Source organism: Saccostrea cucullata, unplaced genomic scaffold, assembly GCF_032062105.1.
Source record: "Saccostrea cucullata isolate Sc308-1 unplaced genomic scaffold, CSIRO_AGI_Scuc_v1 ctg1255, whole genome shotgun sequence".
Taxonomy (NCBI): Eukaryota; Metazoa; Mollusca; class Bivalvia; order Ostreida; family Ostreidae; genus Saccostrea; species Saccostrea cuccullata.
In genome coordinates this window covers 546-112,414 of record NW_026922781.1, presented here as the reverse complement: position 1 = coordinate 112,414, position 111,869 = coordinate 546, and the positions used below count along the sequence as shown (strand labels likewise).

At 31.4% G+C, this 111,869-nt stretch overlaps 6 protein-coding genes and 2 long non-coding RNA genes across 9 annotated transcripts; 6 read left to right on the top strand and 2 right to left on the bottom strand.

Moving 5' to 3' along the window:
- Window positions 1-10,846: 10,846 nt before the first annotated feature.
- On the top strand, window positions 10,847-13,908 carry LOC134262447 (uncharacterized). Its single transcript, XR_009991013.1, has 4 exons — window positions 10,847-10,906; window positions 11,698-11,748; window positions 13,494-13,585; window positions 13,849-13,908. It is a non-coding gene; the product is annotated as an uncharacterized LOC134262447 (long non-coding RNA).
- A 2,030-nt stretch (window positions 13,909-15,938) lies between these two features.
- Window positions 15,939-20,564, top strand: LOC134262446 (uncharacterized). The gene is made up of 4 exons (XM_062744839.1): window positions 15,939-16,048; window positions 18,129-18,363; window positions 18,748-18,875; window positions 20,378-20,564. Exons 2-4 carry the CDS (start codon window positions 18,174-18,176, stop codon window positions 20,537-20,539), a joined length of 480 nt encoding a protein of 159 aa, XP_062600823.1. The 5' UTR covers window positions 15,939-16,048; window positions 18,129-18,173; the 3' UTR covers window positions 20,540-20,564.
- A 3,979-nt stretch (window positions 20,565-24,543) lies between these two features.
- LOC134262453 (uncharacterized) lies at window positions 24,544-33,171 on the bottom strand. Its single transcript, XM_062744844.1, has 10 exons — window positions 33,120-33,171; window positions 32,400-32,482; window positions 31,052-31,120; window positions 30,619-30,808; window positions 30,114-30,208; window positions 28,756-28,833; window positions 27,738-27,826; window positions 25,876-25,883; window positions 25,136-25,263; window positions 24,544-24,781 (listed from the first exon to the last, which is right to left on the bottom strand). Exons 1-10 carry the CDS (start codon window positions 33,157-33,159, stop codon window positions 24,614-24,616), a joined length of 948 nt encoding a protein of 315 aa, XP_062600828.1. The 5' UTR covers window positions 33,160-33,171; the 3' UTR covers window positions 24,544-24,613.
- A 4,118-nt stretch (window positions 33,172-37,289) lies between these two features.
- On the top strand, window positions 37,290-43,133 carry LOC134262452 (multiple epidermal growth factor-like domains protein 10). Its single transcript, XM_062744843.1, has 4 exons — window positions 37,290-37,370; window positions 40,274-40,411; window positions 40,715-40,824; window positions 43,002-43,133. Exons 1-4 carry the CDS (start codon window positions 37,295-37,297, stop codon window positions 43,131-43,133), a joined length of 456 nt encoding a protein of 151 aa, XP_062600827.1. The 5' UTR covers window positions 37,290-37,294.
- Window positions 43,134-46,791: 3,658 nt separating this feature from the next.
- LOC134262458 (SAC3 domain-containing protein 1-like) lies at window positions 46,792-57,740 on the top strand. The gene is made up of 8 exons (XM_062744849.1): window positions 46,792-46,867; window positions 47,786-47,839; window positions 49,559-49,687; window positions 51,176-51,337; window positions 53,373-53,576; window positions 54,075-54,227; window positions 56,534-56,723; window positions 57,042-57,740. The coding sequence occupies exons 1-8, from the start codon at window positions 46,794-46,796 to the stop codon at window positions 57,588-57,590; spliced, it is 1,515 nt and encodes a 504-aa protein (XP_062600833.1). The 5' UTR covers window positions 46,792-46,793; the 3' UTR covers window positions 57,591-57,740.
- A 17,075-nt stretch (window positions 57,741-74,815) lies between these two features.
- LOC134262443 (perlucin-like protein) lies at window positions 74,816-89,339 on the bottom strand. Its single transcript, XM_062744837.1, has 4 exons — window positions 88,997-89,339; window positions 78,694-78,782; window positions 76,476-76,560; window positions 74,816-75,048 (listed from the first exon to the last, which is right to left on the bottom strand). Exons 2-4 carry the CDS (start codon window positions 78,778-78,780, stop codon window positions 74,816-74,818), a joined length of 405 nt encoding a protein of 134 aa, XP_062600821.1. The 5' UTR covers window positions 78,781-78,782; window positions 88,997-89,339.
- Window positions 79,774-84,610, top strand: LOC134262445 (uncharacterized). 2 transcript variants are annotated; one of them, XR_009991012.1, is made up of 7 exons: window positions 79,774-80,230; window positions 80,586-80,652; window positions 80,945-80,997; window positions 81,201-81,308; window positions 81,750-81,833; window positions 82,291-82,385; window positions 82,740-84,610. It is a non-coding gene; the product is annotated as an uncharacterized LOC134262445 (long non-coding RNA). The 2 variants fall into 2 exon arrangements; XR_009991011.1 differs by having other exon boundaries at window positions 79,774-80,374.
- Window positions 89,340-97,678: 8,339 nt separating the features above from the next.
- Window positions 97,679-106,151, top strand: LOC134262444 (neurocan core protein-like). The gene is made up of 6 exons (XM_062744838.1): window positions 97,679-97,821; window positions 102,004-102,094; window positions 102,848-103,024; window positions 103,716-103,795; window positions 104,476-104,572; window positions 105,601-106,151. Exons 1-6 carry the CDS (start codon window positions 97,768-97,770, stop codon window positions 105,837-105,839), a joined length of 738 nt encoding a protein of 245 aa, XP_062600822.1. The 5' UTR covers window positions 97,679-97,767; the 3' UTR covers window positions 105,840-106,151.
- Window positions 106,152-111,869: the final 5,718 nt, after the last annotated feature.

Below are 111,869 nucleotides of genomic sequence, written 5' to 3'. Positions count from 1 at the left end.
GGATTCCTCATGACCTTGTTTCACATGTTTTGCCATGCTCCGTACCTCTCCATCAGCGATATCAACATACCAATAATTTTAGAAGAATATTTTTAAAATACAAAAATTTTGCCAAAAATTTATTGGAATCTTTACAATACATATTTCTGTGAAATTTCATAACTATATGACATCTGTAAGAGTAATTAATAGCAGAGTCCGCGTAATTTTTGAACGGCCTTTGTATGAATAAAAGATGGTTTTTATGTGTTCTTCAACTTCAACTTGTATGCTGTTTGGTATTAAATGGAAATGTCATGTAAAGTCACACATTATTTAGAAAATTTCTTCCAATGTGTCGAATTTTAGAGATTTTCATCTTTGGAAATTCAGGAAAGGTTTAGGGTTTCATAGCAAATTAAAGTATTTCCAATTATAGGTACACGTAACAGCATTTTATATAGCTCTATGGAAATTTATGTTAGGGTTATTTTTCTCAAATAGCTGTTTCAGCTCCCTGATAAAGGAATAACGTGAACTTAACCACATGTCTCTCCTAAACAAAGATTATTTCAAAACGTAATGAAAGATATTATTGGACAGAATTAGGATATCTAAAATTCGATTAATTATTAGCAACTTTACTGCATTAAAAGTCCGTAAATCAGTACGAATAACTTTTCATAAAATAATCATGATAACGGCAAAACATCCCAATGATTTGGTTTCATTCATCTTATTTAATTTTTTTTTCTTGTTTTAACACTGAAAAGTTTTCAAAGTTCATGTTGAAAGGGTTTACTTTTTTTAATATAAAAATATTTTAAGTGCATCATGCTATGAAAAGAAGATAAATTCAAGCTACATGTAATATTTAGTATCATAGCTGCAAAGTTGACTCCAATATCAAAATTCCACCAAAGAATCAAAGATTTTAGTTTCTGTATAATCCAAAGTAGAGCGTTTGCTCCGTGATTGAAAGGTCGTGGTTGGAATCTCGGCAACTACTGACATGTGTCGAGAAAAAGTAGCAACTGTTCCTTTTCCAAATGGTCGGAAAGTTGTTGGTTTTTCAGATAATATTTTAAAATTCAAGGAGCATGCAGTAACACGATACTTATAGAATAATCCTGAGTAACAAGTAAATAGCCTTTCACACAACGTCAGGTATATGGTGACGTCCCTATATAAGTGAAAAAAATGTCAAATATGACGTTAAACAGCATACAATCAATTCTGGCATACGTTAGGAACTCATTTTCCAGAGAAAAGAAATACACACACATAAATTAACGTCTTTTAAAGCTCCAATAGCAGCGAAATACATACATGTTAAATCAGTAGAGCGATATAGCTTGTCTGTTAGAAGATGAAATCTTAACTACTAAAGCAGCCGTAGGCTTTGCAATGAAAACATGAATATTCTCTTTAAGATCATAGATTTTTAATTTTTATTTACAAAATCAGTTTGATCTTTTGATTATTGTTGTTTCTTTTAAAGCACTGAATTATATTTATGATTTCAAATATATATTGAATTTAAACATGTTTCATTTATATTTAACATTTATTTTATACGACATATTTTCCCTTCACTAATTCGCACAGATTTAATTCATTTATGACTGTTTTAAAAACTTTTCTTTATATTTATGCAGCTTCAACACCACATATACTCTCCGTTGAAATAAGACCCAGTCATTATCAATATGGCGATAACGTGCAGCTAATTTGTACGGTAGCCAACACTTCCAGAGATGTTCTAGGATGGAATATGTTGGTAATTAAGGCTTATGCTTTATAATTTGACGACCATATGTCTTTTAAGGCCGACTTAAAAAAATGGCATTTAAAAAAAGAATGCAGATTTAAAACTCCTTTTATAGGGTACCCATATTTGCAAATGAATTATTTAAATCAAATGGTCTAAACCTTTTTTCCATTTGTATTTATGTTAACACTCTTTATTTCCATTAATGACCAAGTTCTTTCCAAAATTTCATTTACCTCTTCCCAAAAGATGCTGAAATCAATTCCAAAATTGAAAATTTTTGGCAACATTATCTCTGGCCTCTGGTCATTCACATGTGTACAGACGATTTTAAACTGCAGCGTACAACTACACACTAATAATACATGAACATGTACTTTGATAGTAATAATTCCTCTTGCATATGGATAGAAGAAATTGACTGCATTACCAGCTGCAAAACCATTATGATTTGAAATGTTTAAAAGTTAGCAGAAAGGAAATTTTCTCGGAATACATTAATTACCATAAGCTTTGATTTTGTGAGTTAAACCACTAAAATGTTGTTTGTAACCTAACGAAAAGTTTTGTTCAAGTCAGATAAACATTTAAAAAGTGAGTGCGTCAAGGCAAATATTCAGTGAGAACAAATTCCGGGAAAAATTCGTCCCATCGTTCCCATTTTACAAGTAGTGTTAATATTTAGCAGGGAAAAATTCAATTCTGGAATTTATTTCAGCATACTTTGAGTAGAACGCAGAAATCCGGAATGAATTTGTCTATAACGAACTGATTTATTGGTTAAATAAAGTATTCTATGAAATGGTTATTACACTCCTTTTATCCAATATTTTAAAGTCGGTTTAAAGCGATCAAAACACAAACACTTGTTTCGTAAACGGGGCACGCACAACTTACTGTTAGTAACCACAAGATACTCACCCAATTTCAGGAACCCCACTTCAATGTCGCATTTTGATATATTGATTATTAACCTACTTTAAAATGGAATCGTTCGCTTCAAGATAGCTTTTTTATCATTGAAATCGTTTTAGATGTCTCTGGTCGACAGTCTTTATTGTGAACCACTCAATTTGTATCTCGATTATACATTTTAAGACAATTTCCGATTTAGGGTAGGGTAAAACCAGAAACATCCCAGTATTCAATTCCGATGTCTCTGATTTTATCATACATCTACAACACCAACCGGAAATGGATGCACCTTATAAAAAGTCTTTCTTTGTATGGACGGAGGTAATTTTTGAGGAATAAATCAGTAGTTTACAATAAATAGGCTCAACCGAGACTTCTGAAACGATTTAATTAACGACACAGAAGAATCTCAAAGCGAACGGTGTCCTTTGAAAGTAGGTTACTGATTCATATACAATGTATTATCAAAATGCAAGCTTGAAGCGGGTCTGCCTGGAACTGAGATACATACTGTACATGCACGTACCTTGTGGTCAAAAAAAAAAATGGTAGAGGTCCCCCGTATACTAAACAAGTGCCTGTGGATCCAAAATCCTGTGATAAAGTTGGCATTGCTAAAGTTTAAAATTAAAAAAAAATGTTAAAAAGATTAAAATACATGTATCTTGGTTATATTTTCTAGTGTATACATGTTGTTTTGTATGTGAAAAGCGAGCAAAGAAGGGGAGGGTTGGAAAAGTATTTAACCAAACATTCAGCTAGAGAAATACATTTGTTATATAATCTTTACGAGTGAGAATGAAAGCTGTTAGGATTTAATGCAATGACCTCAACTATAATGTTAAAGTCAATCCAAAATTTCTCTTAAACAATAACTATATATACAAACAATGAACCGACATAAACTATATTCGTAGATTTTAAATCCTTTTTCCCTTTTCAGACGGACCCTTCACAGATTCCATCAAACATTCATCTGAAATACGGCACAAATTATGCAATTGTTGAAATCCAGAATTTCCAAAGTCAGAATGTAGCGAGATATCAGTGTTTTGTTCATAATGCTTTGGGAAGTGACGCTCGTGTTGTTACTCTTCATTCACCACACATTCACCACAAATAAAGAAAACCGTGTTGTGTGTTTTTCTTAACAATTAAAACCTTCACTTATAGCAAAGTCAAAGTTGAGTACCGTATATATTTCAAATGAGGTTGATTTTCATATATATTGTGTAAAGAACAATTATCGATGAAATTAAATTCTAAAAGAAAATTTTTATACTGATTTTTTTTTCTCAAAAACTACTTCGTTACTTTTGGAACAAAAATAATAAATCCCACCGAAACCTTTAAAGATCAAAATTTAATGAAATTTTATTCTAAAGAAAATTTGTGCTATAGAAAAAAAAATCCCTTACTAAGTTATTCTCCCCATTTTGATTAAATTCAAACAATAAGAATTTGAGTTCAATTTCATGAAAGAAAGAAATATGTTTGATAATGTAAAAAAAGAGAAATTTGTTTCTTTTACATTTAAGATCTGCTGAGTTGAAAGCTTACATCTTAATTCTAAGATTTCAGTGATCTTTCCATTCTAAAAAAATAAATATCCATCCCCTGTGGTGTATAGACATTAATTAGAACAAATATTACACGTTGATAGATTTTAATACTGGTTGTGGTAGTCCTTGTCAATTTTTGCCCATCATATAAAGTTGTAATGTCCCTCTTATAAGAGAGATAACTTTCTGAAGATAATTTTCCATGAAATTCAAGGAATTGACATGTCCGATTTCATAGATTTACTTGATAAGGACCATTTTGTAGTCAATTCACTCGAATCTGTTCTATCGTTCAGCTGTTGGTTTATATTTTCTATTGCCAATACTTTTATTAATTATTTATAAAAGTTTACCTAAAACATTTATACTCAGTTCAAGTAAACGGTGTAAATTGAGATACTTATATCTCTTAAAAATTAAGTCATTTAATTGTTACAGAAAATTTAGTTGCAGAATTGCTTATAAATATTTAATAAATGTTTTGTTTCACAAAAAAAAAAAAAAAAAAAAAAAAAAAAAAAAAAATAATGGAAAGATAACTCTTGTTGATGCATGTGTGTAATTTGAAAAATGCAGAAAACAATTTGATATTCTAATTTAAAAAAGCAACTTTTCAGTATGTTTCTAATGGGAATAAATTTTTATATATACCTCATATTTCTAATTTTAATGTGAGATAAAAAATGCAAGATCTTTCTATTCACCATGAATATCATATTTTCTTCACATCATGATTTGACATTTTCAGTTCTGAAAAATTAATTCACACTTGAAATTATTTTCCATTTGAATTTAATGCTATAATTGGATATCAGTATTTGGAATAAAAAAATGGTGAAATTTGGAGCAGAAGGATATGAATCAAATTAGTCTTAACAGCTTAATCTATATACCAAACTTAATCTATATACAAAATATTTTGAAAATAAAAGGCCGAACCTTAAATGACAAATTCGAACAATCTATTGGAAGTCCCATGGATACCAATTGCGCTCCGTTATTAGCAGACCTATTTTTGTATTCATTTGAAGCGGAATATGTGCAAAATCTTCAGCTCGACATTTAGATATCTCGGACGTATTTTCAATTAGCAATGGTAATTTCGATTCCTATACGTCGATGCGATGTATCCTCGTGAGCTTGAGATAAAAGATGCGACAGAGTCTGACACATCTGTTTCATTCTTGGATTTTTTACTTGAAATGGATGTAACTGGTTATCTAACAACCAAGCTATGTGATAAACGTGATGACTTTAACTTTCTATCGTCAACTTCCCTTACTTATGCAGCAATATACCTTAATCACCAGCATGCAGAGTGTATATATCTCAGTTGATTCGATAGGCAAGAGCATGCTCTACGTATGAACAATTTCTAAAACGAAATCAATTACTGTAAAACGAGAATATTTGGCGCACTACTAATTTTAGCGCCTTTGGCGCAAGAGCCCCTGAGCGCTAAAATTTATTGTGCGCTAAAGGATTTCTAAATAATGTGTGTGTTCAAAGCTTTTACATAAGTACATGTAAACCGGAACGCGCGATTACGTAATGTCGAAGGTCATTGGATTTTATATACACACTAGCACTGCACATGTTCGGAAGACAGAAAGTTCTGCCAAATTGTAATTTAATTAAACTATTGTTACCCCAGTATTATCATTAACACCTTCAAAGTTTGGCTTCTCGGCGTGTCAATCATCTATCGCCTCGAGGTAAACAATTCAACCAAGCATGGTGATTGAGCTTGCAGACAATATTACCTGATTAGGATTACCGCTTTATCTATGTAATTTTCTGTCGATGCATGCATTGTTTTAATATGATTTAAATGAGTAAATACTCCATTTCTTTTAATTGAAAATAAAAATAAAATAGATTTAACATTGCGCCATGTCCCTGTGATAGCAACACGTACCGCGGTAAAGTTAACGAATGTTTACTGATATACAGGAGTACTAATGTGTTTCCGTGCTTGATTAACCAAAAAGTCAAATACGGATGTGGATAAACAAAACACAAATTTTACTGACAGGTGCAAGCGCTAAAATTTGTTTGCGCCAATGCATTCCCACTTGCGTTTGGGCTAAAATATGTATGCGCCAAATTTTCTCGTTTTACAGCATTGGCAAGCAAGTTGCTGAAACAAGAATATCAACAGTGTCGTTTAAAGCCATCATTTCGTAAGTTCTATGGTCGATACAGTAACCTTGTCAGCAAATACAATTTATCATTGAGTCAAATGCTGACTTACGTTTTTCATACTAAATATTAGTCCATTATTTATACAATGAATTGACGAAGAATTTTCCATTAATTCCTAATCATGACAAGGAGTACAGGTCGGGTGTTGACAGGTCAGCAGGAAATGCTCACTCCTCCATGTCACCAGATCCCATCTGATGTTTTGGAGGTCCATGTTTGCTCTGCTCCTATTTTTTATTGTTTATGGACTTTGATATTGAATACTGTTCATTATTTCCATATCCTTGCCATGCTATAAATCGACGAGCAGTTGTTCTGTCTAAGTCGTAAGGAGAGAGATAAGACTGCAGCTGCTTGATCAAAGATGCTCTACAGAAGTGATTGATACAGTTAACCTTCCTTCATTAAACGCATTAGTAATCTTTAACTGGATGCTTGTCCACTCATTACTGATCCCACGGAATGAATGGATCTGCACTATCTACCATAAAACGCTTTTAAACATCAAACGAAATTGATGATTTTTATTAGATTTCGTGTCTGACATGTTTTATTCTGCAATTCGTATGGACAAATTGACATGCTGATTCCAATCCCAATCTCATAAAATTAGGTTTGATAATATTATATAATATCGGATTTGTCTTAATTACTATTTATGGAATTCATTTTAAGACTTAGGCTAGAATTATTTTTATTACAACAGACACCTGACCTCTTTGTCCATTTCCCAGGAATATAGATAACACCTGCTTGTTAAGAGATGCCCTACAAGTTAGCTCCTTACAATAAAATCATTTCTCTCTAATTTGACATACATTTTTCTGTTATCAAATTTCGTAAAATTCTTGACCAGTGCTTGATAATTACACCCATGGGAGAGTTTGAATTTCTCTACCATACCTGATATAAAATTTTGTTATGGATTGCTGTCAAGTTTTTGCTGCAAAATATAAGTATTTTCTTGATTTAACATTTTTAATAATGATAGTGCATTACTGATACATTCTTTGGGGTTTGTAAATGAACAGTAAAAAGACACATTTAAAAAAAAAAAAAAAATTCAATTTAAGGTCACAGTGACCTTGAAATAAGTCGCAACACACCGTCTACCTAAGATGCATAAACTGGCCAAATTTGATGATTTTAAGTTAATAAGTTTTCTAGATATGGACCTGACAGGATTTCTCCATATTTGGCTATAACATCTTAATCATAGGTCAGAAGGACCTACTTTTTTTGCGCGACACACCTTCTACCCAGGATGTAGTAACTGAAAGAGTTTGCTTACACGTACTCTAGGCCTAAAAGTAGTAATTAAAAGTTATGAGCCAGACACGAAAAAGCTAACAGACGAACGGACGGATAGACAGACGGACACGAACGTTATAACAAAATACGTCCTGTCATTAGCCGGGCGTATGAAAAGTAGAAAGATGTTCAGTATTTAAAAGTTTAAATCCATAAGTGGTATCCCCCGTTCATAACAGAGTGGGTGCCCCATGAAATGAGTTCCTTACCTCTTTTTAACCCCACATTTGACCCATCGAACATCCGTCTAATCTTTGGTTCAGATCCTGCTACATTTCACTCCATAACTTCCAAAGCCAGAATATAGGTCAGTACCAATACTTTGTTCAAAATGCTATGGGACATGACACTCTAATTGTTACACTTCATCAACAGAACCGAGAAGTGCCAAATGAAATTAAAATGAAATGTCTTTTTACTTTTTGAAACAAATAAATAAAAAGCAACACTTACAGTTATGTCACAACAGAAAACAGCGTGTTTCAGTTTAGATTAAACTTTCTTTTTATTTTAGATATTCCAATTAAATTCTTCATGAAAATGTTTAAATGCTAATGCAGCAAATATTGCTTCGTTTCTTCTGAAATACAAAAGCGTATCCAAACGAACCCTGTCTAGATCCCAATTGAAGGGTACTTTTCTTAAAGAAAGCCTCTGCTTAACGATATATTTTTCTTGCTTGATTGAGTTATGCTTGCTATTTTAGCCGAATCAAGGATATCGTACAGCGTAGCAACAACTCGCCACGAGCATATCTATTAATCAAAGCAGCTTTCCTATCCCGATGCCAGTACTTCACTTCCGCTTCGTTCAACGATCAATCACTCACAAACGGGTACACTAATGCATTACTATATCCCTTCAAACTCTGGAGCAAGGGCATAATAAAATAAATAATAAGTATAAGATAATTTTACTGCAAAACAAAATATTTGAAAGAGGGATTCAATGACGTATTTTTGGAAGCATTTGCTAATGGAAAAGTGTCTTTGTCTGATTTATTCTTATATTTCCATCTGATTTTACACATCCCATTTAACTTAAATGCTTTTAAAAAGTTCCTGCATACACCAAATCATTTATATCTCAGTTGTTTATATTTGAAAAAAGTATTACCCTAAACCATAATTTAATTATGAACAGTTCGTGAAAAAAAACTTTATGTTTCATATTTGTGTTTCCGTGACGAGACCTTTCATTAGGTCCATGTACTTTGGAGTCTGGATATTTTAACCCTGTCAAGATCTGATGCAGAGGAACAACAGCATTCCAAAAACACATCTTTGAATTCTTGGAAAAAAAAACTCAAGATATTTTTTAAGAGAACCTTCCACGTATTAATCAATAACTCTATCTCCTATAGACTCAATATTTCTGCTATAAGAAATATTGCCAGTTCAACACTGCAATTACGCCACGAACAGCTGACAAACACTTCGGCATTGTCGTAACAATGTAAGCTGTCGCCAGTGTCTCTGTTTCTACATCATAAATATGCCTACTAAAATCATAGATTTTATGTTTCTGATCAAATTTAATTTAATTTTGAGTGCAAATTAGCCTAACTGGCTCGAACAAGTGTCTCCAACCATCGCATGCTTCGGATCCATGACTCTCCGGACGAGCGAAATTTTTATCATCCATCTCCAAACGTTTTTCTTTAGCTTTGCAGCTTTGATTATCACTTTTAACAAATACAAATACGCCAAGACAACAATCGATCACAAGTATGTTGAAGTTACCTTTCAAAAAAACTTCCCTTCGAAATATAGTCCTTTGCCTGATGAATTCCATGTGGAGAATTAGCTTTCAGTTTATTCATGAGATTGCTCTCACGTTATTTTCAACTCATAAATATTCATAAGATCTTGCAAAAACTCAAAATATACCATTTCTTTATTTTTTTAACATTTAAACGCTCAAATCTGGTTTGTTTTTATTTTTGTATGGCCTTTCATAGTTATAATTTGTACACTTTTGCGTGATTGACTGTTTACAATTCGTGATACCGTTCTTTTGAATAATAAGTAGGTCATGCCGGTGCAAGAAATTGCCGTTTTTAAATCTAAAAGGCGGTCGTAACTCTTCATGAAATGTTAAATCATCTGTATTTTGTAAAAATAAGCATTCATAATGGGCGGAAGAACTCTGTCATCTTACAATAAACACTTACATTTTATCATCAAAAATGATAAAAACACTAATCCTGTGCTCTTTCCTTCAATAAAACAATGTACTCTCTCTTCGAATTTCAAATCAAAAAGGCGGTCGCAACTTTCACTTTAGCATCAACATCATCGTGATTTCCGGTAGATGATATAGAGAAAAATCAAAACATCGGCGGAAGAACTTTATCCGAAATAGTTAGTATAAAAGATTTTGCAATTTTTGTATGTTCTCTATATAAAGGCTTCGGGAATCTGTCGCCATTATACTGTAGCTCCAATATGGCCCTTATCTAAATGAGCAGAATGAACACCATTTCTCCTTAATTATGCAAAGCGTTTTCAAGCCAGTTTACACCTTGCGTGTTTTTTTTCAAAATCTACGACGAACGGTTATTGCAATGATATATATTTGAAAATTATTTAACTGTCTGTCTCAAATGTATATATAAGTGATAATTCACAAGTTTTAAAATTCAAATGGAAATTGAAGAGGATCGGTACTTGACCAAATCTCCTGAAAATTTGATAACTTAGCTGACCGACCCACTTCAATTTCCAATGAAGTTTATTAATTTTTTATTTACCGGTAACTTATTTATTTCTTGATTATATTGCTCATAATATTTAAAGAGAAAAAGATATTTACATTGAAAAAAAACTTACAGAGTTTTGAAATTTTAATCTAAGTTATAAGATTTTTGTGAAAAGGAAAACTGTACTTTACTCTTCAAAATTTTGATCATGAGAGAGAGAGAGAGAGAGAGAGAGAGAGAGAAAGAGAGAGAGAGAGAGAGATAGAGAGAGAGAGTAAAAAAAGGGGACTTTCGTTTTACTTTAAAAGTCAGAAGCGCAATAATTATCTATAACATGTAACATTCCGACCTTCTCCTTTATTTCTTTAGAAGTACAACGTGTTATCTGTGCAAGGTCTCATCTAGATTTTGTTATTCTATAGACTTATACAACTAGCAAAGTTGACGAAATGTCACAAAATGGTAAGTACATCATATAATTCAATGTTACTCAAACTTTCAGCTCACAAATTAAATCAAACGTCACCATTTTTCGTACATTATGTTTACCACTTTCCCATTTCGGATGCTCGGGATTAAATTGCCAAAAATTAAGCAAATGCCCTGAGGTTTTCCAAATGACGACACACTACATGGTGAACTAAAATGAGATTCGTTTTACCTTACATTAATCTATTTTCAATACATTTATTTTCAAAATACACGTGTAATTGTTTATCGTAATATGTATTCTCTAATACAACCTTGTTTTTTTTTAATCGTGCACCGTATAACCGTACGTTGGGCACACCCAGCATAATAAAATCATTATGTTTGTCTATATTGATCAACAAACTAAGATACACTTCAATATGATATATTTACATAAGCTGAAAATTTCAGCTCAGTGCGACTATTATATTTTTAGAAAAACGCGTTGTCCACAATTTTTCCGGACAACTCTCGTTCAAAGAGTTTTAGAAATTAATTTACACAATATCTTGAATAATGAAATGGAATACGGCTATGAACGATGTTTGCTTATGGAAAACAACCTCTAAAACAAGATTTTTATTGTCAAATGACGCCATGATTTCAAAATGATCCTCCTTGCCATATTCTTTGAATTCATGCTTTATCATTTTTATATATTCAAATCATATTCAATTGAGCCAATTTCATAACTTTTTGAAAACATTAAATTTTAAGGTCTCAATTATGCCTATACTGTACCTTTACTTTGACTAATTTATAGAAATTACTTGTTCTTACAGAACAAATGCGTTCATTTACCTTTGTCAGCATATTACTAGTTTCAATACAAGGTAAGATAAAGAAAATTTATTGTTTGTATTACTGGAAGCTTACCATTCACTTTGCTTAAATTTTGATCACAGATCTTATATTTCTTGCCCACATATAGAAAATATATCAATGCTGGTAACGTTAAATTGTAGTTTTAGGTTACTGGAGCAACAGAATATTACATGTATTACATGTACAGATAAAAGGCTGATCAAAAGTGTTTTTTTTTTAAAGAAACATGTATAATTGTACACTGAGAATGTTTTTCAATGTAGTTAAAAGCTAAATAATAATCAAGAAACTGAGTGAAAATCATGGCAGCATTAAAAAAAACCATATTTTTAAAAGTGTTCGCTAGTCAAGGGTTTCTGATACGCTTTTCTCCTTATTATTCCTTTCCATAGGTTTTTTTTCTCAACGAAGTTGTGATTGGAATGATCGACATTGATCGACCAATCAGCATTTTTTTTCTTTTTTGTTAATGACGATATCTGCACTCGGGGACATATTTTGACTCTTTATTCTCGGGAATGAAATCCCCAATTGCAAGTAAACGATCACATGAATAGGTAATGTGTCATTCAAAATCTTAAGATATGTACAAAACATGAATTAGAATCTATATTGAAGGTATAGATTTGCACATAAAATAACAAATGAAAAATCAATACCTTCTTTTTAATTATTCTTTAAAAACTTTCATGATTAAAGTACGATATACGATATGAAAATTCGAAATCACGTGACAATAACAATCACGTCTTTTTCACAGCATCGTATGCCAAGGGATAATGAGATCGTATAAAGGAATTTCTGTGCAGTAGAGTATGCTGGCATAGCAAAATCAAAGTATTGAAAGAACTGAAACCCGGGCTTTAATTGCTAAAGTATATTTCCTGATCCGAAATAAGTGCATTTTTTTTTTCATTTTGGCCATTGACTTTTAACGGGTAGAGTTTGCATGATTATGATTTAAAACAAAATCCCATATACCAGTAATTAAAATTGACAGTCCAGACCCCAAGGTATGTTATGTTAAAATTTTATGAATATTTCCAAGAAATTCTTGCATATTTTCTATTAAATAAACATATTTTCGTTTTTCATAAAAAAAAATCCGTCTTGGAAAAGTCAAAATAATGCACATGTGTATTTTACAGACATTCTTTTAGTTTCAATTAATTCTTCAAATTCAAATTCATTATACTATTGGTTTGCTAAAAATCAAAACAGAATATAACCACTAACATATAACATCGACGAAAACGATATGAAAGATGATACTCTTCAACAATTTCAACATTTCGAAAAGCCCGCGCTATTGAAAGTAGTTCGCTTACAATATCATTTCAGCAGCGTATGTGCAAAAATTGTTATATCACGATCATCCCAATAAAGCAAATATATAATTCATCTTTCAGTTTAATTCTCAAGCAAAAATATTGACCACTAACTTATCAAACGATTGCGATGTGCTAAAAGTATTTTTAAGAGTATCGTCAGGCAATGGAACAATTTTGCTTATTGCAAGCGTCTGCTTTGACGCTGTTTGGTTTTTTGTTTACTGTGCTATTTATAGTAAGACAGTCGATCATGATGCCTATAGCCAGGACTTTGTTTTCAGCAAAGCCCGGCTAAAAACTCCCTTACTGAGTGCCAGATTTGCAACCCTGAAATAAGTGATGGCATCTTATTATTATTGAAAACATTCTTGAAAGTGGAGTCAAGCAAATAAAGGAACATATCGTTTTCTTAAATCTCACAGGATATGACGCAACGGAAACTTGTTTTTCTTGTGATGACGTAACTGATGCTTCAGTTTGCTTCACGAACACAAAGGTTTGCCAGCCAGAGGAGGTAGGGGTTTACAATCAATACATAATTTATTATTCGTAATGAAATCCTTTAATTTACTTCAAATATTAACATATTAAACATTTTATTTTTGTTTTATTCACAAACAGTATTTATTTGTAATTTATTTCAAATATACATGTATTCATTGTATTAATATATATTTGAAACATATATACACATATTTAAGTATGCAAGAAGAATGTAACAACTACTCCTAGCCGATTTTTTTTTGAAAAGCTATGTTTTTCTCCCTTCTTTTTGAGATTTGTTACACTTCAACAACCCTCGACGAATTAGGAGTATTACATCACAGCTCTGGGTGTTTTAGCCATCTTAATTTACCAAAAGAGCTAATGCACTCGCATGATAAAAAAAGATAGGACATATTTTAGACAACATAGACAAACATTTTGACAAAATTCATCATCATTTTCTCTTCTAATTTATTGGTCCCTGACCGTTGAAACAGGGGGGGGGGGGGGTGTATATGTTTCTTTCGCGTTCGTCTGTCACGTTGAAAATCAATTCTACATTTCCTTCTTCCTACATTATTCTTTTAAAAATTCTTGTTCAATGGTTATGGCAATATAAACAAAGGCGTTAGCCTTGAACATCTTTATACTACCAGAATTATGTCTGCAACAGATTTGTCATGTTTCGAACCACATCACAACGACTGATTCACCAGTTATAGTTGGAAATATTATTGGACGCCGATCACCATCTTCTTGTTTCAAGTGCTGCTCGAATAATAACAAATTAAATTTACCTTGTGAAAATCATTCTTGTCTTCTTAAGACAGGTAAGAATTCTATGGTCATTATTTACACACTGATTTGTCCACAGGTTGTTTTTTTTTCCCAGTTATGACATTTAGGGTACATGTGATCGGTCTGCAAGGGATGCTCACTGCTATATGGCACGTGATTCAACTTGAAATTTTAGACGTCCGCATTTACTATGCTCCAGACTTGTTGAAGGAACTTCTCATCTTGGATTCTGTTTGTTTTATCTATATATTTTATGGTAGCATTTTTAATGTGTTACATATACATGTAAATGGTAAAATTGCAAACAAGGGTATCGAAAAGTGGAGCAGACCCTCATATGTTTTTTTCTTTATAATGCTATCAAGGCAGCTTTGCACATCGATCCCGAACTAAATTAAACCACTTCCGTATCTCACACAAAACAAACACCCCATCCTCCGAAAAACACATAAACACGCATGCGCTTTACCATACCGCAACCTTATCTCTGCTGTGAGAGTATAATAATTACATTAGCTTTTACTCAAAGTTCAGTTTCCTTCTGTTTAGTCATCTAAGTTTTGCTTTAATCACAGGATGAATACTTGTCATTTATTTCATTGAACAGTGGCTGAAAGGTTCTAGTTCTGCCATTCAGACACCTTTCAGTGTCCATTCGTGATAAGTGTAGGTTTGTGAAATGAAAGATATAAACCCCTTATACAGGTGTTGAAGATACATAATTGCATATATGTAAGGGAAGAATCAATTGATAAGTTAAAGTCACGACGTTTATCATAAAGCTTAATTGTTAGATTACCATTAGCGTCTTTTTCAAGTAAAATATCCAAATACGAAACAAAAATGTTCAACTCTTTCATTTCAAGCTCACCCGGATATTTAATTTCGTATCATTAAGCATTATTGACTGATAAAACGTCATCAATATATCTATTTGTCAAGTTCTGGGCCACAGGTAGTGATTTCTTCTTGTAACTGACATATTTTTGACAATTTCATTCTACATGTGCATCATATGAATACAAAAATAGGTAAGCTTATAACGGGACACTATTGACACCCATAAGAATTACAATAGATTGTTGGGAGATCGTGTCTCTAAACCCATTATTGATATTGTAAATCAGAAGCCCCGACTTCTTCTTTTTATGTTCATGTGCGAGAACGATTTTAACAAAATTATTTTGCAAATGACCGCTGAAAACGTACGCAAATTAACGAGTTCCTGTTTATTAAAAAAACTCTTGTCAATGATATCATGCAGGAAGAATGGTTGTATATGAAGTTGAAAAGTCGCAAATTTTTATGTTGTTGATTTTGGTACAATTTTGGTATTTCAAATTCATCTGACCCTTTGTTCTCAGAAAAGTTAGATTACTTTTTATGAACCAACGTCATAAAATATAAAGGACATTTTTTTTTATTTATAAAGCTTTTTAGTAAGTACAAGAGAAGAACTTCAGTACTGTAATAAAATGTAATGAAATCTCATCCCAGTCGTTTTAAAAAAACTACATCTGTTTAATACTAGACATAAACAGGACAAAAGTCAAAGCGCAAATATATTTTTTATTCTACAGAGAAGTTGAAAATCCTTTACATTGATCAACCCAGTTACGTTACTAAGGGATCAGAAGTTCATCTGACATGCGTACTGAGTGGCGGAAACCATCCTCATATAACCTGGATCAGAGTGAGGCTTAAAATTTCTTTTCCGCTATAATCAATTTGAATTGAAAAAAATAGCTTACTTTACAAATAGCGCTTATACATCAGGTAAAATCCCATTTTATCTACAGCTGTACATCTGGGCCGCGTTTCACAAAACTATCGTAAGATTTGTCCTAAGATAGATCTTACGATCATCTTAAGATCTGACTTATGACAATCATAAGATTTGTCACTGCTGTTTCACAAAACTACATGTATCTTAAGTATAAGAAATCTTAAGACAAGTCTTAAGACATGCATATTCCATTCTTCAATATCTCAGGGATTTAAAAAAAGTTTTCACGAGGTCTTTCTTAAATTTTCTTTGAAATAATGAAATAATGTGTGTCTCATATAGTTTCTTTTGCAGATAAATCTCGAAAAAAAAAATTATTGCATCAATTAAAGTTAATGTACTTTGTGTGTGTGTGTTGGGGAGGGGAGGGGGTCATTAAAATTAAATTTGAGTTAATTTCATCACAAAAAATTAATAAAATTTGCTGAAATGTCTTTTTGCTCGTGAAATGGAAGTTTTTGACAAAATGCCTGTGATCACTTTTAATTAAAACTACTACTGTATCTGAAGCTTTGCAAATAATGAAAGATTTTTTTCAGTTAATCCATTTGAAACACCAAATTGTGTTCAAAGTTCCTTCATAAAATTTATTTGATGCAGTAGCCCTTTTCACAAAAGATCTTACAACTAAGAGCAAAACTTCTCCCCCATTCTACAACATTATTTACATGTAAGCTGCGAAAATCTTATTTTTCTATTACATTACAAAAATATTTTATGAATAAGTTTGATTCAATTATTTAGAAAAATATTTTTATCAAATTAAAAAAAGAAAGTGTGATAAAATTTAAGTCTTAGTCGTAAAAATTTTTTGTGTCTTTGAAACGCTTCAACTACTGCAACAAAATAACAATGCTAACAAATGAAGAAGAGAAACAAAAGAAAAAATTCCATTCAAAATTTTAGGGTTTCACTATTATTAAGAAAAAGCATAAAGAAAGCAAGTACATACAGCATCAAATATTACAGCATATTAAATTGTCATACACATTCCTGTGGATTAATAAGGATACCTCATCTAATTTTGTACGACTGAATAAAATGTTTAATTTGAAATTAAATCATCACAGTTAGAAACATATAAAAACCATTTATATATTGTCTGCCACAATGTAACAAAACAAATTAAAGTAAAATTCATGGACTTATCAAATCCATAAAAATACACATGGTCCAAAGAAGCACTTGGGGTTTTTGAGGGTGCAAATCAGTTGGGAGGAGGCACAGCCAAAGAAAATGTCTTGAAATGAATAAAGTGGGAATACATAAAGTAGGTACATTTTAGTTTTTCAATCGTATATTTTTGGCATTTTTTTTTTCGGGGAGTGGGGGGTGTCATTGTTCTGACTGGCCGGATATAGTCCAAAGGATTGTTCTATCTCTAAAAACCGTTTTCTTTAAATATCCTTCGGTTTTTAGCCAAAATACATACTGTCGCAAATTTCACTTTAGACTTAAGACATGTATCTAGTTGTCTTAAGATTATGATAGATCTTACGATTATCATAAGATATGACAGTTTTGTGAAACGGCTATGGTGCAATCTTACGATAATTTTCGGTCTTAAGACAGATCTTAGTCATAAGATAGTTTTGTGAAACGGGCCCCTGAATTCAACGATAAGGCCATATGTATGCATTTTTATGTACCTTCAGCAATGAATATCACGATGTATCAAAGAATATATCGTGATATATAATAACTTTGTTACATAAAAAAAAATCAAAAGTTTAGATATCGGCAATTCTGATATAGAACATTCATTTGGTAAATTATGTCATTTATTATTACAGTTGATACATCTTCAGAAATTACCACCCCACTTCACCCGTATACTAACGCATTAAAGAATTCATAAATACAGAAACCGATAATTTGAATTTTAAATGTGTTTGTAAAGGAAAACTATGACTGCTTTAAATTAAATATCTGCTATGGAAGTTACTTAAAATAATAACACGAATACAACATCTACTTTAAATTTTAGCCACGAAATTCTCTACCATTACATGCTTACACAATAAATGACGATATGACTCTAGTTATTCCAAACTTCACCAATTCTGAGTCTGGTGAGTATCTATGCGTGGCATCCGATGGTCAACAATTTGTGAATCATGCTTTCAACTTGACAATTACTGCTGGCCATTCATCCCAAATTCCAACAACAAAGTTACCTATAACAACTACTATTTCAAAGACAACACCAGCAACCGCATTAGGTATGTTTTCTTGTGTTTTGCATTTGATCCCGTTAAAAACAATACGCGTGTTTTCATCTTTCGCAAGACTTTATATCAGGATTAAAAAATAGAGATTTTTGCTTTTTTTCATGTGTACTTGTTCTCAAGACCTAAGTGGCTCTTAAACTGATAATTTTAGTTTAAACACAGAAAGGAATTCTGCCAATTGTTAATGGATATCTTTTTATGATATTGACTCACTGGTGCAGATTTTTATTAATTAATTATTAATTGATTAGTAGTAAAAAGATTAATTAATGTATAAGTATATGTATTGATATAGTTAATTAGTTATTCAATATACATATTTATTTATATATTTGATATGTTTTCTTTTATTTAAAATTTTATTTATTTATTTAGCGGGAGGACCGCCCCATGTCATTTTAATTGATATTAAGCCAAAAATTATTCATTTTGGTGACAACGTCACAGCCACCTGTCATGTTAAAAGTTACCCAAAGTACGACATCATCAATTGGGATGTTAAGGTATGACCAATCAATTTTCTGAAATATCGTGTACTATTATTTTTTTTTTCATTTTTTATCTGTGGTGGACTATCTGCTCGTATTTAGATCGAAAATTACCTTATATTTATGGGATCTTTTTTTTAAAGAAAGAGGGTGATGGTACACACCATCTGTGATAAAAGAATAAATGATAAATTTTACAAAAAAAGAGAGATCTTAAAAGGGTCGACTGGGGTGTCCATTGCGCAATGTTTCGCGCATCATAGTAAAATGAACAGTATTTACTGTTTTAAAGGATTCAAGAATCTTTCAATCATTTTTGTTATTTTTATGTATAAATCCTTTGTATATGTCATATTTTGTAGTACTCTATAAAGCAGGAAAATTCGTTAATTCGTTGGCATTTTGATATGCTCCTCTGGAAACAAGACTATAAAATTTTGTGTCTTTGAACAATATAGTTTTACTCATCATATATTATAGTTTGAGCAAAAAGTCTATTGTAGTATTTGTATAATTTGCTTTATATAGCGAAAATTTGTGCTTTCCTAAAGATGTACTCTTATATCAAATGTACATGTATTCTGAGACGGGCCCCCAACAATACCTTGACAGTAGATTTTCACCAAACTTGGCATATATACTGAAGTCAATGTAAGTTATGCATGATATGAAAATAAAGAGTTTCTCTGGTTTAGTTTTCTCACAATAGACCACTAGTCGGCTGCCTTACATGTACAGTAAAATATCTTTATGAAATAATTGTTTGTTTTGTTCTCTCTCGATCGACTGGCAATAGTGACCCGTGTAAAACTCTTTTAACATTCCAGGCCATCATATCTTTCTCTCTTTCTCCCTGATTTGTTTCTATACCATGAACAAAATGTTTAAAGATTTTCTGGGGAAAATTCTCACCTACCTACCGACCAATTTATTTTTATCATAATTAAGTCGGATGAGGGCAAGCAAAGATTCATTTCAAGATGGCCTAAGGAATGCCATTTTTATTAGACGACAATCCCATATTTTCATGTGCTTGCTTTCAAAAGATTAGAAAACCTCATGTTGGCAATTATATTATAATCCTTTTTATTCTGTAGTTTAAATATCAGTCCCTAAAAATTATTTTGTAGGTAAAAATATTTCCCAAACATTTTTCAAAATCATTCCATAATCCTTTTTCCAGGTGACAAATTTCAAAATACTGTTATAATTTGTATATGTCGACAATTTCTTTTAATACGATATAACACGTATAGGAAAGAAAACTCTTTACTAGGTACTTGGCCATATTTTGGACAGTGAAATCCTCGAACCAAGATTCTTTCTTTTTCCTTACTGCATCATTCTCCTTTTGCTATTCTTCCTCAATCAAACAGATTGGTTTTCAGCCCCAAAGAGGCTTATGTTGATATCGAACCAAGTCAAGAAATGAATTTATCGATATAATTTCGATACAATATAATTTTAGCACATAGTATTTTGTCCTCAATTCAATGAGGGTTTTCTTTTTTTACCAGACAAGCGAGATACCAACAAACATCGAAGCCATTTCTGGGAATTATTCTGCACTGCTTCGCATCAATAACTTTCAGAGGATTAATGAAGTTCCTTATAGATGTAGTGTAAAGAATTCTTTCGGGGAAGACTCTAGAATTGTGAATATTCTTTCTTCACATTGATTTCGAGGAAAGGAACTTTAATGAAAGCCATTGAAAAGTTGTTGACAGATTGATTGTTTATGTTTGCATATCAATGAAAATTATATATTAAGCTGAAGAATTCTTGTTAATAAAGATTATGCACATAACAAAACTTCTACGTGTTCGCTTTAATAAATGTATTTATTTAAAAACTACTTTATAGAATAGTATGCTATTTTCAAATTATAACAACAAATGAGTCTTCTCAACAATTGTTGAAAGAAAATCAAATATCACCGATAAAAACCAATGTTCCGTGATAAAGCTTAAAAACATCTGTACGTTGCGGCAAGTGTTTTGTGTAATTACATGTAGCATCTTTTTGTGATCATTATCTAATTTTAAAAACTGGTTTCACTAGAAAACACAAAACATTTGCAAAATGACCATTGAGAAAGAAAGGAGAGCTGTTGGAATGTTGATATCTGGACCATACTTGCACCACGTTCTACTCACTTCTATTATAGATTTCAAGTATCCTTGATATCATTTTTGAAAATTAACAACCAGTATCAAAACCCACTTAAACGTTTTTAAATTTCTATAAGCTGTGTTTAATTTTCATTGCCACAGATATCACAATTTGAAAGCTTTGGACAAAATTTAACCAAACCGGGTCTTCGTCCGAGGCCAAAATTTCTCGTCACACCAGGTTTCAGGGGTGTTTTAAAAAATGTCCAAAAACAATCTTAATTAGAAACATGAAATTAACAATTTCAATCGTATGAAAATGATAAGAAATCGGATCTCTTGGCAGTCTATTATCAGCTCAAGCAGTCTGAACCATCCTTAAAGTGGTACACTTACGTGCCAAACGTCCGAGGATATTGACCAAAAGGCCTCTGTGTGATGATGCTCTGTCAAATCCCCGGATCTGAATCCCGTTGAATACATTCTGGATTTTTATAAGGAATGTCAAAGAATCCCCCCTCCACACAATTTCAACGGTTTGAAAAGATCTATACAGGAGGTGTGGCGGCAGATTGGTCAATCTCCTATTCAGGTGTACATGGTATCCAACAAAAAAGGATGTCTTGCAGTAATTAGGGCGACTGGTGGTCTTACTCCATAGAGATTGTTTTGTATGAATTTTCATTTTGAGGGTACATCAATTCCTTGACACTTTGTTTTAAAATTCTGACGAGATACATACATGAAATAAATGCAACTTCGAACTGAAATATGCATCATTAACCATGAATTCAATAAATAATTTATTGTATGCATTTATTCTTTAAAACTAATAAGGCACCTCGGTAAAAAATGTTATTTAAATACATTCTTTCGATAGTTAGTGAACAATCGCAGACACTTAGAAGTTTGGTTCATTGTATATCAAATGTGAAGTTACTTTCAAATTTGTTTATAACCAGAAACTCGTAAAAAATTTATTGTTGTTTATAATGCTAATCAATACATTTTCACAATCTAAGATTTGAAAATAGACACTATCAATTTTTAATATGCACAAGAGATAAACTAGTTCGCGTCGATTAATTTTCGCGATCAAGTCTTTTTGGATCTGTTGTTGATAGACACATATACTTTAAGAACCGGTTTGCGGCGAGAAATGTTCGCAATGACGAGGCTCTCGCGAACTTCGCCAAAAAATTCTCGCACGCGAATAAAAGTTGGTTTACAATAAAAAAATTATTGTATGCATTTATTTTTTAAAACAACCGGTAAAAAAATGTTAGGTGGACACTTAGTTTGATTCAAAAACACTTAATCAAGTTTCCAACACAGACTTGAATCCAGATGAAATAGAACAAGATGCTTATTTTCTCTTCAATGTATCCTAATTTTAAGATAAGGATTAACTCTTGAATTTCACTGATTACATTCTATATTTGTGAATATATTTTTATCATATACGAATTTATCATCACATTATTGACAGCAAATTAAGATATGTAGATAATGTACAGTATAATAGCTCAAAAGTCTATTCAAACAATACAAATCAAGAGCAGAGACAAAACACCAAAGGTGGGATAAGGTGCTATAAAGAAATGAGTTTTCCAGTAGAACGAATGTAATACCATCAATGTAAATAGAGTTCGTATCTTCCTGTCAAAAAAGATAATACAATAGCTTTCTTTGGGTTTTGTAAGTTATTTGAAAGTTTAAATGCCATTTGATTAACTAGATGTAGGAATTTATTCCTAAACTGTAATTGGGAAGTGTCTGTGATATTGAACTTTTTTTTCTTTTTTTTAAACTATTGAAAATCCTGTTTATTCACAGATTTATTTATTTGGTGCAAGTATGCACTCTTGAAGAACATATCATTTAAATAAATAAGTCTTACATCAAATGAAAATATTTTGTTTCACATGTATTTTGAAATCATTAATTTAAACTGATCATACCTATGATGTTTTAGAAATTCGTGTTTGCTCTGCTCAAAAATTTGTATTGTTTAATAGAATATTCGTTATCTCTATATATTTAAATTGAAGAAAAAAAAGAACTAGACTACACGATCAGTACAGAGTGTTCCACTGACAAAGCAGGAAACCACATTTCTGTACAACAAAATTACAGAAATAATGTAATTCAAATGAGGAATCTTAAAAACTTGAGAACTCCGGATCCAAAGAGTTCAAAGAACTTTTAGAAAATAGTAACAAATAAGACACAAAACATCCAAACGTACAACTTTTCAACACTATTCAAACATCTCTCGCATTATATTCAGGTTTAGGCTGTTTGACAGTATGCATATGGTTGTAGTATGCATATGTATGCAAATTGAATTGTTTTTCTTGTTTTCTTTTAGATAAATTTTGATTTTTATAAACTTACAAACCTTGTAATTAAATATTTTTACTCATGTGAAAATTTATTTTGTTAAAAATCATTCTGTTTGCACACTTAATACTATGAAATTGATATTGAAATTTTGCTGGAGTTTCTAATTGACACTTTTTGCATGAGAAAGTGTTTTGCAACAATCTTTCAGAATTTCTATGGATACATGTACCAATTGCACCCTGTTATGAGCAGATCCACTTTTTTGACTGCTATGGCTCTAAATCGCCATGCAACATTATTACATGTAAGTACATATTAGATTCTTCACAGGATGAGCTCACATTATTCAGTAAACTGTAAAATCATAAATCTCGTTAATTCAAGTATGTGATGGGACACTATTGTTATTGAAATATGCAATTTTTCCTCATTCTGTAAACCCTATAAAAATGTTATCGTAAATTTTGTATGAAGTGTCCAAACAAGTAAAGGATTGTTAATGATGTCATGAAGGAGAATACTTTGTAGACCCAAGAAGCGTTTCACTGACTACAGAGAAGTAAACTATATCCAGGGTACTTTTTTTAAATGCCAAAATAGATTCAGAGAAAAAAAAAGGATGATCAGGTGATTTGTAATCAAGGTGTGAAAATTCAAACACGTCAAAAAATAACGTTGATCATGTGTGCAAAGTTTATATACATGTATTGAACTCTAAATTGCAAAATAAGTTGACATAATCAAGCGAGGATCTATCCCAGTGTATAGATCCATTTACAGTATTATATGTATTGAAAACACTGTTCATGACATTGTAATGTCAAAAAAAGAAGACAGATTTAAGTCTTTCTTCTTCAGTGAATTCAGAGTTCAGTGAATCTCATCGAGATAAGTGTATGAAGTACAAGAATCGGACACTGAAAAACAATGACGTTGTCAGACGTAATGATACTTAACGGCGACGGTGCTGTTGATCTGATTATGTAATTTTTATTTTAAATTAATTTGACGAATAATGAAGGTGTCCAGCCAAAGTTATCAACATTCTTTAAATGTACAGACAACATAGCATTTTTTAATCGCCTTTGTATACGAACTTTTTGATACCCTCCGTACATTGTTCAAAAGTAAACAGTGCCACGGCAATCATGAATTATATTTAAATTTCTGACAAAATAGCGGGGAAAAACAATAAAACATTTTAAATAATTAAAAATAAAAAAGTATTTCCCTTAATATATTTCTTTATTCCGAACAGAGAAGATTTACAACATCTTTTATCCCGTTAATCTCTATTTAGTGGGGTGCATTAAGTGTGACGTTGCGGGTATCTTGTCCTAAAGCATTGTGTACAAAGCATTGGTATCCAGCTACATTTTGACTTTGGAAATTGTTTATATCAACAATCACATAATTTGTACCATAACTAAGTTGAATGTTTGTGGGAATTTGTGAAGGGTCAGTCTGCAATAAAAAAAGATAATAAATACATGTATTAAAAATGAATAAATAAACGAAATAAGTTATTAAAAACATTGCTTATAACATATATACGGGTGTTATAGATTTTGATCACGTGACCGACTTCTCGTCATATCCCAATGCAACTATAAAAAAAATGATATTTAATATCTTTGATTAACAAACTAATAAAAAAATAAACAACATTGCATATCAATTGTGTACAGATGTTGACGAACAGCCTAACGGATAGTATGTTTCTATAGTTTCTGAAAGACAGGACTCGGCAATCACGTGATACTGTGCATTCTTCTGAAGGTCTTACTAAAACATGTATGAAACAAGAAAGAATTATACCATCATATTCCATCCAAGAGCGTCTTGTTTTGGATTGCTCTCTATCGTACAAATCAATTGCACGTTGTCTCCATACTTATAATGTCGTGGCCTTGTTACTGTGGAGATTATTTTGGGTGGCTGTGCAGCTATTTTAAAATATAATGAAATAAATAAGTGTTGTATATTAAATTATACAAAAAGAAGTCGTGATAAATCATGAATTGAATGAAGGAGTGTTGGTGTTGAATCTGTAGCTATTGAGAAAATGGTGGTGTTAAATGATCTTGAATTGACAGGATATTTAAAGAGTGTTTTATGATGTTATGCAGATGGTTGTAATGATGGAATGTGAAGCATTAGTTGTTTTGGGTCCCATTGATGACAGGGTCATCAGGGGGCTTTGAAAGTTGTGTTATTAACTCCCAACTGACCAATGAAAAAAAAAATAAAATAGAAACTATCCTTCGGATGAGATATACGGGTCCTTTGGATGAGACCTTAAAAACCGAGGCCCCGTGTCAGCGGTACATTTTATCTAGGCGTTGGCACGATAAAGATCCCTCACTGCTCAATGGCCCTGAGTGCGGAGTAAAGGTCAAAATTTGAAGCCCTTCACCGGCATACGGTGACATCTCTATATGAGTGAAAAATTCTCGAGAGTGACGTTAAACAATATACAATCAATCAATCGGATGAGATATATAAACTGAGGCTCTATGACGAAGAATGTTTTAGCACGATAAAGACTCCCAACTGACCAACGGCCCTAAGTGCCAAGCATAAGTATAAATTCGCAAACCTCTAAATGAAAAGAGCTGACGTTTTCATATGGGTAATATTTTTTTTTCAAAAGTTCATTAAAGAATTTTGTAGTTTCTTCCAATATTCTTTGAGCATCAATTTTTAAGGATTTTTTTGTTGTTGTTGAGCATATCCATGAAATTTAATGTTCAATGTTCATTAATATATAAAATATGTAATTCATTTGAAAAAGCATTGCTTTTGTCCACATATTAACGTTTCCTTGAAAAAACCTTTTTATTTTTACAAAATACTTAAAAATTTATTACAATGAAAATTAATAAAACCACAGTAAACAAAGAAAGATTGATTTACTGTGACTTATTCAACGTCCCTTTGAAGAATTTCTCACTCATATTGAGACACCAACTCTTGTCGGTGGTGAACTACAAATTTTGTCCAATGTTCAACACTCAGGGCCACTGAGCAGTGAGGGATCTTTTTCGTACGTACCAGTACATACTGCGACACAGGACCTCGAATTATACCGTCTCCGCGTCTCACGGTGGGATTCGAACACGCGACGTAAGGATCAAATCTTTACTTAAGGTATGATTCATTTCATATTTCTTGGATATAAGAAATAATGAAATTTTCACAGAATCAAGAAGACAATATCATTAAGTGAAGGCATCACTGAAATTAAATTTGACCTTTTTATATCAGAGACAAGGTCAGGTCAAGGTTATTACCTTTTTCCTGGATATTAAGGAAAAAAAATTACCATTGCCATTTTGAAAAGGTTGAATGTTTCTTGGTTTTTTTTTTTACATAAAAAGATACTACCATAAAGGGCCTAAAAGATAATATTACCAAATTGACATAAATAATTTAACTAAAGTTGATCTTGGCTTTTCCGATTTTTTCTTCTTTTCTTAATTTTTTTTTAGGATAATTTAGTTATTTTTATATGCTTCTTATATATTTTCACATATGGTAAAGCTGTCACACAAAAACAAAAAGTTTACTATGAGAGAAAAATTCTTCTTTTGGATTTTTGGCTCAAATCTGTACTCAGATTGGAAGATTATAAAAGGACAAAGTTCTAGTTTGTTTGAAAAAAATCATATCTATTTAATATATTTAGTAAGTGTAGCCCTTATTATTAATTAAACTTACATTTGAAAAGTTCTTGAAATCTTCGATATATAAATTCATTGTTCTATAATAATTTTGAGAGGCAGCAAAGGAGATATTTTAATACAGTACCATTACGCCAAAAATATAGTCCATGCTAGTTTTCAAACGTGGTTTACCATTTTTATTTAAAGTTGTACAATTGTGATGAAGAAAGAAAAATGTCGTCTTTGAAATCTCTTACACCTAAATATATAAGACATACATGTATAAGCAAATGTACTTTGAATCTTTCGCCTAGTCAGAAACCAGAGAGGAATCCTACCTTAAACACAGAAAAAAATTCCTGTAAATTTTCGTTAATATTTAGTACATGACTATATCTACTGCATGTATGCACATTTTAAACAAAATTTGGAGTGGTTTTTGGCGTTCGTCGTTGTTTACAAGGAGAGAAAATTTTTAATCAATGTACTTAAACCTTGATTTTCAAAAATGCCACGTGGTGTAAATGTTTTGTTGGTTATTCCTGTGGTTTAACACAAAAACATAGTCATCTTTTTGATATACATATCATCAAAATAATTTTTAAAGACTCGTTGGAAAAAATCGAATTGTTAAAAATTGTATTTTTCAAATTAAATTTTTTTTGTTGTTGTTTTTTTGTTTCTTTAGGTAGGTAGGAACTTCATGATTTTTTATATAATTTTTGGACAGTTTTGATTTAATAGCGGAAAATTACAAAAAATAGGTTTGTAACGTACACTCCTTGTTACACAAATTGCCGGAACAGCAATTGCTGCATATTGTTCCATATGCTGGCGTGCAATTCTAGAGTCAAGATATTATTGAAATTAGTTGTTGATCGAGGTTGTATTGCTTTTCGAAATAATGTAAACCAGGAATTTTGCCTGCATAGGATTAATGTGAAAAACCCTTCTGTTGGAAAATATTTTCTGTTCCTCAATAGTTAGTTTCAAAACCTTTCTCAAAAATGTACTCTTTATTACTGGCAACAATTCTGCTCACAAAAAAGTATCATTTAGAATTTAAACAGGAATCTTTTAAATTGTTTCAATGTCACAATAAATAGACATTCCTTTAAACCACCTTATCATTAATGATACATATATTAACAAATTATGTTAAAAATTATATTGTTAGCAAGATCCTTATATTAAAATTCATCCTTATTAAAAAAATGTGATACATCCTTAGGTAGCTTAAATGGGTACATTCTTTTTATTTTTTCAGTAGAATGAGAAGATGATCAATTTATTAAAAAAAAAATACAAATACTACTAATCTATGATAAGAGAGGGAAATTAAACTCCGGAAAAAATTCAGAGGTGGAATCAGATGCATTGTTCGAATTTACCGGTCACACCCACCGTATGTCTTGGTCAAGTATAAACTTAAGATTTCATGTACTTTTTGTGAACATTTGGAAAGGTATGTGATCATATGGAAAGGTATGTGAAAATTAACATTTTTGAGGTATTTGGTCGGTTTTTATGCGGTTAAATACACTCCGAATTGTTGACGGATTTTTTCCGTTACTGAGTATTTCCCAGTCCTGACTAGGAGCACACGGTGGGTGAGACCGGTCGGCAGGGGGTGCTCACTTCTCAATGGCACCTGATCACACCTCTGATTTTTTAGAGGTATATGTTTCCTCTGCTCCAATTTTTAGTGTTTAATGCGTTTGTTTACTCCTTAAAGTTCATTATAAAGATATTGTAATTTGCATGAATATTTACCTGCGCTGTCTGGGCACAACCAGTTTCCCAGACATATGTAAAACCGACGGCTGGCTTCGTCTTGTGTATGTAACAATACTAAAGTTATGGATAAATAAAACAGATTAGATATTTTTACATTGTAGTTAACATCATACAAAATATTACAGGCCTCATATATAGTCAATGTGAGAGTATATTTTACCATTCTTGAGTTGCAGATCTATTCGTTTCATTTAAAAAAATAATCTCCGTTTCTTATTCTTCGTATTTGAGATTTTTAACCAAATTTGATGATTTGTATCATAAATAGACGTAGAATCAGGTCGTAGCACTTGTGGAATTATTATTCATAATAATTTGTTATAGCAGTGAATTTAAGCATATATTAGATTCTAAATACATATATAAACATAGTTGACAAAACGCATGTATTTTTATATACAGTTGAACATTTTCTATGACATTAAGTGCACAATGTCATGAAGTTCCTGAGAAAGACAAAAATTAAAAAAAATATATCGATTTAAAAAAAAAAACTGACGCGTGAAGATTAAAACATCGGATAATATTTTCCAATCAGTCCACTGAAATGCGGCTAAATGATTACTGAAAAGTGACTTAAAGTGGCACTGCTTTTTCTGTTCAGACAATTTTCCTATAACCTTCAGGTGACCATACACTTGAACGAATTGTACGGTTTCATCTTATGGTAGCGACAGATATTCATTTGTTAAATTTTCCTAGTAAGCTAGGGAGGATTATAAAGGAATTCTAACTGTTAATGAAAATAAGTTCTGCAGGATAACATAATGTTGAATTAAGGCATATTGTGCTAATTGCATATAGTTGATTTTAGTCAAATTGTGGTTATTGCATCTAATTAATTTTAGGCATTTCCAAGTGATTACGCCTAGTGTACTTTAGGCACATTGTAGTGATGACATATAGTTGATTTGCTTTACATATTGTTGTGTTACACAGTTTTGATTTTCGGCATATTTGTGGTTTTTACATTATCTATGGTTGGTTTTAAGCATATTGTAGTATTAATACATAATTGATTTTAGGCATATTGTGCATAGCGTTAATGCGTAGTTGATTTTAGGCATATTGTAGTGTTTGAACATACTTAGTAGCTAAATAAAGGCATATTATTGTGATTACCAAAGTTGGTATTAGGCACATTGTGGTGACTACACAATGCATATCTTGTGATAGAACGATGCTGATTTTAAGCATACAGTGAAACCAGTCGAAACCGACATACACAGGGAGAGTAAACTTACTTTAAAAAATTTAATGTCGGAATTCACAGTATGACGGATTAAACAGGTGTTGGATTAGACAGTTTTCACTGTATTTTGATAATAACTCACCCTGTCCTGGTAACACAGAGTGACCCGGTCACAGCTGTCAGGGGTCAACTGCTGACTACACTTAAAACAGAGACGTCCATTGTAATAGTTAAAATCTGTGAAGCGATAGAAAGGTATTGTGAACAATTTGTACTATCATAAGCTGAGAATATTGACACGAAAAAAGCAAGTATAATAGAAACATTAAAAAAGAAAACTAATAAATTCTTTAAAAATCATTTTCAATACAAGCAGGACAAATGTGGTTAAGATAAACATGATTGTTCATTCGCCACTTCTTTATGTTAATTCCTTTTCCCTGAAATTTTAAATGTATCTTTTGTAAACTAAACTTTGAAGTGTATAATGACATTTTTATTAACCTGGTTGAATCTAAGTTGAGAGAACGAAAAACGAGTGTTAATATTGCCTGTTTTCAATTAAGCAACTTTTTTAGCATTGCTTTGTATTATCAGGGTGAAAAACTTTCAATACTTATGATTTTACAAGAAGATTAAAGTCATACCAGCCACTCCGCATGCGCCACCGTTATTGCATACATCAGTGTTACAACAAGATTCACAAAGAGTTATTCGACCATCGTCATCCTCTCCGTCAAGGTCAAATGTAAGGGTCTCAGGGTCAAGGTCTTGACCTCTTACGTTCCTTTTTCCTATTATAGGGACTGGTGGTCCATTTGCATTGGCTTGGCAAACCTAGTGTTAAATTTATTCATAAGTTTGGATAATCATCGTGAAGAATATTTTTGTTAGAATTACTTTCATACGTATCATAAACAATGTTGCTTTAACATTTAGATTTAGATATAAGAATAAATTAAAATATCGTCATGTATAAGGCTTGCATGAAACTCTTCCTTTGTATCATATTGCACCAGCAAATCGAATATGTATCAATGGATATATATTTCTTCTTTAAGAGAGTTATGCTGTACTTACAATGTTGCTTTGGCAGCCTAAATCATACCATATTGTATTATGTCTCAAGTATTGTTGCATGTAGCATTGCTATATTAAAGAAGAAAAATAGAAGAAAAACACTAATAAAATATTTTATTTAACGCTAATTGAAAAAAAAATTATCCAATTTTTACTATGATTTTTTAATTAAGTATCATAGGTTGCAACTTTATATCAATAGTGGATGATCTTGCTATCCATAAATATTGAAACGATTTCGTAGTAAAAATGAAATGTATGCTTTATAAGACAATATTTGCATATCCATTGCTCTCTCTCACTATGAATATGTAGTCATCAAATGCGTTCATAAGACTATAGACGCAATTCTTTCTACTATAAATGCAATTGCTCTATTTCACTCGTGTAGAACAATCTCTACTACATTTTCCAGAGTGTTGAGAAGTATATATATGAAATGTTTCATAAGAGGAATAAAAATAAGTTTTTAATAATATTCTTTGAAAAAAAGGAAATTCAGAATATTTAAAATTGCTGATTTATATCTTTAAAAATTTGATTTTGGTCAATGTATTTAATTGTATAATAAAACTCTTTAAAAATTGCAGAGAACTGCCATATTTTTATTTTTAGTATCATGCATATTTGATCAAAGAACGATAACTCTTCACACTTGGGTAATGAAAGAGAAAATTTCTTTAACTAGTATATCTATTTCAAGAATGATTTCAGCTATTAAAAGTAAATAGAAAAACTATAAAAAAAAAAAATATGGAAAAGCATTCTGGAGTAATAATTATTATAAAAGCATTCTCATTTTTAATCATAGTGTTAAATTATTGATTTTTGTCAGAGTGTTTTACTAACGTCGATCGATGACGTCACAACTGCATCAACGGCGCTGCTTTTCCAATAACTGTGTTTGAGAAAAATACTTTATAAATATGTTTGTGATTTATTATGGAAAAGGAGTATTAATCTTTACAAAGCCGTATGTTTTTCTTTAATTATATAAGTCAATTTCCTCTGATATTCTTGAAAAAAATCAAAGAATGCAAATATAAGTAATAAACAACGATTATTCAGTAACATTTTATGATGCGCTAGCGCATCATGGAATATGCCACATTGGTGACCTGATCACTTAATTAAACATTTGTAGCATTGCATACAAGACACTTTTTTAAAAGGTTATTTATGTCTTTTCAACAAAGATTTCAAAATTTTAAGCTTCTTGACAATATCAATTTTGTATGATTTTTTTTTTCATTTTACCATATGTAATAACAAAGTCGATTCAAATTTGAAAAAAAAATGTCTTTTAACACAATGAATTAGTGTAATTTTTCTTTCTTTAAGGTTTTACCTCGTGGTCTCCACATTTGGTGACCTGATCACATTCGTGAGGATTCACCACATTCTTACAATTCATACATAATTGTCCTGCAGCTGAAAATAAAGTCGTATAAAAAATAAATATTAAATAAGAAATAACTATTTTAATAACTTTTAAAAACTCTTTTAACATAAAACTTTTATTTAACTCTACAGCATATAATTATGTATATGTAACACTTTTAATTAAGTTTTGTAAATAACTCTTTTACATGAATCTTAAAATACACGTAACTCTTGAAATTAACTCTCGTAAATACCCGGTACCTCTAATGAATAATGTGTCATAAAATTTAATAACTCTTACAAATTCATGAAACTACTTAATATCTCTTACAAATACATGAAACTCTTTTAATATACCTTTGCAATGAACATTTGTAAATAAGTGCTTTAGATACGTATAAGTAACACCAATGAGTAATCCTTGTAAGTAAATCTTATGAATAACTGCTTCTTATGATAAGTATGAGTAATAATTTTCATTAAAAACTCTTATTTAATAACTATAAGAGTAATTTTTTTATATATCGATCTGTCTGATTTAAGACAAAATAAATACAACGCATAAAACAAATATACATGTACTATCATTCGGAAAAAAATAAACAAGTCGAGGAGATCTTAATGTGTGACTTAATTATTCTGATTAAGATTTGTCTTAATTATAAAAGAAAAATTAGTACTTTACCTACTATCTCTGCAAGCCCAAATAAAAACAGAAAACGCATTGCACAAGCTGTAGTAGAAAAAAATAAAGGAAGTAAAAAGTGTAAAGAGAACGGCCGGTGATTGATCTAAAAATCCATTTAAAAATACAAAATTGTGAAAAGGGCATATACACAGAACCCTGCAATTTTCAGATTTGGGATCAGATGCTTAGAAGGGGTGAGCATCCCCTATGTTTTCCCGCGGAAATTCTAAAATCTGGTCAAATAAGGAAGTCGCTAGGAAACCAATTTCTACCTTAAGGACAGATGATACAAACAATTGTTTTCTTTGAAATAGACTTAATATCATGTCACAAGTTACGAAGGTGGATAATTCTTAGCATTTTTTCTCATAAGAACTGGAAAATAAAAAGAAAAATTGGAAAACATCAGTAATATGTTCATAAAAAACAAATATAGACAAATAACACACAGTAAAGGTTTACAGGTGAAAACAAATTTCAGAATATGTTACCTTGGTGCTAAAAGTGTAATATAAACTTTAGAAAAATATACCAAGCCAGGTGAATTTTATGAAGAAATACAAAATGACAAAAAATCAGCAAAAACACACTGATTTTTACCATTTTGATTTTCTTAAAGAAATTCACCTGGCTTTGTTTATTTTTTCTAAAGTTTAAATAACTTTTTTAGCACCAAGGTAACATATTCTGAAATTTGTTTTCATCTGTAAACTTGTACTGAGTGTGTTTCGTCCATATTTGTAATTATATTGGAATGTTATTAATATTTTCCTAGTTTATTTCATTTTCCAGTTCTTAGGTGAAAAAATTCTAAGAATTATCCACTTTTCTAAACTTGTGACATGCTATTAAGTCTCCTCAAAAGAAAAAAAATTGTTTGTATCATCTGTCCTTAATATGATAATTTTTTTTCGATAATTTTCTTCTAACGGAGAATGCGAAAACCGTGTCAAGGTACTTGTATACTTTGAATAATAGTATTGAAATTCTACATACACTCTGTATAATCCATTGGTGTTATTTCTACTAGTGATTGGAAGTATAGATAAATTCTGTCATTGAGAGATAATAAATAGTACGGAAGAACTTAGAAAATCTCTTCACAACTGATACAGTGTATATACACTAGAAAACATAAAAATACACAATGATTTCATAAACCAAAAAGAAATGAAATTATTTCAATCCATATACATCTTGCTTAGAAGTGATTCAATACTAGCTTGATTTTACGAGCAATGAACAGATTTTTAGGAATTTATTTTCATTGCAAAAATCATGAAAAATGTACAATTAATTAAAAGAAAACTTGTTTAATTTGTGAATTTACGATTTACCTAGCAGGATAAATAAACGTTTTTGTTAGATACTACGTATATACTTACAAATATTATTATATAAAAGTTTTATTCCGTTTATTTGGCACAACCACAGCCGGCAATTCCTTAAGATAAGAGAGCCCTATATGGAATATAAACCCCAGGCAGTAAATATAAATGTACCTGAATGAACTTACAATCGATGCAGTTTAAAAAGGTTAGAAGTAGTGAACTTGATTGAACTTTCATGAAAATAGTACAGTTCTAAAAATAATTTTTCAGGTAATATTGAGTACGCTGCCGAAGTGATTTTGCATTTTTCCTAAAAAATCACTTAGAATATTATGGTGCATTACATGTTATGTGTTCATTTTTGAGTATACTGTACCATTTTTCTACCTACATTTACCTTTATTCGTGGGACTAATTACACACGTAAACATGCCCAGCAAAATAAATTTAATTAATTGCATTTCCTAGAATTAAATTCTTTTGCGAAAACGTTTGCCCTTGAGTCGCACATGTACATGTAACAAGAAGTTGACCTTGCCCTTCAGGTTTGAATCTAACTATAAGACCGGTGCTTTTAATGGGACCACACTTATCGTAGCCCCTTGTTGCAGTGCTCATAGTGAAGATAAAATGCAAAGCTCTCTTGAATTATCCGCCCGCCGATGGTTGATAGTGGCGTCTGAATATGAGGAACATACACATGCCTAGAAAATGTAAATTGTATACACTACACTAGACAAAATTTCTAACGCAGCACCTGTTAGTTCTTAATTGTAAATTGATAATTTGCCGAGTCGGTACTAGTGTATATAATATGCCATTATTTCTAAAACAGTCGGATTGACAAATGTCTTGGTATCATGAAAAGACCCTTGAATGACCTCCTTGTCCAAAAACCAATTTCCAGATGTGCACTGCGCACCATTTTTGCCAAGATATGAAATTCTTGAACACTAACGGTGGTTTGTGAAGATGCTACAGGAGTAGTTCCCCAGCTAAAACTCAAATTACAAACAATTATTGACTCTCACATCGTCTAGTAATCATCCGGTGCCTTAATATCCATACCAAATCCACTCAACTTCCGGTTGACCTAGTTTTGTGGAACATATTTCTACTTATTGCATGCTGCTTACTTAAAGTCGTGGCTACCTATACATGCTATAGTAAACATTTTTATGGTTGTTAATCTATCTGTAACAATTTATCATAAGTGGAATTCATTGCTTTAGCACTCTCTTCAAGCGTCAATTACCGCATACGCCGTAACTTTTTTCCTGAGTTTTTAATTAGTACAAAGAGAGAAACACAAATACAAAGAAAAATTGGATTTTTTTTAGGAAAATGGAATAGACACAATTTTATTTTTTTCTATGAATTGGTCACACTTCAGTAAACATTGTACTTATTTATAAGGTTTGACATTTACTAGTATATGGCTTACCTTTTGTTTTAAGTAATATATCTATAATTCAAATACATCATAAACAGGTTTTTAAAAGTAAAATATTAATTTTCTTAGGTGGTACGTTAGCAATTTTGTCTAGTGTATATATATATATATATGTAAAAAAAAATGACATATATAATGAAACTCTGTTTTTTTTATTTTTTTTATTTTAGTACGATACCAACATAGAAATCGGAATACATTTTTGTTTAACCTGATGCATTAAGGCCACTAATAGCCATTTGACATCCCTAAATGGCTTATAATGTATCATAATAGGAATTTTAATTATATGGTTGATTAACAGATACCATGTTTCAATCTTTATGGCGTGTTTTAATTCAGTAAAGAGTTTAGTATATGATGTAGTAATTAAATATCAAAACATCCAGACTCAGAACATCGATAGTTTACGGACAGATGATACAAACAAAAAATGGATGGCTGGATTATATATTTTTTCATATATGAAAATATTCAGTGTTTTGAAGTCTGCAGATATCCTTCCTGTTTTAAAACATAGTTATATATTTCTCCGTCAAAGCTTTATTTTTGGGGCAAATATTAGTCATTATGGCATATAAAGTCCTTTTGAATTTGCTATGGGTAGGTAACTAATGCAAAATTTATGCATGATCATAAAAATGATCTGTTAATCAACTTATGAATTAAGCTTTATTTTTAATATGTTTGATTTAAAAATTCAAGGTTGGAACAATTTTTTTTTAAAGTGAACTTTTGGTGAGACTGCAGCTTTATGGTTATGCATTGTTTCGGGTCCAATGTATCCAAGATAGTGGAGTATTTGATGTTACATAATTATGTATTTGCTCTTTATATTCAGTGGGTAGATACTTGACCTATATTCGGGACACATTCATCTGAACCCCTTGTAAGATCTGAAACCGTTTTGACGAGATAATATTTCAAAATAAAGGTTTAAAGAAACAGGTATTATAAACAGGCAGTTTTTACACAGCAGGCAGTGATAAATGAATAGTGCACCTGTCCTTATTCTCCCATTTAAAGAGAGTGTCAAATCACATTGGTCCTTTAAACATAAATATTGTTGTAATGCAAAATATGATATGCATTGTTGGAAGTTACAGGTATATGTACGGTGTGTCTCCATCTGATTATTTCAATATTAAGTCCTCTTTTGAACATACAAAGGATTTTATTTCATTTTTATTTCATTTTTATTATCTGTATACATACATCCAATAACTACAATAATCAATAAATTATGAGCTTGCAGTAAATATGAATGCCATTTGACAAAATTTACCCCCCTCCCCCTAACCTAGTAGGAATAGACTCGCCTGTGTCTCTTTTTTAAAATGCAGAATCTTTATTGTCACTTCCTTGTTGTAGAGAGTGTTTATTTGAACATGCCTTCGGTTAATTTTGATGCATGTATATTTTTGTTGGTTTTTTGTTTAGTTTGTACATGTATATATGGATATGGTAAGTTTCTTTTTGGTTTTAATATTGTATTTTTTCCTAATTCAAATGAATATCTCGAGCTATATCTGATATTTCTTTTCCTCATAACAGATTGCTCGAAGATATGATCTCCAAAAACAATATTGATTATAACTGTCAATTAGTTCAAAATGGCTAATATTTAAGAGTCGTTTATTTTACAAGTTTAATATTGATTCGATTCTGCGATGTAAGGATCAATTCCTTACTTCGCGACTCTACAGCAGACGTTCTAACCACTGCGACATACGGGAAAATTTTAGCAAAATAATTTTGCAAATGTCACTGACAAAAAAATAAATAAATTTTTGCATTAAATTATAATTAAAAAAACATCTGCCAATGATACTAAAAATCTTTACCCTAACATAATAATACTATCGTTAACAAAAGTTTACAATAGTGAAATAAAGTTAACTATAGTGATAACTTTGACCATATGAAAACTGATTTACTTAATGGATAATTTTGACCCTTTGATTAATTATAGTGATGCACTGAAAACATAAGTTTGTCACGTTGACCAGATTTGAAGTCATTTTCTTCCGTTCAGTTAGTCAATACATAAGTTATATATTACCAGTCTTTGGTAAACTTTGACTTGTATCCTGGTCATTTTGTTTATATTGTTTGGCGGGAAGAAACAATAGCGTCGGTTTTTTCCTCCCAGGAAAACACGAAGTGATGGTATGTCATATTTTGTTGTTTTCTTGTTTTAGACAAATAATTCTATAATAAACTTATTCAAAAAATGTTCTACCGAGAAATAATACTATAATTAACAAAGTACTCGATATTTTTCTTCAATAATTATTGTATTTTACACTATTATCATAATGATACATGTAGGCTAGGATGTGGTTTGATTGTGTTCAAGTGGATTTTTTCATATTCAATTTATGCAAACGTTCAAATTGGACTTGGTCTAAAATTCAACGATTATTAAATAGCTATTATTCTTTTACAACTCACAGGTATGGCATGGACTCTCAACTACCACTGAATGGACAAATAAATCAAAATACAATACCTTGCTACGAATATAGACAAGATGTAAACCACATTAGGTACAAGAAGATGTTACCATGAATAGAAGAAATAAGGTAGGATTACACGTACTGATAGCTTATATTTTAAGTATAATGGTGATTTACATAGAACTTGTTATTTTTCAACATTCTATTTTTAAAAAGAAAATACAAATAGACGAGTCCCTGATGTTTATGTACTAACTCTCCACTGACTATACTGGCCTGCTTCACTAAATATTGTTCGTATTATTCCATGTTTTTTGTTTATAACACATGTATATGATATTAAAGGCATTTTAAATGAAATCGCAATGGTTTGTAGTTGACCAATTTCTGACGAAAACAGCCAAACAAGAAGAAAACAAAACTGATGATGATTTCATTCTTATGTGCCATGTTTGCAAAGGTAAATATAATTTTTTATTCATTTTAATTGTATGTATTAAACGACTAATATTATGGTACCCGTTATTTTCTTCTTAATACTGCATATATATCTATTTACTATATTTATATCTTGATTTCCTTTTAATATAAATAAATTTGTTTTCATTTAGGCCTACTTTACTTTTGCTATCAAGCTGTATAAATTAAGAAGACTATTCTCCATTGCAGGAGCTGTGAAAAAGAATCTGTAATGATCAAAGAATAAAACAACCTGTAAATATATTTCTCTGAGGTAGGAAAACAAAGCGACAACTGAAAGGGTGCAACAAGAGACTGTTACCTGAAGCTATTTCTTTGATTGATTAGAAATCATTTACAAACAGTAAAATTAATTTGCTTGAAAATACTAGTATATAAATATCTATGTATGCTATATATGTAGGTGTATATGATTTCTTTTAACTTTTTACAATGTTTATATGCAAATCTTTTGTTTTTTATTATAAGATGATCGGTTTATACGTTTGTGTATATTTGGTGCTTGAAATAACCATATTTATAAAACAGAAATTTTATAATAAAAAGTTCAAATATTAGTTGTATAATTGTTATATTTTGTATCAGAAGGGATTGATGCGTGATAATCAAAATGATTTAACGCGCATCGTCATCATGATTTCCAATATCGTCAAAATGCCTAGAAATATAACTAATTGAAAGTCATTTTGATATGAAATGATAATCATTTTGAATATCGGAATCTATCATTATGACAAGAATACAGTCAAATGAAATCCTTATAGTGTACTCATGGTGACTTTCAATTAGTCAAGGTAGACTATCGAGTTAGTCAGTTTGATTTTTCTCGAGTCGTCAAAATGAGCTTAACATATTGTCTAATTGACTAACTGCACCCTCATCTGGAGGACAATCAATTTGATTACATTTTTAGGTCATGGTGACTAACTTAAATTTTCAGTGTGACTTTGACAATTTGATTTACTAAAGTGAGTGATAACTATGAAAACTTTGATTAACAAGTGATCACTATGAAAGATTTGATTTACTATATAGTAAAATCTAAATGATTTACTCTAGTGACTACTTTGAAAACGTTGAATGACTATAGTAAAAACTAAGACACTATAGATATCACTTTGAAAACTTTGATTCACTAGTTAGTGATCACTTTGAAACTACAGTGAACACTTTGATTTACTATAGTGATAATTTAATTTGATACTTTGATTTACTTTGGCTAAATAGTAAACTATAGTATTTTTGTAAGGGTTGGGTTTTCATATATCGTGGAAAAAATTGTTGTTTAAAGTGTTTCCTTATCAAATATCCCATTAGTTTTTTTTTTTTTAATTGATATTCACATCCGATTTACACTACTTCTATTATAATATTGTTTTCAGTACTCAATAAAAAGTTTAACCCTCTCTTTAAAATCTTTTTTAATAGAATGTAATGACGGCAGATATGGACAGGATTGTGAATTAAGATGTGGAGCCTGTCTGGGTAACAAAACATGTCACCACATCAACGGCTCATGTCCTGAGGGATGTGACGCTGGGTATAGGGGGGACCTCTGTAAAACAGGTACACATATAAATATGGTGGTGGGCGGTATTGTTTCATACAATTTATTTCTGCACTGCCGGTAAAAATTAATAATACATATTTACCGATATTTAAAAGCTTAAATAAAAGAACTTCTTCTTTTCAAACTTAAAAATCAAATTGTGATTTCTTGATCAATTTAAAGACTTTGAAAGGTATCAAATTAGTTAAAATATTATTCAGGATGGAGATAAATAAATTTTGTGGAATGTATGAACAAACTCCCTTTGATTGTCATCTTCAGTTATTATATTATTTGTATTTATTCATACACTGTTTTAGAATGTAGCCCATCAACCTATGGATTCAGTTGCTTAAACAATTGCAGTTTGTCCTGTATTAATTTTACCTGTCATCACATTACTGGAGCTTGTACGATTATCGGGACTTCGGTGAGTCTGTGAACATTATACATTATTGACTGAGTTCGAGTGCAACATGCTTTTTTTTCGGACCCAAGAACCAATTTGAAAGTGACGTAAAACTTGCCTGAGGCCGTTAGGCCGAAGGGAGACAGCTTGGATCTTGGGTCGACGAAACACATTTTTCCCGAGAACACAGTCAATACATGTTTTGTTATACCTTTTATTTTAATTTTTTTACATACATGCATCTCGTACTGTCTTCCATGATGTAAACACCAGATCCGTGTTAAACATCAACGAATGCAAATAAGTTACGCTCCGCCCATTGTGTGACGTAAACTTTCCAACATTTCATCGGCAGGTCCAACATCTCACGCAGCCGCGACACATCGATTTTTTTAATGCCCGCTCAGTAAAACATGAGGAATTTAAGAATTTTTTCTTAAAGATTTGTGTAGGAATATTTTTTTTTTTATTTATAAAAACAAGTTGCTGTCCTTTAAAAAAGGACTGCAATACGTGGACCATATGCATGTGTTTCTAACAGAAATTAAGTTTAAGAAAATTTCTAGGTGTAGTGAATATTCATGTAGGTTTGTTCACATTTTACAATGATTCGCTTACTTATGACTGATTGTAGTCTCTAAGCAAAGTTGTTTAATTTTATCTCCGATCAGCCTTTAGTTTTGTCAGTCTAAAAAATCGGGTTATTTCTATACATGTAACCCATAACGGCCAGGACTTGACAACTGTTATGGATTTATACGGAAGAAATCTATCATGGGAAAAATAGATCTGATGGTACACGTGTAGCACAGCTCTGTAGTACGCAGATTTTTTGTGTGTGGGAGCCCCCCCCCCACCAATTAAAAACCTTTGCTACAAACCTCTGTCAAACGGTATTTGGATTGCTGAAATATCAAATTATTTTGCGAGCCTATAGTTATGCTTAAAACTAATGCCGGTGAAAATTTGTTTTATCTTTTAAAAGCTAGAACTAGTCGTTGAATGACGTTTTTTAATCAAGTTGTTAAGTTACATGCATCTACATGTATATACTGCAAGTTCTTCCTACTTTTTAAAATGCTTGTGCCATAGAATCAATGTTTAGTTTGTATATAAAAGTATATTTTTTGTATAAGAGAGAAATTCGGATCCGTCAATGAATATGCGGATTTAAAAGCGCGATTTGCCGATGAATGGCATATTCGAATAGAGCGAATTATTCTACGGGCAAGTTGCCTAAGGGACGAACTCTGTAGCATTCTCGCGCATGCGTAGCCTGTCGTTTGCCCATGGCATCCGGTTTAACCTCGCTTATATATTTACTGCGTGGACCTCAGGGTCCACGCAATTACCTGTATTTGATTTTTAAACACGCCAAAAAAAAAAAAAAAAAAAAAAAAAAAAAATTGACCCCCTCTTTGAAATCGTTGTTTTATTGGTCGGGTTCATTTAATCATGGCTTATTAAAGCAGTCTTACAATTTTTTCCCTTTCTATGTATTTAAACTAAGTAAGAATGATAAAAAAAAAATCAAAATAAAGTTAACCTCAATGTCATGAAGAATGGGTCAAAAATGGATTTCACGTTTTGAAGTCTAGATCTTATCAAATGCACTTGTCAAATATGAATGCCCTTTTTCTCGTTCAAAAGTATTCTGTATGAATAGTTTTATGAAAAAAATTAAACTTCAACTTCGTTTTTCAAATGCTGAAAAATCCTAGGAAATTCAGAAACGCTTATTATTCTTATCCAAAATTTATGACAAAAGTTAAACCAACTGACAGATGATCAGACTAATAGGCAAATGAGAGGTAATGTTCCTTTATTTTCCTCCGGAAACAGAAAAAAAATATATGATGACTTATTCTAATGATAACTTTTCTTTCCTGATTCATTTAATGTCAGACACACAAATGTCAATCTAATTAAAATTAGATGTTAGATCCGCTCTCACAGATGTTAGGTCCGCTCTCATATTAGTGTAGGAAGTGTGCGAGCGGATCTAACATCTAATTTTAAATAAATTACACAAATGTTAGCTTAAAATTCAATTCTTCCTTTCAATCTTAGATCGTATAGGCCTGTCTTTTTTTTAAAGTATCAATTAAGTGAAAAGCCAATTTCATGCATTGTATACATGTACCTTGGACTGTTTGTTTCAGAGCATAGTAAAAATCCATATATATTCATATTTGTAGCAGCGTTTCAGTGACCCTCCTCCTGACAGCACCCTGCCTTTCATCATTGGAGGATTGGGAGCGGGTTACCTATTGATTGTGTTGGTTGTGATTGGATTTTTACTAAGGATATGGCATGTGTTATATAAATGATTTTATAAGTATACAATATTTTTTTTCACCTCAGTAAAAAAAGGTCCAACCTAGAAATTTTTGACAAGCGTTTTCTAGGGGGTTCCAAGGTCAATTCTAGTTGGGCTATTATAATTATACATTCAATAATTCTCCAAATTCCAGAAGGGGCCACCCCATCCCGACACCCTAGCTCTAGATCCGCGCATTTAGACATATTAGACAAATGGTGTTCAAATACACCTGTACCTTGTGATGCAAATATATTTCAGCGAGGTAAATGTTCATTCTTACACAAAAATATATTCAACGACCAAAAAACAACAAGAATCATGGGGTTTTGAAAATATGTATATACTTTTTAAAATGAATTTCAAAGTTGAACTTTTTCCACATGTTCATACATGTCATCGTCGGAAACCCACGAGTGATCTCGTATACCCGTGGGTTTACGACGATGATGTATGTTTGAATGTTAATTATTTTCTTTTTTGTAGGAATGAGGAAAAAGCTGCGAAAAGGAAGCGGAAAGAAAGAAATGAAATAAATCATTTTTCTGTAGAAAAGGAAAATTATTTAAGCGTCATCCATATAACAAGTGCCGAAAGTGGTTCCAGTGAATACGAAGAGCTCGGCGATCGTAGTCTGTCGTCAAACTACCAATCACTCAAATAAATCATCTGCGCATGTATAACCGTCTAAGTTGTGCATTCACTACACTAATGTATAATACGGAACTCCAATGTGCAGCTTTAACAGATTTATTAACAAAAGGGACAGGCTCCGCCATATAGCGGACGAGAGCGCTGCCCAGCGTGGCTGTCTTGGCGAAAGCCAACCGATAACTGAATAAAATGTACAAAACAGCAAATTACATACAATTACATAATATTTACAATAGAGTTATTTATCAATCAATTAAGCAATTATTTGTATCGTCCAGAGATAAATGTTTACTCAAGTGTTTAACTCTGAAGTCCTTGACACCTGTTCAATTTATAATTAATCTGTCCGGAGGCGCTTTGATCATTGTCCCGGATTAATACCCATTTCCTTTGTCAGGCATCTGTTTGCTCCTTCTCCAGCCCATAACGCGTATCTTTCAAGTCTAGCTAGATACGATGATACGGACTCACTCTGCTTCTGTTTTGCGTGGAAATAATTTTGTATAGCATCACTTTTGTCAAAATAAGTTGGTCCGTAACGATCTAAGAAGGCACTGAATAGATGTTCACAATTACTCTTAACCTCCGCTATGGCACGCCAAATTCACAAAAATGAGATAAACCTAGTTTCACAATTGATAAATTAGGTTTATCGACTGTAAACTATAGTTTACAAACCGTAAACTATAGTTAACGATTCGTTAAGTATAGTTTTCATCTGTAAAACTATATTTAACGGTTGTTAACTATAGTTTACGAATGCTAATCTAAGTTTATCTGTCTGTAATAAGCGTTAACAATAGATTTTGTTGATAAACATAGATTCACGTTTGTAAACTATAGTTTACAATCCTAAACTATAGTTAAGAGTTGTTAATCATAGTTTCACAAATCGTGAAACTATATTTATCAGATCGTTAACTATAGTTAACGGTTTGTAAACTATAGTTTACAAATCGTGAATCTGTATTTATCAGATAATCTATGTTCTGCAATCGCAAATGATTGTTTTCGGTGTTAAGTATAGTTTACGGTTGTGAAACATAGATTATCGCGTTAACTATGGTTTACAGATGTAAAATATAGATTAACGTTGTTAACTATAGTTTACAGTCCGTAAACTATAGTTAATAACCCATAAACCTAGTTTATCGACTGTAAAACTATGTTTAGCTCATTTTTGTGAATTTGGCGTGCCATACTCCGCGTTAAGTCCCATATACCACACAATGGCCGAGTGTTCTAAAAACAATGGGAAAGCTCTTAAGATTTCTACATCTGTCCATTGCCGAAATGATCCATACAGCTTGAACATTTGGAGCCAAAGATCCGCATCTGCGATGGTGTGCGCACAAAATTTATCCGGTCGGGGAACCTCCATTACGCTTATTTTGGGGAATTAACGTCACTGGGTAGGCACTCGCTGGCAATGAAAGGGCGGAAAAGACCGGATTCTCCCCAAATATAACCGTCTAAGTTGTGCATTCACTACACTAATGTATAATACGGAACTCCAATGTGCAGCTTTAACAGATTTATTAACAAAAGGGACAGGCTCCGCCATATAGCGGACGAGAGCGCTGCCCAGCGTGGCTGTCTTGGCGAAAGCCAACCGATAACTGAATAAAATGTACAAAACAGCAAATTACATACAATTACATAATATTTACAATAGAGTTATTTATCAATCAATTAAGCAATTATTTGTATCGTCCAGAGATAAATGTTTACTCAAGTGTTTAACTCTGAAGTCCTTGACACCTGTTCAATTTATAATTAATCTGTCCGGAGGCGCTTTGATCATTGTCCCGGATTAATACCCATTTCCTTTGTCACACATGTGTCGTTCTTAAGTGTGCAATGACTCTTACATTTACATGGAATTATTTTTCCTGAAAATATATTTTCGTTTTTATTAAACATTGCTTCTCTATATTGATGAAGATGCATATAAAAAGCAGAAAGAGATACTAATGCACAGCTGCAGTGTAGTGTAATATATACGATTCCATTTAAGTGGAAACCGGTTATAATCATTCATAAACTCTAAAGAATTTAATAGAAAATTGAGTTTTTTTAAATGCAAATGTACAGTTGTACATATGGACGATGCTGAGTTTTAGAAAATATATGCATATATATTGAATAAGGACTGGCAGACAATTAAAAACTTTTTATGTTCTTTTTTATGTATTTGCTTCTACGTATACTAAATCTATACATGTATTTAGAACATCTTAGAAATGGTCAAAGTTATTTCATTTCAAATGTTTTGAATGTATATTCTATAATCTAATTCTATAAATCAAAATACATGTACATATATACGTTATACAAAATAAATAAATCAATAAATAGATATTGATTAAGATACTTAAAAATAAATAAACTAAAAAGAATTCGTATTTGATTTTTTTTTTTTTTAGTTTCTTATTCATTTTGTACTTTTAATTCACATGTATTTTTCTCAAATGTATATATTATTCAGAATTTCTTATATATAATATTTATTTATTGCATGTTTTTTCCCAGTTTTGTTTGCATGATTTTATGACCGTTCAGTAACAGAGACAGAAGAGGAAAGCCTAGATAATGACAGGTCATTTTATTTGGGTTGGGATAATGACAGTCATTTTCCAGGCACTTAGGAAGCGATTTCAGTTGGGGGGGGGGGGGGGCACAGCCAAACATTTTCATACGTGGGGGGCACTATCATCTAGCAATCTTCCTTCAAAAGCTTAAAAAATATTAAGTAGTATTCTATATATCGGTAAAATTATTAGGTTCCTACGGCCGTGTATTTTTTTTAATAAACATAGCTGATATGAACATAGACTTAAATCGCTTTAGGTCTATGATATGAAATACAAATTACATGTTTGATACATTTCCGGAAATATATAAATATTGGTTTGTATTATATAAACTTTAGTCTGAATCATTTATACGTTTGTTTCGGAGTTTACATAACGGCTTTGATAGAAGAAGGTAATTGACAGTGAACAAGTTTTATGTTATGATGGAAAAATCATCATTGACATCATTTATCGGAGAATGCAATCGAATGTGTCCTGTCGACGAGATTAAAATGTAAGAACACGTAGAAGAGGGGTGCAACCTGTCTGCTTTGATTTCCTTGGATTGATTTCCTCACAGGAGTATACATTGACAATTTGATCAGTACAGTGAAAATGAATTAGAAACAGGCTGAAATCTTTGAGTTTGGCATTAGTTTTTAACAAACAAAAACTTCTTATCACAGACTTTTTTCTTAAACGGTGTTATATTCAGTAAACTAGTTTATAAAAAGAACACAGGCGCATCATTGTTTCTACAATATTCGTAAGGTGGGCATACTTCATTTCTTCTGAAAAAAAGGAATTGTTCCTTTTTTCAGTAAAAACAGGGAAAATTAACAGTAATCAGAATTTTAGTTGCATATGTCACTTATGTTGTATTAATATATGTAATTATTTCTCCAACAACATCAACAATAAATAACATTTTCTGTACTTTATTCAGGTCCAGCACAATATTCCGATAAAGGTATATAGCTTGATAAAGCTATATAGCTTTATTAAGGTATTTAAAATACCTTGATCAAGGTATTTTATGTAATGAAAATTCAAAAAAATTCTTTAAAAATTAATTACTGAAAGTCGAGTTCTGAGTTGTTGTCAGTAAGTTCACCCATGCATATGAAGTACTCAAACACAAACAAATCAGTATAAAAACGTGTCGTGTGAGGAGACGTTATTTTATGCTTTCTTTTCAATACCACTCACCAGAGTGTTTTTCATGCACGAGTAGACACAGTGACAAAAACTCAGAACTCAACTTTCAGTATTTAATTTTTAAAGAATTTTTTTGAATTTTCATTACATAAAATACCTTGATCAAGGAATTTGAAATACCTTGATAAAGCAATATAGCTTTATCAAGCTATATACCTTTATCGGGGTATTATGCTGGACCTGTTAATTGACTTGAAAAGTTTAATTTTTTAAGGAGGATTAAAGAAGAACTTGTTCATCCACTGGAAAAGGTCTTCAAGGCTGGAAAGTAAGTATATTTTACTCATTCAGGATATTGGTTATGTTCTGGGTGGATGGACATTTTATATCTAAATTACTTGTGTTTTCCACTTCATAAGAATTTATTTTCTTATCTTTCCAAGTTAAGAATAAGAGCACATAAGTTGTATGTAGAAACAGGTAGATATTGTAATCCTGTCATTCCTAGAGAAAATAGATTTTGTTTCCAATGTAAAACTATTGTTGAAGATGAAAAACACTTTTTACTTGATTGACCTGTGTATAAAAATGTCAGAAATAAGTATTCAAGGTTACTAGATGTTAATACCTTATCTTGTTTGCTTAATCCACATAACTTGTATCTACAAAACAAATCTGTCTATATATCAGAGACTGTTTTGATATTAGAAACAAGCTTACAATAGTTTAATATTTTACAATATTTGGCCAACAACACTTTCCTGTATATAAATATGTGCTTTAGTGCAAATAAAGAATTGAATTGAATTGAATTGAAATTAAAACTAATACATTTACTTTAAAGTGATAAAAAAAACTGTAGTAAACTTTTGCTATCCTTTTGTATTTTAAATTAATTGTTGTCTTGTGTGTCATAAGATAATTCTCATGAATGTAAACAAGCTTGAGATATTAATATGTTGAAGGAGCGACCGTTAGGGAGAGCACAGCTATTCAGTTTTAATTTAGGTTGGGTTCGTCAAACCACACATGGCATTTGATTCATCTAGACTCTGACGTCACATGATGTTGTATTTATGTTGCATTACCAAATCAAAGCATGAAAATTGCTGATATTAATGATTGATTGTATATTGTTTAACGTCCCTCTCAAGAATTTTTCACTCAATACATATGGAGATATCATCGTATGCCGGTGAAGGGCTTCAAATTTTGACCTTTATGGCATGTTGAGCAGTGATTTATGTTGCATTACCATCTGAAGGACCCACAGCTTTCAAAAGTGCTGAGCTGGCGAAAATTGCTTTTTTTTATCGACTAATGCGGCCGAAGAACCATTTTATTGTCTGATATTGTTTTATTGTCTATTTGTTTGCAATATATTCATTAGAAATCAATTGTATTATTTGTTTAACTTTTGAGTAACTGCGGAAAAAAAAATCTATAGAATGAATGTGTAGTAGTCCAAATTTTCTCAACGCCTAAGTGTTGTCGATAGAGCAATAGCAGTTACAAGCATTGCTTCAAGACTCTCGCTGCACTTGCTATTAACTGTACATACAATGTAAATAATTGATTAGAAGTAACGAGGTTAATTAGAACTTGAGATGCAGGATGCACTTTTGTTGTTGTCAAACCAAATGAACTTCATAATGATTACATAGTTTTGTTTTTATCCTGAAAGAAAGGCATTGAGGCTCACATGGTCAGCCATTGACTTAAAACTGATTTTTGTTTCTATTGTAAAATTGGGTTAAATAACTGTAAGTTAACATGGTTAAAAGAAGAAATAAAGCTGTAAAATTGTCTCAAAATAAAATGTTCCTTCACCTATTCTACTAGTCATGCACATCACTGGCAGATTAAGTGTCCAAAATATACATAACATTTAATAAATAATTGTTTTAGTGTTGCTGTGGGCCCCTACCCCGACCCATAACTGCCCCTGACCTCCCCCCCCATCCCCGGGCCCCCTCCTAAAACTAAACATATATATATTTGCATACATGCTTTATATAAACAAAATGTCATTTTTTCCCCCTCAAAGGCTGATCAATGACCCAGATTTGATGGTCAAGGAATACAGTAGATCAGCAGCAGGCAGACATGAGATTCCAACCCAGGACCTTAGACCCAGCCCAGTGTTACTCTCAACTGTTGAATACTTATTAGGCAGGTAATGTTGTTACTCACTAATTAATTTTAAGAATACTTTTAAGGCAGGTAAAGTGAACCAATTCTTGTATTAAACTTCGTCAAATAGGCACAATTTCTGTTTCTCACAAGACAGTGCAGAATACTAATTAGGCAGGTACATGTAAGATGAAATCATTTTAGGATACTTCCTTATCAAAGTCCATTTTTCTACTATTTTTTACCCATGTAAATAAAGATCATTTTTGTCATATATTCAGTCGATTTTCTATAAAACATCTGTACAAATTACAGTTTTTTTCTAATAACTTTTTTTATTTGCAATCAAGTTCAAATTTGGTATGGTAGTTCAGTAGGCAGAAATACATATTTTGATGCTAAGTTTGGTTCTCTATGTCTTCTGGTTATGAGCTGGGTTGGTGGGGTAGATTCCTTAACTATGCATAAGAATGAACGGGCAACTTTTTTTATGGTAGCCCAATCAAGTACAAATTTGGTACGGGTTCAGTAGGCAGAAATACATATTTTGATGCTAAGTTTGGTTCTCTATGTCCCATGGTTTGGAGCTGGGGTGGTGGGGTAGATTCCTTAACTTTATATAAGAATGCATTGGCAAAGAGAGATAACTGCTGAAGATGTTCCCATTGTAAACTGAATGCTGCTAGGAGTCCCTTTTTTAGCTTTCCTCCTGAAGAAAATCCAGAGCATTATCTTTATCTGTCACATTGAGATTAATTACCACCTCTGTCTGCAAATGAAGTTTGTTTTGAAGTTAAATCAATTTGGAATGCTATGAACACTCTGAAATGTGGATTTAAATATAAATTTTTATTATTTATTTTTGTTTGATAGAACTTATGATTTCATTGAATTCTAAAAAAGAAGAAATAGATTAAGGAAGATTTTTTGATTGACTTTTTCACTGTTTTTTTAATATATTAATTCAAGAATATAATTGATTTTTAATGTAGTTGTATAAAAACCCCATTCTATCATTAATAATGAAAAAGTTCTTATTGTAAATTTAGAAGAAAATGATGAGAGAGGTACAATTAATCCCTTGGGACTAATTATCTAGCCTGCTGCAGAAAATTTAGTAGGCTTTTCTTTATCTGTCGCTTTAAGATTAATGAAAACCTTTGTCTGCAACTGCTGTTTGTTTGAAGTTAAGGTCAAGCCTTCATGATATTTGCATTCATTGAAGGCTGGCATTTTATATAACACAAGCTTCATAATTGTTTAAATATACATTCAATGTTAAGTTGTTCTTTACTGCCTAATGTAAATACAAGGATATTATTTTCAGGTTTTTGAATATTCAGGAATTATCTTGAAATTTTAGGAATACAATTCATACATTTATTAATCATTCTGTAAGCTGCACCCTTTTAATTCTACCCATGGCGGGGCCCTTGCTGACTGGTCAGTTTTCTAGTTTGTCATATATTCAGTCGATTTTCTATAAAACATCTGTACAAATTACAGTGGTAATACTTTTTGTTTGTTGCAGGGTCTCAGTGGTAGAAGGAAGGCCTTGGAGTGAGGTGTATGATTTTATATTTGACAGACTGAGGGCGGTGAGACAGGACATGACAATACAAGAGATGGAGGGCCAAGAGGCGACAACACTCCTAGAATACATTGTCAGGTTCTACATATATTCTGGATATAGGTATTCAAATGAAATGTACTGTAAACACTTTTATTCGCATATGAGAAATATCCATGAGTTCTGTGACCTATTCTAACTCGTGAATATAAATTGCTGTGAACAATTCATTTTCCTTAAATGTTTTTTGGGAATGTTTCCTCAGTTGCAAAAATTAATCATCGCAGATTGCATGATTTCAAATTGACAAATCGTGAATAAAAAATGAGGTGAATAATAGTTGGTTTACAGTATCCTGGCGTTACCGGTTTTCGATAGTGTAAAACTTTAGTTAAAAATTTAATCTAGGCATCTATGTTTTTCTCACCGCAATTATTTATGTATTATAAGTCAACAATAAATAAATATATTCAGACATTTATTTGATTTTGAAATCAAGAATTTCAGTACTGTTTCAACTTTCTTTGGATCCGCCATAATCCGAGTTGTTTTTAAATGACGTCACCTGTTTTCAATAGCAAGTATGGCGCACAGTTATTGTCATTAAAACATCAAATTATGTTATTTTGTGTGGGTTTTTGTTTTCTTTTATTTGTTTTTTGTCATTTTTTCTGGTATTGGATTTTTTTGTCCTGTTTTCAACTATAATCTTAACAACAAATAAAATATACTTAATTATAACATTATTTTTTTTTTATTTTTTGGTTGAAATTTTATAAAATTGAAATCTCAAGTCAGGAGCCATTGTCTGCTTGAAATACATTGTCCACAGCCTTTGCCCTATAATAATTCTTGTAATTTCCCCTTTTAATGGAAAATATCTACAAAAAAACGAACAATAAAATCAACAGAAACAAAACTTAAAACATTAAAAGACGTCAAAATTTAAAATAAAATACCTGTAACAGGCCTCCATACTTTATTTTTTTTAAGCGGAAGTTTGCTCAAAGTGAGGCTTATCTATTTTTAAGCCATAACACAGAGCTTTTTAACAGACGATAACATTTAAACATCAAATGTTGTTTTCAGGCTTAGGAGATAGGGTTTTAGAGTGAATTTTTTTGGCATTATGAGAAAATAGCGTGATTTGAATAGATAAAAAGAAAAATAAAATCTTACCTCTCTAAATGGCATAATTTTCGATCTTTTTGGCTTTATTACACTTTTTACATCTGGTGATAATTTTGGGATAAGAGTTTCAAAAAATTATGAAAGGTTTTCTGATTTATTGTTAAAAACATTAGCCTATCGAAATTAGGATACTATCGAAAATAGGTTACGTCTCAATATATTGCTAATGTAACTGCATGTTGATTCAGCAAAATGGAAAATGTGGATGTTTTCATATTTTGCTACATGTATAATATGCAACTCTTTATGGCATGAAAATTTTTGGGAAAAATTCAGTGCAATGTACATGTATATGTAACTAGTCCAAGCTAGTAGGATGCCATGTATCTTACATGACTACATTGTCCCCATCCAGAGAATGAGATGTCCTCATCTCCTTTGAAGTGCCGATGCTCGTGGGTCGAAGTTCTAGGGGCAATCACTCTCACCTGCCAGAGAACACCAGGGTCCCAACATTGGCACCAAACAAAACAGAAACAATTTATTGCCTCTGCTGGGGATCAAACCCGTGGCCTCTGGCTTGCCATTCCAGTGCTCTACCAATTGAGCTAAAGGGTTAACCCACTAGTCAAGCTAAATAGGATATTGTGATATTTTTTCTCGATTCAAATAAATCATTATTTTATGAATCTCAATTGACAGCATCAACAAATGCATTTTTAAAAAAAAATTTCCTTCAATATCAACACGATCAACGTGTATACATGTATAATAATGCAAGTATTCTAAATCTTTTACAAGATATGCATTTATTATTGTTATAAGACTCTATTTATAATCAACATCTTTATCTTATTATCTATTTCTCTGTTATAATATTCAAACATCATGAACACCAAAAACAAATTGTCAAGAATAAAAAATCATGAAAATAATTATGTAGATGTGAAAAAAAAACCAATGTAATGAATTCAGGAAAGAAGTAAATGGTGAATGTTTTATAAATATTCTTTTATTTTTGTTGTAGACTATGTGAAGAGAAGTTTGACAGATTTGACCCTAAAATAAATGACCAGCATACACAGGAATGTCTGAAACAGCTCCTCTCTCTCTACACCACCTGTCATTTCTGTCCAGAAAACAGGGCAGAGTTTGAGAGCCTCTATCTCATTTTCAATCTAGGTCAGGCAGAAGCTTTACAACATTATTATGAACTGCCTAAAGATTTAAGGTAAACTTTTTTTATAAACAAAATAAAAAAAAATATCTTCTTATCAATCTCAATTGATTGTTTGAGTCTTGAAAAAGAACATTAAAAGACATTAATACATACTGTTCAATTACAAACATGACAAATAGGGAAAGTACATGCAATCAAAGTGTTCAGTCAAAATTTATCTTGGCCTTTTCTATGCTGAGAATGCTAAAACTGATTACAAATTGTGAGTTTATTGTAGATTTTAGATATTAGGACAGATATAAACTTTAACTCCATAAAAATATAACAAAACCAGAACTTTTTGTGTAAACTGTGTACAGTGTATGAGGTGTCTTAAAGCCTGTATAACACGACAGGTATAACTTTTGTGAGAAAAATTATTTAGATTTTGAAATATACAAATATATCATGTATATTGGACCTCAAAATTTGTTGCAATAATATCAAAACTATTTTTATATCTTGCCTTATCTCTGGAACAATAATTTTGAATTCATTTTTTCTCTCCAGAGAACATAAATTGGTGAAGAGATCTTACATGCTGAGTGTGGCCTACTATTTTGGAAACTACATCAATGTTTTAAAATGTCTCAAGTCTCCCTGCTTTACCAGGCATCCTTTGGTGCTGTGTGCCTTCCACAGGAATCTAACACAGTTACAAAGGTAATAGGTATTTTTTTTTATTCCCCCACCCTTTAACTTTTGTGTGCCTTTCTGCAAAAAGAAGAATTTTATTTAGTCATGTTTTATTCAGAAAAAGGGGCACATTACTTGGATATTTTGAGTAAAAGTCAGTCACTAAGTGCAGGTTCACTCAAACTCAATGTTTTGATATGATGTGTTTAACGATGATAGGAATAATTTTATCAATTCATCATTATTTGATTGTAGAATTAACCTAAACATTACACATTATTGAATTTACCGTATATACTCGCCTAAAGTCGAATTTTTGGGAGTTGAATTTTAATCCAAAACTCTTTGTCCGACTTATAGGTGAGTCATAAAAATATTAGTATTTTTCAGGAAAATGAAACGTAAACATAGCATTTCATGTTTATTTTCGATGATTACTGAAGAACAAAGTCTATTATATGTTTAACCATTTATACATTCAAAGATTATACATAAAGGACAAGCATTTACTTATTTTAATAGTTTTATTTTTATCTTAAGTGTGCATTACACTTTAAAATATTTCTTTAATTATTTTAAATAAAACACCGGTGCTATTTCGAAAAATATTAATAGAAAACAGCTAAAAACATTAGTTCATTGCTTTAAAATGTCAAATGATTCTGGCAAAAAGTTGTACCGACTAAAAAGCGGGTCAATTGCAAATCCCTCCAAATGAACCTCAAAAAATACAATCGACTTATACAATGTAGGCGAGTATATATGGTAATTGTGTTCTACTGATAGTCTACTGTAAATTTTCAGGTCACCTGAGTTACTCAGGTGACCTATTGCTATCCGTTTTCGTCCGTCGTCGTGCGTCGTGTGTTGTGTGTTGTGTGTCATGCATAAAGCATCTATGGGTGAAAGGGAACAAAAATGTGAATTTCGTGATCCCTGCCCCCCTGGGGCCTGAGGGGTGGGGCCAAAACCACTAAAATTAATGCAATCTTAAAAAATCTTCCTCTTTACTCCTGGACATCAAGCAGGCAAACTGTTTGCATGATTGTAATCAGCAAGGGTGCCTCTACCAAAATTGTGAAATTTATGGCCCTGGGGACAGGGGTTCTGGTGTTAGGGCGGGGCTAAATAAGTATATAGTGAAAATGCATTATTTCTTTGAAAATCTTCTTCTCTGCTCCTGGGTATGAAATAAACCAACTAAGTACATAGTTATGATGAGCAAGAGTGCCTCTACCAAAATTGTGAATTTTATGGCCCCAGGGTCAGGGGCTCTGATGTTAGGGCGGGGCTCTATTGATTATATAGTGAAAATGCATGAATTCTTTGAAGATCTTCGTCTCTGCTCCTAGGTGTTAAATAAACTAACTAATTGCATAGTTATGATAAGCAAGGGTGTCTCTACCAAAATTGTGAATTTTATGGCCCCAGGGTCAGGGGTTATGGTGTTAGGGTGGGGCTCTATTTTGAATATTTAGTGAAAATACGTGAATTCTTTGAAAATCTTTTTCCCTGCTCCTAGGTTTTAAATAAACTAACTAGGTGCATAGTGATGATGAGCAAGAGAGCCTCTACTAAAATTGTGAATTTTATGGCCCCAGGGTCAGGGGTTCTGGTGTTAGGGCGGGGCTCTGTTGATTAATTTCTAGTGAAAAAACATTAATTCTTTGAAAAAAGTTTTCTCTGCTCCTAGGTATTAAATAAACTAAGTACATAGTTATGATGAGCAAGAATGCCTGTTCCAAATTTGTGAATTTTATGGCCGGAGGGTCCCGGGTTCTGGTGTTAGGGCGGGGCTCTATTGATTGTATAGTGAAAATACATTAAATCTTTGAAAAGTTTCTTCCCTGCTCCTGGGTATTAAGCAGATGAACTACCTATATAGTTATGATGAGCAAGGTTCCTAATCTTCCATAATTGTGAATTTCAAGGCCCCAGGGTCAGGGGTACCATAGAGGGAGGGGGGTTGTACTTATATACTGAAAATGAATGAATTGCTATCTGCTCCTTGGTATTAATCAAATATTTTTGAAAAGCAGGGATGCCTTTTCAAGAATTGTGCAATGTGTGGATCTAGGCCTAAGGGTTAGGGTTCATGTGTTGAAATGCATTTTTTGTTCCTCTACCCTGCCTATGGGTATTAAGTAACCAAACTAAGCAACTGCTAAGTGTATAGTTATGATGATCAATGGTGCCTCTTTCAAAATTGTGAATGCCATAGCACCTGGCTTAAAACATGAATCAAGTTCAATCACTGGAAAGTTGTTGCATAATGCTCAGGTGACCTATAAGGCCCTTGGGCCTCTTGTACTTTTTTCTTCCTCCTATTTCAGGAGAGCTCTTAAAGTTATGAGTCATGGATACAGTTCTAAAGCTTTGAAATACCCAGTACAACACTTAGCAGATCTTCTGTGGTTTGATAGTTTGTCTGTCTGTGTGACATTTTGTGAGGTGTGTGGTCTTCAAGTAAAAGGAGATGAATCTGTTCTTTTTCTAAAATCATCATTTAGCGACCCTGAAAAGGTAGGAAAATTTCATGCATGCAAGCACATAATTATGTTCATCTACACACATGAATGTTTCCATGCATTCACACACATAAGCAGTTGTAGTATGCAGAGGAAAAGTTAATTATCATGATCATTGTATCATTTTCTCAATGCTAAATTCTTTAAAAGAGATTGAAGTTCATTAATTTGCTATTGAACTTAATAGTAAATATGTACTGAACTGCACTGCATAAAGATTTAATTCTAATAGAACTTCTTTGTGAACTATTATTTGAATATTGAGTGTTCAAATTAATTCACACTGCAATTAATCCTTTAATTTCCTTTGCAGGTCCAACCAGTTCACATTTCAGGCATTGATTCCCTTCTTTGTCAGCAATCTCTGGGAACTTTACTTCTTGGGAAAGATAAACCATTTGACCTCACATCATTAAGACAGAGTCTAGACAATATAGGCCTGCCTCAGAATCAGAAAATTGCATTTTCTAAAAATTTAAGTGATGGAAAAAATTACAAACCTAAAAGTGGCAGGGGAAGAGGAAGGGGAAGAGGTCTGAGTTCAAAGGAAGACAATTATGCAAGGTCAGAAGTTCAACTAGTAGGAAAGAACCAGGGACAAAAATGGAACTCTGATTCAAAAAATCATGAACCATGCACAAAAGAAGATGGAACAATAAGTGATTTTAAAGCTCTGAACCAGTATGGTAGCTCTAATCATACAAATATTAGTGCTAGAGCAACAAAGGAAATGTGGAAAATGGATACTTCCTGTGATCAAAATGCCAAGAGGACTCAGTTTTATAAGGAACAGGAAGTGAATTTTACTCATGAATGCTGGGAAGATGAGCTCTTCACGGAGGAAGACATGAAAGTCACTTAAGATGAAAAATTGTTCCCCCCCTTTTGATCTATAAGATTTCTTTCTTTTGAAGGTTTTAATAACCTATATTAAGAATATTTCCCTTTTTTTTAGTAATTTTTTAAAAGAAATGCTGAAGATGCATTTCTATTTTAATATTGAAGCAGGCATACAGACTTAATTTAAAAAAAAAGTAAAATGAATTCATTATATATATTTTAAAGATTTTAAGAAAATACTGTTACATGTATATAGTAACAAATCTAATAAATGCAACTTGTTTTATTACGTATTTTCTTTTATTGTGTATTGGTTTGTAGCAAATTTTATTCAAGAGATTCATCTTTTACACCTTTTTATGACGTATTTTTTTTTTTTTTTTATACATTTTACTACTATTAGTATAAACAACCTGAAATTGCATGCAAATGGCAGGAAAAATGTTAGGCTCAAGATAAACAATTGGTTTGAAATCCTGATTTTTTAGCTCTACTGGTCAGAGACCAGAAGAGCTTATGTGATAGTAATGTGTCCGGCGTCTGTCCGTCTGTCTGTCTGTCTGTAAACAATTTTTTCAAAATGCTACTCCTCCTACAGTTTTGGCCAGATTTCAATATAACTTGGCACACAAGTAGACTACACTAAGATACATAATTCTGTATATCGGATTTTGATTTCGATGAACGATGTTGCCGTGGTTACTAAAAATAGAAATTTCTGTGAAATTCTTTCAAAATGCTACTCCTCATACAGTTTTTGTCTGATTTCAATATAACTTGGCACGAAAGTAGACTATACTTAGATACATAATTCTTTTTATCGGTTTTTGATTTCGATGAACGATGTTGCCGTGGTTACTAAAAATAGAAATTTCTGTGAAATTCTTTCAAAATGCTACTCCTCCTACAGTTTTGGTCTGATTTCAATATAACTTGGCACAGAAGTAGACTACACTAAGATACATAATTCTGTTTATCGGTTTTTGATTTCGATGAACGGTGTTGCCGTGGTAACTAAAAATAGAAATTTCTGTGAAATTCTTTCAAAATGCTACTCCTCCTACAGTTTTGGTCTGCTTTCAATATAACTTGACACACAAGTAGACTACACTGTGTATCAGTTCTTTCAAAATGTTACTTTTCCTACAGTTTTGGTCTTATTTCAATATAACTTGGCACACAAGTAGACTACACTAAGATACATAATTCTTTGTGTCAGTTTTTCACTTTAATGAACGGTGTTGCCGTGGTTACTAAAAATTGAAATTTCTGTTAAATACTCTCAAAATGCTACTCCAAATACAAATTTAGTCTGATTATAATATAATGTGGCATGCAAGTAGACTACACTAAGAACATAAAGAAACTTAATCAAGGATCATAATTCTATTTATTGCTGTTGTAAAGTTTCAATTCACAACTGCTTAGGTACTTTTCTCTTCCTTTACTATAAGTACAAACCAGTAGAGCTTCAGTCTCGACAGAGACTTCTGGTTTTAGAAACACTTTACTTCTCAAAAAATATCAAAAACTAGTTTGAATTTTACAAGACTTGAGAAGTTTTGAACTGCATTCAGATATTTTTTTTTATTTTTATGATAATGAATGATATAGCTGCAAGACTGACAATGGTTTCTCTAAAATTGAGATTTTTTTCATTCTACAAAGTTTTATAATGAGTAATGTAGAATCATCATTGTTCCTGGGGGACCAATGTTCGTGGGTCATCTTTACCCACGATATTACGTCCCAATGAACATTTATTTTGTTATTTTGTTAAGATATTGATTCATTGAATCATTGTATTTATGAGTAACTCAAGAAATTACGTCCCCACGAACAGGTTATATTTCGCTTACCCACAAACATGACACTCACAAATAAAAATTGTTCCACAGTATTTATTACAGATTTGCTGTTTGAGATCGTCCTAGGATCATGATTGTCTCAAAAAATACAAACTAGAATGTAGTTATAAGTAACAAGTGGATGTATGTAAACTGCATTTATAAGTAAGGCCATATGAAAATTAATTTCTTGGTTCTCAGCCCCTCCGTCATCTCTTCCAAAGGTGCCTCATTAACCCTTTTTTTAAATCAATGAAATAAAAACAATAGATCACCTCTCTCATCATTTTTTGAGGTTTTGTACAATGTAAAAAGCTGTCCCATCATGTGGGGCAATAAAAAGTAAACTAAAAAATGCCTCCCTTCCTCTGACATCATATTTTTTTTTGAACAAATGTTTGAGAACCAAAGAATTAACTTTGCATGGCCTAACAAGTAGATGTATGTCATTATGTATGTAAAAACACAACATGGTACTAATTTTTCTAAAGATGTAATCAGTCGGATTACTGTATATTTTTCTTTTGTTTATTGTGCAGTATTCTTTAAAATTTCATTATATGTCAAACAATGTGAAAATGGTGCTAATTTTTTACCCTTTTGCTGAAATAAAGAAAAGTTTTTTTTAAAGAAAGAAAATCGGCATATAGATATCAAAGAAAAAAAGAGACAATTACATTGTAATATTATGATTTAAGCTTACATTGTAATCTCTATGTTGATAAATACAGAGTAAGATGTTCTTTGACGGTGTACATGTATCAGTCTTATGATTTGTACTGAACATGTTAATAAAGCAAATGTAATGTCAATTTGTTGATGCTTGTTTGCTAAGTAACTGAATATGGGAGGATCATTCCTTCAAGATTAAGACACAATTCCATTATTTTTAGAAAAAAAATTATTCCTTTTTTTTTTCAAAAACTAATTCACTCCGCAATTCAATGGGGCTACTAAGCTCACCTATTAAAATGCCTTATGGACAGATGATACAAATGCTTAATTAATACAGTATCATTACACAGGCTTTAAAAGTGGGTTATTCTACAATTTTTTTTTTTTTTTGAACTTTTTCTTTCACAGGCTTTAAAAGTGGGTTATTCTTTGAACTTTTTCTCCTTAGTCTTGGAAAATGAAATAGACTTGGAAAATAGTAAGTTAATACTTCAATAAAATAACTGATTTGGACAAATCATGAGGAAGCACAAAATGGTGAAAAATCACATAGGATGAATTTAACTTTTCCTCAAGAAATTCACCTGGCTTGGTATATTTTTTAAAGGTTATATTACACTTTTATATGTAGGTATAGGCTAACATATTCTAAAAATTGGTTTTCATCTGTAAACCTTCACTGATTTGGTTTCTCCATATTTGTAATTTATTGAAGTATTAACTAATATTTTCCAATCTATTTCATTTTCCAAGTCTTTAATTTACATTTTCATTCGTCTCCATCTAACTTTAGGATCGTTTGACTGTTTTAATTTTTCTTTTTCGTCACTTATATGCTTTCTTAGTTTTCACAAGATTTTTCATCAGCTAATAATTGTTTTTTAACTTTAAGTATTCACTACCATGTAGATGTTCAAAAGTACTGAGATTAAAACCTAAGCCCAAATGATTGCTCATACGTGTCCCTTCAACAGTGGGTGCTCTACGTACAGTAATATTACAAAGTGAGAAAACATAAAATTATCATTAATAAAACATAATCTAATATGCTTTTAGGAATGTCCTCTCCACACCATGTTAAACCATTTATACTTGTATTATCTGTCCTTCAATTGAAATCTCTGTCTTTACTCACTGATATATAACAGGCCAAATATGTCATGCCAGTCTAGTTTCTATTAAAAGGTTTTAAAAATTGTTTTTTTAATATATGCCCGCCTGTAAAACTTTTTTGAAAAATATTAGGACCACTATGTTAGAGTTCAGTCAAAAGGGAAAATTCACACTTCAGGAAGAAGCAATACTTTGAAAATCTTGACTCACAAGAACTTTTGAACAAGAAATTGATCCCTAAACATTGAATTAGCAATTGTGCCCTACCCTTCTCCCGAGGGCAATAATTTGATCAACTTTGAATAAGCGTTATCTCTCTTTTAAAATGTTTTTTTTACTCTTATGATATTTTTAAAGGAAAAAGCAAAATTGGACAAAAAAGACATAAAAACTTGATAAATTCATAAAGGAATACATATACTAGCCTTAAAAATATTTGAACCCTTTATTGATTTTATCTCCATTGGGGCCATGATTTGATCTTGGGGAAATTTTTTTTTATAGATTCCCTTTTCTGTGAAATTCACCTATAAAATCCCCAAATGTGATCACTCCATGTCCAAGGGGACTTAGATTTCAAAGAATGAGATAATTATGTGGAGATTATGAACAGTATTCAAGCTCAAAAGTCCATTAAACAATACAAAACAGGAGCGGAGCAAACACAGAGGTGGGATCAGAATGGGGTGGGGTGGGGAGGGTGATCAGCTCTGTTGACTAAATTCAGGTGAGCTAAAATTGATAGTTTTTGGGTGACTGTCTTCTACAAATAAAAAATAGTTTTTTTTGTAATTAAACTTTTTTTGATATGAAAAGTATATATCTGCTTGAAATGTTGGTATAATTAGCTATATACAAAATATATATATTCCATCATCTTATGTATATATTTTGGGGGCTTTTTTTACAAACATGAATATAACTTTTAAATGCTTCTAGAACTGAAAAAAATATTTGGGGCTGACAAAATCAATAAGCTTGACGTCATACAACAGCCGCTGTCGTTTTAAATAGCGGATAATTATGTGTGTGTTTATAATCAAATGAAAAAGAATACATTATAGCTTATTATTGTAATCTATCTTTCTGTATATTAGTGCATCCCTAATATTTCTACAAAACAAAGTGCAGGTTTTTTAAAGTTATTCTGTTCAGTTTTAGGAGCGAGGAATTTTTCTTTAAAAACACTCCTAACATCTCTCTCTCTCTCTCTCTCTCTCTCTCTCTCTCTCTCTCTGTGTGTGTGTGTGTGTGTTATTGAAATATTTTTATTTTTGTATATTTTATTATTTCAAAACATCTCTTTATGTGTAATTCACAATTTGTTAAATCAAGATCTGTCATTGACAAAGATCTGTTAAACTGTATATTTGCATTTTAGTACCAGAAAGAAGACCTGTGCCAAAAGCAAATCACACCGAAAATGTTGTGAATTGAATATCCTTTACCAACGTAGATTTTTTTTATATAACTGATTTTTTTTGTTTAGGAACTTAGGTAAAATCTTTCTGCATTTTGAACTATTTATAATCTCCTTTAAAATGTTTGTATATTACAATCCCTCCATTTGCTATAAATAAAAACAAAAGGTTGCTCGTCACATTTCTATGTGTTGAAGATTCATATTTGTCAACTTTAAAAATTAATGGTGCATCCAAACACCAGAAATGACTGACTTGAGAATTAAAGAAATACACAATGCAGCGGATATTGCAGATAGCTTATATAGAGTATAGGCTATATATTGTATGCATGGAATGTACATAATGATGGATCATTGAACTGTTGAATATCGTAATGAAATATGCATGATTTAAGTTTATGACTTTGTAGAATATTTGCCTCTCTTTGAGACTTTGTCTCGGTTCATAAATACTTTAAGTTTGCAACATCAACTGAAAAGGAAATTATTCTGCACTGAACTGGAAATGTAATTATACAGCTTAAGTGCTTGGACTATGTATATATATGCAAAAGGTATGATAAGAAATAATATGTGTGGTATTTTATGTTAAACACTGTTTTTATTCAATGAAACTGTCAATTGAAAGTTTTCTATCTATAATTTTAAATATTTTTTAATCATTGAATTTCATTTCTTTAATTTATTTTGATAAATGTCTGCATTTTCAAATTGTGAAAGCATCAAACAAAGAAATCAATTCCTTTCAGGAAATAGGGACTGGAACGCAGACTGAATATACACTGGAAGTCGAGATGAATTATCATTTCCTTTCCAAAACTATTTACAAATTGTTCATTCTATTGAATAGTTTAATATACTGTTCAAGCAGTCTTAAGACTAGCTATTCCAAACTTCAATATGGATACAGACTGGATAGAAAAATGATCGACTCCTACACAGATTATGGTATAATGGACTGTGTGAAAGAATGTCTGAGAAGGAAGAGGTGCAAGTCTATAAGTTATCATCGGGGTGCTAATTATTGTGAAATTCATTACGAAAGCAGGACCACGTCATCTTCGATGTATGTTCCAAGTTCTGGTTGGATCTACAGTGACATAGGGGATTGGGACAAGGTAAAGCTAATATGTCATTCGCAACTTCTCAAGACTTTCCGACAAGCGGCGAAAATCAACTTCGGTTGTTTTTCCAATTTTTGACGGAAAGATACGAGATGATGCGATTGACTAACATCATGAAAAAATTGCAAAACTCATTCAAATATTTTAAATATGCAAATAATTAACTTGCATTGTCACTTTCCTATAGAGACTTACCGGTCTATGTTCAAAAGCAAACTGTACAGAAAACGAAAAATGCGATCAGATGCCATTTCATGAATCTAAATGTATTTTATCAGGTAAGAATTTCAATGATTTAAAGATGCGTTGGATTGATGTTGACTAAATTAAAAAATCCAATTTAATAGCTACTTAATTATACTCTAAAAGTGGCATTTGTATCTATAGTGTAAAAATGCTTATTAGAAACTTTCCATCTCAAGTTTCTTGTATTTAATGAGACAAGATATTTATATATTTCTTAACCTTTTTGATGATAATATTTAAAGCCTTGAAATAAGGAAAATCAAATAAGGAAAAGCCTATCATTATTTTCTTTATTTAGATTAAATATGATATCAAACCAGAGTAACAGTTTTATTTTTTTTTTTAAATTCATGAATGATTTTTTAAGACTGTGGCTTGCCTAGAAGTGAGAATGTCAGTCTTGACGCCGTAGAAAGGTGGGATGGAATAGGAATCAACAGAAGGATACTTATAAAATGTGCAGAAAACTATAAGCAGACTGGATCGCAGGAATTTATATGCCAGTCAAACGGAAAATGGAAGAGCGATTTATTCTGTGAACAGGGTATTGGAAAACCTCTGAATTCATATTTCTTTTTTTTCTTTTAATAGGAGACAAAACATAATTAACTTCTTTAGTCTAATCTAAATTACCGGTAAGCAAAATCTGTCTTCTCATTTTTTTTCAATTACTTCAGACTTTAAATCATTAATTTTCTATTAACTTAACACTGACAGTCCAACTGCCGTGAAAACTACGCTTGAACAACTTTCATTACACTCGCAATCAATATATGGAAATTTTCCATTTTAATAAATGACATCCTCATTATCTACTTACTCCTTTATGTAATATGCAAGAATCCAATTAAAAAAAGACATAATGCAGAAAACTTTTTATTTGCAGGCTGTCCTAAGGATTGGGTTGAATTCGAAGGTCATTGTTATTTCAAAGACGAAGTGGAATCTTCATGGTATTACGCTAAGGTACTATCATTTCTTTCATAAATATTCCTTGAACACCAAATTCTGAGGATTTCGTTGTTTAGAAGAAATTTTATGTTCGTTGACTTCAGAAATATGTTTTTCATTCCTATAGGCAATGCTTTATCCATGAAATTATGTATCCTCGAAAACTACGGTTTTACAAAATACACGAAAATTGATGTCAACGAAAATTGATGTAAACATAGTATGTTACTAAAAGTGATATATTGCATTATTAAAATTAGAAATTGCGTGGTTTAACAAATTTAGTAAATAGAAAAGAAAAGGAAATGGAAGGGTTTTTTTTCTGTTAAGCTGTTGAATATTTTGTCTACTTTTTTCCTTGCTAGTTTATTATGATATTTAAAATGCAGTTACATGTAACTATATATAGCTATATTTTTTCTACAAAATCGCAAAGCATTTACAAGAAATTAGTTTACAAAAGTGGAAAATTTTATTCTGTTTACAAGTGTAGAACATATTAAACAAAAAAACTGTAACTTGGAATGACAGCAAAAGTTTGACACTTTATGTATTTACTTTGCCGTATCATTAAAATCCTTGTAATTATTTAAACACTCGATCTCTACACCATCTTTGAAATTTTACTACAAATAATGTCTTGGAATTTTAGGGCAACGTCACTCAAAAACTAGTATCCTTGAATATGGAATTAATACTTTTACAAAATGATGGTTTTTCTCTTTCTCAAACAATGACCTTGTTAGGTTTCCTTATTTATTTTACACCACAGGAAAATATTAATTTTTATGTATATATAATTCTGTTCTATAAATCGTTACAGGAAGGATGTGAGAGTCAAAACGCACATTTGGTTGAAATAAATGGAGGAAAAGAAAATGACTTTCTGCATCAGACTTTCCTTAAAATCATTAATAGTAGTAAGTAATTACTGCATGTGAAGATCATTGATAGTAGTAAGTATTAAGTATCTTATATTACTGAATGTGAAATTTAAAAAGAACGATTTATATATAAGGAGTTTTTGGGAGGACAACAATGCGTTTCTTCACAAATACTGAAAATAATTATTTTATTAATGTTATTCTACACGGCAAGGACTTGTTTACCATGCTCTATTTCATGACCAAGTGGGTGTGCTTAATTTAAAGCACGTTAGCTTATGTACGCATATTCGCACAATATTGAAATATCTAATATCGCTACTTTGCTATGTAGAAATTTTACGAAACTTTTTCATTCATGATAGTTATTTTTTGGAAAATGTCAATAGTTCTTATAATTTCTCTAAACATATATATCATTATACGGAATACATGTATGTACTATGTAAATATTCCATGAAGATCTTTGTGTTTTAGCTTCATAAACGCATATATTTGGCATTGTTTCTCCAACTGTTGTCCCATTACGAACGTGTGCCCCAACGAGAAGTTTTTTAGCGATATTAGTTAAAACATCATTTGAAATTCGCAATGATGTTTCAAAAATCATAAAATCGATGACTGCACTCTGTTTCAACAATTGTGTATGTCTAAAATGAATAGTTTATAATGTTTTTTTAATGTTCAAATAAGTTACATTTAATCACAATGATATCATTTTAAATAAGGAATGGTAGTTTAATGATAGTTTAAAAATAAAAAAAACATCGATGCTTGCACAGTGCATGACACATGGCTTGTGATTGTTGACAGATCGCTTACTTACTACATAGCACGTTTCTTTCTGCTTTATATTTCAATAGCTTTTAAAGCTGAGAGTGCATATTTTTATGATTAATATATACTTAATTAGTGATTTAGTGCACCAATATCATAACGATCATATCTTTAATTTTAATAGAAAATAAGACATGTTTTGTGTACTCTACAGGCTTTTCACTCCTGTCGTGTAATTCATCAAGTACATGTACATATGTACATGAAAATGACATATTTTTGTTAAATTAAAATATATTCATTGATTAAACGCCGGTTGGCAGGGGATGCTCATTCCTCCCACCTCTGATACTTAAGGTTTTGCTTTGCTCCTTATTCATGTTATTTGTAGTGTTGGAATGGACTTTCGATCTTCAAAACTATAATTTACCTCAATATATTTCACATTGTCAATCCTATAAATTATTCCCCCGATGTCTACATTCTAGGTTTCCATACTGTTAATGTTTGTATGGACTTTTTGGCTTCAAAACTGTTCCTTATATCCATATATTTGTCATTGTCAATCATATACATTACTCTCCCAATGTCTAAATTCTAGGTCACTGTACTGATGATGACTTCTCCTGTCCCGTCTGGATCGGTGCTAATGACCTTGATACAGAGCGTGTCTTCATTTGGAGCCGAAGTCAAACTACCCTGCTCTATACAAACTGGTATCCATTGGAGCCATACAACTATTTAGGAATAGAACACTGCGTCCAGGTCCTCAGAACAGGGCAGTGGAATGATGCGGATTGTGATGCTAAAATGCCATATATATGTGAGAAAGAGGTGTAGAATATATTGTACATTTTCTGTCTTGGAGTCTTCATTTAATCTGTTTATTTGAATTTTAATTTTAAGAATTCAATAGTTTTAAAATTTTTTTTATATTATGTGATATTTGATATATATGTTAATAGATGGGCAATTTTAAGGTTCGCATGACATACAGTTTGCTTTGATTTTTTTTTTAGCACGTATACGCCATTTATTCTAGTGTATCGTATTAAAAAGTGACATGTCCGGGATATTTATACATCTATTTGATATAAATAATACTATATTGATAAAAGCCATAGAACATGGTCGCTTTGGAAATTCCGAAGGCGGAATCAGACGCACGGGAGGAGTAAACTTCCGTGTTCACCAGAGACTGATCAATTGCTTAACTCGTATGGTAAAACTTACAAACAAAAGATTAAAGATGAACCTAATTTTAAATGTGACCCTTTAACACATTATCCATATGGTAACAAATCTAAGATAAGAATTGAAATCTTTATGAACTGTAAAAATGAAAAAAAAAATATATAAGCATTTCTTTAAGCTATCATTTAGCAATAAATCACCCACATAAAGTAACAATTAAGCTATTTCAAAATCCTTAATGGTGGCTTAAAGGTAGCATTAGTGGTAGCTTCTAGACAAATTTTCTAAATACCTGTTAACCCACCATTAAGCCAGATTTATAGGTATTTATTGTCTAAACCCCATTAAGATACCATGAAACTACGTTTAAACCACCATTATGTCACTATGGTGTCAGTTTAAAGTCGGTAAAACTACTTTTGTGGTAGACTTGCTCAAGTCTCTATGCAAGTTTGACATTATCAAAAAATATGAAACAAAGCACTAAAAAATAGAGATATGAGCAAATCTACTTTTGTGGGTAAAATATTCTTTTTTTTGAAGGATTGTCTATTCTCTAAAATTATAAATGTGGAGATGACACATATGTTAATTTGGCATATATAATGTAAAAGAAAAATTGTGTTAAAAAAGTTAAAATTAAAAATAAGCTCATTTCTTTTTGAAAGCAAATAAAGCCAGATTTGCTTCTGGCGAATTTGATATAAGATTAAAAATGTTTTATAGTAAAGAAATTCCCAACATTCCAAAGTCCCGCAGAACTTCTTGGGAATTGGACAGAGGTTTTAAAAAAAAAAATGTTTTCTCGCACAGTAAGGGATGTTCCAAATGACATTTCTCATCATCCCAAAGACCATCAGGGAAAAGAAGTGTCAGGCAATCCTCGTCGGGTGGTCATTTTTTTTTCATTTCACATGTTAAATACTATCATTTTGTAAAATAAAGTATTTCAAAAAAAAAAAAAAAACCCACGGAAATTCAAATTCTGGGCCTATACAGCACAGAGCCACTTGATTATATCGTTAAGTGTATGCAATCATAAGGTCACATACATGTATACTAGTATATTCACTTTCCATATTGTCAAAAATGTCCCAATACATGGTGTCTAATTCAGCTATTGAAAAAGAGTTCTGATTGATGTAATAAGAAAAAAAAGTCCGACAATAAAAACTTCGACGACAACCTGTTTATTACACTTTATAACTCTCACGTGACTTTGTGTTAAAATAGTGTGCACAACGACATTTAATACAATAAATACTAAATCAAACGGAGATTGACATTTTAGGAGGGATAAGAGAGGCCCTTGGAAGTTTTGGTATAAAATTTCATTGTAAAAGCTCATTTTCCTGAGATATCGCACGTAAACGAAAGTGTTACACACAGACGAGATGCATTATTTCACACAAATTCTCTGAATAAGCTTGTTTTAATTGATGAAAGTTTTTATTTTTCATGCATAAAAAATCTCAAAGTAGCCTGATGGCATTAAAAATTCAAAAACTAGTACTAAAAGTTTGAAAATAAAGTAAACTATTAATATTTAAGGCGATATGAGCTGCAACTTTGATGTCAGAATTTTTGTTGTTGCAAAATTGTAAATAACTTTTTCAATGACAGAGAAAACTAATGATAATGAACTTCAATATAGGATTTAACGTTCTTTTTTCAGAATTTATCGATGTATAATCTCTGCCTTTTTTCTCACAAACTGAATAAAAGTGCGAACCTATATGTACTATTAAAACTCTCTGAATGTCGTTTAAGTCAACAAATATCGTATTCTCCAGAATAATTCGTCCTTGACCATGGCCATGTTGACATTATCGACAACGTCATAGCGAAAGTTGCAGACCGATGACGTCCTCGATTTGCTCTGGTTGGTTCAAAGATTTAAGGAGAATATGGGATCTGTAGGATGTAAATATATGAATTTGATGATGAAAAGGCAAGAGTCTGAGGTATGTTTCTTTTCCCTATCACAATGATACCAACTGAGCTGATATGGAACGTCGAGAAAATGACAGCATGATCAGCTTTTTTTTAAAAATACGACAGTGACATAAACATAATATTCCCGTCTGTCAGTCCTGTTTATCTCCTTTTCATTCATTCATTCATTCATTTTTTATTCCAAGATTCTTGTAATCATAATTTAGCTAGAACGGACTAGAAGTATTTGTTTTCATAATTTTTTTTACAACAGTCAAGAAAGTAGTTCTGATTGAAAAATTCATCGATGTGTAAACTTTTTATTTAATTTGTTCTCGTCCAATCAAAACACAGGGAATCATTAAATAAAATTAAGATTGGAATTATTATGAAATTATGGTTCTTGTGTATTAATCGTTGTAAACACATGCAGTTTCAATTGCCTTTGGGCATGGTTAGCAGAATGTCAATGTTTGTTATTTGGGTTATCGGTTTCCTATTTCATGTACATAGAGAAACTAACAATTATTAAATTCACATTGACTGAAAAATAATCAGCAAAATTAACAAAGAATTTGTCAAAAAACCCATTGCTCAAAGAAATGCCTTCAGTACGAAAGCCCAGAAGGCTCATTCGAGATTCGAGATTCAAAATACGAGATTCGAAATTCGAGATTCGAAATTCGAGTTTCGAGATTCAAGATCCAAACTAACCAATCAAAAGCGGGTTCAACATTTGATTACTCCCCTTTATTATGTTTTTACTATCAAGAAATCGTTTAAAATAATTATAACCAATGGGTCATTTGATTAAATTACAATGCAAAAAAGAGTATTTTATATATATTAGAAGGAAATTTAAATAATTATTGGATTTTTGCAGCAAGATATACTTCAATTTATATTATAGCTTCTTAAATATTAAATAGATTACATATATCAGGGGTATATATATTTTTGTATTATCTACTACACTTATTTTTTTTTGAATTTCCGCGCATAGGAAAACCACAGGTACTTGTGGACAGGACCCCTCCCCCTCCCCCCCCCCCTCCCCCTCGATATTCAATACCAGGGCTTACTGGACAATTTTTTTTAACAAATTATATTTATTACACTTATTAATGTGTACAATACGAAAACATCACGGGCGTAAAACCCCCAGAATAATCCTTTAACCAAAAGAAACCCATTATACATTACCCCATCCCACTATACAAGAGAGGTGTCATTTAAGGAGAAAATATGGGATTATTACGAGATGCAGAGTCAATCCGATAGCATGGACTAAGACAGAAATATATGTAGAGACAGTTAATTTTAATCAACATTTTAAGTTAAAATAAATGCATGGTTTTAAACCTAGAAATAGCAGCGGGCGTACAACGTAAACAAACTGGAGTGCATGTGGCATATTCTCTCTCTTATAATGTATAGTGGGGTATTTTTTGTGTTGAGCGATTATTCTGGGTTTTAACGATTTTTTTTGGCATTGGACACACGATGAATAAGTGTATTAGATATATGTTGTGAAAAAAGTCCAATAAGCCCTGGGGTTGAATAACGAGAGGGGGGGGGGGATGCCCTGTCCACAAGTACATTTGGTTTTCCTGTGCGGGAAAATACATAATTATTAAGTTTAGAAAACAATACAAATAAATATATATACTCATGATATAAGTAATTTTTTTAATATTTAAGAAGCTATAATATAGATTGAAGTATATTTTTCTGATCAAAAATCCAATAATTATTAAAATTTCCTTCTAATATATATAACACTCTTTCTTGCATTGTAATATAATTAAATGACCCATTGGTTATTATTATTTTAAACGATTTCTTCATAGTAAAAACATAATAAAGGGGAGTAATCAAATGTTGAACCCGCGTTTGATTGGCTAGTTTGGATCTTGAATTTCGAATCTCGAATTTCGAATCTCGTACTTTGAAACTCGCTTCTGATTGGTTAGTTTGGATCTTGAATCTCGAAACTCGAATTTCGAATCTCGAATTTCGAATCTCGTACTTTGAAACTCGAATCTCGAATGAGCCTTCTGGGCTTTCGTACTTCAGAGTAGTTTGAGAATCGACCTTGCTCTATGATAACAAGATCTAATTATAACGTTACTCTGGTAGAAAATAAGCAATTCAAGTTGATATATGGAATAAAAAATTAATATTGATACCAATATCAATCACATAAATGAAAGAAGTAGAATTATTTTTTGATGAAAGATTAATAAAATACATAAATTTGATTAAATATTCATGTTATTATTAGGAGTGCAATTCTTCTTACTTCAATAAATATTATTTCAAATTGTTTCTATGTGTGTACTGTTTAGAAATGACTATTTCATACATGTAAAATTGTAGAAATTTGTTGATACTACTCAGAATAATTTCAACTGTCTTTTATATTTCTATTATAATTCCATTGGTTATTGTCCATTTTATTTCTCAGTAAGTTCCGCCCATTAAATTAATAAACACGCCCACTGGAACTGCTTTGTGAAACTGCTGGGACTGCTCTCTGAGACCTCTTGGACTGCAGGAACCGTTGTGGGACTGTGTGACTGCTCAGGTTGGGTATAGTCGGTACTGTGTACGATTTTTCTTTATATATTTTACTAGATACCCATATGATGCATCAATTTAAAGCAAAAACTAAAGTGTATAATTTAATTCTGTTGAGGCTCTCTGTTTTATGTGTTTTATCCATAAAATTCATTGGTTTAAACTTCTTTTGAAATGTTTTATTAAGTTTATTAGGTTTAAAAAAATTTAAAAAAAGGGGGGGGGGCTGCTCAAAGCCCTACCCCTAAAAAAAACAGGTGTTATACGTGCCGTTAAACTTTAAATTAATTTGTAGATGCAAAATCCTCTGGCTAACGATATATGGAATGAACTTTTTTCCATGGAGTTGAAAAGTTTCAATTCTTGAAGGAACTGTGTGCTATATTTTTACGTCGATGTATTGTTTTGTGCACTTCTTCTAAAACAATTTTTGATTAAAGAAAAATTTAAAATATATGTTTAGTATTTTTTCATTATATTTTTCTATGGATCATCCAAGAATTTTCATCAACTTATACCTCTCAAAAAACTCCTAGTGATGCATGCTGCTTTTTTTTTTGTTGTCTAAGAACATCTGATGGAACTATGATCTTTTTTTCAGGAATATCTTGAAAAATATCAGTAGGTAAGGTATGTTGCGTTTGTCCTTAATGTATACTTTTAAATGTAGCGATAATGTAACCTTTTTGTAGCAGTTGTGTACAGCGGTACTGACATTTTTTTAAAAAAATGTAGCGGTTATGATACACACACAGTGGTAAGCACATTCATGTCTATTTTATGGGACCATACCGGATTTCATAAAAAAGTACATCATTTCAAATACTTTAACAAAAGTATGCATTATTTTTAATTAAACTTCAACACAGCTTACAAATTGGAATTTCATACGAGAGAGAAAGTGCAAAGGGGGAGGAAGTGTTGAAATTCTTTTAAAAAATTGACATAAAATCACAACAGTATACCTAGCTATATGTACCACTTTGCAAAGATCCGTCATTTCAGAATTCGGTCAATCAAAGAATATAACGTATATGTAACAGACACTTAACTGGACATGAACAAACAAGTCTGATTTCCAATTGAATTATTTTTAACTATTAATTAAACACTGTCAGCACGATTTATTAAAATAACACATAAAATAATTTCTGATCACATGCGATTTTTTTATTAGATTAAAATAAATGAAAAGATCGATAAATTAGTTTCACAATTTAACGGAATTTGGATTAAATTGATCTTTATCATATCCTGGAATTATATTACTTCAATCATTTGTAAGTTACGCTTCGGTGCAAATTCAATCGTTGATATTGCTTGGTAAAGTGTCTAGGTACGGTATGTGGTGCCCAAATTTGATTGCTGATTGTGTATGAAAAAGACAGTGTTTATAATTATTATTTCAAGAGAGAAATGGGTCGTAAAGATAAATTAAAGACAAATTTTCTACTGTTACAGTCTGACTGGGTTGTGTATTAAGTTGTGTTCAAAGGGATACCCAAATCAAACTTTTGAAAAACTGCTGTTACGATCATATTAACTACATGCATAAGTATGTCATTTACCAATTTAACGCCTACCCCCACCCATCCCACATCATCCCCAAATAATCGTAATCACTGGAATTCCTGGAACCAACCTTACATTGTATTTCATGCATGAGAGCTATGATTTAAACAGCATTTTTTGTGAGTAAATGAGGGGAAAAAAGCGTTCAATACTTGGAATGAAAAAAGTGTATTGTTTCAATTAAAATAAAGATTTTATTAACCATATGCAAGATAGAGGCCCTTCAATTTCTTTTTACAACCATTCTATAGAGTATTGCTTAACGTGAAATATATATACAGTGTATCAAAACATTTCCTAAAAATTATTGTATTTTAGTAAATAATTGCATTTCACATTTTTGTCATTATCATGTTTGAATTTAGCAATTTAGCAATTAACTATTAAGCTATTTCAAAATCCTTAATGGTTTCTTAATGGTAGCAAAGTGGTAGCTTCAAAACAAATTTTCTAAATACCCATTAACCCACCATTAAGCCAATTTGTACGTGCTTATTGTCTAAACCCCATTAAGATACCATCAAACCACCTTTAAACCACCATTATGCCACTGTTAGGCAGTCGTTTAAACTACTTTTATGGTAGACTTGCTCAAGTCTCTATGCAAGTTTGACATTATCAAAAAAGTATGAAACAGAGCACTAAAACATGGAGACTTGAGCAAGTCTACTTTTGTGAGTAAAATATTCTTTTTAGAGTGGTCTATTCTCAGAAATTATAAATGTTAATATTACATATGTTAATTTTGCATATATAACGTAAAAGAAAAAAAAGTAAAAAATAAAAAGAAGCTTATTTCTTTTTGATAACAAATAAAGCCAGATTTGCTTCTGACGAATTTGAGATAGGAATTAAAATGTTTTATGGCAAATAAATTCCCAACGTTCCAATGTCCCGCAGAACTTCTTGGGAATTGGAAAGAGGATTCAAAAAAATGTTTTCTCGCACACAAAGGGACGTTCCAAATGACATTTCTCATCATTCCAATTTCCACCAGAGAAATAAAGAGTCAGGCAATCCTCGCTGGTTGAATCATCATTTGGTTCCCCGGGCCCCCAGTTGCTGTAGTTTAGAGCCTTCTTGCTATTTTCCCAGATAAACGAGCCTTCATCGTTTCTATCCGTGCCTCCAGTCCAGATTTGATTTATCGGCCAGAATTCTGTACAAAGATCAACATGTTAATGTATAATTGTATAGTGGGCTTTCTTGGCGGGTGTAATATTTGGCGTTTCGCCTGCTCAAAGGTTCAAAGGTATACCAATATTTTTGGCGTAATTTTTTTAACGGAATCAGGATTTCAGCTCCTTGCAGATTCTGTGCATTTAATATGTTTTAGAATTAAAATTGCAAAAAAATAATAATAAAAAAAAACTTTGACTATAATGTTCTTTTGCATTGGGGAGCATTTTTATTCAGAGGGGAAAAGTGTTTGTAAACAAATATTTTGTCGACAAATCGGATTCTACTAATTAAAAAGCCAATTTAGAATTTGTGTCCCCGCTTAAGGAACAAAAGAAGAACAAACACAGATAGGGTTGGGGTGGGGGTGGACCACCCTGACGTTGTAAAATTATTAAATGTATCCACGTGTTTTGAAGCAAATAAAAATGCCAATTTGAATATAAAGATTTGATTGCCTATTCCTTATTATGTGTATAGAAGATTATTTTTATGTAGAATAGTTATAATTACATTATAATGAAGATTTTATGAATTCGTACAAGCAGACGTCATAATTGTTTTTTATTTCACATGTTGAATACTATCATGTTGTAAAATAACCACGGCAATTCAAACCCGGGACCTTTACACCACAGAGTCACTTGATTATATGGTAAATTGTATGCAAACATAAGGTAACATACATGTCAATATTCACATTCGACATTGTCAAAGTTTTACCCAATACTTGGTGTATAATTTAATCTTTGCTAAAAAGTTCTGATTGATGTTATAAGAATAAAAAGTCCGCCAACAACCTATATTACACGTTATAACTCTCCATATGCCTCTGCACTAAAAACAGTGCAAAGCGACATTTAATACAATAAAAATACTTATTAAACAAACGGAGATTGAAACTTTGGAAGTGATGAGAGAGGCCCTTGGGAGTTTTGGTATAAAATTTCATTGCAAAAATATTCTTAAGATATCACCCGCAAACGAAAGTGTGACACACAAACAGGATGCATTAATCATGTTAATTAACACAAATTCTCTTAATTAGTTTTAATTGATGAAAGTTTTTATTTCTCATGTATAAAAAATCTCAAAATAGCCTGATGGCATAAAAAATCAAATACTAGTACTAAGGTTTGAAAATAAAGTTAACTATTGATATTTAAAAAATAATAGTTAATTTGATAATTTTGATGAAATATGTCTTCTTGTCAAACATATCAATGCATAGCCAACCAAAAATTTTACCATTGTCAATCATATCAAACAATAGTCAATTATATCAAACGATAGACGGAATAAACATTCCATTGAAAAACAAAACAAATCATATTCAACCATATATTGTCTTTGTCTATACTACCATTCTAAAAGATGCCTTTCAGTGGTATTAAGTAAAACATATACCTGATTCCCTTTTCAGTCGAATCCATTCGTTTTCTTCTGCGGAATTAATCGCTACCAGATACGCTCCTAGACCGTGACACGTTTGCTGAAAAAAAATAAAGAAAACATCTTTTTTGTTAATTATAACTGAAATGAAACGTTTTTATATATAGCTTTGTCTGTTATGTCGATGCATTTTGTGAAGTCTCGCTTTATCAATGGTTTCCTGCCCATTTGCAATTCTTTCCACAATTGAAAAACAGTTTTTGTTTCATTAACGTAGACATCTTTACATGTTCCGTAAAATCTGTCATTTTACTGGTACCGCCAGGTATTTTTTATGCTGTCCTCTAATTTTTATGCATTTCTATCAACCCGATACATCCAAATCAGGCCGTTGTGTGGTCAACATAATTTATTTTAGAGGAAATCTGGACTCATTTTCTATGCTCCATTTAACAAGAACAAACAGCACTGACGGCCGAAAAATGTCATTATTTCTCATTTTAAGTCTGAACTAACAAAATTAAACCTTAATTCCGCGGTGAACACGAATTTCTAAAAATATGGCAAAAGTTGAACTGTATGTAATGATCTTGCGCGTTAAACTTGTGTTGTTTTTACGTTTTAATTTTTTAATGGATGCAGACTGATTCACATGAGGATGAAAAATTGTTCAAAATAAGTTTGCTTTTTGATAACTGGGCGAAAGAAATAGTCTTTGTCCTAAGAAAGGTTGAAAGGTTGAAGTGTTAAAAAGGGCATTGAAATTATACATATTATTGAAATATCAATGTGTTTTCTACTTAATTACGATTGATTTGCCACAATAATTATTTTTTCTAACCGAATTTCTTTATCTTCAATCAAGGATTTTTACTTTCTGAGAGTTTACTCGTACAAATCTATCTAAACTGGAGTTTTAATTAAAGAATAAACTGGAAATATTGCAAGCTGTTTCGTTGAGTCCTAGAACTTTTTTACAGTATTCAGCATGTACTTTCTTTGGAAGTCATTTTTAGCAAATGAAGATACGCTAATATTTCACATGGTTGTTATTAAGAAATAAATAACAAGTTATAAACTTCAATGGGAATCGAAGTGGGTCAGTCACGTGATCAAATCCTGTGAAGGCTGAAGGCCTTCTCAGAAGATTTGATCACGTACTGACCCACTTCAATTCCCATTGAAGTTTATAAACTTGTTATTTATTACTTATGTATACATTTGAGATGGACAATTAAATACTAAATTGAATATATTCGGATATAAATATTGCACTAACCGGTCGCCGTAGATTTCCTTCAAAAGTACGCAAGGTGTAAAACGGCTTAAAAAGGCGGTTACGCTTTGAATTCGTCAGGCTAAGAATTCTATTTCGAAGGGAATATTTTGTTAAAGGCTACTTGTGATCAGTAATAGTGAATAGATTTTTGTCTGGGAATATTTTTATTTTTGAAAATTGATCATTAATGCTGAGAAGACATAGGAAACACGTCCGAGAATTGATGATAAAAAGTTGGAGGAATTTCGGTCGCCTGAAAGGGATGGATTGATCCGATGGATTGAGACACTTGTCCGAGCCAGTTAATTTACAAACAAGTATTTAATTTGATCAAAAGCATTTAATCTACTACGAAAGGCATATTTATTATTTTAACACGTGCGGAGACACTTGCGACAGCTTACATTGAAGTACGACAGCGCCGATCGAGGTGTGTCTCAGCTATTCGTGGCGTGATTGCAATGCTTTGATAAATTCCCCACAGATTTACACATTATCGTAAAGTAGACTTTAATGAAAAAAAATAGTTTTAGCTTATATCATGAGGATTTAACTTAAGGTCTAACAAAAATAACGATAAACTAAAAAGTTAAAGACTGTGCAGCTGACAAGTGACATACAACTTGTAAACAAAGGCTAGTTTCTATCGGTATATTCACTATGTACACAGGTTAAATCGATCGCCAAAATGTATAAAATATTTTTTCACGTTGTAAATAAAAAGATTATTTCACTTGCTTATTTTGTTCATGATCATTTTTATAAAAAGCAAGTCATTTTTTTTATATTTATAAGTAACGGTAGATATTATTGCGTCGTGTGATTCGGTCATGTATTGACCTTTGACCTCTGGCAAACTTCATACAGAATTAAAGATATTTTCTCTCTGTATGTTTGTATAGTGGAAAGATACCACAAATGTATATATTAACATTTGATTTTGATATGACTCACCATAGCATCGTCCCAGGCTGCGCTTGACATGTTCAGGTAGTAACAGTGGTACCCGTATTGAATCCATCCCTCACCGCAGGAAGTCATATCTTAATCAAAATATAATTATCTTATTCCTCTTATACATGCATTTATTGGCAAAAAGTACAACAAAATTATTCTTAAAAGAATTGCCTATCTAAATCTAAATATACAGTGTAACATATTGCCACTTTATATTATCTGGTACTTTTCCTCAGTCTTTTTTTCTTTGTGATTTCTTAATTACCTCTAGGAAATACTGTAGATTTGGAAATAATCACGATGGGTTTAATTTCGCTATGTTCCCGATTTAGAATTTTTCCGCAAAATTAAACCCATCGTAAATGATATTATTAGTTTTCAAAAACTTTTAAATGTTTATGCGAAAATCGGAATTAATTTCTTGCAGCGCGAAATTGAAAGTATGGCAATTGGTACTTTTTCAGATATCGTGAAATTTTAACTCCGTGGAATTAAAACGACTTAAAGTATCTCAAACCCAAAACTACGAACACCACTTTAAGACCATGTTGGTTTTTATAAAAGAACCAAAATGTGCGATTAAATAGAGATTATACACAATGAATAGAACGAGAGCATTCTAATTTCATTTTAAATCATTTTTCATGCGAACGTTGTGAAATAAATAAAGGATATTCAATGTTTTGTAGTTGAATATGGCATTTATTTCACGAGTGGGACAGGATTTTTTGATATTTTCACAAGTGCGTCGCACTCGTGAAAATATTAAAAAATTCTGTCCCACTCGTGAAATAAATGCCATATTCAATTATAAAACATTGAATTTTCTGTTTATTACACACTGCATGAAAATTCGCGTTTAATATAATTTAATAAATTCGTTTACTCCAGTAAATTTCTTGTATTGAATTTAATTTATGTATAATTTTACATGAGATATATTGTGATATAATTAAGTACAGTTTTCAAATAAGTATAATCATATTTAATGCAAAATACGTCGAGAATAATATAGTTTAATTGAGAAAATTATACGTTTCGTTTTAGAATATCGACATGTAAAAGTAAATATGCTTATACTTAAAGTTTAAGTACATTTTTGGTATTTTGAATATGTCATAAATAATTCTTTATACCTAATGTAAACTTATGTTGAAACATTTTTGAAAAAAATATTTAGGCACCCTATTTATTTTAGTTTATTCATTTCTCATTTTTATTTATTTAACCCTTATGTAGATTTTTCAAAACTGTGGAATATAACTTAGTTTTTTCTCTATCGACTACTACTGTAGTACAATTACATCGGGATCGAAGTCGGGCTCGAAAAGCAATTAATTCAAAAACAACACACCGCGCCGAAAAATCAATTTTTTGGAGGGTTCCACGCAGCCATGTTGAACTTGATCATGATGTTGTACGGGAGGAAGGGACGAAAGAGAGTGACGCGAAAAGGAGAAGCATGATTAACTTTGGATGGAATTTATGTTTTAACAGAAGATGAAGACATTTACATGTACGACCCTGTTTACCGGTAGGAACAATGTACAAAATTTTATCACGTGTCCTTGAATGAATAATTGCCTCTGCTACTGATAATGTTACTGTTCCTTAGTCTGGGCTCTACACATAAAATACCTGGCAGTAAAAACGTTTGGGCAAGCGCTATTTAAATTTTGTAATAATTATTTGACACTTTTAATCATCTCTCTTAAAGATGGATTTTAACCAGAATTTTCTCGTTTGGGATTGGTTTCAGAATTTTTGTCACTAAAGTGTTCCTCTGTTCAGCATTTACAGAGTGTGTTGTACAATGTAATAAAATATTTATTTATTTCTCAATGCATAATCAAGAATATATTCAGCACTCATTTTGATTATTTAAATAGTTGCAGTGTGGACTGTGCCTGAGACGATTCCCCACAGCGCCGGCTATGTAGACAGCTTGTGAAAATGGTGAGAACCATGCAGCTCAAATTTTCAATTAATACAAATAAACTAACAATGTTTTTATTAAGTTGTATATTTTAGCATAGCGAAGACTATGAAAAATATTGCAACAACTTGAAATGCTATATATACCAAGTAAACGAGATGAGGTTTATATTCTTATTTTCCTTATCCTAAAAATACAATAGCAATGGATTCTGAGCTATGCATAATTTTTTTACGTTAAATACTTAAGCATGAATTATTAAAAATAGCTATCATATTCTATGATGCACAATTATGCATGCATTATTTACAGGAATCCTAATGCTCACAAGAAATGACAAAAGCAGCATGAAGATTAACACAAAGGTAAGATTTCTTAAATTTTCTGATAAGATCAATAAAATCACATGAATTGATTTTTTTAGCTCACCTGAGCCATTTTAAGACCCGAGCGAGTTTTCTGATCTGTGTCCGTTATCCCTCATCTATAAACTTTTCAAATTTTTACATTCATGATAATTATTCCTAGTTTGAACAAAAAACCCTGCAAGATACATCTTTTCTTTCAGAAATTGTGCCAGAAAAGTTTGAAGTAGCTATGAGAATGATCAACATTGAACTTGCTGAGCCTTCCTTCTGAAAGTGACTTGACCAGATATTTGGCTACCTAGTATGAGGTATGAACTAATCATTTGTTGTACAACTTATTGTGTATGAGATTGCCACCATTTACTGGAACTTTGCATTTGTTGTCCACTTTTAAAATCTGCTATCTACAGTGTAAGTTGTTAATATATTTTACTTTATGTTAAATCACTTGCTCATCATCCCAATAACTTACATGTTAAATGCTGTAGATGCTAACTTTAGCATTTTTGTTTACTCTTAAAATCCATGTGTTCCGAGTATGTACATCCATTTCATATCATGTTTTGTCTTCTCTAAATTTAATCTTAGACTAATACATATCATAATATGTACTAGATCACAAAGTTTAAGGATTTTATTATTGTATGAATGTTATCTACTTGCTCTAATCATAAATACCGCTGTTTGTATATTTTTTCTACAAGATGCCATACCTGCTTTTAATTTTTCATAATTCTTTTTATCCATAGTATCTTTCTGCTACATTAAATAAAATATCGTGGAGGAACATGAAGAAAAGGGCTGCGCATCTCAGCATATTCAAGGTCAAGCAGGTAAATACATTGGTAAATTGCTAAAAAAAAAAAGATGGCAAAAAGTCACCAGTCCCCAATTTACATGTACTTCCACAAAATCTGTAGCTTGCTGCTGTGAAACTATATTTACGTGTGTCTTAATATGTTAAATGCTGTGAATGCTATTCTTTGCATTTTCGTAAACTTTGTAAATCTTCAAATTCCATGTGCTCGGACTACGGTACCATTATGTATGTTTCATATCATATTTTGTCATCTATAGATTTGATCTATACATATAATTATATGTTTTTTTATGCAATTTACTTAACTAGATGACACAGAGAATTTTTTTCATTGTGTAAAATGTTATCTTCTTGCTTTAGTCATGTTAGTCATAAGTATACCCTGTTTGTATATTTTTTCTCCTTTTTTGTATATTCTTTCTATGGAGAGCCATACCTGTTATTAATTTTTCATATTTTGTTTGTGACAGCTTTTTACCATATCCTCAGTATCTTGCTGCTAAATGAAAGAATTATTGTGGAGGAACAGAGAAAAGGGCACCTCAACATGTTCAAGGTCAAGCAGGTAATCATGGTGGTAAAATGCTTAAAAAAAAAGATGGCGAAAAAATCATTAGTCCCCAATTTACATGTATATCATAACAACATTAGCTTCAAAATCTGTAGCTCACTGGCCTGAAATTATAGATGATTATCTGTCTTTATTACCCAGACTTGAAAAAATGGCATATCTTTTGTGCTCTTCTGTAAATTTTTTAATTAAGCAAAATTGAGCTGTGTTTCCTCTAGGTCAATTGATAATTTTACAATCAACTCAGATTTTGTGAACTATTTAATATATGCAATTGCATAAATCAGGAAGCACACATATAATATGTATATATAGGCAAATGGGTATTTATTTTTATGTTTGTTGTAGAAATTAGGAGCTAGATGTGCTTCTCCAGAGCTGAAAACTTCTTGGCATGAAGAGAAGAAAAAGCAAGAAGAAGCAGTTTTAAATATTGATTACGTCTTCATAGTACAAAAAATGATTCTAAAGATAATACTATCTATGAAATTAGAAAATTGAAGTTGCATTCTGATAAATGTGAGAAATAAAGTCTTCAAAGAACAGGACACCAAAAGTGCCACTCTCAAATCAAAGCACTCTAAAAGGCAGAGCATAAGAAGAACTAGGACAAATAAAGAATCTAAAAGAGTCAAACCTTTGGATGTAGTAATTGAACAGAGATGGGTTATTAGAGATGAAATATCTGAGTTGCTACTGTTTTGCACAAATGTGATGCTTTTTTTACTTATCTTTAATTGACACATTCAATGTTAGATAAGAAAAATATACCTAGTGTTGTATCTTTGAAAGTGAAAGTTTTTTCTGATGCTTGATTACAGATTAAAACTGTTAAGTTTTTTATTGTTTAAACATTTATTGGTTTGTTGTGTAATCTGCAATCACATACATTTTAATCTTGATTTATATATTACATATATATACAAGTCTAACTTAAATGATGAGTGCATGGATATTATTGTGGGAAAAAATAAGACAATCAAGGGTAGTCTGAAAGAGGTTTGCTGGCAGTAAGTTGCAGATCTTGATACCCAAGTAAGAGATAGGTGGTGTCTCTGACCGATCCTTTTGCTGTTGCTTGTGGGCGAGTGAGGCTTCTCTGTCAGTGGCTTAGTGAGTCATAGATGTAAAAAATAGAATAGGCAAATGAGGTAGAGACATTTCTGAGTAAAAAAGGGGTGAATTGTGATTTTAATAAATATTACAATTGATATTGCAAGAGTAATGAGAATTGCAAGTCATAGAGTAAAATATTTGTTTCCTTCCATTTGAAGTAAGAGAGTTTATGAATTATGAGTTATGGAATTGTAATTAAGGCTTTAAAAAAATTGTTAAATATACTTGTACATATGTTTATACAGGACTTTTATATGTGCATGTTTCAGAGCTCATTCTTGATATTTTAAGGCAAAGTTAAAAATATCACTATTGAAATGTCTTGCATTCAAATGTAAAGTTGATTTAATGAGGATAAGTTAAATTACAATCATCAAGCAATAAACCTAGCAGTTGGAGCAGAAATGAGCTACATGTATTGTAAACAAATTTAAGCTGCTATTGTTTTGTGTAATTGTGATACTTTTTCCTTAATTTGAATTGACATAACCAAATGATATAAAAGATTTTTTTGGGTGTTGTATTTTTCACAGTCAACATTAAGTATTTTACAAGTTGAACTTGAATAATTAGTGCATGGACATCTATTGTGGAAATACTTGGGAAACAATATAAGGGTGGTCTGAAAGAGGTTAGCTGGCAGTAACTTGCAGATCTTGATACCCAAGTAAGAGAAAGGTGGTGTCTCTGACCGATCCTTTTGCTGTTGCTTGTGGGCGAGTGAGGCTTCTCTGTCAGTGGCTTCGTGTGTCTTATTAAATGTACATGTAAAAAGAATTCACAACTTTTATTGGCAACTTTTATTCTTTTTATGCAAAATATGATATAATTTATTGTGGGAAATTGAAAAGCCATTTACAACTCATGCAGCAGTTTTAATAGGGGCAGTTTCAGTCATATTTTGCAGTCTTTTGGAGTCCAGAATGACTACATTTTTTACCTGTTGTGTTCTGATTTATTGCGGATTTGAATTTTACATACAATTCTATTCTTATATTAAATTATTTTTAATTACTTCAATATATTACTTACTACTAGTATGTAAAAATTTATTCTATTATAATAGAACTACAATCATGATTGTAAATTTTTAAATTCTGACTTTTAGGCATAAATTTGAAATATCTTGTACTTTGTTAGAACTCATTTTTTGTACACTATTGAGTTAACATCTAATAAAATTGAATGAGAAATGGATTTGTGTATGATTGTAAAATACTTGCCAAAAAACCCACAATTGTAAACCATACAAATTATTGATGGAATAAATATAAAATAAAAATATGATGCAATAATATGATAATATTAAATTTCATCAAATACAAACTTAAATCTTAATGATATGGGAAGGTTTAATCCGTACATTTTCATCACATATACAAGAGATTTAATATTAGTTTATGAAAGATTAAAATTTGAACGTATTAGTAAGTTTACATTTTTCCGTATATAACTTAATTTTTGGAAGTATTATAAAGTAAAGTGTGAATTTAACAAAAAATAATGAGGTAAACATCTACGTTAAATTTTATAAAACGAACAAATTTAATATGACCATAAAACTTAATTTTATGGCCATGTTTAATAATAATTATACGTTTTGTATACTAGAGGTATTATATTTGTTTAAGGCAGACTGAAATCCGAGCGTATTAGTAAGTTTACAATTTTCCAAACTTTATTAAATTTGTTCTTTTAATTTTTCATTAAACTCGTATTAAATGCTAATTATTTTCTAACATTTACGATCCCACAATATGTTATATTATGCATTTAAACATTAAATAATCGCAGCATTTAAATTGCGTTTAAGGTAAAATTAAACCCGACTTTTCATGCAGTGACATTTTCTATGATTTTCTCTCTGCCTACGTGTTTTTGTTATGCAGTCTTAGGCTACATGACGTCATAGTTGAGCGGTTGAGACGTCATAGCTAGGTGAAAAACATTATAAACTTAAATTTTAGCAACATATTTGGGGAACTTTCGGATTTTTTTAAAGAAAGAATGGTTTAATAACTCGTTTTCTATCTTACAAGAGGTAAAGGAGTATTTTTTACAACACTTTTGGTGAAGGGAAGGACAATCGAGAGTTTTCCCTCACTTCTGATATTCTTTAACACTGTGACTGGATATCATTTTGATATCCTTTCATGACAGGATATCACTTTTATTCAATGAATAAATTACAGTATTTCACTGTTAAAAATATAATGAAAATGCTAACATGTAATACTTTTAATGAACGATAAATGAGACTCCAAATAAAACTTGGACGTATGAGGAGCATCCAGAAAACAACTGAGAAGTGTTAATGAAAATATAACATGCAAAGATAGGAATGCAAAAGAAAAAAAATAACAGTTTAAAATATAGTCACTTATGTGTTTACGTGTGCGGGGGGGGGGGGGGGGGGGGGGGGGGGGGGGGGGCTTGAACTGTTATTTCTTATAAAAAAATTAAAAATACAAACATTCTGACAAAAGTAAAAGTACATGTACCCCCTTTAAGTACGGATCTGCCACAGACGTTCAGCCTTTCCCTTTAAATGTACAGTTAAAGTGACAAATGAAAATATTGCCGATTTTTTTTTTAGATAAAAAAATGCATACCTTACAAGGATGGGCAATTCTTTGTATGACTTTACTGATATCGGAAAAAAATGTAATGTTGTTCAAATCTACATGTTGACAACATTTAGATTTTTTTATTTTTACTTGTCAGTTGATGTCGGAGTTACATGATTTTAGAAATATACTTGCAGTTTTGAGGTCATCTATAAATTCTAATATTGCAAGGGCAGAACCAAGTTAAAAATCTTCGTTTAATTTATTATTCTTTTCAACACTATACGTATGTATTTTGTGAAAAGTGCTACGAAGCTATATAGATTCTACTATTTGATTGCGAAAATTTCATTGGGTAGACGGCAGGGTGAATATTGTGCTTGTTTGTTGCATTAAATATAGGTATAATTAATTTATCTGCAAGAGTTCATGAGGCTTGCAGCACTTTTCAAATATCTTGATGATTCTAGAGTCAATTTGTAAAAAAAAAAAAACAACAACCTGTCAGGACACATTGTGGGTATGCCCTTGCAAAAACTGATTTATTAGTCCTCTTCTATTCCTTTTTCAATAAATCTGCATACAAATACATAAGAATATCACTTGTCTGCAGCTGGAGAATATACGAACAGTGTATAAATTATTCATAAAATAGAGAAAAAAAGTTATGTTTCAAAACAACTATCTAATTCGTCGTCTAAATAATATTTAAAAGCAATTGCATAATTTTTGGCAGTTTCCCGAATATTCAAAATCGGAAGGTCCTAGACAAAAAATACGAAAAATGGCGACTTTTAATGACGTTATGACGCACTGGAGAGCAGTTCAGTTTGATTTAGATAATTTAGTAAAGACGCCCTAAAAACTAAATTCAAAAGAAAAAAAATCTGAAAATATCACCAAATCTCTAGTATACATATGAGATGTGAATTTACTTGGCGATTTTTTTTCATCAATTCTTCGGGGGAAAAACATACGGACAAACTGCTCTGGTTATTGCGAAATACGTTGTCACTGTCGACTGTCGATATAGGACTGCCCATTGGAGTTGAATGGTAGTAAACAAAAATAACCTTAACTCATTAATAAGATGATTGAATATGTGTGTGTCAAATTGGTTCCTCAACTGCTTATTGAGGAACATATGGAAACTTAAGTATGTGCACCACTGAAATTCCTAAATTTAAGTGGGACTTATCCAACTTTCTTTTCAGTAAAGAGGAAACCTGGCACTGTATTTGAAACTTTGTCTTTATCATTCGTGCGTCGTAAGGTATACGATTATGCAATACATAACATGAAATATCATAATGTTTTTATTCATGCATATATCTAATTGAAACTTGCTATACATGTATATATATTGAAGAAATATATTATAAAGAGAAGTGAAAATTTTGGAAACTATTGGTGATTATTTTTCACTCTAGACAACTTATCCACGATTTTACCGGACAACCCTCGTACAACCACTATTATATTAACGATTATTAATGAAATAATTATTTCAATATCGAACATTATTTTAACAGTGGTTTTATATGTGTGGCCATTATTTCAATAACACCCATTACATGTATTGTTATACCCTTAATGCTTATACAGACTTCCCTCTAAGTTTTGTTTGTTTTTGACTGAGGAAAAGACGTTGCATGAACTATCCATATTCGTAATGTAAGCAAGTCCAGTAATAGATGCACATATTAGTTCTTTTCTGTACTCTTTTTATTAAAAATAGCCATATTTTAACCAGAAAGTTTATGCACATATATATCAGTCTTCGTCTATTTAATGTATTATATTTAATGTATTATTTCTACAATTATGTTTATTTATGATCATTTCCTTTAAATCAATGGCAATGGTGAATACTATATACCAAAATTACTTACAACTTCTATTAATACGACTGATTGTTTGCCTGTTGATTTTCTCCGAGACAGTAAAATTCGATTTGGGAGGGGGAGGGGTGCTGGTAAAATAACTTACTTTTTTTTTTTAATTTAGGGTACGTCAATTAAATCAAAGATATCCGAGTGATAATGGTAATTTCTTGAATGAAAAGGAGACCATAAATTTACACGTCATATTCTTAACTCAATAAATGTTATAAATTTTGTTGCAAAACGTAATTAATAGTTTATAATTATATCTTTACATTTGCAAATGTTTTCCCTTAAATACCTGTATTTGAACAACGCACATTTACAATTGGGTAAAACACGTTCGTCATGTGACCATCAATTGATTATTTAGTCATAAACGATTTACCTGGTTTTAGAGTGACGTCATTAGTGATACAGCACACTTAATTTATACCGTTGAATTTTGAAAAAAAATAACATTTATGGATTTAAAACTTTAATATCTTACTTTCTGTAATAAATCAGTCACAAATGTAATTATAAGTAATGAGGTATTTTTTTTTTTAGTTTTATTGAGATGTAAAACGGGTTGGTCACATGATCAAATCCAATAAAGTAGGAAGGTAAACTCTTAAAATGATATCTTATTTCTTAAACAAATATTTTTTCAATGTTGAGTTTTCAATAAAGCTTGCAAAATGGCTTTGGCATGAAAATTAAAGCCATTAACTATTAAAAAAAACATTTAAATCACTATTGAAATCTTTATTTCATTCACCATTAAAATCTTTATATCAATAGTGAACATTATTTCAATAGCGGTTGCAACTTGGTTTAGGTCTTGAAATGTGTTCGAACCTCTTTTGATATAATTATTCTAATAGATTAGGTTATTGCAATAAATGTCACTACTTGAGTTTGGATTTAAAATGCAGATCTTAACCACTATTGAAACAATTATTTCAAGACTTGTTCTTGTTTCAAAAGTGGTTGCATAATGACACTTTTATTCAAGATAATGAAGTTTAACTGTAAAAAGTTGTGAAAAACAATTTACCGGAGAGAAAATTCCAGCCGGCTTGTGCAGAATATAGTAAGTTTTCATTGCAGTTTCGTTCACTAGTTTACAGGACTTCAGATTATTGTTATAGAACACCCCAGCACAGACCGTCATCGAACATCTCAAGGAACACTCTATGAGCCTGGTGTCCTCTAACTCAGAAACGAAGCACTCTCCACTAGTAGGTAACACACCACTGAAATAAGACACTGGCCGTAACTTCACTGATTTCACGTTTGCTTTACATTGCATGAGTTCTATGGACAGAACAATCATAAAACGGGCCAGTGTCTTATATGATTTAAATTCCATGTTCCTGAGTGATGTTAAATATTGTTTTAAATTTTCTCTTTGAAAATAGCTAAAAGTTACGATAGCTGATGCTCATAATGATATACATGTATACATCAAAGCTATTAAATATATATTTGTTGTATAATAAAATGCAACGATTGTTCATTGTCATGGCTATAGGCAAAATAGTGGCAAACAGGAAGGAATGCAAGGGAAAATTAATAATTTTCATTACAGCATTTAATGGACAATGTGCATACGTTTTAGATTATTTTCATGCATTATGGGTAATGCATCAGGAAATGAAACTAAACTTCAATATCAAATGTTATAAATATATAATGTAAAACACGTTCTAAACACGGTATACAACTTAAAATTAATGGTAATGTTACTATCAGGAATGCCTAGACGTTTATTTTATGCTTTCGAGACTCCCAAACTGGGAACATTCAAACATATTTACAATTAAGAATTCCATTTGATTGATTCAAATTCAAATTCAATTACTTTTTAGCCATTATTACACCTACTATACCTAGCATTCTTGGAAAAATGTAATTTATTTCCAATAATTGTGCAATTCTGTAGGCATGCTTACAAAATTTTCTAAGATTGTTAATAAAAAATTTCCCAAGTCATATCTTAAGAAAAAAATCTTGGCATCATTGTAAAATTATCTTAAGATGTTTTTCAAAGCTATCTTATTATTATCCTACGCAGTACTGTTAAGGCTTCCCATAGCTTTAATTAAGAAATAAGGTATCATTTTTTGAGTTTTATTGGGATGTAAAACGGGTTGGTCATGTGATCAAATATTATAAAGCATAAAGGGCTTTATGGAAGATTTGATCATGTGCCCATGTGATCAAATCCCATAAAGCCCGAAGGGCTTTATGGAAGATTTGATCATGTGCCAACCCGTTTTACATCCCAATAAAACTCAAAAAATGAGACCTTATTACTCATATTTACATTTGTGACTTATTCATACTTTAAATTTGCCTGATTGTGACTTTTAACGTGTGAAATGCATTATTTTTCAAACCCAACGGCATGTATGTAATCCACTAAACGCGCGTCGAGCCTTTATGACGTCACTGAGAAATTACGTCAAACGCTTATCCATACGCAAAACTATGAAGTCTTGACCCCGTACCTGTATTTATACAGTTATAGAAACGCTTGCTTTCAGTAGTGTTATATAAAGGAAAACATTTGCAAATGTAAATATATGCGTTTAAAACCTAACACTGCATTGGCAGGTTGATTTTAAGTTTTATTTTTAAGTTTTGTACCTTAATACGGCCAATTCATACAGAAAATTTGCTAGGCTATATATAAACATATTTGTTACGACATTACATGACCTCGTTGATCACGTGACGGTCATTTTTACCTTTTTGAAGAGATTCACATAAATCGCTTCGGTGCAGACCTATAACACAATAATTATCAACTTTTTGTCAAGTTAATAAACTCGTTGCATCCTTGAGAACCCGAAATGTTCTTGGGAAAATTTATACTATTACTCTGATACAAAATATTTCACAATAACTTCAACTTACAGACAAATCAGTGGGTTTTTTTTCCACCCATCATCGACATCTGTTGAAAATCAAAGCCATCATACATTTTTCAGAAGCAATAATCATTTAGAGGGGAAACTCATCTAACAAATTTTCACAAGAGACCTCAAATTTTTCCTCATTAATGACCTGCGCCAGGCTTTTTTTTTACACATATTGTGAATCCTGCTTCTATCCAAGGGTGTTAAAAAGGGACAAATATCAAACGTATATTTTCTTACATGTTTTCAACACGCTGCCTTTTAAACTTAAGAAATAAAATAAAGTTATCTAAATTATTGGGATATATCAAACTTTTTTGAAACGATTAAGACACGTTTATTTTACACTAGGTTTTTGGTTTTTGAAACTTCATATGCAGATTGAATTATGGTGTAAAGTTTTTGACACTCTTCCCATCATTACAGCTCAAGTTTGCAGTGCATTGACGTCATTTTCAATTATAACGCCATGCATTTGTAGTTCAGAGAAGGGCACAGAGTACACTACATTATTCTCTGGGAAGCCTTATCGTACCTACGTAAGCTAATTAAGGCGTCTTAAATCATTACAACATGGAATTACTCAAAGCTTTAAAGCATTTTCGGGATAAGAGATTTGGTCACGCAATCGAATCTCATAATAATAAGGCACTCAAATTTTAAATCCATAAAGATTTTTTTCTTCAAATCTCAACGCTATTAATTAAATGTGTTGAACAAGTCGATCACATTTGAAGTCAATTAGATCGCTTATGAACAATCAATTTATGGTCGCATGACGAACGTGTTTTATAGAGATATAAAAATGCATTGTTCAAATAGTGTCATATAAAGGCAAACATTTGCAAATGTAAATATTATGCTTTAAACTCTCCCAACATTGAGTTTTGTTGAACATCATCGTTTTAAATATATTAGAGGAAAATGAAAATGTTGCAATAAAATTCAATATGATATGAATCAGTTTTAGAATCTTTGTTAGATTTTATAACATTAGACATAGGGTGATAGCATCGTCATTGAATTGCGCGGTGTGGGGAGCAGTGATAAAAAATTACTTACCGGGAAAATGAGAGAAAAATTCTTGAATGGGCATAAAACATACAATCAATCAATCATTCAAATCATTATGATGAAAATTTTCTTTAACCTTTTGCAATATATTTACTTAATTGGAACCAACAATTCAATTTTTTCGAAGAGAAATTTTCAATATCCAGTCAGATATTTACCCTTTGTACATATTTCCTTATGAACAAAAGACCATTTAATTGCTACAGTTTGAATTATAAGCGTGATTGCTTAAACTGCATTATTGTAATGCATATAAGTCTTACTCTGTCCCAATCTTTTATGTCATAGGTCGAACCAGAATGGTGCCGTGGTCCTGTTTTCATAGTTAATTTCACAACATATATATAACACATATAATAACCTATAGACATACACCTATTCTCTTCAAGCATTCTTCCACTCAGTTCAGAATACAAAAATCTAGCTGTGAGAGAGTTGAACATCCTTCTATTCAACCTGAAACCTTAATGCAGTTTGGAATAGATTATCTCAAGACTGCCAGAACAGGAAAATATATATTCACGATTCTACTAAGATTATTGCCGATATAAACAGAAATGCCGCTGACATTATTCTCCAATAAATCAGAAACGTTTTCAAAAAATTATCGAATCAGAAACACGTATCAAACCTGTGCAGTTAAAATTTACATTTGATTTTAAAATATTTACATTTTCAGTGTCTTTGTTTGATATAAAATTACAAATTGTAAATGTACTTTATTTCCCCTCAATGTTTTGGCGCGGTTCCAAAAAAATCACGTGCAGGGCGGAACAAACGGCTAGACAGAAGCAAGGCTTGGAGCATGTGGATTGGCGGAATCAAAGCATGTAAATATAAGGAATAACTGTCAGATTTTTTCAATTTCATGACGATGATCAATCGATTGGCTTGCGTGATAATTTTATGCATAAACGCCTTCTGCGGTTTATACAAATTATCACGCAACCCAATCGATTGATCACATCATGAAATCGGAAAATAAGACAGCTATTCCTTAAATGAAATACATATGTAGACCACATCGATGTGTCGTCTTTTGCAATTTAAACACTGTATATTGCAAAAAGTAGCTGATGAATGTAGGTTTGTAAAGCGAAGTGGGGCTGTGTCCCGGACCTCCCTACGCCATATTTAAACTCCGTGATTTTAGTGATAAATTGGTAAAATAGGAAATTGATTTTGTTGTTGTATATTCCAGAAGATTAATCTATATAAGCGACAAACAGATTTATATTTAATTTAATGCTAATTTTAATGAGGCAAAAGCACAAGTCGTCTGCATTCATTCACAGGTTAACAAAAAAAATTACACTCTGGTGCTAAATGGAACAGCATCATCGCAGCGTGGTGACCTAATTCGTTTCTCTATATAGAGAAACGATCAGTCGTATTCTAGAGCTGCTTAGTAGAATAGAAATAGAGTCCTTGTTGTCGTGAATGATGCAGAATAACCTCCTCGTTCCTGAAATGTTGTTTGAAATATAAACGTCCGGCTAAGGCCTCGGCTTTTATCTTTCAAACAACATTTCTCAACCTGAGAGGTTATCCTGCAACATTCAGGAAAACGCGGATTTAATTTCTTAATTAATATCTTAAAAAAATTGTAAATACCTTTGGGTATATTACGAGAAATCAACATGTTTCTCTAAATGTTTACTGGGTGTGTAACTGTATCCTTTAATTTTAAAAACAAAACAAGATATTGATTCAAATACTAGTATTTGATGCCATGCGACGTGATGAAAAGGTTTTTTTCTATAGATTTATATCATATTTATTTTTAATACAGAGAGTCCTTTCATAAATCTTGCATGATAAACTAACAATAAACAAAGAAAACGAATTCGCAGCGGGTATCAAAAGGAATGATAGACTTAATATAATGCATAGTTAAAGGTGAAGATAAACAAACGGTGATCGATTTAAAGAAATTATAAACATAAAACATGCATGAAAAGAGCAAAAAAATTGGACACCCTGGGAATTCCAGGCTTTTCAGATGGTTAAAATGAGTAGGCAAACTTAACATTATTCCCTAAATATGTTTTCATTTTCTTAATATGTCAGTGTTTTCCTCTTTTAATATGAATTCTAGTCAATTAAAGTAACATTTGCCTTCTGAACTGAAGATCAGCTCTCCTGCGTAAAGCAAATAATCAAAGACAGGCCTTTATGTGTAAATATGTATTATAAATCTATTGATAAAGCCTTTGAAATCCTTTTCTGATAAAACAGTTCTAAAAACATCAAACACATTTCTCAGTCTTTCTTTCATACAAAGTGCATTTTATTTATATTAATAAATTGTTATTTTCATTGTTAGTATTTGTCAATACTTTTTTGTAGTCCATCTTTAGTATATTCATGTAATACCGCAATTGATTGTTGTAAGTATACAGTATACATTAATATACTTTCAGATTTTAAAAAAGAAAACGAATAATTGCATATTTAAATACAAAGAAAGTTTGAGAAAATTCAAGAAAATAGACTGACTTTGATCCTTAGCAAATTTATCCCCAATAAATGTGGTAAAAGATCAATTGTAAACAGCACATTTTTGTTACTTTAGAAGATCAACTGATCAGAAGTGTGGTGCATATGAATAGCTGCTGGCATGATTGGCTTGGATGTAAATAAAATGGTCCTGAACTGCTTTTGATTTAAGGTGCCATTTGGGACAAAGTCCTCTCCCCTAAAATTTACAACAAGAATGGTAATTTGCGAGCAAATTTTGCTCAGAGGAAAGGAAAATTGTTGCTTTCAGAAATATAACTCCATATTTTTTTTTAGAAGCTTTATTACCGAAATATGATAATCAGTTTCTTAACCACGTTTAACAAACATGTTGACCAATGTACACCGATTTGCACAGAACATATTAAACCACAAATGAACACACACAATTGGGTTACACTTTCTCTCTAACTCCGTTGCAAGGGGATAAAAAAACCTCTTCCTTCGTACATGTGTGATAGGAGGATTTATTTCTTATATTAAAAGACACAATGAGTCAAAATCATGTCTTTCTTTTAAGATATCTGTAGCATACAGAGAGAAACATGAAAATTATGAGAATATAGCTAAGAGATGACAATTAAACTGCAAGAAAAAATTGCACGATATACAAACAGAGGTTGTATCTACCGTTAAGTTGCATTCGTGTTTGTCAAGGTTACGCCACTTTCATTTTTAGCTCAAACTTGTAAATAACATTCAACTGGAGCATGCAAAGGTGAAAAATATGTTCTAACGACGTTTTTAAAAGATTTTTCCCGTTGCCATGACAACAATATCACCAAAGAAATTTTGCTTTTCCTGTTTTTGGAGAATAAGGCAATCCAATATTTCAACAAATAAAGTAATCAAAATACCTTAACTTATCACGTTCAGAGAACACATTCATGGAAAAATGGCTAAAAATCATTTTTTTTCATAAGTATTTATGAAACTGTTGCTAAGGCAATAGATTTCCTTGCATACCAGTCCCTTAACACCTCTAAAATATTTTTAATTGTGCTTAAACATAAGGTAGTACAACATCTTTTATCTACCAAAGGCTTTTGAAAAAATAAAATTTTGACTTTCCATTCAATGTTCGATGCTTGCTGATTTAACTCTTGATATTGAAATTTGGAGCTGTATATGTATTAAAAGTAGTTTCAACAGAAAAATCATTTAAATATTTCTTGATTATTCAACTGATCATGTCTTGCTTAGGAGCTTTCAAAAATGAGTTCTGCTTTTTGAAATAAACTAGTACATTTCCTTAAATCGGTACATCCTTTAAATACTCAAACATTGATTTTTAAAATTTGAATGGTAGAAATATTATATAGTTAGAAAAAAATCAGTTCAGAAACAGTGTATAGGGAAATATTTCATCAAAATCAAATATATCTCTTATACATAAATGATCATAAAAAGTGTCTGATGTTTTTAAAACTAAAGACAGTTTTTATCTAAATATAAAATATGAATGCTTTAAGCCATTGGTTTTCCTGAACATATTTTGTTCATTGATGCGTTTGACTATTTATATTGAATTTGAGATCAACTTCATCTAAGGAGGAAAATATCACTTAACGAGGCCCAATCTAATTGAAAATTACAAAAGCAGAATGACAAGAACTTTAAATCTTAGAAAAATTTTTGTATGTATTATGTTAAGAAAAATTAGAATAAAATTTTGTTACCTTGCCTTTATTGTAGTTAAATGGGGGCACATTCAAGGTATGGATCATTTTTCGTGTATATATTTATACACAATTACCACATACTAAAACTCCCCAATAAACAAAGTAATTGACAAATAAAAAAAAATGATGATATTTTTTGTTTTTCACATATATCATGCGATGTTCATTCCTCTTTAAAAAATGAAAAGGAATTGGAGGAAGACTTTATTGCAGTAAAAAGGGAACCTATCAAAACACAAAAATAGGATTTAATTTATCCAACTAGATATTTTTATAAGTCTCAGTGGGTTCGAATAATTGTAACACCGTATTAGTTTTTAAAAATTAAATAATTCTTACTATAAGAAATATTTCTCTCTCCATGCTTTATTTTTTTTCTTAACACACGACTTTGTTTTACGTGGAAAAAAAGGGGGGGGGGTAAAAAGGCGACAAAATTACGGATTTTACTATCATGTATTATATAGAAAAATAAGATATTTTGGTGGTTGCATTTGAATGATTCAGAGACTTACATGTATTTTTGAACTCAAGCTAATCCATGCATATTTAAGTCCGCAGTAAAAAGGTGTGTGCATAAAGTCTTTAATATGTTGATGAGAAAGACTAAACTCGTTTACATTTGGTTGCAGTGTTTGCTTGTTTTTTCTAACTCACTAATTGAAATAATATAAGATAAAATGAATGAATCTGTACCACGAAGTTGATACCTCAAAGTAAATTATGTTCTACAGTTGATTATTAATTCAAAAAAATTAAAACATGTAAATGATAGAAATGCCAGAAAAAGTCAGCTTTCAACATGCACAGTCTGTAGAGCTACCAGGTAAGCAAGATCAGCGAAACATTTTAACGCCATTTGACGTCATTTTAATTATGACGTTATTTTTTTGAATTGTGACGGCAATCAAGGGCACTGTGAGGTGCCTGAATCGACGCTGTGTTAAAACGTATGCGCAGATGAAGTAGATCGGACCTCGTTATACGGACGTCGACTCTGATAAACGATGTAAAGCAATGACATAAGGAAAGGAGAACATGGAATTCAGAGGTGTCCGTGTTTTATATACTTTTTCTAATGTTTGTAATGCATATTGATATTTTAGGATCGAATAAACACTTCATTTATTTTATTTAGAATGTCATTCGTTTTAAAGACCCACTGTTCATCCATTGTTATCTTTGTATGAAATACAATGCAATATTAATGATATGGCTTTTTGAATTGACAAGATGATAGAAATTCATAGAATAACTTTGTTTAGGATTGTGGTGGCATCAAACATTTGAATCATTATCTCTTATTCAAAAAGTTGAAGGATACGGATACACACTTAATAATCATTTAGAGAATAATGTTGATTCCCCGTGTTTTATCTAAGCTTATTTTCATATTTTGGATATTATCCGTCAATATATTTTTCTGTTCTGGCAGCCTTGAGATAAGCTATGCCAAACTGCAACATGGATATAGGTTAGATAGAAGGATGATCACTTCCTTCATAGATTTCAGTATTTTAAACTGTGTGGAAGAATGCCTTAAAAGAAAAAGGTGCAAGTCAATAAGTTATTACAAAGGGGCTAATTATTGTGAAATTAACTATGAGAGCAGGAATACAGCGTCATTTATGTATGTGCAAGGTTCTGGTTGGATTTACAGCGACATAGAGGATTGGGACAAAGTAAGCTATCTGTAACTATGAGAGAGAAAGTGTGTATAATATATATATACTTTACGTACGATTGTAAGAACATTATCCTCAGAGCTACACAAAATTTTAACTCTGCTCGCCTCTCTGCTCTGACGGAAATGTTCATTTTTTTGTCATCTTAATCAGATTTCTCTACTATGAAAAAAAAATATGATCTCCTTGTTTGCTATTTAAATTCCAGTAGAACGTCATTGAATGAATTAAGAAAGTAAAGGATGCATGCATATCTAAGAAATAAACAACGTTATTTAGTGAACATGGCGTTATGAATAGCAATTGCTCTGCTGGCATAGCGCGCATCATGGAAAATATGCCAGCAAATCGAGCTGTTGTTATTCATAATGCCATATTCACTAAATAATCGTTGTTTATTACTTATATTTGCATTCTTTGATGTTGTCAAGAATATCAGAGGAAATTCTGACTTACATAAGGATGCGGCTTGTTGTCTTCAGTAATGAAAAACGCACGGCTTAAAAATTAATATTTTTCTGATCATTGCACTTTTTTTCTAATAAATCACAAACAATTTATAAAGTACAAGCCTCTTTTAAAACACAGTTATCTGGATACAAGCTGCGCCGTCGTCACATTCTCTTAATTTTTGTTTTGATGCAGATGTGACGTCATCGATCAACGTTATTGAAACCCTCTGACAAAAATCAATAATTTAACCGTTTGCTGAAAAAAGAGAATGCTTTAATAATCATTCTAACTCCAGAATACTTTTCTATATGATTTTTAATTTTTTTTTCTATTTATTTTTAAGAGCTGAAACCGTTCTTGAAATATAGACATAGATCTACTATTAAATTAAAGAAATTTTGCTTTTTCTGAATGTTTTATCACCCTAGTGTGAAGAGTTATCGTTCTTTGTACAAATATGCAAAAATGTGATAAGAAAAAATAAAAATATGGCAATTCTCTTCAATTTTTAAAATTTTTATTATACAATTAAATACATTGACCAAAATTAAATTTTTAAAGATATAAATCAGCAAATTTAAATTGTTCTGAATTTCTTTTATTCCAAAAATTATTATTAAAAACTTATAGTTATTCCTTTTACGAAACATTTCATATATATACTTCTCAACACTTTTTATGTAGGTAGTAGAGCTTGCACAGCACGAGTGTGATAGAGCAATTGCACTTAGCGCAGAAGCAACTGCGTCTATAAGCCTATGAATGCAATTAATGACTACATGTTCATAGTGGAAGAGTGCAGTGGATATGCAAATCTATACATATAATCAAAACTATTTTTACATTTACTACTTGTTCACTGAAACTTAGTACGTAGTACGTAGTTATTGATTTTCGGTCTGCATCAGTTACATTGTAACCTTACCATCGACTCATTAATAATAAAAAAGAAAACTAGAAACTCTTGTTGCTACAGCAACAAAGAAGGTCTTCCGTTCTCTTCTATTTATCAGCATGAATGAGCTTTTATCTATGTTAAAAAGGCATATAATATTTTAAATGATTTCAGGAAAACAAACGGCCGGAGGTGTAACTTACCAAGATTCGATTCTCGACGTTACTTTAGACAATTATAGTCTTAATAACATTTACAAAAATCATTTTCAATTTTTTATCACTTTCTGTGACGACCGGAAGTGACGGCGAACGCATTTTACCCTATATCTGTTGCCCAATCTTCATGATTTATTATTCATATAAGTTTAGTGTTCTGATCTGTTACGGTTTAAGTGATCTCGTAATGTTATCTTCTTATTTTGTGGACAAGAAATCACGTGACCGGAAGTAAATTTTTGAAAAAGATATTGAGGTTACTTTAGACATTTCAGTCTGAATAACATGCCCTCAAATCATTTCAAATGCTCTTTTTATAAAAAAAAAATAATTATGGGATAGTACGATACTAAATTTATGCAGTTTTTCTCTCATAACCGGAAGTTGTCGTTATTGTTTCCAGTGGTACTGACATACTTCAAAACTACAAATAAGATGCTATAATGTGATGCAAAAAAAGTTTCAATAAAGAAAAGTTGAATTTTTCAATTTCTTTTATCACTTCCTGTGACAACCGGGAGTGATGGAGGACAATCTTATCCCAACTGATTTTGCCTACTCATCAAGATCTGTCATTCCTATAAGTTTGGCATCTTAATCTCTTACCGTTTATGAGATCTAGCTACCATAACTTCTCATTTTGAGGACAGAAAATCATGCGACCAGAAGTGAATTTTACAAAGATATTTGAGGTTTCTGTAGACATATGCAGTCTTAATAACATATCCAAAAATCATTACAAATACTTTATCTATAAGTTATTATTAGTGGGAAAGAAAAATACTCAAATTATGCAGTTTTTCTCTTATAACCGGAAGTTGCCTTTTTTTCCGGTAGGACTAACATATTTTGAAACTACAAATAAGAAGCTATAATGTGATGCAAAAAAAGTTTCAGAAAAGAAAAGTTCAAATTTTCGATTTCTTTGATCACTTCCTGTGACGACCGGAAGTGACGGCGGACAATCTTTTTTCCCAATAATTTTGCATACTCATCAAGTCCTATTACTAGCATAAGTTTGGTGTCTTTATCTCTTACTGTTTACGAGATCTAGCTATGATAACTTCTCATTTTGAGGACAGGAAATCACGCAACCGGAAGTGAATTTTACAAAGATATTTGACATTACTGTAGACATTTGCAGTCTAAATAACATATTCAAAAATCATTACAAATACTTCATGTATAAAAAATATTTATGGGAAAGAAAAATACTCAAAATATGCATTTTTCCTCTTCTAACCAGAAGTTGTCGTTTTTGTTTCCGGTGGGACTGACATATTTTGAAACTACAAATAAGATGCTGTAATGTGATGCAATAAAGTTTCAAAAAAAATTTCAAATTTTCGATTTTTTTGATCACTTCCTGTGACAACCGGAAGTGACGGCGGACAATTTCAACCCAAATGGTTTTGCCTACTTATCAAGATCTATTACTCATATAAGTTTGGTGTCTTAATCTCTTACCGTTTCTGAGATATTACTCGGACAAAATATTTTTGGAAAAAATGGAAATCGGACATATCTGACGACCGGAAGTGAATTCTGAAAATCTGAAAACTACATTTGAAAGATATTTTAATTCTCTATCATCCCTGTAAATTTCATGAGAATCTGTTCAGTCATATCTGAGAAATCGTCAAAAAAAGAAATTTCAAAAGGGGAAAAAAATAATAAAAAGAAACAGTGGAATCACTATAAGGTCTTCCGTCAGAAACGGAAGACCTTAAAAAGAGGAATTCCTAATTATTTCTTAATTTTATCTATTATTAGTGTTTTCAAAACGTAAACGCTATTTTACAAAAAATATTGTCTTATTTATTAAGATTTCTTACAGAACACAAACAATTCAACAACTTTTTCCCACATATACAAGATAAACTAGGCAAATATTTTTTTTCAGGAATAATGACGTTTTATTTATTTATTTATTTATTTTGCTTCATTCCATTAATGTTGCTGATGCTTTTCATAAACTGTTTGCGGGATTATATTTGCCCTGTGCAGTTTTCGCACATTAACTATTGCAAATAATTTCATCCACTTTCAAATTCGCCCAATCACAGTTCTATTTAAGAAATTATACTCTTTTAAGTCGCCCATTTTAAATTCGCCCACCTGTAAGTAGGACGATTAATTTCAAGTAAATCTATTCACTCAAGTTAATCTATTCACTCAAGTTAATCTATTCACTCAAGTTAATCTATTCACTCAAAACAATTTAAAAAGCATGGTGCATAAGGACAGTGAAAAATATTTACAGCCTATAATTTCAGGTCAGAGGTATAAGCATATGATATAGATAATCAGAAAATGAAATTGGAGGGGAAAAAAGAAAAACACATGATACATCTAATTAAATCAAAAATGAAATAAATGAGGGGAAAATCATGGAGGACAGACTAAATCATATAATTTTAATATAAACATACAGAGTTTTTTTAGTGTCTTAGCTGAAAGGGGCGAAAATTTCCCCTTATAAAAGGTTTGTTTTAACAGAAAATTTAACATTTAAATTGAACTATTGACTACATTTAGTTTTGGACAAAGCGATAATTAATGAAAATGTGAGTATGATATAGAAAGACAAAATGTTTCTGCATTTATATTTAGGAACTCATTGGACCTTGCTCGAAGGCAAACTGTAATGACAACCAAACATGTCAGCAGCTTCCGTTCGGGGAATTTAAGTGCATTTTGTCAGGTAAGAGCTTAAAATTCTCTTTCTCTTTACCAATGTGGCTAGCTACATGTACATGTGTATATAAATGTTTATCTAGGACTTTTATTGTGACTATGTAGGAAAATGTAGAATGTGTTTGTTTCTTGAGTTAATTCGAATAATATCCTGGTTAAATCAAGGACTTACGGGAATTTACCCCGGGTTTTATTCGGTCGAAAGCCGAAACACAACCCGGGTTAAATACCCATACACCCTTGATTGTACGTAGATAAGTTTTATTTGTTACCTTATTCCCATAAATATCCTTTGTAAACATCAGTCTTAAAAATGTGTCTCAATATATCGATAAAATAACTACGTACATTGTACTTCAATGCATCGTGAGGTCATGTTATTTGGTTTTTATCATAGAGAGAGTATACATTGTGACGTCATGCTTTATGTACCCCGGCTCAAATTGGTGCATGGAAATTTTCATTCGACAATGCAACACACAGTGATTTGATACTTTTTATCAAATGTTTTAATTAGGATATTGCCATAACAGAACAACACAAAAACTTTTTTTTTCATAGGTATATAAAATTTGTGCTTGCTCAAATATTTGAAATTGTTCATTGATAAAAGGCACGCATCTGTGAGATATATGTTGAAATAGCTAGACATCTATAAAATAAATGAAGCAATTTTTTAATTTGTTTTCTTAAATTGACAATAAAATTAAATTTCAAATAAAAGTACAAATATTAGCCTATGCTATTTCTAATAACAAAGACTGTGGAGTTCCTAGGAGTGAAAATGTAACCCTTGACGCCGTAAAAAGGTGGGATGGAATTGGAATCCAAAGGAGAATACATATAAAATGTGCAGAAAACTATAAACAAACTGGGTCACAGCAGTTCATATGCCAATCAAACGGAAAATGGAGGACTGATTTAATCTGCGAAAAAGGTACGTTGACTGACTAATGCTGACTGACGTTTTTTTTTTTTTTATTTCATTATTTCAACTCCAAATTGTCCACAGGTTTTTATGTTATTTCCCGATCATGACAAGGGACACACGGCGGTTAAGCTGGAATTGGTTACTTACAGCCGATCCCACCTCTGATGTTTTAGAGATCCGTGTTTGCTCTGCTCCTGATTTATATTGTTTGAATGAACTTTTGAACTCAAATACAGTTCCTTATCTCTAAATATATAATGTATTCATATCTATATTCTCAATAAACGAAAAAAGGATATCAATTCATTCATTCGTTGCATAGTTCCTGTCTTACAATACATCTGTTTGTTCAGCGTGCAAAAATAAGAGTTCTGTCATATGAATGTAAAATCAATGTTTTTATAGTGTATTCTGTTTAATTATTTAAATTCTTTGGGACAAATGTTCATGGTCATCAACAATTTACGTGTTTGTGTATACGTAACTATGGTGGTTACAAAATAGGCATAAAGAATATACATATACACGTACAAAAAATTCGTTTTTTTCACTGGCTTCAATACAATAAAGGGAAACATATTCAGAATAATATAAATCTCGGTCATGGTCAATGATTGTTAAGTCAAATTTAATTAACATGATTTGTAAACATTTCATTTCTTTCACTAATTGATTATTTGTATTGTTTCTATTTCAGGCTGTGATAAGGGTTGGAGTGAATTCGAAAATCATTGTTACTATAAATACGAAACAAGTGTTACATGGCAAGAAGCCAAGGTATGTGAACAAATAACAGAAACTACAATAAGGTTACGGTATTTAAAAGAAAACACGATTTTAGACAAAACACTTACCCAAAAAGGAGAAATGTTTTGTTTTTAAATACCTATATCCTCAGTTAATTTTCCTTCCAAGATCAATTTGATGTAGAAAATAACTCAAAAATTATTTACCTAATCTTTTTTTTCATTCTGTATAATTCAAATCAATGACAAATCATATTTAGTTATAGTACAAACATTTTTGTGAAAGTTATATACGCCAAAAATTGTATTTAAAGACAATATCAAGGTATCCTATCAACTTGATATCTGACATGGAACAATTCTTTGAATAAACATCAAGGTACAGTTTTTACAAAAAAAATGCAACTAATGAACAAGTGTTAAAAGATAATGAAAACAGACATAATAAATGCATTGGATTTTTTTTTTTGAGTAAGTTTATACAGATGCGACAATCAATTAATTTAACATGTTTTACAAAGTTTAATAAAACTTCCTTGAAATTTTCATAGTTTTTTAATCTCAAAATTTTATTTTCGGATAAACTTTATGTTGTATAAGATCTTAGCTTTTTGCTCTCAAACTTGAGAACTTTAAAGGCTTCTTATTCATATTTGTACGATTCATTTTACTATAAACAGCTATGATTAAATGATTGCTAAAACATTACAGGAAAAATGTGAAAAGAAAAATGCTTATCTGGTAGAAGTGAACGAAGAAAAGGAAAATGATTTTCTTCAAAAGACCTTCTTACAGATCATTGAAAGTAGTAAGTTTTATACTGTAAAGCACGGTAATACTTTTTCATATAGCAAAGTTTCTGGATCCTTTGAATTTAACATGCTAGATCCGTAATAATACCCCCGCTCTGAAGGTGAGGTGGGTATACTGTTTTACCATTGTATGTCTCTGAGGATGTGTTTGTGTGAGGGTGTGTGTGTCTGTCTGTAACAGATTTCTGGACGCAGTTTTCTCATCAACTACTCATTGCAGATGCTTGAAATTTTAGTATAATCTTTGTTAAGGCATGCCATGAGGTAGGATAAATTTCTGTACGAATCTAATATTATCTTCCTATTTATCCTTATACTTTGGATAAGAAAGGTTTTATTATCAATTGAATTTTCTATATAAATAATTAAGGAAATAAAGTCAGTTCTATTATCAAATTTTGGGGTCTTTAAAAGTTCGTTATTGAAGATTTCAATTTGAATTTTTTCCCTTTAAGAAACTCAAAATCAGTTCGCTGTATCGATATTCATGATTCGTTATAACCATTAATTTTTGCAAGGAGTTGTTAAGAATTATTCCGGGGAATCCGACTATTTTCGTTTTTTCCGTGAATACGCTATATACATGTTCGTTCTGAACGTGTTTAGTAAATTGATAGAATTGTTAGCTTAATTGATATTCTGATGAATATTTATGCTGTTTTCTTGCATACATACATTTGTATTTACATGTACAATAGGTATAATTTATTTGTTTTTTAATATCTTAAAGATACATATTTAAAGAAATAAAATTAAATAATAAAAAAATAAATAATATCAGGATTTTCTAAGTTTGTGATTGAAACACGATAACTAGTATTGCTGTTATTTTTTTTTTCATTTCCCTAACGTGCTATACAGTTAAAAAATCATAACCTTGTGTAGCAATTATAAAAAGTACATGTACTAGTATACTTGTAAGAAATGTAATTCATTTTCCAAAAAAGTGTAAGCATGATACTTTTACTACGCTTCAATGATTTTGACGAATCACGATGAATTCTTTACTGGTTTGAAATTCCAGGTGCCTGTAGTGGAGATTACACCTGTCCTGCGTGGATCGGAGCTAATGACATCGATACAGAGGGTGAATTTATCTGGAGTAAATCAAAAGAAAATGTTAGGTTCTTCAATTGGCATCCTAATGAGCCCAACAATGGAGTATTTTTCAACCAGGACTGCGCTGTACTCCTTCATACAGGCCAGTGGGATGATGGGACATGTTCCTCTAAAATACCATTTATTTGTGAGAAAGAGTTGTAGATTTCTCTGCGTAAAGGCTTTATTTTTTTAATATTTGAATTTAGGGTATCGGATTTTAAATAAATCAATGCTTTGATGCATTTCTATAGTTTATAAAATTGTGCACGTTTTCAGTCAGACAAATCTGACTCGGAGGGGCATTTGCCAATGCCCTATCCCCCTTTGTGTTTTCGCTGTTTAAGCCAGGGACGTAGAAACGGGGGGGGGGGGGGGGGGGGGGGGCATGGTCCCCCCACTTTTTTCCCCCAACATTACCTTTACTATAGAAAATGTTCATTGAAAGGATGGTTGGCCCCCCACTTTGTACCATAGTATAGTGATATCAAGGAATTATAGGATAAAAATTGGAATTGAAAGTTTGCCCCCCCCCCCCCCCCCCCCCCCCCCCACCAACTCGGATTTTTGTGTTTGGGCAATTTTCGTTTTTTTTTTTTTTTTTTTTTTTTGTCAACTTTTTCAGGTAAGTAAAAACAATTTTCTCTGGTTGGCCCCCCACTTTCAAAAACGATGCTACGTGCCTGTAAGCGGAGACCTGACGTTGATAATACAAATAGTTTACAATTGCAATTTACAGAGAGCTGCATGAAGGAGTTAGATTCTTATTAATTCATACGGGAAACTTGTTGCAAAACATTTCAATTTGCCGATATATAAAACATTTAACAATTCCTTTTTAACAAGACATTAGATCATGCACATTTTTATACATTGTACATTTAATTTTCTGATGTCTAGAATATCCAAAAATACGACATCATGTATATGTTAGAAAACGAAATTTTTTTTGTGTTGTTTTTGAATTTTGTTTTATCCATGTATTTGATGTGTCTTTAAAAAACTTTAGAAGTTGTTTCATGTTTAAAATTAACGATGTTTTGATATTTTGAATATTTACCAAATATTTATCCCATAGCAATTTCTCTTTGCATTCAAAGATTGATGTTTTTAATTTACTAATTTGTAATTTAAGTTGAATGTGTATAAATATAGAAAAATTATTACGATTACATACATATTTTTTGTTTTATCAATTTAATTAAATCAATACTTTTTTGTCTTTATCTTATAGCTCTTTACTCAACGGTGAAAGGAACCTCAATATTTATTTCTCTTCATACCACGTATACGTTTACACTAACTTCTTTTAGAGCATGGACCAGCTAATATGACTACTAGTTACTTCCCTCAACGATCTTAAGTGCTGGCAAGATATATTTTTGTATATATAAAAGAAAATATATCTTCATTGCAGAGCTGTTTTAAAGCAAAAACTATTTTTTTTTAATTTGTATTTATATCTAATCATACAGGTCCTCTCAACTATCTAATTCATGAAAAATGACTTATCTGGTGAAACAGTTTTGTGACTGGTCGGTAGGGGATGTTCACTCCTCCATGACATCTGGTTCTTTCTCTGCCACAGAGACCCGCGTTTGCTCTGCACCTATTATGTATTGTTTAATGGACTTTCATGCCAGAATATTGTTCATTATCTCCATATATATTTCATTTATTCAGTTTCAGCAATTACTGTTAAAATTTTGCATTGAAGGGTTTGATGGAATTATGAAAATTGTTTTGTTTTGGAATGGAATATCATAAGTATCATATAATACGATAAAATATGGATGATCTAAAGTTGCAGAAATATAAAATATAACAAACGAAGGTCATTCAAAAAGTTCGTAGACTTTTTTTATTTAAAGTTATATTATTTTCAAATTTGGTACACATATTTAACCATCAAATTCGAATGCTTTGAAAAAAATAAGAAAAATTTATCTTTTATATAATAAAAATCATCAAATATTTAGAACAGCAAAATGGGGTCACGTAGCAAGGTCAAAATTGATTAATTTACTAATTTTCACTTTATAGTATCTATAGCCATACCTCTAACAAATGGAAGTGAAACGAAATAAAATTTTCATGTTTAAATTAAGTACTGCTGTATAAATGGAAATGATATCAGGTATTGTAATATATCGCTCCGTTTAAAAGATATCAGTTTCTAAAAACATATGGATTTGATTTAAAAAAGGCGAAAAAACCATGACGTTGAAGGACGTCAAGGAGCAGCGAGTAGCAATAAAATTATTCCTTGCATTCGGGAACTTTCGTTATTAAACTTAAAAAAACTGTATAAACCAGGAAATGTAAGAAAACAGAGGTGTCAATTTGTAGAAAATGGAAATTCAATTTTTGAGTGGTAGCGAGTTTTAATCGGACGATGGATAGTCTGCAAAGAAACAGGTTTTAGATAAGAAATATTGTCAAAACTCAAAAGAGTTAGGAATGTTATTAAACGTAATGTGCGCTTCACTTTTGCAGAACTAATAGAGTTACGCAGTAAAGAATTTGAAAGCACTAACAATTTTGTTCAAGCTATTTGCAAAGTTGTTAGCAAACTAGGTGTTACGTGTTATGGATACGTTTTTATGAATGGAGAAGACGATATACAAACCATGTATGAAATAAAAAAGCAGCATAATTTTGAAAAACTTTTACGACGTTGTTTTTGACGTTACAATATTGGTTAACAGTGTTTTGTGGTAACAAAACATGTTGCTTTAAAAATTGGCTATTATGAGTTCAATATAATCAAATGGAATGAAACTTCACACTTCGACAAAATAAATGTTTTATTTACGAAAATGTGTAGATCTATAACCTTGTAGTAAATAAAAAATGACGATGAGGAACATTCTCTACGTATTTTTTGAATAACTCTCGTATTTTCTCATATTTTGTGAAAAAAAGTCATAAAAAAAATCTCGAATCCTGAATTTTGTAGAATAATTGATGTTAATGCAGAAATAAACATAACATCTAAACAGCACTTTGAACAATACTTAATTTTTTGGGTGGAAATGTTAGCATCATTTCAAATTGAAAAAGAAAGGGTAGATGTGAAAACTAGCAAGATTCACTTTATACAAAAGAAATATTTTAACAAATGTTTAAGAATATAAAGTTAAACAAATGTAACAATGCAAAGCAAGGTATATATAATAGACGTCGAGTCAAGAATCATTTGCAATTTATATTTTTATGAAAAATAAGTTAAAAAGAGGCTTCAAATACTTTCTTGTCACTCTTTTTTTTATACTAATCATGAGTGCATTTAATTTTTATTGAAATAGTTATTTTCTGTTGTAACTATTTGTGAATACTTTTCTGTAGTCTGCGTGTATCGACTGATATACATAATTTTTCATATGAAAAATTACATAAATAAAAACACAGAAAGTTTACGACAAATCATGACAATAGACGAATTTTTGTGCAACGCAAATAAATCCCCCATTAAATTGGTAAAAAACTTAATTATGAACAGCATATTAAAAACTTTTCTTACGGATGTGTTTATGAATAATTAAACGGGAAATTGAAACCCTTTTCGTAAAAAGCAACACGAGTGGCCAATCTATTCATGGTTATGAGAGAATTTTCTATTGTTAATTTTTTCCACTGCTATGTCACACTATGATTTTCTAGAATGCTCCTCATTTTGTGAACTTGGCACGATGAATAGTCTCATTAAGAATTGAGTTTAATACAGTGTAAAGCAAGGGCTTTGAATTATATATTTATATCAATGTATTTTTCCCTATTGTGTTCGATTATCCAAAATACGCTTGAATGTCTGTCCTTTTAATGCCATTATGTTACAAATTATGCACATTTTTTGTAATCCTTGCTGGTTAACATTGTCTTGTTACATTATACCGCAAAATAATGCATATATGATTCTTAGTTCTGATGTGGATATCATAAGGAGCAATTCAAATCGCAAAATAATTCGAAAATGAACATAACTCGCAAAGATGGCATACAAAGCACATAAAACACTAGTTCGCTTTATTTTTTGTTCTATTCATAGGTCATGAAATGTAAAGCAAACGTGAAATCATTGAAGTCAAGGCCATTGTCTTATTTAAGTTGTGTGTTACCTACGAGTGGAAGCTGCTACGATTTCGAGTTAGAGGATACTAGGATTATAGAGTGTTCATTGACATGTTCGATGACGGTGTGTGCTGGCGTGTTCTTTACCAATAATCTGAAGTCTTGTAAACTACTGAGACGAAACTGCAATGAGAACGTGTTATATGCTGAACAAACGAGCTGGACTTTTTTCTCTGGTGAATATGTCCTTACAATTACTTAAGATTCATAATTACGTTTAAACAGTTAAACGTCATTGTCTAGAAACAATACCATGAATATACTGAAATCAATTACAATGTAAAAGTTCCGAGAACTTTTTGTACTCTGTAGGCTACTTTCCTTTGAACTTCTTTGCTCTCCTCTCATTTTCTTACTTTTTCACATATTCTCATGTTCTTATTTATTTTTTCTAAATTTCATTTTTGAAACGTAGTTTATGATTCTATACTGTAAACTCTATAGACCACTTGTCTACACTTGTCAATTTTATCTAGCACGTTTGGAGGAAAACAACTAATAAGTTGAAATTTCAATGTTTTGCATATATTTACTGAATTCTAGTATTTTTATGAAGAATTTGGGGATAACGAACAGCATTCAGTCTCAAAGTCCATAAAACAATACAAAATAGGAGCAGAGCAAACATGGACCTTCGAAACATCAGTCGTAGGATCAGGTGCAATGGAGGAGTGAGTATCACCTGCTGACCGATCACACCCATCATGTGCTCCTTGTCATGATCAGGAAATAATGGAAAAATCCGTCGTCAATTCAGTGTACAAACAATGGTCTAACAATTAGTATGAAAAACGTCAGTCAGCATTTGACTCAATGATAAGTTGTATTTGCTGACAAGGTCATTGTATCGACCATAGAGCTTACAAAATGATGACATTAAATGAGACTGTTGATATTCCTGCCCCATCAACCCGCCTGTCAATAATCAAATCCGCCTTAGACACCGCTCACCCGTAGAGCACGCTCTCGCGCATCGAATCAACTGAAATACACATACTCTGCACGCAGGCGATGAAGGTACATTGCTGCATAGGCAAGGGAAGCCGACGACAGAAAATTGGTAAAATTCAATTTAATCTAAAAAAAAAAAAGAATGAGTAAGGCCAGTTCAAATATTGAATTATAATACTTCCTTAAAACCAATAGTATATTTTACATGTTTTTATAATTTTTGCAAAAAGTTTAAGATACCAGATTTTTGATTATTCATGAACATTCATTTTAAAATAAATACAATGTACATAGTTAATGTGCACGGATATGAGTTGAAAAGAATTCTTCTGGCTTTGTTGCTTTCAATCTTTTAGTTAGAGGTGTGTTTTTAACATTTATGCATAAGTCTGACTATCAGTCACTTGCGTGGTCTCTCCAAACCAGTCAACCACTCTAACCAACTACCGTATGTTACCAACGTATTTTGTCGAGCTTCAAAATTTTAAAAATGTTTTAGCGAGTTTGTCATACAACGCATTTGGACAGATCCTTCCGCATTTAGTACAAGAAAAGAATGGACCTCAAATGTTCTTGCGTAACAAACGGAAAAAGTGTAAGAAAAATGATATCAGGAGGGTCAAATATGCACATCGGAAATTCATCAGCTTCCGGGGACTTCGCCCCTTGAGCCCCCACCAGAGCTTCGCCCTGGACCCCTTAGTGGGGCTCAAGGCGGCCCCCAAACCCCTTGCCTATTCAGGCATCCACGTCAAAAATACCTTGGCTACTCCCCTGCAGGTTCACTATGCATTCATGATTGCACTCTGTTCGTGCTCTGCATTCGCTGAAGTCTTTTCAACCGTTCACTTAATTTCGTTCAGCGACAGTTCACTCAGCGGTCAATCTGCTTTCACTCACCGTTTACTTTGAAAAGTAGAACGTCACAGCGACTGAAAGAGATTCGTTAATACAAGCATCATAAATAATTTAGAGACTAATTTTATCTAAATTAGTTTAGATGCACATATTCAAAATGTCAACAACAATTCAATTTTATGTTTCGCAAAGTTTAATGAAACTCTGTTTAACATTTTATTGCTTTTGATTTTTTCTCATCTCAAAATTGAACAT

Excerpts from the sequence above, each read along its gene's own strand:
- LOC134262458 (XM_062744849.1), top strand. The coding sequence starts at position 46,794 with ATGATGGAAAAATCATCATTGACATCATTTATCGGAGAATGCAATCGA. Across the intron at positions 47,840-49,558 it reads AAGGTCTTCAAGGCTGGAAA|GCTGATCAATGACCCAGATT; the intron begins GTAAGTATATTT and ends TCCCCCTCAAAG. Across the intron at positions 54,228-56,533 it reads AATCTAACACAGTTACAAAG|GAGAGCTCTTAAAGTTATGA; the intron begins GTAATAGGTATT and ends CTCCTATTTCAG.
- LOC134262452 (XM_062744843.1), top strand. The coding sequence starts at position 37,295 with ATGCCTTCGGTTAATTTTGATGCATGTATATTTTTGTTGGTTTTTTGT. Across the intron at positions 37,371-40,273 it reads TACATGTATATATGGATATG|AATGTAATGACGGCAGATAT; the intron begins GTAAGTTTCTTT and ends CTTTTTTAATAG. Across the intron at positions 40,412-40,714 it reads GGGGGACCTCTGTAAAACAG|AATGTAGCCCATCAACCTAT; the intron begins GTACACATATAA and ends ACACTGTTTTAG.
- LOC134262446 (XM_062744839.1), top strand. The coding sequence starts at position 18,174 with ATGACTCTAGTTATTCCAAACTTCACCAATTCTGAGTCTGGTGAGTAT. Across the intron at positions 18,364-18,747 it reads AACACCAGCAACCGCATTAG|CGGGAGGACCGCCCCATGTC; the intron begins GTATGTTTTCTT and ends TTATTTATTTAG. Across the intron at positions 18,876-20,377 it reads TCATCAATTGGGATGTTAAG|ACAAGCGAGATACCAACAAA; the intron begins GTATGACCAATC and ends TTTTTTTACCAG.
- LOC134262443 (XM_062744837.1), bottom strand. The coding sequence starts at position 78,780 with ATGACTTCCTGCGGTGAGGGATGGATTCAATACGGGTACCACTGTTAC. Across the intron at positions 76,561-78,693 it reads CAGCCTGGGACGATGCTATG|CAAACGTGTCACGGTCTAGG; the intron begins GTGAGTCATATC and ends ATTTTTTTTCAG. Across the intron at positions 75,049-76,475 it reads TCGACTGAAAAGGGAATCAG|AATTCTGGCCGATAAATCAA; the intron begins GTATATGTTTTA and ends ATCTTTGTACAG.
- LOC134262444 (XM_062744838.1), top strand. The coding sequence starts at position 97,768 with ATGTATGTGCAAGGTTCTGGTTGGATTTACAGCGACATAGAGGATTGG. Across the intron at positions 102,095-102,847 it reads ATTTAAGTGCATTTTGTCAG|ACTGTGGAGTTCCTAGGAGT; the intron begins GTAAGAGCTTAA and ends CTAATAACAAAG. Across the intron at positions 103,025-103,715 it reads TGATTTAATCTGCGAAAAAG|GCTGTGATAAGGGTTGGAGT; the intron begins GTACGTTGACTG and ends TTTCTATTTCAG.
- LOC134262453 (XM_062744844.1), bottom strand. The coding sequence starts at position 33,159 with ATGCGTTTTCTGTTTTTATTTGGGCTTGCAGAGATAGTAG. Across the intron at positions 32,483-33,119 it reads TGGGCTTGCAGAGATAGTAG|CTGCAGGACAATTATGTATG; the intron begins GTAAAGTACTAA and ends CTTTATTTTCAG. Across the intron at positions 31,121-32,399 it reads CCAAATGTGGAGACCACGAG|CAATGCTACATGCAACAATA; the intron begins GTAAAACCTTAA and ends TCTTTAATATAG.